Below are 144,179 nucleotides of genomic sequence, written 5' to 3'. Positions count from 1 at the left end.
ATTGCCCTCCTTCAATAATACTCTCAGCACCAGAGACTGGGTGGGGAAGCTTACCAATGAGCAGCCAGTCCTTCTGAATAATTGAAGACAAGGTGGTGGCCAAAGAAGTTTTAGTTGGTGTCACTTTGAAGAGAATACTGATGATCATGGAATGCTTGTGTGACCCTTTTGCTTATAACTCAAAAAAAGTATTTCCTCTCTGCCCCTAATGCTATTCAGAATGCAGACTCTGTAATAAGGGAAATGATATATGTACAAAAAACAGTTACTGTAATAAGCTAATTAGTATACTTTGGCAATTAATATTATATTTAATGGTGTAAATGTCTAAAAAATGTAATACTTTTTTTATAGTTTAACAGGCCCTTAATGAAGACCAGATAAGCTAGAGCTCTCACTGGAGCATGAGTAGAATTTAAATTAGGAAGAAGCAGAGTTAGCCTCTTTAATAGCTTTGGCCAGTTCATGGAAAATGTTGCTGAAGTCATCCTAGTTTATTGTAATGCAATGGAACTGGATGAGTCAGCACATCTGTCATCCCAAGAGCAGAAATAGTGCTCTCTTCCCTTTCATGATATGGAATGGGAGCTAGAGTCATGGAATACTTGCTGCAAAAAAATAAATTCTTTTTCAAAATTCTACTCTTCATTTTGAAACTTTGTTCCAAACTTGTGTTAAGAACAGTTTGGTGGATCTTACCGTTTAAGCACTGAAGAGAAAGAAGTTATTCAGTTCTTCTTTGGGTGCCTTTTCAATATGAAAATGTGTCTTTCTCTTGTTTCATCTTAACTTCAAAATCTTAGCAAATTAAATAAAATACTAGATTTAATCCTTTGGTCAATTTGGATAAATTAAGTATACCTTGCACACTAAATGTCACAAAGTCCCTCTGTACATACAGGATGCTATCCGTCGGTCCAGGCTGAGTTACATGTGATAACAAACCATCCCACACTCTCATGGCTCACAACAAAAATTTTGTTTAATTGTACTTTTTTGTCTCCTTCATACCACAGACCCATTATGGTTCTCCCCAATGGCACATTCTCAAGGCCATTCTGCTGACAGAGTAACTTTATCTAGGATGTTGTCCATCTCACAGTGAAACCTATTCTGACTAAATGTTTCCACTAGAAAATGACAAACATCACTTTTGTTCACATTTTCTTAGCCAAACAAAACAAGTCATATTGCCAAGTCTAGCATTAATGGGGTTCAAATATATAATCCTTCCACAGGGCAATACATGACAGGAAGGACAGAAAAGAGACCAACAAGGACAGAAAAGAGACCAACAATGTGTAGCAGTTTGTCCTCTTATTCACAAATAGTTAACATCCTCTTTTCCATATGTGGAGTATAATAATCCTCATCCTCTCTCCACAAGGAGGTAATCCAGAATTTCCCATCAAGGCATGAAGCTCATGTTCTCATGATAGTTTTGACACTAGGATTATATGTGCCTCCTTTTGATTCAAAGACCCAGAACTAAAGAAGCCAGTTATCAGCACCCTGTACCCTACCTCCATTAATAAGCCCATCCATTCAGATACAGGAAGAATGGTAGATATAAGCAGCCATTTTTCCACAGTGATTCTAAAATCCAGCTGGCAGGCATTGTAAGGAGCCTACCTTGTAAGGAGTGTTGTGGACTGAATGTTTGTGTTCCCTCAAAATGTATACATTGAAGCCTTTATTGGCAATTTAGCTATATTTGGAGATGGGATCTCTAAGGAAGTAATTAAGGTTAATTAGGATAGTAAGGCTAAGGCCTTAATCCAAGAGAATTAGCGTTATATAAGAAGAAACACCAGAGCACTGGCTCTCACACACACTCGCTCATTTTCTTGCTCTCTCTTTCTTTCTCTCTCTCTCTTTCCATCAAGAAAAAATCATGTGATTACACAGCGAAAAAGCAGCTACCTGCAGGCCAAGAACGCAGTTCTCAGCAGAATGTGACCACACTAGCACTCTGATCTCAGACTTTCAGCCTCCAGAACTATGAGAGAATAATTTCTGTTGTGTAAGCCATCAAGTCTGTGGTATTTCATTATGGCAGCCCTTAGGAGACCAACACAATAGGGAATGTTTCTGGATTAAGCCCTATTTCTGCCTGGAGATGTCTATTCCATTGTTATCAATAGTCCTTGGTTCAGCCCTCTGGGAGGTCTTTTTCTATTATGTCCCTTACTTCTTTCAGAGGACATTAGAGCAAATGACCATCTTAAAATCTGAGAAAATTTCATATCCTATTTTCTGTCCATAAAAGATTGGAAGCCTAAAGGTCATATTAAGTTTTGAAAATTTAATCTTTTAGTTAAGGCTAGTAGATATTTTGGGTCCCACTAATTTATAAAATATATATATAGTTTCTTGTCTATTTGACTTAAATCAGCACATGTGCCATGAACCACAATTACAGTTCTTTTTAGAACATGCCTCTACTCTAGACTAGACTTCCTGGGTCTATAGGTGAGCCGTGACCTTGAGTGTCTTCTCCCTGGGAAATTTTATCCAATTGAAAGAGTTCAGTAGGTATGACTTTGGTCAATTTGAAGATTTTGACAATGAAATTTATGGTCATACCTTTTCTTTTGTTCAAACAATTCTGTCTGTTTTAATTACCCCATGTTGCTGTGGGGACTGCGCAGTTTTACCTTTTAACAGTTAGAGCCTGTGTGGGCTACTCTTGACTCTGTTCAGCAACTTATAACAAAAAAGAGATGAGCACAGAAAAAAAAAATGGTTTGTTTGCAAGCAGAAATGGAGGGAACAGAGTCAGAAAAGAAATAAAAAACTTCTTCTTATAACAAAGCATATCCGTTCCGCCCATATTTCATTGACTAAAGCAAAACATGCCCTATTCTGTATCAGCAGAAAAGGGAACTATAAATTCTTCCACAGGAAGAAACAGTGAAAGTTTGGACAATAATACAGTCTATCACAAGGCTTTACAATATCTACATAAAATTTTTATTGTGCACATATATCAATCCTGTAAAATGGGTAGGAAAAAGTAGGTAGTATTACCAGCCTGATTCTCCAGAGTATAAAATAAAAGTTCAGGGAAATTTAAATCACTCCTAAAGATTAAAGAGCTAATAAGACAAACAAAAAAAAGTCAACCTAGAACCTCAGATTCTGGAGTTTTAATGTGACACTCTTTCTACTCCTCTGCTACTCACGAAATACAAAGGTTGCGTAGTGCTGGTACATAAGCACAAAACGCCCCAGGAGACAGAGAACACTGAAGTGAGGAACAATGTTTGGGCACCAAAAAGCTCTGGGTTTCTGTCCCAGCTCTCTTATATATTAGCTTTGTGAGCTTCAGCAAATCGCTTAACCTCTCTGTAATTCAGTTTATTCATCTGTAAAATGGGAATTATTTTTATTTTAAAGCACTTAATGCAGACTCTCAGATACTAGTTTAATAGGTATATTTGATATTGCATTAAATATCAGATCTAGAGGTTGCCGGTCTAATCCCCAGTCAGGGCAAATACAGGAACAGTTCGATGTTCCTGTGTCTCTGTCTCCCTACCTCTCAAAAAAAAAATTAGATTCAGGATGTGAAAAAGAAAAATGGAAAACAAGATAGAAGTACTAAATGGTCATATTGGCCTGGGCATTTTCACCTCATTTATGTCCTTATTTCTCTCTATAGAAAGTGCTCCTTTTTATAAAAATGTACTCATAAACTATGCACTTGCATAATTTATGCAATTACTATGAAACATAAAGAGTTGCCATTTAAAATTCCTAACCTTTTACATAAGCAGCAAAAACATAAAATCTAGGTTATAACAAAGATTAGACTGAGGCAACATGACACATACTTGATTTCATGTCAAATATAGATTGGTTTTATTATAAACAGATTGTTTTCTACATTTGATGGGTATTTTCATTTTCCAGATAAAATAACTTTGTTCCAATTAAATTGCTTACATGTTAAGATCTTGAACTTAGAAATCATTGCGTGACAAAATCTCAAAAAATCTTATTTTAGGTAATCATATTTCATGGTCTTAGATAAAACTGATATGAAAAAAATTACTCACAGTTCCATTTCTCATCAATTCTTTTCAAGTACATATATATCATAAAATCAATCACACATAAATCCAAAGGAAGTGACTCTTTTTACTACCCAAATATGTACTATTTTGCCATTATAATATTAATAAACAAAGCTTTAAATCTCAAGCACATTCCTTTTACTGGATTCATGAAGTTCTATGTGATTTCTTAAATATAATATGTAAAAGAATATTCTACTATTACTTTGAAATCCAAATTTGAAGTACAAAGTAATAACATGGAAATTTTAACAACTATCAATGCCTCATGACTATTGAGTTTAGACACTAATGTTCTGTTTCAGATGAAATTTATATAACCAGAAATCATATCCACTGCCATACAAAGGAAATTGTCCAGGAAAAATAAACCCCTGAGTAACAGACAAATCTTAAATAGAAGCTATTTTCAAAGCTGCAAAAATCAACCACCATTAAGTTAGAAATAGGATCTACTTAGAGAGTCGTGTCAGGATCAGCATCAATCTCATCAGATGACAGGAAACCTTCCCACTCAGTTAATCCTGCAAAAGGAAATGCACTCTTCCAGAAAGAGAGGAGTCCACACAAATTATAATAAGGATCACTAACTCTAGTCACAACATTACACGAAGAACTCTGGCAAGCACAGAGGGTTCCTAAGGTGTCATGCAAGAGAAAAAATGGTACATTTAACATATGCAACAAATAATGAGTAAAATGGGTGTATTTTGGGAAAGGAAGCATTTTTCCTTTTTTTCTTTATTTTTTGGTAACCGCTTGGATTTTCAACTTTTAAGGAAGTAAAATTTTACTCAACCTTTTAACCAGTTGAAATGCCAAATAAAATATATTTTACCTATAATTCTTGCAAAAATTAAAAAGAGCTATAGATTCCTGTGCTAGTAAATATGTTTAAAAAAAAAACAACAGAGTTCTTATATACTTGGAATACAACACAAATTGCACAAGCTTTCTAGATGGCCATGTTTCAGTGTATCCCAACCATCTACATGTACATGGTCACAACAATTTCACTTTTTGGATTTCTCCTATGAAAATACAAAACAAAAATGCAAAGACACATGCATTGAGAAGTTCATGTGGGGCACTGTTTCATTAGTAAAATTTGAAACAACCTAGAAGTTGTCCAATAAACAGGTTTTAAAATGAACTAAGAGTGTATCTACACAGCAGAATACTATGCAGCCATTGGAAAGGATAAAATAATTGCTAAGGATTGGTTTATCATTTATCATTTATTAAATGGAGATTAGAGTTCACTGTGCATTAATATAAAAAATATACACCTTTGAATGTGCAATGCAGAACATTGGAAAGATATACACTTTACTAATAACTGTTGATCTCTAGAAAGTGGGGATTACCAGGCCCCTAAGAATCTCCCATGTTTACGCAGACATGAATATTGGAGCAAAGCAACCAGAAGAACACATTGGGAAAGATAATATATACATGCATGCACTCACATGCTGCTGGTCATTTTATTATTATATTTTGCATCATATATCTTTAGGTACATTCATGATATGATTTCGTCAGCAGGGAAATAATACAAGTTCAAGACTGCCTAACATCTTAGACTAACACCAGTGGATTAGCGTTTGGGAGAAATGATAGAGAAATTACCCAAATTTATTACACTATTATTATACTATATATTAACTATATGATAATACAGTTAATTATATAAATTATGTAATTATACAAATAGTAATATATTTATTATTACACTATATATTAACAAATATCTCCCATAGGCAGCACTACCTCCCATTAGCATTTCTTTCCTGAATGTGGGAAGGCCACTCAGCCAGACTTGGAAATATTCTTTAAATACAAGCAGATAAAAGGATATAAAACAACAAACACACACTGTACCTGGCTGATTAGCAGTGCTTTTTAAGTTTCAAGTCGCAGTTTATACTAGCAACTCTTCTCTGTGCTGTCTCACTGTCTCTCTCTCTATGACATAAGCCATATTACTGCTGAAATTGGCTTTTCCGCTAAACCATAGAGTATCCTTATTCTTAAAAGTTAAAAATGACACAATATACATTTCAAATTTCCTTCACCCAGCTCTAAAAAAAAAATAGAAGTATGGTGAGTAAATTTCAAGCAGAGGTGATAAAAATCAGGCAAAAGAAGCGCAACAGACATAACGTTCAGTTGCAAGAGATCCCTTCATTTTGTCAAGATGTTTCTGCAGGGCATTGCCATCCTCCAACTCAGTTAACTTAATAAATGCCTTAACTGTGTCGCTCACATATGATACTGGGAGAAGGCTTCTGGCAGACCCACTCTGAGATGTTAATAGAGTGCCTCAGAAAATAAATATTATCTTGGTTTATGTCATTAATCTTGACCATTCCATCCTTCCCTTCAGCCAGCCTGATTCAGAAAGGCAAGTATTTTATCCACGTGACAGAGTTATAGGAAAATTGCCACTCAGGCTTTGAAAATGAGTCTTTTCCATTTTCTGACAACCATTTATCTCTCTGCCATCAGGCCATATCTAAAATTTTCATGTGGGTTTTATCTTAAAGATGAATCCCTGTTGAATCTCAGGGCCTGTCAGTATATTTTTAACCTTTGAAGGAAATGCTATCTTGTCAAAACAGGTACATTTTATTTTCTAAGGTCATACTAACACTCGAAACAATTATCCAAAAACTTTGGCAAACTACTATATTCCACTTTTTTACAGCATGACCTCATTCCTAACTAATTCACAAAAATGTGTTTCAAATGAATTCAAAGTCATTGAAAAATGAACATTCAAAGCAAACAGGAAAATTGGAAAATTATTAAATTTAGCTTTAGATAATCACAAATAACAAAATTTTATTCTTTTTTTTTCTTTCTTTATTTTTCTGAAGCCGGAAATGGGGAGAGACAGTCAGACAGACTCCCGCATGCGTCCGACCGGGATCTACCCGGCACGCCCACCAGGGGGCGACGCTCTGCCCACCAGGGGGCGATGCTCTGCCCCTCCGGGGCGAGGCTCTGTTGCGACCAGAGCCACTCTAGCACCTGGGGCAGAGGCCAAGGAGCCATCCCCAGCGCCCGAGCCATCTTTGCTCCAGTGAAGCCTCGGCTGCGGGAGGGGAAGAGAGAGAGAGAGAGAGAGAGAGAGAGAGAGAGGAAGGAGAGGGGGAGGGGTAGAGAAGCAGATGGGCGCTTCTCCTGTGTGCCCTGGCCAGGAATTGAACCCGGGACTTCTGCACGCTAGGCCGACGCTCTACCACTGAGCCAACCGGCCAGGGCCCAAAATTTTATTCTTAACTTCAAATTTCCCCTACCAAACTTTCAATTTTATACTTTTTGTGAAGATATATGCATCTAATGTATATAAGCCTCTCCTACATTCTAACTTTTAAAATTATCTTTCCTTCTTACTAATTCTTGCATTTTCTTTACTATAATTTGCCCTGACCTCCAACCATATTTATTTGTAAATGACATTTTTGCTACTTTAGGGGGCTTTTATCTATAAATTGGTGATTCTTTGTTGTTCAGCTTTTATTTTAATGAGACTTCATGAACTACATATTTGTTACCGTGGTCTACCTTATTTTCCCCACAATATTATATGTATCCAAAAATCTTCCTGCACTATGGGACATGTCCAAAACTTGATTTACCAGGTATTCCCTTGATTCAAAAGATTTTGTATCAATCAATTCCTCAATTCATATTGATTTAAACCAACAGATAGTTATGTAAAAACATTTCTTATGAGCTGTGGGAAAAACACTGCTTTTCCCACAGCGTGTATTTTCCATTTATCCTCCAGATCCACTCTCCTCCCTTCACCCTACTCTGTGCAATGAGAGCTGATCTTCATCAGTAGACTCCCTTGCTCTCTGATCTCTAGTTGGGGAAGGTGCATCCAAGGAGAAGCATCAGCAGGAAATTGGAAGACAGGAAGGAAGTCAAGTTGAGGTCATTACTCCCCTGGGTCCATCTCCTGATCTCCATGTACTGGTAGACCCCTCCAGAGAACCTACTCCATATGGCTACCCTTTCCCGGTTCTGGCTACAACTTCCCCCACTGCCACTTCAGATCCAGAGCTAACAACAGCTCCTCATTTTACTAACGGTGCGGTTTTGAATGATCTCTTGTTAGTTTCATTAAGCTCCTTGTACATTTTAGTAAGTGATCCCTTTATTAAACTTCTCTCAGTGTGCCAAAATTGAATGTGCTTCTAAATGCTATACTTTCTTTTATATATATAATATATAGTATAATTTTTTAATTAAATGTATTGGGGTAACTGATTAATAAAATTATATAGGTTTCAGGTGTAACAATTCTATACTACTTCATCTGTATATTGTATTGTGTGTTCACGGCCACAATTCAAGTGCCCTTCCAGAACCATTTATCACCGCTTTACTGTCTTCTACCTTTTTAGAACCACCCCTTTCCTTTGGTAATCCCGTGTGTCTATGTGTTTTTACTGTTTGCTCAATCCCTTCACTTTTCTCACCCAGTCCCTTGGCCCCATCCCCTCTGACAGCTGTTGGTCTATTCTCTGTATCTATAACTTTTGAAAGACATTTGAACATTCTGTTGTGTATATGTTGGTTCTTATACTTACACATCTTACTTTTCTAGTTTTTTATTCAAGTTATTCGTCTTTTCTAAATTTATGTATTTTGTATACAATTTTCTGTTTAAAATTTGTGCACCATTATTGTGGGAGTCTGAAAATTATGAAGAGAAAACATTTATAATGCCAACACCAAGGGAAAAGCACAGTAAAAACGACAAATTTTTCTATGAAATTTTACACAGGCATATATCCGATGCTTCTGTTCAATATTATATCATAAGTGATTCCTCACATCATTTATACTCTTTATAAAATTTTTAGTGTCTGCATATTTTTTCACTAAATATATTAAAATTTACTGAACTCTTCTCCTCATGCTAGATAGCTAAGTTATTTATAGTTTTTATCATTTTAATAACATTTCTATATACCATATAATTATACATAAAACTATGGCTTTTTATGTTTATCTCTATTAGGTACTTATTTGGGTAGAGAATAAAGCTCTAAAACAATCTTTTTTGCAAATAACAAGTCAACCTTCCCAACATCATTGATTTATAATATTTTCTTATTTATATTACCTTCTATTTACTAAGAACTACTTGACTAAAAATATTTCCCTTTATCTCACATTTTCATTCCTTGTAACAATATTCTATTCACAGAACTTTTAATGTTTCACTATCTGGAAATGCTAAAGGGAAATTGTCAATTGTATTCAATTTAATTGAATATGTATGTATGTATGTATGTATGTATGTATGTATGTATGTAAATATGTATTCAGTGCATCCTAAGACCAGAATTCTGATTTATACATGGAGGTATCCCAAAAAATAAATTCATCCTGATCTTAAGTCGTTTACAAAATAGTTGGGAAGAAAAGACATGAACACAAATAACTATAGTATAACTAGAAAGAAAATGGTATCAGAAAGTTATTAGGTTCTATGAAAGACCTAAAGGAGAAAATGATTGTCTAGAATCAGCAAGAAATCCTGTATGTAGAAGATGACATTTGATCTAGGCTTGGAAAACAGCTAGGATTTTAGCAGGCAAAAAGTGGCACCAAAGAACATGCCCATCAAAGGAACCAGGTCAAGCCATTAAACTAGGAGAATGGAAATTCATTTGGGAAACAGTAATAATTCAGTGTAACAAGTATACATGGTGCTTTAGTGAAGGCGCAGAGGGAACCTCTGCAGTTTTAAGCAGCGGTCTGGATAGGTCAGCACCCCAAATTTCAGGTTAATTGTCACAGCAGGCATCCACACAGGTATTTATGGTATCCTTTAAAATTACCTAGTATTTTCAGCCAAAATTTCTCCTCAGAACTTCCCTATCCACTCATTTTTAAACATTAGGGAGCAGAATTTGATAATACACCAAACAAAATTAATACCACCAGCAATCACTATCATCATCAATATTGAGGAAAATATTGATATCACCAAACAGTACATTTCATGTCTTACTTTACCCATTTTCTGGCATCTTAAAAGGCTTCCTTGAGTTTATCTGACAGGTATCATCCATTGAACAATTTTTTGTTGTTTTTTTAAAATTATGTACCCTTAAAATAATTCCAGCAACATCTACTTCTCTTAATCTGCTTTTCAATAGAAAGCACTACTGAATACCATTTTTAATGACATTGGTTAACCAAACTTAACATTCAGATGATTCCCTGAGTTTCTCATGTAGCAAGCCGTTGGCTATGACTCAGTACCTATGGAAACTTTATTCAGCAAAATAGGGTATATTCTGTTAAAATAATGAATATACCAACAAATATCATTGGATTAGATCAACTACAGTTTATTTCTCATTCAAGTACAGTATGTTAAAAGATGGGCTTCCCTCCCTCAAATTGTAGCTATCCCAACTGTGACATTTGTCCTCAAAGTCACTGTAGCAGAAGAGAGAGCTGGAGAGTCAAGTTAAATGTTTTAAGGTCCAGACCTAAATGTGGCTTACATCACCCCTGACCTCATCTCACTAGGCAAAAATCATGAGTATTGCCCCAACCTAGCTGCAAGATATGTCCAGAAAATGCAGATGGTGTAAAGACACATAACACATGCCTACTGCAGAAATTTAATTCCATTTAAACCCTCACTTTAATTTCAATTTAATATTTCTATTTTCTAATCTTAAACCACACCAGAATGTTCTCTTTGCCAGGATACTTAATACAGAGCAAAGATTTCTACATCCTAAATCATACATTTTCCTGCAGGGAATGAACAGAACCTGTACAATTGTTCTATTAAGTGTTCTAAATTCCGTTTGCTTCTAAAGTAGTCATTAAAATAACACCAATTCTCCATGAGCTAATATTCACATCAATCTCCAGAAATCTAAATTATTAACAATATGTTCCTTGAGTTCATCATAATTGAGTCTAATCAGGGTTCCATCACGCACTTCCCTCCTCCTGGGGAGTTACCTTTTTGAGATGTAAAACATAATTTCTGTACAACCACTTATTTCAATCAAACTTTAGGTCACCTATTCTGCTCCCATGGGTTGCATATTTTTCTTCCATTTTCTATTCCATCCTTCTCGACCATTTATTATGTAAAATAAAAAGAATTAAATAACAATTTTTGTTCTCTTTCCCTTTTCCTGCCCTTTTCTCATTATATTATTTTATTTTCTTTCTCCATCTATTCATCTTGTCTAGCTTTCTCCTTCCATGTCCTCAAAGTTCCCATGCACAGCTAGCTGACTTCCAGTAGTTATGGAAGGGAAGTCAGGTTCATCTCTCTCCTGCCTCTCTAATTTCACCACTTTCATATTGCAGGATTCAAACTTCTTTATCATTGGCAAGCAACTGAAATTTTTATGTTAAGTATATTAAAGCTACCATAGTACATAATTTAAAAAGAGCAATGTAAGCTGATGCTGACTTCTTCAACATTTGTCTAGATTTTGCATTTAAAAAATATTATTTCCCTATAAAAGGGAGAAAGCCTTTAAATATAAACAATGTATACTGTCATGAACTATTTTTGTTCTTTATACTTAAAGATGAAACTGCTTACAAGATCAGTCTCAGCCAGGAGCCCTCACATTACTGATGCATGAGCCACAATCACTCAGGGCTATATAACAATCTTCTCCGAGGCCTATCATTACTCAATGGCCTACAGGTCACTGCACTGGATTCCTCACTTCTGACTGACACATGTCATCACACTGCCACAAATATTCTTTAACCACCACATTTTCCCCCTCACACACACACACACACACACTATAGTGTATTTCTTCACTATGCCATCAACACACACACACTGTAGTGTATCTCTTCACTATGCCATCAACATATAATGCATAAATTACTGCCTGGCTAGGACCCTCCCCTTGCCTGCCCTGCCCATCTTCCAAGTTTCTGTTCAGGCTCTTGCTCAATGTACCTTCCCTGACAACTCTTATCCCTCAGGTAGCTGATCTCCTATAGCTATTTCACATGTCACTGTTCATCTGCACTTCACATGTACATGTCTGCCTCTCCAGGAAGAATGCAGCTCCTTATGATGAAAGATTGCTCTTTGAACTGCATCTGTACCTCTCACAGCAACTCGCTGGCTCTCATATATACTTACCAAGATAGAATATCTTTCCTTCCTACTTTCTTTCCTCTTTTCAACTCTCATTTCTAGCTCCACATTCTCTCAGTACCCTTTTTGAGCTCAAATTAAGATTGCTTGCATCTTACTCTGCACTGCTATAACACTTTGCTTGCACTTTTAATATATAATTCTGTCTGCTTTGAAACATACCAGCTGCTAATGTATTTTTCTTCTCTACTCTCATTGGGTTATAAGATCTTAGAAGACATATTCATCTTTGTAGCCTTTATGGTATTTGTTTCTCACCTGACTCTTGGTTTTGCATTAAATGAAAGAATGAATGAAAAAAATACTAAAAATTGAAATTTTGTATGAAAAAAAAGGCAACATGAAAAAAATGTGATCAGTGATGGGAAGGAGCCTCAACTAGGTCTCAACTCTACCACTGACTAGTTGTAGAATCTGGGAAAGACAAATAACTCCTGTAAACATAAATTTTATCATTTGTATGAATGTGTGGGTGCAATAAATGCTAATAAATAATGTTTACTAGCAAACTCTGCCGTATTTGAATCTCAATGTTGCCAATTATTATTTGGGCAAGTAATCAAATTATAACAAGTTATTTTCTCACTTGTAAAATTACCTAGTACAAAATGATAACCTACCTCATAGTGTTATTCTAAGCATTTAATGAAATAAGTGTTTATGACGATCTTAGAAAATAATCTAGAATTAAAAACCTTGGTGAGCCTGATAGTTTTTAGTATTATTGTTATTATTATTATCTAAGATCCCTTTCAGGTTTAAAAATCAATGATTCAATGGCACCATCAGTCTCTGAACACATGCTCTTCTTGAAGACTCCAGTCATCACTAAACTGATCCTTTGTCTTCCTGACTATTAACATACATAGATTTCTGATGGTAATTTCTAATTTTTAAACTGTTGGTTCACTACACTGAAAAGTCTGTACTTAAATATCAAGACCTAGTATTAACTATTCTAGCAAAGCAAAGAGATTGACCAAAATGACCACAACCATAATACTTTTAAGAATTCATGTTGATGATAGCGTAGAAGGATATATTGAATCAAACTGACTTGGGTTCAAATCTCAGCTCTACAGTTATTGCTATGAGAATTGGGACCTTGTACAAATTGTGAGGCACTTTGTGTTACAGTTTTTTCATCTGCAAAATGTGACAGTAATTATTGCTAATTCAAAATGTTATAAGCATTAATTAAATACATGTAGTGAGTGTCTGGCATCTAGCAAACATTTAATATACGTTGTCTGTTATCATTCTCCACGCACGTACTTTACCTGCAAAGCCTTATAAGTAAAAGATGTTATCATTATTGCTGCCACCATAATCCATACAAAACTGTTATATAAAAATATTAATTAGAGAAGGAAATATATATTAGAATAAGAAGGAGAAAGGATCAATGTTATATTATAGAAATACAAGTTAAATTAGTAATTTCAGGAAAAGTTTTGCAAATTATGTAGACCTTGAATTAGAGTGGAAAGAGAGAGAGAGAGAGAAGATCTCCACACAGGCCTTGAGGAAGGTTTGAGACCAAACAAGGAGAAAACAGTAAAATAACTTGCATTTTTCATGTCACAGATTGAGGTGAGGAAAGAGCATGATGGGAATAAGATCAGATACAGATAAAGACTCAGGGCAAGCTGCTTGGTGTATATGACATTGCTGGTGTTCCTGCTATATATAGTATCCTGTGGTACCCATAATAGAATAGTAAAATAGAGATGCAGATGAAGGGTGATCATGGGTGACATAATCATAGTTCTTTGAGAATCATCTAGGAAGAACACCTGGAAAAATTTGTGTCTCAAAGAATGACATCATGGAAAAGAAAATATGACATATTATAAAAAGTGAACATGAGCCTGTTGTTACAGAGCATCCTAAAACTATTGATCTATAGTTTTTCCAATTACTGTGGTTAGTTAGCATCAGCATCAAGAAATAAATCCCAAGCTATATTTCATACTTTGTTAACTGGCCCACTTGCCAATGTTCATGTGTGGAAGGAAGCCACGGATGTCAGGGGCACACAACTGGAGGAAGGTAGATGTACACTATCTGTTGCTTGCCTGCCCTTCCCAAACTCCTTACCATAATCCACCACAACCTGTCCAGGGTTGGGCGCAGCAAAGAATAATAGAGAAAGAAACAATGTAACTAATTATCTATGGTCCTCTGAAAGGGTAAGGAAAGCTTAACAAGAAAATCAAGGCCACTGATAATGAATTCATCTAGATTCCCAAACAAGGACACCAAAAAATTCACACAATAAATGTGGCAAATAAATTTCAATTGAGAATTGTAAAACTCTTCAAACAAATGTGGGTTCTATTTACATAAATTTTTAAAGGTAAAACAAGATTTCAAGAAACTTGCCCATTTGCCTCTTTCTCTGCCAAACATCCCCTCTCCCTGTATTTTGTCCCCTCGGATTCCTGGGTAAATGTGTGATTTCATCCACTACTAGAGCTCTTTGGTAGAAAAGTTTAAGAATCGTAAGATTTTGTTTCCGTCACATCACACAGACACATACCCTTGGGTGAATGTGTTGGTGCAGAATGAAAAGTTTCTCACTTCCCACACAGTTTTTTTAATAAGCATCAACTAAAAAGCCTTCCTCTACCCGCAGCTCTTTGGTCCTGCATCTGTCACTACCTTTGTGTTACTACCGTCGTAAACGTATTGTACCTCTTTTGAAATTCACAATCTGTCCCTCACCAATCACATCATCCCACAACTTCCCTGATGAGAATATATAATTTTTGCTGTTGTGGCTTTCTGATTAGACACAGAAGAATGTGATACCACTTGCTTATTTCTCCCCTCAATGAGATGGAAAATTGCCAGTTTTCTCCATGTGTCAGGAGCCACTAGTGTGGACCTGCCTGCCCTGCTGCTGTCCTGCTGCTTGTCTGTAATCTTTATCAAGAGTGTCTCCCTTTTTCTTAATAACTTCCTAGGATTTGGTCGAGAGAAATTATTTGATTAAGCTGCAGTCCATTTTGTAAGCATATAATCATTTTAGGTATGGCTTTCATACAATAAAGCACTGAAGACAGTCTTCCCTTTTAATTATTCAGATTAAATGAATTTGGTGCTATTTGGTGTTAAAAGACATGAAGTAAATCGGTATTATTAATAAACAAGTCATATTCAGTATTTTCATAAATATTCATATGGTTCTCATTCCACCAGTGATTGTTTGTGTGTTCCTCAACACACGTTCAGTGATGCAAGGAAGTATTTCTTTCTCATTAAAGACCGAATTGGTAAGGCACAACAAGGTGATTTGGACAGGAACAAGTCAGCACTCCAGTGAGAGAGCTCCTTAAATAAGGAATTTGGCATAAATGGGATTGAAGCAATAAGAAAAAACAGGTTCTGTCTGATTGGCTCTTGGGATATTTTACTGTGTCAGTGAATAAAGTTAAAGAAAAGCAAGAAATGGTTTTAGGTCATAGAGGCACAAGTCAGGAGACAGGTTTGATAATTAAAATACAAAATACATACAAAGCTCTTAGCATAGTGCTAAGTGTGATCTCTAAACATGAGACAGGCGACAGACAGAAATGAGGATTGGATAGATGAAAAATCAGATGCAGGTCTAGAGTTGGTTCTAGATACATATAGGAAACTAGCGAGTTTTTTTAAATTTAAAAACAATAAAATACACAAATTTACAATGTATGAAAAGTAGTTTTGATAAATGTAAATAGCTATATAACTACCAGGCATATCAAGAATATAAAGCATTTCCATCACCTTATAAAATTCAGTCAAACCCTACCTCCATAACCATCTACTCTTCTGATTTTTATTACTATATCTTGGCTTTGCTACTTCCTAAATTTCATATGAATAGAATTACATCACAAGTACCCTTTCATATTATATTGGGTTTTTCACTTAACAAATGTTTTTTGAGCTTTTATTGTATGTACAATAATTTATTATTTTTCCTTGGTGAGTGGTACTCCATTATAAGTGATGATTTATTTATTCACACTCAAATGGGTATTCAGATTGTTTCTAGTGGCAATTATGAATAAAGCTGCTCTAAATATTCTTGCAAAATTATTTTTGTAAACATATGATTTCATTTATCTTTGCTAAATACCTAGGATGAGCATTTCTGAGGAATATGGTTTAACAGCAGTTTTAGAAAGTGATGTTACTATTTTATACTCCCTCCAGCAACATGTGAGTGTTCAAGTTGATTTATATCCTTGCCAAATTTTTAATTATCAGTCTTTCTTATCTTAGAAAGTATAAAGTGGCATCTTATATTGGATTAATTTGCATCTCTCTGTCACCTAGTGCTGTTGAATATCTTCACATATATTCAATGGCTAGTGATTGGTATATCTTCTTTTGTAAATTGGCCAAGTCTGTTACCTATTTTTATTTTTTTCTCTTTTTATAATTGATTTGTAAGATTGTATATTTTGCATACAAGTCGTTTTAATGTTATGTGTTGAGAATATTTCTCCAAATTGATGGCTTGTCTTTTCACTTTTTTAAATTAAATTTATTGGGGGTAAAATTGATTATTAAAATTAAAGGTTTCAAGTGTACCATCTTATAATATGTTATCTGTACACTGCACAACATATTCACCATCTGAGTCAGGGCTCTTTCCATCGCCATTTACTCCCGCCCTTCACCCACTTCTACCTACCCCCAATATAAAAAAGGAAACCTCACTTTTTGCACCAGCATGTATGGACCTGGAAAGAATTATGCCAAGTGAAATAAGTCAATAGAGAAAGACAAGTAGCATATTATTTCACTTATATGTGGAATAATGAACAAAATAATTTAACAAACAAAATAGGAACAGACTGACTCACAGATACAGAGAACAAACAGGTAACAGTCAGAGGGGAAGGCAGCGGGGTCTGAGTGGAAAAGGAAGGGATTAAACAAAGAAAAAGAAAGTCTTCATTTTTTTAAATGTGTGTTGACAAGCAAACATAAAAATTTTATAAAATTTATCAAGTTTTAATTTCATGCTTAGTGCTTTTTGTGTCTATAAAACCTTTGCTTAGCCCAGGATCTTAAACATGTTTGCCAATATGTTTTCTAGCATCATGATGGCTTTAATTTTACATTTAAGTCCTAATCTAATTTGAGTCGATTCTTATGTGGGATGTGAGGTAAGAATCAAGATTTATTTGTTTCTATATTTGTGTCCAATTGTACTAGCTCCAATGGTAGAGTTTCCCTTCCCACTGAACTATATTTGTTGAAATATACTTTACCATATAATTATGGGACTCTTTCTACACTCTCTTGTGTTACATTGATCTATTTGTCTCTCTTTCTTCCATTCCCACATTGCCTTAATTGCAGTAGCTTATAGTAAGTCTTAATATCAGGTAATTTGAGTTTTCCAACTTTGGTCTTTTCACTATTGTTTTGGTTATTGTCAGTTCTTTTCATTTCCATATAAATTTTTTAATTAGCTTGTCCATTTCTATTTTAAAAATTGGATGAGATTTGCTAGGGATTATGTTGACTCTATTAGTCTCCCAATCCAAGAACATGCTAAATCTTTTCATCTATTTGGGCTGTCTTTAATTATACTCAAAGTTTTATAGTTTTAAGTATAGAGAGGGCTTGCATATGTTTTGTCACATTTACTCCCAAGATATTTTATGCTTGTAGAGTCTATATTAAAAGGGATTTTTATAATAACTTCATTTTTTATTAACTTTTTTTCTTTTTATTGAATTTACTAGTATAACACATTATATAGGTTTCAGGTATGCAGTTCTACAACACATCATCTGCATTGTGTGTTCACCACCCCAAGTCAAGTCTGTGTCCATCACTGTTTTTCCTCATACCTTTTTCTACTGCCCCTATCCCCATTACCCCTAACAATCACTGTTCTGTTGTTCATGCCCCTAAATTTTTCTTTCTTTGTTTTTATTTTATGCTCAATCCCTCCACCTCCAACAGTTAAAATTATTTGCTGAGACTATATAGAAATGTCATTTTTTATTGACCTTATGTCCTAAGAACTTTCTAATTTTATTTTTAAGTTAGAATAAACTGGTTTTGGTCTGGCTGGTTGGCTCAGTGGTAGAGCATTGGCCCAGTGTGTGGAGATCCTGTGGTTGATTCTCGGTCAAGGCACATAGGAGAAGTGACCATCTGCTTCTTCACCCCTTCTCCTCTCCCTTCTATCTCTCTCATTCCTCCCACAGCCATGGCTCAGTTGGAGCAAGTTGGCCCTGGACACTGAGGATGGCTCCATGGCCTTGCCTCAGGTGCTAAAATAGCTTGGTTGCCAAGCAATGAAGCAATGACCCTAGATGGGCAGAGCATGTCCCATAGGGGGCTTGCCAAGTGGATCCTGTTTAGGGCACATGCAGGAGTCTGTCTCTCTGCCTCAATTCTTACTTAAAAATTTTTTTTAATTTTAAAATTTTTTAAAAAGAATAAATTGGTTTAGTTGTCAGAATTTTATTTGCTTAGATGGTTTTGGTATATGCCTTGGCAGAATTGTCTATAGACAACTAGTTAATAGATTTGATTTTACATCTTCCTTTAAGATCTACACTGGCTCACAAAAATTAGGGGATATTTCAAAAGAAATATGAAGCAATAAAATATCCCCTAATTTTTGTGATCGGTATATATTCCATATATTTCTTTTTTCTTTACTTTTTGCACTGGCTATATCTATCTAGCACAATGTAAGAAAGAAGTGATAAAAGCAGACAAACTATTTATTCCCACTCTCAAGCCTAAATATTTCAGGCCATTGACATTAAGTATGTAGTTACTTATAAGTTTTGATAAGAGTCCTTTATCAGGCTCAAGAAGTTCCCTTTGTCTATTTTGTCTGATATACTTAAAGAGCCACTCTCATCATTACAGGTCACACTGTATAAAATGTCCATAGGAGGAGGAGCTTTATAAATATGGACTTCACTCAAAGTATTCAACTTTCATGTCCAATTTCTATCTGCTTATATTTGCTCTTCAAACCTTTAAATAATTGTGTGTATGTGTTTTAATTTTGTTCAGAATTTACAATTGTTATCTGCAAGAGAGTTATTCTGATCATTTATTATCCCATTTTTGACCACCAATGTCCTTTTAGTATTTTTCATTTCACGACAGCGACTTGGTGAAACAAAGAAGTATTACTGCATTCTCTAGTTTCTGGCATACAGTAACCTTTATGTTTTCATAAAAGCTTGAAGTGGGTGAGATCAAGGGACACTGGTTAAGAACATATTGTGACTTTCAAACTAAGGAGATTTACAAATATAGTTACACAGAGGGGTATAGTTTGTTCTGCCGGCTTATTTTTCAAACAAGAATATTTGAACATTAACGTGTTCAAATACCTTTTCCTGCCAAGTCAACATCATCAAACAAATAGATTAAGAAGGTGAAAGAGCACTCAGGGGTATTCTAAGGCGAACTAAATCATATTTTTATGCATGAAGACTGTTAAATAAATGAAAAATCATCTTTCAGGTGAATATAACAGGTCCCCAACATCACTTTGGTCTCTTCTGCCTGAAGAGGTTCTATTTCTTTCACATTAAGGTATTCAAATTCTTGTTCCCACTGCTGCCTTTCATGATATTTTTTTCTTTTCCAAGCTAGGTCTGAGAAAGCAATGAAACAGGAGAGAAAAAAGGAAGCAAGAGGCTTGAACTTAGAAAGAAGTTTCCAGGTTGATTACTCTTGGAAAGGGGTAGCAGAAGTTGGAGTCATAGCTATGCCCATCATCAGTGAGTCATCATTCCATGGTGCAGGTAGAAGGCAGAAACATGGCGACAAGGGAGTTGACACTTCCTGCTCTTCCCCCTTCTGTCTCTTTCTCTCTCTCTAGTCTCTCTAAAAACAAAGTGAATAAATAAAAGAAAAAGAAAAAATATTCACACTCTTCTAAAGATTAACAGATGGCTTTAAACAAAAATATGTAGTTAATGAGTATTTTGTTGTTGTTGTTGGAGGCAAGGGGCAGTAATAAGAATGTTCTCATGGGTGAATTTTGTATCTAAAATAGAGATGGTATAGTGCAAGGCACAATAGTGAAGATAATATTGCTACAGACCTCCTGCTTTTAAATCCTAGAGCCATCATTCTCTAGTCATATTATTTGGGGAAAGTTATCTAATCTACCTGTATTGTGACATCTGGGGACAGGGGTATAGAGACTAATGACCACAATTCAGTCTTCAGACATCTCAATTCACTAATAGGCACTTGAGTCTCCCCTCAATTTGGCCTTTTCTGTTTCACTCTGGCCATTTCAAACTCTCCTTTTTATATTCTTATTTCCTATTATTTTACTCTCTGCAACTTCACCTCTTACTCTCCCCTGAGTTAATTTCAATATTTCCAGTTCCTTTTAAAAGCTATCTTAGATGGACTTTCAAGCGAATCTATCTACCTTCACTCCAAACGCTGTTCCCAGGAAGCCAGTAGCCAAGCTGAAACTTTCTATATTCCAACAAATGTTTCATATTTATTTATGTAAGTAACCTGATACTACTGCTATAAACACATTAACAGCACTATATCTAAATATTCCATATTTCTACTTTGCTAAAGGGAATATGAAAAAAATGGTACTGAAAACACAAATAAAGGGAAATAAACACAAAGTGTCTTTTGATAGCTTACAAAACCTGTTCAGAAGAGCAGGCACTTTTAATTAGTAATGCCACAAGACTGCAGGAGCAGCAAAATGTGATTCCTTAGAACATAATAGGATGTGCTGATTCACAGGCAAGAGCAATAAAACCTGGAGTCCGCCTATCTGCGACAGCAATTCTGGCCCTTCCAATTTCATTTCTGAAAGATCAGTCTTAATGGGAATCTTTACACCAAGCTTGGACTCTTCGAGAGGAAAAATAAACATAACTTTTCTGTTTGCAAGATAGCATAATTGTGTGATTTTTGTTTAGTGATAAAGAACATAGTGTCCCCACTTGCTGAAAGCTCTTCTTGTCCATCTAGGATCATGGAGATTTGTGTATGTTATACATTTTTCTTAAAGTCCATTAGGCCTACAATAAATCATTTGAAAGGTTTAAAACACAGTCATGAAAAATATTTCTTTGGGTTTATTTTGCAAAGGAGAAATTGAAGGGGGCAGAGTGACTATTATCAAGGAAAATCAAGGAGAGTGCCTTTGCTCAGGTGTTTTATGCCTCACATGAGTTGCATCAGAAAAATACTTTCCAACAGAGATACACAGAGTCACTGCCTGTCAGATGTCAGGCTTAGACCCCAAAGTGCAACTTTCACAAGACACGTTATCCTCAGGTACTACTGGTATAAACAGGCATCTCAAATTTTAAATTTATATCACAGTCTTTATCTGAGCCACCATATATAAACCATGAAGGGCAACACTGCACCTATGACCTTAAACACTAAAGAGTCAAATGTAGTATTTGAATGTTTCCAATAAAAGCAAAAACAATTTCCTATGAGGCAAGCATTCACCCCTGCCTATGAGACCAGTCTCTGTGGATCCTAATCCAAGTACCAGACATTATAACATATTTCAATTTTAGTAGTTTCTAACAGTGACTTAAGGGTATTCCTGGATACAATCAAAACAACAAAGAAAATGTTGTATCCTAAATGACTCCTCTTTCTCTGCCATATAAACCCATTGTGATGGTTAATTTTATCTGTCACCTTGACTGGGTCAAGGGATGCCCAGATAGCTGGTTACATCTTATTTCTGGAGGTGTCTGTGAGGTCATTTCCAGAAGAGGCTAGCATTTGAATTTGTGGACTAAGTAAAAGAGATGGCCCTCTCCAATGTGGGTGAGCATCATTCATCCACTGAGAACCTGAACAGAACAAAAAGGCTCAGGGAGGTTGAATTTGTTCTCTGCCTGACTGCTGGGTTGGGACACTTTCTCTGCTTCTGTTGTTCATTATTTATTGACTGCCCATTAAGTAAAAGATTCTAGGACAGGCACTGTGGGATATAAAATAAGGAAGATAACAGTTTTTTCTCTTAAAAGTTTTATTGACATTTTACCAACTCCAAAATATAATCTTCAAAAGATGAGAATTTGTCATCAAGGCTGATACTTTTCAAAAAAAATGTGCTGATGACTTTAGATACAACTTATAATATTAATCCAATCAACAATGAGGCAGGTAATCCTAATTCAGCAGAACCAGTAATATCTATTTGAATGCCCCAACTATATAAATGTTTATTTCAAATCAAATAAATGTTTATTTTAAACCTGTCATATTCCATTGTGTCTGATTCATTCTGAACTCATGTTCCTGTTTCCTGCAATGCCTAGTCTTCAGATCAAATTCATGGTTAATAAGTATTTCTGGTTTTTCTTCAGTTATAAAAAAAATGATCAATATATATATTTTTAATTCAAATTTCAACAGAATCTTTGTGATATATTCATTAATGTGTGGAAAGTACAACTGCTCTGAAGTCAGAGAGTCCTGGTTCTTACCGCAGTCTGATGCTGTAACTCTGAAAAGGGACCAAGGTTAGCTACCTAACTTCTCTGAATCACTGTTTTCTCTGTATATAAGGCATGCAATTGCCCTAGTGCACAGTACATTATAACTGTCATGAACAAAAAACATTGCTCATCTTAGCTGAGATCTGGCAGTGCCTCAGAGTGATCATTCTAAAGACAGGTGATCACCAGATTCAAAATCCTTTTAGTGTGTTTATAAACAGGGTTAATCTCCTCATTCATCACATGAAAACACTGAAATATAAAGAGCTAATTGGTTTGACCAAGGCCACACAGTTACGGTAGCAGATCGTGGATCAGGTCTTCACAACTAATCTAGCCCTTTTTTAAATTTTTAAAAATTTTTTGCAATATGGTAGGTATGTCTGTAAAAAACAACAACTGATTATATAATAATCTTTGATATCTGAAAACTAGGTAGTTTCCTGTCCTTAACACATGTTTATTAATAGATAGTTGTACCCCCCAAAAAAAATCCAATTAAAAAATGAACAGAGACCTCAATAGAAACTTCTCCAAAGAAAACATATAGATAGCCAACAGATATATGAAGAGATGCTCAAAGTAACTAATCACCAGACAAATGCAAATTAAAGCTACAATGAGATATAGAAGGGTTATCATCAATAAATCAACAAACAAGTGTTGACAAGGATGTGGAGAAAAGGGAACCCTCATACACTGTAGGTGGGAATACAGATTGGTACAGCACTGTGGAAAGCAGTATGCAGGGTCATCAAAAAGTTAAAAATGGAACTGCCTTATGAATTGCCCAGCAACTTCACTTCTGAGTATATATCTTAAAAAACCTAAAACAGGCCCTGGCCGGTTGGCTCAGCGGTAGAGCGTCGGCCTAGCGTGCGGAGGACCCGGGTTCGATTCCCGGCCAGGGCACACGGGAGAAGCGCCCATTTGCTTCTCCACCCCTCCGCCGCGCTTTCCTCTCTGTCTCTCTCTTCCCCTCCCGCAGCCAAGGCTCCATTGGAGCAGAGATGGCCCGGGCGCTGGGCATGGCTCTGTGGCCTCTGCCTCAGGCGCTAGAGTGGCTCTGGTCGCAATATGGCCACGCCCAGGATGGGCAGAGCATCGCCCCCTGGGGGGCAGAGCACCGCCCCTGGTGGGCGGGCCGGGTGGATCCCGGTCGGGCGCATGCGGGAGTCTGTCTGACTGTCTCTCCCTGTTTCCAGCTTCAGAAAAATGAAAAAAAAAAAAAAAAAAAAAAACCTAAAACACTATCTCAAAAGAATATATGCCTCTATTCACTGCAGCGTTATTTATAATAGCCAAGATAGAAAGCAATCCAAGTGCTTATCAATATATGAGTGGATAAAAATGTTGTATTACATATCATATATACAATGGAATATTACTCAGCCATAAAAAGACTGAAATCTTATCATTTGTGACAGCATGGATGGACCTACCGGTATTGTGCTAAGTTAAATAAGTCAGTAAGAGCCTGACCTGTGGTGGCACAGTGGATAAAGCGTCGACCTGAAATGCTGAGGTCACCAGTTCAAAACCCTGGGCTTGCCTGGTCAAGGCACATATGGGAGTTGAAGCTTCCTGCTCCTCCCCCCTTCTCTCTCTCTCCCCCCTCTAAGATGAATAAATAAAATAAAAAAATAAGTCAGTAAGAGAAAGATAAATACTATATGATTCCACTTATATGTGAAATCTAATGAACAAACAAAACAGAAACAGACTCACAGATACAGAGAACAGACTGACAGTTGCCAGAGGGAAGGGGGCTGGATGACTAGCTGAGAAAGATGAAGGGATTAAGAAGTACTGATTGCTTGACTCTGGGCGAGGGGTATGCAACATAATTTAATGACGAGATAACCTAGACATGTTTTCTTTGAATATATGTACCCTGATTTATTAATGTCATCCCATTAACATTAATAAAAAATTTATTTTAAAAAAAACTGTAAAAAAAAAATCTCAAATCTGTTTATCCTTATGCTAGGATTACACTAAGTTTATGTAAATAGTAACTAGTTTTTATATTTAAGTAAGAAAATTTTGAAATAAAATGAGTCCTCAAAAAAAAAAAAAAAGAAGAAGAAGTACTGATTGCTAGTTACAAAATATATAAAAAGCACAGCAGAGAAAATATTGTAATAATTGTGCATGGTGTCAGTGAGGTCCCGGAAACATCAGGGGGACCACTTTGGAAAGTATATTTGTCTAAACACCATGCCGTACACCTGAAACAAATACAGAATAATAAAAATTAAAAGATGGTTAATATATCTCTGAATTTAGGTAGGAAAATGGGTACTAATCCTTAGGCCATGGCCTTACTTCCTTCCAAAATAAAAGAAAGAATTTTTACCTTCATAGTTTGTCTTATCATCACCTAGCTAATGATCTGAAAGAGAAAAACAGATTAAACATGGATAGGGGAAACTTTCAGTTAACTGGGTCGTACTTAATCCAGGTTTTATTAATTTTAAACCATTTCATTGCAAACTGTTATTGGTGTAATTGCTTTAGAGCCTATTCCATATGGTGCCTTCTGTTCTCTAAGCTGGGCTGACTCAAAAATGAAGAGCTCTTTGAATTTAATCTGAGCAATATACTCAGTTCTTAGAACTAAGATGTCATTTCAGTCTCTCCTGTTTCTGAGCTAGTGTCTTTTCCTATATATATATATATATATATATATATATATATATATATTTTTTTTTTTTTTAAATCCAATTTGAGCTTTTTGCTCATGGCCTCATCGCAGACAGCATTTTTTTAAAGAAGTGAGTGAAAGAAAATCTTTTCCCTAGAAAATCTCACTCATAATGATGCCAACAGGCCTTTCATTTTACTGGTTGCCTGGCTGACTGGTATATTGGAAATAAGTGAAGATGGGAAAATAACAAGGAAACTAGTTTCTGCTGAGGGGAACAAATTCTACAGTTAGGAAGTTGTAAGGAAAAGCACAATGAAAAATCTTAGTATCACAGAAGAAAGCAATTCTCAGCAGTAAAGCAGTAACAAAGAACTGAAAATCTTAGGAAACTCTCAAAATAGGCAGCAATAACATAAAAGCATTGAATGTTTTGAATTGCAAGGTGACTTGAATGATGGAGGGACTGTCTTAAGAACTCCTGAGCCTGACCAGGTGGTGGCGCAGTGTATAGAGTGTCAGACTAGGAAGCAGAAGACCCAGGTTAAAAATCCCAAGGTCCTCGGCTTGAGCACGGGTTTATATGGTTTGAGCAAGGCTCACCAGCTTGAGCCCAAGGTCACTGGCTTGAGCAAGGGGTCAGTCGGTCTGCTTTAGCCCCCCGGTCAAGGCACATATAAGAAAGCAATGTACAACTAAGATACCACAACAAAGAATTGATGCTTCTCATTTCTCTCCCTTCCTGTCTGTCCCTATCTGTCCCTCTCCCTGTCTCTGTCTCTGTCACAAAAAAAAAAGAAAAGAACTCTTGAAAGTAGTTCTTAGATATGTTTTATTTGCTTTTTCTCTTTTTGCCCTGAGTGATTATCCAGTCTGTTTAGACTGTCTACTTTTATGTCACAGCAACAGGAAAAGACAAGAGATCCATTACTTATGTCTTCTTTTGAATTTGTGCTCTGAAGAACAATGATTTGTTAACTCAAGGTGGGAACTTATGACTTAAAATATTTACATGGAAGAATCTCTGCTATAAAGTTAGACTTTAAAATTCAAATTGATTACAGTAATTGATTAATAATTAATCAATTAATAGATTCTTTCCTTTTTATTGAATTTATTGAGGTGACACTGGTTAACAAAAAGTTTCAGGTTCACACTTCTACAGCACATCATGTGTGCACTATATCGTGTGTTCCCAAAGCCAAGTCTCTGTCCGTCACCAAATTTCAGCAATAGAGCAACAATATGCATATTTAATTAATTTTAAAAATGGAACAAGGAGAAATTCTGTTTGATTTTCTATTCCACATCTTTAATTCTATACAAAACAAAGAGAATATTGCTGTTTATATGGTTTTCAAAGAACTAAACAGTGGGCAACATGAATGCTTCCTATATACACAAAAATGCAATAACAAGGAAATACCAGTAATAGAGACTTTTAGATAGTATCTGTGCTCAAGGTACTAAGAATGATCTTTGATGCCACTTTAACCAAAGCTACTTTAATAACACTTTACAAGCTCAGTAGGTGTCAAGGATCATCTTTCTTTGACTGAGGAGAAAATGGAGCAGACATGTCCTGTGAGTGAGCCAAGATCAAATGTCAGTAAGCAAACAATCTCAAAATCAGAGCCTTTCAAGTCTCAACTGACAGACCCAGCCCAGAGGGTCTGAGTATTAAGTCAGAAAATCTCCTGCTAGCATTAAGGCTTAAGATTTGTGGGCTCTGAGTTTAGTTCTATATCGATTTTTTTTTTTTTTTTTTGTCATAAGACCCTTTGTTCTCCAAAGCAAAATTAGAATATGCCTTATAACATCATCTAAAAGTTCTAATTAAGTGCTAGTTATCTGCCAGGGAAAAAGATAATCCCACATGTGTAGGACTCAGTTGTACCTCATATTAGTTTTATGATTCCTTATGCCATTATTAGCCCATACTCACATGTATTAGGCTGATGTAAGGAAAACATTTTAAGGTAAGCCTGGGAGAGAAATCGCATACCTCCTGGAAAGCAATCCACATGTATCAACACTTTTGCTCTTTTGCAGATTCTGTGCTCTAAAATCCCATTCAAAGAAGTCATTTGTGCTTTTGACATTAATGGTAAGACAGGCACAAGCTTTTATAAATGAAGAAATAGCTATAAGGATTTTGTTGTATAATATTGTAGCTATTGCAGATTTTCAATTAACCTTTGTGCCTACTTGGCAAGCACTGTAATGGTCAGGCTCCAGTGCCACAGATTACGTCACAACGCACAAGATACAGCTAAAGATTTCACTAAGACTTAAAGACAGCTTCTTCACAGAAAAAATATAAAAATTATCCTAATTGTTTATGTATATAGACATGTAAATCATAAAAGGAAAAGTTTTCTGCTTCTGACAAACACCTATTATACTCTATGCAATATTAAATATCATTAATTTATCCATGCATGATATCATCATTAAATTCTTTTTTAATCCAGGTATAAGTAGACTATTGGGTTTGAGTATTGTACAAATCACATGAAGAAGGAATAATCCTTTTCTTTCCAGGACTCAAAGGACTGCTAACACTGTGATACATAGTAAAAGCCACACATCTGTGTAATAAACAAATAAATGACATTAGAAAATACACGAAACACTATTTTCATTCCTTTCAAAGATACTTATCCATGTTCTGAATATATTTATTATAAATTTGTGCATAAAAAAAGAGAAATGGCTCTGTCCTTCTATAAAATGTTAGCTCTTAAATTTACTACTCTCCAATGTCAAAAAAGATCAAAATGAAGCAAAAAGAAAACCCAGAGGATTGCAAGGGAGGCAATGCCTTTGATATTTACTAGTTTTGCCTGACCAGTCAGCCAGTGATGGACATTCTATTCTCCAGAAATCATCTTCTCATGAGTCTCAGAATCCATCTGATTACCTTTAAAGCACCTGATGCATCTACTTGAGCCATTGGGCCCAAGAGCTCTTTAGTTCAGATAAAGTGCTCCTCCTTAATATACTAGAAAATGGCATGCTTTCTAATTCTCATTTATTTTTTAAATAACCCATTTTATATAAGGAATGTTCAATTCAGAAATTAAATCAATAGATGAGGTAAAAAAAAAAAAAAAAACTCAACGTAGCTATTTATATAAAGAATTCAAGCATTCCTAAGCAGGAAGTTTCTACAAGGGAAAAGAATGAGAAACATTACATGTCTTAACTCATTACATGTCAAGCTCATTTCAAAAGCAGAAAAATCCCTCAAGAGCCTCATGACAAGAAACAGTTCAAGAGCTGCAAAATTATCTGGAAATGGCGGAATGAGACAATTCCCAAATCTGAAAGATTGGTGAATTCATCTCTTGAACCTGAATTACAAAAAGCCCTCTGCTAACCCACAGAAAACGTACCATTGACTAATGGAGAAGGCAAGCAGCTCAAAAGATGAGTCTGCCCAGAGCAGATGATAAGCCAGCCCTGAGGGTATAAGACACTCAGCCCAAAAAACCCTGTATCTCTATGGAAAACCAGATGTGTATGACAGGGAGGGGAGGGGATGAAAGGTCCTATCAATATTTTCCCATCTTTTCCTCCTCCTTTTATTCTAAAGAACGTCTTCTTTTCGAGTAAACTAAATTTTACCGGAACATAAATGTACCTAGAGGGACTCCTGCTTTTCCTCTCACCTCACTATTCCTCCTGCTCAGTTTTCTCTACACTATCTTTTTCTTCTAAACACCTCAAAATTTTTAAATGCCACAGCACTAACTTCTTGGTCCTCCTTCCTTCTCCACCTTCATTCAATGTCTTAGTGATCTAATTTGGTCTCATAATGTATATGGCAATGACTCCCCAATTTCTATCTCTAATCTCCACCTGACTACCCACCTACCAAACCAACCCTTGTGGGTACCTAATTGCCATCTCATATTTAGCTTGCCTAAAACTAAATCATTGACTTACACACTCCCCACCTCCCACTGCCCCCAAAATATCCACTTCAGCTGCAGCATTTTTTTTTTAATCTCTGATAATAACAATTTCTTCCTATTGCTAAAGTCAAGAGCCTTGGGGTTGTCTTTTTCTTAAATTTTTTTAATTTTATATAAATTTGTTTCAGGTGTACAGCATAGTGGTTAGACAATCATATAATTTACAAAAGTGGTCCCCTGATAATTCTAGTACCCACCTGACACCATACATAGTTATTAAAATAATATTGACTATATTCCCTATGCCAGCAATTTCAACCTTTTTCATCTCATGGCACATTAACTACTAAATTCTGAGACACACCAACAAAATATATATTTGCCAATCTGACAAAAAAAATAGGCAAGATTTTGATTTGTTCATACTGAATGGCTATTACTGTGTTGGCTATTGTCATTTTTTTAATTGACAGTCTAAGGGAAAAGAGATCAGTGTTCCTGACTAAATAGTCAGGTATTGCATGTTTTAAAAATTCTTGTGGAACCTAACTAGGAGGTGGTGCAGTGGATAGAGCATCAGACTGGGATGCAGAGGACTCAGGTTCAAGACCCTAAGGTCACCGGCTTGAGTGTGGGCTCATCTGGTTTGAGCAAGGCTCACCAGATTGAGCCCAAAGCTGCTGGCTCAAGCAAGGGGTTACTCCGTCTGCTACTGTAGCCCCCCCATCAAGGCACATATGAGAAAGCAATCAATGAACAACTAAGGTGCCACAAAGAACAATTGATGCTTCTCATCTCTCTCCCTTCCTGTCTGTCTGTCCCTATCTGTCCCTCTCTCTGTCTCTGTCAAAAAAATAATTCTTGTGGCACACTGGTTGAAAGTTGCTGCCCTATGCTATACTTTACATCCCATGTGTATTTTGTAAATTCTTAAGCCTTCCACCGATCTTGGGGTTATCCTTGACTCCTTTCTCTCTTACTCTCACTCTTGTTCTCCTTTTAACAACATTCATCTAATCTTTCTATAAACTCTGTGTGTCCTCCTTCAAATATATTTAGCACCTGACCCTTTTTTACCATCTGCATTGCTTCCACACTGTTCAAGCCCCTGTCACCATCTTCCAGCTCATCTCTCAGATCTTTGTTCAATACAGTGAGGTACAATGTCATTTTACAAAGACCCAACAGAACCTAAATTGTTTGTAGTTCCATAGATTTTCCTCTTACCTTTGCCTAGTTTAGGAAAAATGTATCTAATCTCTGAGTTGGGAGAAATGAATTCTTATTAATAAAATGCATATTCTTCCAAATCTGTTGTTTAGTCACATCCTACATGATTTTTACTTCTGATATTCAACTGCCTAGACTTTCAAAACCCAAAAATCCTTTTCTCTGTGTTGGTGCTATGGCAACTCTCTCCTGCAGCAATGGATGCTGCACCAATTTTCCCTTAAATGGAGGGAAAAAAAACAAGTTGAAAACTAATTGCTGGGAATGAACAAACATACAATAGATGCCTCTCCACATATGTACAGGCATACTGGAGGGCGAACCGATTTAGTTGATGTTGCTGGAAGGACTTTTCCTTGGTCTAGAAGGGGTTTAGTTATTTTAAAAATGGAGAGTCCCCAACCGTCTCAAAAAAATAGCCTTTCATATTTTTTTCTTTCTTCCTTTGGCAGTTCTCCTGTATCTAGGATTTCCTTTAACAGCAAAATTAAAGACATCACATAGCTCTCTTTAACAACGAAGTTTTTATTGAAATCCTTAATGACCTCTGAATCCCTTTACTTCACACACCAAATCTCTTATAGAATAATATATATTGACTCTAGATGGCTTTGGGCCAGAGTTTAAATTAGTCTCTGGTGCAGAGATGAGTAATCTTGAGGATTCTTGGAAATTTTGGACAAGCCCAGCTTGTTACAAGTATATAGTCTTAGGTCAAGAAACTCAGGTGTTCAAGAAAAGTCATTTTCTATTTTACAAATGAATTTGATGTCTATTCTGAGTGCCCATTTTGCTAGGTGACAGAGACAAGATCTTAATCAATTCAGGTTTTTGCCCACTTTCTTTTCCACAGATCCCATTCTACGTTCTAGTCAAAGGATAAAAAGAAATTATTGGGAAACAATATCAACAAAATTGGACAATATATCTACGGAGAAACAGGCTTTCCATGCCACTGAGAGACCGGAGTCAGCGGTGTATCTAGGGTTGTTTGGGCCCTGACAAGCATGGCCCGTAGCTGATGCCTTGGTTGGAAATATCTAATTCTCATAATTAGATCAACTAATCCTAAAATTTATATAAAAACTCTGAATAGCCCAAGTAATTTTGAGAAAGAATGAAATGGGAGGTGTCACACTCACTAGTATCAAACAATATTATAAAGCTGTAATAATCAAAACAGTATAGTACTAGAATAAAAACAGAACTATATATCAGTGGAATAGAATAGAGCCTAGAAATAAATCTTTGCTTACAATGTTAATTCATCTATAAAAAATGAGGCAAGGACATGCAATGGGGTCTTCAATAAATGTTGGCAAAACTGTACAGATACATGCAAAAAATGAAATTGGACCACTTTCTTATACCATATACACAAATAAAATAAAAATAGATTCAAGATTTAAATGTTAGACCTGAAACTATAAAATTTCCAGAAGGAAATATAAGCATTAAACTCCTTAATATTGCATATAGAAATATCTTTTTAGATATATCTCCTTGAGCAAGGGAAATAAAAGAAAAAAATATGACTACTAAGTCAAACTAAAAAGTTTTGCACAGTGCTGAAAAGCATCAATAAAACAAATAGACAACCTACTGAATGGAAGAAGATTTCCCAAATGATACATTCAATAATGGATTAATATACAAAATATATAAAGAACTCGTATATCTTAACACCAAAAAAATTTTTTCAATTAAAAAATGGACAGAAGACCTGAATAAGACTATTCTCCTAAGAGGACATGCACATGACCACAAAACCTATAAAAAGATGCTCATATCACTAATCACCAGATAAATGCAAAATAAAACCACAGTGCAATATCACCACAAACCTGTCAAAATTACTAACATTAATAAATCAATAAATAACAAGTCCTGTCAAGGATGTAGAAAAAAGGAAACCCTTATACACTGCTGGTGGGGATATAAATTAGTGTAGGCACTATACAAAAACAGTAAGGAGAGTTCTCCAAATAATAAAAATAGAGTTGTCATATAATGCAGCAATTGCACTTTTCAGTATTTATCCAAGGATAACAAAAGCTAACTCAAAATGATATATGTATCCCTATGTAAAATGCAGAGTAATAGCCAAGGTACAGAAGCAACCTAGATGTTCATCAATAGATGAATGGATAAAGAAGATGTGGTGCGAATATAATAGAATATTACTCAGCCATCAATAAATGAATGGATAAAGAAGATGTGGTGTATATATAATGGAATATTACTCAGCCATAAAAAAGGAATGAAATTTTGCCATTTTTGGCAACGTGGGTGATCCTAGAGGATCTTATGCTAAGGAAAGTAAGTTAGAGAAAAACAAATACCATGTAATCTCACTTATATGGGGAATCTAAAAAGTAAAACAAATGAATACACAGACAAAATAGACCCATAGATATGGAGAACAAACTGATGGCTGCCAAAGGGAAGAAAGTAGAAGGAATGGGAATTTAAAAAAAAAAAAAAAACTTGAAAAATCTCATATTTGTAGAATTTCTTGAAATTGAAGTATCAACATTGTTCATATAGCTCTACAATAGTATGATAAGCCCCAGGAAAAAGGGCAGTGGCTGATAAAAACCCACCTTCACTTTCACTGTGGCAAGATCTTAGCTGAAAAGAAGTTGTCACCAGCAACTGCATGCCCCATATAAAATGAGAGGTGAGGGAAACGCTCTACAAAGATATGTGGCTTCTGCTCCTGCTCTGTGTAGTAACCTCACTCTTATCTTACTCTGTTCTGTAGCTCAGCTAAGCAAATTGGGAATTTTAGCAGGTGCATGTGTATTCTCTTCTTGCCCATTCAAAACCTCACATCCAAAGCTACAACACTGAAATGGCTCATCTGATGATCTTTGATCTGTCACCTATAAGATGAAACTAAAAAAACATATTACAATTCTCTGTAAGATGGATGGAAGGATGGATGGATGGATGGATGGATGGATGGATGGATGGATGGATGAATGGGCAGGTAGATAGATAAACACTGCTGATTATGGGGTCTCCGACCAGTTGCAGGTGCTTACCATGACCCGACAGTGCAGTACAGCAGGCTGATTGGACAGCAGGAGTTCTCAAGACTGAGTCTCTGAGCTTTCTAGGGTGAAAGCCAAACTCCTTTTCTCTGTTCAATTGCTGGCACTCCCTCTCCCCACTCTAGATCCCAAATTCTGAGGTCCAGACACATGCCCAGCACCCAACTTAAGTTTTATTTTGTTGATGCTGACTATGAGCTATGGCAACTGGTTAGCCTGAAAATAACAAATCTAGAACAAATAACTGCATCTATGTACCTGCCTAAATTAGGATAGAGCTGTAGGTCTCAAGGACAATATCACTACAAAAATTACTTTGTTTATGCAATTATAAATCAATTATATCAGTATTGATTTTATATATATTAAAATATACAATTATTTATAAAAGTTATGCTAGATTTTGAATACACAGTAAAGAATATAAAATATCTCAATGATTTTATCTAGTTTCTATTTTGACTATATTGAGTAAAATAAAATAGAGTATAAAAGGTAGTTTCACCTATTTCTTTTTTACTGTAACTATTAGACAATTTAAAACTACAAGTCAGGTGCCTGACCAGGTGGTGGCGCAGCGGATAGAGCGTCGGACTGGGATGCGGAAGGACCCAGGTTCGAGACCCCGAGATTGCCAGCTTGAGCGCTGGCTCATCTGGCTTGAGCAAAGAGTTCACCAGCTTGGACCCAAGGTCGCTGGCCCCAGCAGGGGGTTACTCGGTCTGCTGAAGGCCCATGGTCAAGGCACATGTGAGAAAGCAATCAATGAACAACTAAGGAAGTGACGTCACGGAAATGGCGCCATGAGAAGCGCGTCCGACAGCTCTCCCCTAAATCACAACAAATTTATCAACTAGAAACAGAAAAATTTATCCTCGGAGCATTCCGGAGTTCCACACAAACTGAAAGCAAAAGGACTGTTATCACTTGAATCTGAGAGACGAGGGTGTGGAGGAAGCTACCGCAGCAGCGACGCTCATTCAAGCCGTGAGGGAGTGCGCCTGCGGTGAGTCAGCCCATATACTTGGGAACCACGAGCCGCTGCGAGCGGCTGACGTGAGCCGCCACCGCGAGCCGCGAGCGGCCGCCGCGAACCGCCACCGCGAGCGGCCGTCACGAGCTGCCGCGCGCGCGCGCCCGGTCCAGTTGAGCACCGCTGACGTTCCCAGCGGCCCAAACACTGCGAGTGGGGGTCACCGGCCACCGGTGCCCGGAGCGCCCCATTCGCGCGCGTGCCTTGGGCATTCCACGCGCCCAGGGCGCCCTGCTGGCCCGCACACCCAGGGGGCTCCATTATCCTGCGCCTGGTGCGGTCCAGCCGCCAGCGGCGGGGCGAGCGAGCGGGAGAGGCTTGGGAGATACTCTCCGTGGGCGGGGCACCTCACCCAGCCATTCAAGTTAACAATCAAGCGTTGGGGGAGGGGGCGCGCAGGCAGCCTAAAATACCTTCGGAAGCACAGCTGCGACCCAATCACTGAAATCAGCTTAACCCATAAAATCTGCGCACCCTCGGTTCTAATTGATAAGATCTCTCTCAGTTCAGCGATCCAAGACAAGAGACGTGATATTTTTTAGTGCCTCTCCCTAAAGGGGCTGGGGCAACTTCTGATTGATAGAGCCTCCATATTCAGGGATAAATGCTAACAAGAAGGACTTGGCAGATAATAAGGTCTATACTACACTAGTCGTAAGCAGAGACTAGTGCCTCTTCTTCCCTGCAAAAACAGGCTACAAAGTGTGGAAAGCCTGGGTTGAGAGGTCCAACTAAATGATAGGCGCTGAACAGTCACCTTGACAACAATTGACTCCCACCCCCGCCTGATTACACTGGAGGCCCTGACTGTCAGAGCCTTTCCCAAAGCCTTGCACTGAGTGGGGATAGAGTGGGGATTTCCCAGCTCTTTGAGCCTCTTACTCCCCAGGCAGAAGCAGTTGCAGCCTTATAGCTGGATCACCAGGCTGCTAATTCAGAAAGGGGGGACTAGGAGAGAGAATCCAGGAAAGCAAACTCTCTCATCGTTGGACCCTGCAAACGCCAACAAGCCTTTACTTCCAGCAAGACTAAAGCCAATTATATGACATTGCCATAGAATCCCATCAACTGCAAATCCCTACCTAAGAGTGACACAGGGGCAGAACCTGGGGTACAGAGTCACCGACTAGGAAGAGGGAGAGAAAAGAAAAAGGAAGAAGTTAACCTCTCAAAATCAAGAAAAACCCACAGACTTTACAACTTGATCCACTAATTTTTTGTTGTTGTTGTTGTTGTTGTTTGTTTCTTCTATCTTTTTGCCTTTATTTCCTCCACCTCGGTCCTTCTATTCTCTGCTCATCTTATGCTTCCCCTTTCTTGAACTACACTACCCATGAGTGTTGCATTTTATTTTTCTTCTTCATCCTCACCCTCCTTTAAGGTTATACTCCAAAACACTTAACTCTCACTCTCTCCTCTTTTGTTTTTTTTTGTTTTTTTTTTTTGTCTTGCTTTATTTTGTTTTTTTCTCCTCCTATTTTATTTCTTCCTTCGTTTTTCTCTTTTTCTTATTTTTTCCTTTCTATTCGTTTTTTCTTTTCTCATTTTACTTTCCTCCCATATAATCCTCAATCACGAACAAATTAGTTAATTTGGGACTCAAGGCTTTTTTTTGGCTTTATTTCTCTTTTTTGCTTTTGTTTTTATTTTTTTTTCTCTTGTTTGTTCATTTTTGTGGCATTTTGGGTCCTCCCAACCCAAGGTCTCCATTGTATTTAGTCTTCGCTCCACTTAATACAACAGATTTTTACTTATTATTTTTATTTTTTCTTCTTTATTATTCTTTTTTGGTCCTTTTTTCTGATTCCCTCTTATCCCTCTCATTATATCTCTTAGTTGACCATCACTTACAAGCAAATCATCTTATGCTTGTCTAAGATTTTCTTCCTTTTTTTTTTTTTTTGCATTTAGTAGGTCCCTACTCCCTTTTTTTTGCCCCTTGAACTCTTCACCCCACATCAGGCCCTCCATTATAGGCACGATATTTCCCTGAGGAGGGGAGAGGAGGGAAAGAGAAGAGAGAAAAAAAGGGGGAAATAATAAATTATTACTGGGTTTTTTTGTGGGGTGTTTTACCCTTTTTTTTTTTCTTTTAACTCTTTATTAATTCTAATTAGTGCTATCAATAAGACCACCCTCAGATGCCGATAAGAAAGAGGAAATCGAATATTATGGATACAAAAGAAAGAGAGGTAACACAAATAGATGTGGAAAAATCTATGGAGAAAAGACTTAACATATTGGAAGCCTTGGAGCTAAATGACAGAGAATTTAAAATAGAAATCCTAAAAATACTCAGAGATATACAAGAAAACACAGAAAGGCAATATAGGAAGATCAGAAAACAACTCAATGAACACAAAGAATATATTACCAAGGAAATTGAAACTATAAAAACAAATCAAACAGAAATGAAAAACTCAATTCACGAGCTGAAAAACGAGGTAACAAGCTTAGCTAACAGAACAGCCCAGATTGAAGATAGGATTAGTGAAATAGAAGACAAACAACTTGAGGCACAACAGAGAGAAGAAGAAAGAGACTCAAAAATAATAAAAAACGAGAAAGCCCTACAGGAATTATCTGACTCCATCAGAAAGAATAACATAAGAATAATAGGTATATCAGAGGGAGAAGAGAAAGAAAATGGAATGGAGAATATACTCAAACAAATAATAGACGAGAACTTCCCAAGCCTGTGGAAGGAACTAAAGCCTCAAATTCAAGAAGCAAACAGAACACCGAGTTTTCTTAACCCCAACAAACCCACTCCAAGGCACATCATAATAAAGATGACACAAACCAATGACAAAGAAAAAATTCTCAAGGCAGCCAGGGAAAAGAAGAGTACAACATATAAAGGAAGGCCTATTAGATTATTATCAGATTTCTCAGCAGAAACTCTACAAGCTAGAAGAGAGTGGACCCCAATATTTAAAGCCCTGAAAGAGAGGAACTTTCAGCCAAGAATACTATACCCATCAAAGCTATCCTTCAAGTATGAAGGAGATATAAAAACATTCACAAATACAGAAAAGATGAGAGAATTTATCAACAGAAAGCCCCCACTCCAGGAAATACTAAGGGGGGTTTCCCAACCAGATTCAAAGAACAAAAGAAAACAACACCACAAGTAACAGCTCCACCAAGAACACAATAAAACCAAACTTAAACTGTGACAACAAAGGAAAAAAAGGGGGGAGAGGATGGAGATTAACAGTAGCAAAGGATGATGAAGTGCAGAAATACTTATAAGATAGGGTACTACAATGAATATGGTAGGTACCCTTTTCATTACTTAATGGTAACCAGCCTTAAAAAAACCACCACAAAAACACTTGACTTAAAAAAGGTAGCAACAGAGGAAAGAAGTATGGAACACAAACAAACAAAAACAAATGATAGAAAAACAAAAGAGAAGAATCAAACTAGATACAAAACTAACAGAAAGCAATTTATAAAATGGCAGTAGGGAACCCACAAGTGTCAATAATTACACTAAATGTAAATGGATTAAACTTACCAATAAAAAGACACAGAGTAGCAGAATGGATTAAAAAAGAAAATCCAACTATATGCTGCCTACAAGAAACACATCTAAGCAACAAGGATAAAAACATATTCAAAGTGAAAGGCTGGAAAACAATACTCCAAGCAAACAACACCCAAAAAAAAGCAGGTGTAGCAATACTCATATCTAATAATGCTGACTACAAGACAGAAAAAGTACTCAGAGACAAAAATGGTCATTTCATAATGATTAAGGGGAAGTTGAATCAAGAAGACATAACAATCCTTAATATATATGCACCAAACCAAGGAGCACCAAAATATATAAGACAGCTACTTATTGACCTTAAAACAAAAACTGACAAAAATACAATCATACTTGGAGACCTCAATACACCGCTGACGGCTCTAGATCGGTCATCCAAACAGAGAATCAATAAAGATATAGTGGCCTTAAACGAAATACTAGAACACCTGGATATGATAGACATCTACAGGACACTTCATCCCAAAGCAACAGAGTATACATTTTTCTCTAGTGTACATGGAACATTCTCAAGAATTGACCATATGTTGGGCCACAAAGACAATATCAGCAAATTTAGAAAAATTGAAATTGTACCAAGCATATTTTCTGATCATAAAGCCTTGAAACTAGAATTCAACTGCAAAAAAGAGGGGGAAAAACCCACAAAAATGTGGAAACTAAACAACATACTTCTAAAAAATGAATGGGTCAAAGAAGAAATAAGCGCAGAAATCAAAAGATATATACAGACAAATGAAAATGAAAATACGACATATCAGAATCTCTGGGATGCAGCAAAAGCAGTAATAAGAGGAAAGTTCATATCACTTCAGGCCTATATGAACAAACAAGAGAGAGCCGAAGTAAACCACTTAACTTCACACCTTAAGGAACTAGAAAAAGAAGAACAAAGACAACCCAAAACCAGCCGAGGAAAGGAGATAATAAAAATCAGAGCAGAAATAAATGAAATAGAGAACAGAAAAACTATAGAAAAAATCAATAAAACAAGGAGCTGGTTCTTTGAAAAGATCAACAAAATTGACAAACCCTTGGCAAGACTCACCAAGGAAAAAAGACACAGGACTCAAATAAATAAAATCCAAAATGAAAGAGGAGAGATCACTACAGACATCATAGAAATACAAAGAATTATTGTAGAATACTATGAAAAATTATATGCCACCAAATACAACAATCTAGAAGAAATGGATAAATTCCTAGAAAAATACAACCTTCCTAGACTGAGTCATGAAGAAGCAGAAAGCCTAAACAGACCAATCAGCAGGGAGGAAATAGAAAAAACTATTAAAAATCTCCCCAAAAATAAAAGTCCAGGCCCAGACGGTTATACTAGTGAATTCTATCAAACATTCAAAGAAGACTTGGTTCCTATTCTACTCAAAGTCTTCCAAAAAATTGAAGATGAAGCAATACTTCCAAACACATTTTATGAGGCCAACATAACCCTCATACCAAAACCTGGCAAGGATGGCACAAAGAAAGAAAACTACAGACCAATATCTCTAATGAATACAGATGCTAAAATACTAAACAAAATACTGGCAAACCGAATACAACAACATATTAAAAAAATAATACATCATGATCAAGTGGGATTCATCCCAGAATCTCAAGGATGGTTCAACATATGCAAAACGGTTAACGTAATACACCATATCAACAAAACAAAGAACAAAAACCACATGATCTTATCAATAGATGCAGAAAAGGCTTTTGATAAAATACAACACAATTTTATGTTTAAGACTCTCAACAAAATGGGTATAGAAGGAAAATATCTCAACATGATAAAGGCCATATATGATAAACCATCAGCCAACATCCTATTAAACGGCATAAAACTGAGGACTTTCTACCTTAAATCAGGAACAAGACAGGGTTGTCCACTCTCTCCACTCTTATTCAACGTGGTGCTAGAAGTTCTGGCCAGAGCAATCAGACAAGACAAAGAAATAAAAGGCATCCATATCGGAAAAGAAGAAGTAAAGCTATCACTTTTTGCTGATGATATGATCCTATACATCGAAAACCCGAAGGACTCCACAAAAAGATTATTAGAAACAATAAACCAATACTGTAAGGTCGCAGGATACAAAATTAACATACAAAAGTCCGTAGCCTTTCTATATGCCAACAATGAAATATTAGAAAACGAACTCAAAAAAATAATCCCCTTCACGATTGCAACAAAAAAAATAAAATACCTAGGAATAAACATAACAAAGAACGTAAAGGACCTATATAATGAAAATTACAAAGCATTGTTAAGGGAAATCGAAAAAGATACAATGAGATGGAAAAATATTCCTTGTTCTTGGATAGGAAGAATAAATATAATCAAAATGGCCATATTACCCAAAGCAATATACAAATTTAATGCAATTCCCATCAAAATCCCTATGAGATTTTTTAAAGAAATGGAACAAAAAATCATCAGATTTATATGGAACTATAAAAAACCCCGAATAGCCAAAACAATCCTAAGGAAAAAGAATGAAGCTGGGGGCATTACAATACCTGACTTTAAACTATATTATAGGGCCACGATAATCAAAACAGCATGGTATTGGCAAAAAAATAGACACTCAGACCAATGGAACAGAATAGAAAGCCCAGAAATAAAACCACATATATATGGTCAAATAATCTTTGATAAAGGGGCCAACAACACACAATGGAGAAAAGAAAGCCTCTTCAATAAATGGTGTTGGGAAAACTGGAAAGCCACATGCAAAAGAATGAAACTCGACTACAGCCTGTCCCCGTGTACTAAAATTAATTCAAAATGGATCAAAGACCTAAATATAAGACCTGAAACAATAAAGTACATAGAAGAAGACATAGGTACTAAAATCATGGACCTGGGTTTTAAAGAACATTTTATGAACTTGACTCCAATGGCAAGAGAAGTGAAGGCAAAGATAAATGAATGGGACTACATCAGAATTAAAAGTTTTTGCTCAGCAAGAGAAACTGATATCAAAATAAACAGACAGCCAACTATATGGGAACTGATATTTTCAAACGACAGCTCAGATAAGGGCCTAATATCCAAAATTTACAAAGAACTCATAAAACTCAACAACAAACAAACAAACAATCCAATAAAAAAATGGGAAGAGGACATGAACAGACACTTCTCCCAGGAAGAGATACAAATGGCCAACAGATATATGAAAAGATGCTCAGCTTCATTAGTTATTAGAGAAATGCAAATCAAAACTACAATGAGATACCACCTCACTCCTGTTAGATTAGCTATTATCAACAAGATGGGTAATAGCAAATGTTGGAGAGGCTGTGGAGAAAAGGGAACCCTCAGTCACTGTTGGTGGGACTGTAAAGTAGTACAACCATTATGGAGGAAAGTATGATGGTTCCTCAAAAAACTGCAAATAGAACTACCTTATGACCCAGCAATCCCTCTACTGGGTATATACCCCAAAACCTCAGAAACATTGATACGTGAAGACACATGTAGCCCCATGTTCATTGCAGCACTGTTCACAGTGGCCAAGACATGGAAACAACCAAAAAGCCCTTCAATAGAAGACTGGATAAAGAAGATGTGGCACATATACACTATGGAATACTACTCAGCCATAAGAAATGATGACATCAGATCATTTACAGCAAAATGGTGGGATCTTGATAACATTATAAGGAGTGAAATAAGCAAATCAGAAAAAACAAGAACTACATGATTCCATACATTGGTGGAACATAAAAATGAGACTAAGAGACATGGACAAGAATATGGTGGTTACCAAGGGTGGGGGGGAGGGAGGACATGGGAGGGAGGGAGGGAGAGAGTTAGGGGGAGGGGGAGGGGCACAGAGAACTAGATAGAGGGTGGCGGACGACAATCTGACTTTGGGTGAGGGGTTTGCAACATAATTTGATGACAAAATAACCTAGACATGTTTTCTTTGAATATATGTACCCTGATTTATTAATGTCATCCCATTACCATTAATAAAAATTTATTAAAAAAAAAAATGAACAACTAAGAAGTCGCAACGCGCAACGAGAAACTGATGATTGATGCTTCTCATCTCTCTCCGTTTCTGTCTGTCTGTCCCTGTCTATCCCTCTCTCTGACTCACTCTCTGTCTCTGTAAAATAAATAAATAAAACTTATTTAAAAAAAAAACAAAAAACTACAAGTCAGGCTTGAATTATAATTGTGTTGGGTAGTGCTCATTAAATTGTTTCAGTATACTTTAAGGCAGGGGTCCCCAAACTATGGCCCGCGGGCCACATGCGGCCCCCTGAGGCCATTTATCTGGCCCCTGCTGCACTTCTGGAAGGGGCACCTCTTTCATTGGTGGTCAGTGAGAGGAGCATAGTTCCCATTGAAATACTGGTCAGTTTGTTGATTTAAATTTACTTGTTCTTTATTTTAAATATTGTATTTGTTCCCGTTTTGTTTTTTTACTTTAAAATAAAATATGTGCAGTGTGCATAGGGATTTGTTCATAGTTTTTTTTATAGTACGGCCCTCCAACAGTCTGAGGGACAGTGAACTGGCCCCCTGTGTAAAAAGTTTGGGGACCCCTGCTTTAAGGGTTATATCATTTTTTTATGAGTATTTACACCCAAATACTCTTAAATTAGTCTTTGAAGCTAAGTCTCCTACTGTAAAAAATTAAATCCCACATTCTTTTTTCCTTACACTAAATGCTATTGGAAAACCTCTTTCTGTTAAAAACATAGGCTCAATTAAACAAAGCAAAACAGGAAGAAGTACTTAGCCTCCCCACTCTTCAACATTTGCAGCCAATAATGCATTCCCCACATTATTTTGCAGATTCTATCATCACTGAAACTCTTCCTGTTAAAAATCCTCCTGAATAACATAAAGAAAGCAGATGAATGAATAAAACAAATTAGGATGTTATTTTCCTTCCTTTGTTAGTTGCAGAATGTACCATATGGACACATCACAATGAGCCTTGCAGAAATTTGAATCTCTGATAAAGTTTTTTTTTTAAGTATGACATAAAGTATTCATGATAAATGAACTTTGAGCATTAAGTGATGAATGAATTTTTGAATAATCATCCTTTCAGAAGTTGTATTAAGTTTCTAGTAAAATAAGCATATAAGTTCTGTTTAAGTTGCTCACGCTCCAGGTTTTCAAACAAATGGAATGTCTCTGACTTGACAGCTGTCAGAGGGATGGGGTTTGGGGGAGTGGGTGAAAAAGGCGAAGGGACTAAGCAAAGAAAAAAAACTTATAGACAGACAGCAGTGTGGGGATTATAGGAGGGAAAGTAGGTGTTGGGAAGTGGATGAGGGTAAAGGAGGGTAGATGGTGATGGAAGGAGACTTTGTGGGTGGAGCCCAGAGCGCATTCTTAGCAGCTGTGGCTGATGCAATGCTGTGAGAATACTCCAGCTCCCAGAAGCCTCCTGGGCACACCCAGGAAGGAAGCTCACCCACTATAAGGAAGTGACTTAGCGCCAACCACAGAGCTCCCTGACCTTTTCAGCCATTGGCTTTGAGGAACACGCTGTAACACCCTATAGGCTGAACCTGTGCATATAAGCTAGCTTACTTCCTGGATAAAATAGATCTGCGTCACTGAACCTGGTCCCCGGAGTCGGGTCTTTGTGTCTTCGTCATCCTCATCCCCGGCAGGATTTCTCCACAGCTGCTGCCCAACATGGGGCAGGGACCTAACCAGCATCCAAGGGATGGGTGAGTGACCCTCTGCAATGGGAAACCTCCCCCACTCGAGCCCCTCAGGCTTGAGCCCTGCACACCCTATTGCAGAGTAGGCGAGTTGAAGTTTGTGAAGAGGATCTCTGTACTTACTGGGAGATCCTCTCTGGTCTCAATACCTGGATTGAGAACGCGCCGCTCTAGGACCCAGATACTGGGGCCTGAGCTCTCTGACACGTTCGTTCGGCTGAGGTGCATGGGGAGCAAACCTTCCCTCTCGGCCTCACTCCTGCCTTATTGGCAATACCCGCCTGCTTGACAGGTGCTCCTGCTGGGGACCTTTCGCAGATCCCTAAGGTCCTGCAGGCTACTCCTCTTTCAGAGGAGCCCTTACCTCCCTATTTGCCCCCCTCCACTGAGGAGGAAAGTAGTTTAGCCTCCGAGGGTTTGATAAAACCGCGGCTGAGCGCACAGAAATGAAACCAACAGAATTGCTAACTGCACCATCAGCTCTGCCACCGGGAAAAGTGGAAGCCGCTACTTCTGCATTCCCTGCAAGGGGGGGCTCAGTGCCCCACCCCAGTCTCTCAGTCGCCATTTTCTCCAACACGTGTTCCTGCTGCAGACCCATGGGCCAGCCTATACGCCCTCGTGTGTCTTTTTTCTTTCTGTCTGTCTGTCTTGTCTATTTTTCTGTATCTCTCGCTCTCTCTCTCCCTTGCCCCTATCTCTGAAATGATGCTGGAAGGATCCAGACACGGCACAGTGGTGGGGATCACACCCTCTTCTAATCCAAGGAAGAGGTTATGCTTGTGTTTTTCAGCCAATTTGGGACCCAGGAACCACCCAACCTGCTTGATAGGGTTTCTTGGGCACCCACTAAATGGTTCAGTCTTCACCGTCCAAAGCCACAGCCCTGGCCTTCTCCACACTGACTACGCCGAGGGGAGGAGGTCCTCAGCGCTCCAGAAGAAGACCTCTCAGCCGGCATGCATGCCCCATCACCTGGGGGGATGTGGAGGCTTTGGCGGGGCAGGCCCAGAGAATTGCCCCTGATGGGCCCCCAGGCCCTGGTGCTCTGTTCTTGCTTATGTGTGCTATAGTAACCGCTGACTCCTAGACGCAGGCGGTGGCAGCCCGGGGCTCGAGCCTGGCAGCACAAGCTGGTGTTTTCAGTTCATCTTTGGAAGATGAGGAGAATTGGGCCGGAGTTGAGATTTGCAGACTCCAGAAGGTAAATGGTGGCAGCTGTAGCGGGAGGATGAACAGAAGCCAGGTTTGCATGCTGAGTGGCCACTGGAATGACAGGGAGTGCCTGCTAAGCCGCTGGTGGGTTCGCTGACATTTTGGGACATAGGGCTGTGGCCATCATGCTCTCCAGAGCAGAGATGGAAATGCTGACTGCCATTGCCACATGCTCCTCTTTGGGACAGTGTAAGACCTGCCAGGATGGCAGGGATGAGGGGGGGTGGCTGATGCCCCATGTGCATGTACTGATTTCCTGGACTACAACCTGAGTGAGCACTGGCTCCTTTGTTGGGTGGACTTACAGATTTTGGACAATGTGAAATACCCTGATGGGGGTTGGGGGCAGCTTTGCTGGAGGTCCTTCCCCTGCCCCGGGAAGCTTTTCCCTTGGCTAGAAAGAACGCTGAAGACATTTTGTGCTTTTGGCAAAGTGTTCAGAGACTGGTGAAATGTACCTTTGTAATTGTTGAAATTGTATGATTTATCATGTTGTAATTTGTGTAATGTGCCTTGCAACCATATGCAATACGCAGCCCACGGCAAGCCATCAGTTTCGTGTTTGGATGCTAAGACCTTTGTGGGAAGGGGCATGCATGAACCTACATCCATTTTTTACAATCAAAATGGAACTGTGTTTAATGGCACCTAGAAGGTCTCTGTAACACAATGGGAGGGAAATGACATCCCGACCCCTAGGAGGAATCCCCTGTTTAAGATCCACGTTCTATTTGTTCTATTTCCTAACTAGTCAAACATTACAGAAGCTTGCCTCATTGTTTAATCCAGCTAATCTATTAGCATATAGTATAATAGGTATTATAGTTGTTTTAGTTCTACTAGGGTACCGTTGCATAATGCATAGCATTCAGAAGCTACAACAGCAAGTTGTCATTCATCAAGTCCAATTGGCCTTAATTAAAAGAGAAGGGGGAGATGTGGGTGGAGTGCAGAGCACATTCTTAGCAGCTGTGGCTGATGCAATGCAGTGAGAATACTCCAGCTCCCAGAAGCCTCCTGGGCATACCCAGGAAGGGAGCTCGCCCGCTATAAGGAAGTGACTTAGCGCCAACCACCCAGCTCCCTGATCTTTTCAGCCATTGGCTTTGAGGAACTCACTGTAACACCCTATAGGCTGAACCTGTGTATATAAGCTAGCTTACTTCCTGAACAAAGTGGATCTGCGTCATTGAACCTGGTCCTGGAGTCAGGTCTTTGCGTCTCCGTTGTCTTCACCCCCGACAGGACTTGTCCACAGACTTGACTTGGGGTGGTGAACACACAATGCAATATACTGATGATGTATATTGTAGAATTATCCATGTGAAACCTATATGATTTTGTTGACCAACGTTACACAAATAAATGCATTGTTTTTTTTTTAATTTATAGTGAAGTAAAACCTACATAATACAATGTTTACATATAAACAAATTTTAGAAAATTTTAAATTAAGATTTTAATCAACTTTCTCAGATTATCTTAAGAATATTGTTAAAATAATACTATTACAATCTCATGGAAGACCATACTTGGACAAATATTTATTGGGCACTGTTGAGCAAATGAGTTTGTAAAATTTGTATTTATTGAGTTTGTTCACTTCTTTTCTATTATAAATTTTTATTAATTTTAATGGGGTGACATCCATAAATCAGGGTACATATGTTCAAAGAAAAGTTTGCTCACTTTTATTGTTAAAAAATGGCACTGGGCAACCACGTGAATGCTTTCCCTCAGAGCAGGGCAGTTGATTGCAAATTTGGATTGCATTTCTGCTTGGGAGGGGCCATTGTTTTTGCTAATGTTTGCTGGAGGAGGTGTCTTTGTGGGCCCAGCCAGTTTTGCAGAGAGAATGCAGGGTGCTGAAGAAGCCAGTTTTGCAGAGAGAGAGAGAGAAGGAGTGCAGAGGGGAACCAGAGCTGAGGGGCTTTGCTAGCTCCTCTGAGACTGGTGGGGCCTTTGATTCTAGGAGGAAGCGAGAATATTCTCCTGGTTGTGGAACCGGAGATTGTATCAGGGCTTTGTGAGCTCTGAGTGAGGGGGAAGTGTCTCCCCTGTGTGTTTGCTCATCTACAAGTGCAAGATCTTAATAAAGAAATGGCCCACCATTGTGTGGCTCCACTGTTTCTTTACTATCTTACCAAATTCAATGAGAACCCGCATGGCCGTGATGGTGGCAGCCACTGGCCTTGTAGGCACTTTATTTTTACTAAGTATAAATGAATTAAAAAGACAAAAGTAACTGTCTTGATCCTTCAGGCATTAAAACATTGCCCTAGAAGTCAGAAAGGCACACATAGAAAATTTACATGTTGGAATTGGTAGGCTTTGAATAGACAAATAGAAATAAAAAGAAAAATAATAAAAGGCATCAGCATAAGCTAAAACACAAGATAATAAGAAAAATCTTGATCGTTAAAAATAACAATGCAAATATTTTTTAAATAGCTCCAGTATAATTACTATAGTGCAGATTTAAATATGGTTTTACCTCTGTTTCTGGTAACATAGCAGGCTAAGTACCTGGAACAGCTTCTTGCTGAAAGTAACTAATGATCTAGATATAATAAATATTTGTAAATGTTATTAAAAGAAACAATAAGGGGGTAAGAATAAAAGGAATTATCAAGTGAAAAAAATCTAACTGAAAACTAAAAACCAAAAATATAAGTAGAATTCTCAAGTCATCTTTTACTCTGAGATCATTTGCCTAATCAGGTATATTTAAGCTTCAATTTTCATAGACCCTTGATATATTAAAAGTTGTAACTCCAAAGAAATAAACGCTTAGTGTAACATTCAACCAAAAAATCACTCTCTGCCCCCCCAACTCCAGAGGCTTGCAAAAAAAATGTGTGTGTCTCAGAATTGGTGCTGAACAGAGGGGAAAGAGCACTGAAAATTTAGGAACATAAGCCATGCCCCACCATGTCCACAAGAGGAATGTACCCTGCCTCAATGGCAGAGAAAGCTTCATGTTACGGGTGATAATTAGATATTCCAGCATGGAATCTCCCCTGGTTGCTAGAGAGAGGAGATAAAAAAAATACCCTCAAAAGAAATATTTTCATTTCAAAGAATATAGTCAGCTTACAAACAAATTAAAAACAAAAGGAAAATAGGCACCATGATCAAGTAACAGCAGGGGAAAAAAAAAAAAACCCAGAATTTAAAAGGACATCAGATAAGGAGGACATTTGCAGATACAAACTATGAAGTAATTATTTATGTCTAAGATGTTTAAAGAAACATTGTAAAGCCAAAATATATGTGTCCGATGGACCAAGCACATTTAAAACAAACCAAATATAATTTCTAGAGATGAAATTTCAAAATACAATGAATAGATTTAACAATACATAAATGAGGAGAGAATTTGTGAATTCAAAAATAGATTTGAAGAAATTATAAAAATTACAGGTAGCATAAAGACAAAGAGATGGAAAATGTTTTTAAGGGTTAAGACAAAGTGAAAAGGCATTACATACATCAATTTGGAATTGAAAAATGAGACATAGATGGTATTTATATTACAGCTATAGATAGATAGACATAGATAATGTTTAAATGAATAGTGGTTGAAAATCAATGGCCCTGGCTGGCTCAGTGGACAGAGCATCAGCTTGGGTTGCAGATGCCTGGGGTTTGACCTAGGTTTGATTCCTGATCAGGGGACAGATGAGAAGCGAACATCTGCTTCTCTCTCCCTCGCTCTCCTCCTTCTCTACCTCTTTCACTCCCACAGCTAGTGACCTGATTGGTTCAAGCATCAGCCCTGGGTGCTGAGGATAGCTTGGTTGGTCTGAGCGTCTGCCTCAGGCACTGAGGTTAGCTCGGTTGTTTCAAGCATAATCCCCAGAAAGAGGTTGCTGTGTGGATCCCAGTTGGGGCCCATGAGGGAATTGTCACTCTATCTCCCCTCCTCTCACTTAAAAAGAAAGAAAAATAAAGTTATCAAGAACCATTGAAACAACCAAATTAACAGATTCACAAAGTCCAAGAAAACCATATCTAGACATACTATAGTAAACCTGCTAAAGGCCAAAGCAAAGAAACAATATTAAAAATAGCCAAAACAAAAGACCAGTTGCCATCAGAGGAGCAACAATCTAAATTGACAGCTGGCTTCTTATCAGCAACTATGGAAGATTTAAAATAAGACTGAAGTATATTGAGAGAAAATTATAGAATTATGTATCAAAAAATTATATATCTAGTTTAAATAGCTATACCTATCAGACTTAATAGACATTTTCTTGAAAATAGAATTCAAGAGTATTTATTCTGAGCGTGTTTCACTAAAAATATTCGAAGGATACATTTCAGAAGTAAAGCAAGTGACTCCAAAGGATGGCCTGAGCTCTAAGAAGAAATAAAGAACACATAGTAGGAATTGATCAGCACAGTTAAATAAATATTAGCTATTCAAAATTACATTAACAATATATTATAGAATAAATAAGCAATTAAAATATACAACCACAAAAAAGTTAACTACGAAAAGAATGACTATGGTTAAGTGTCTAAGGCCTTCTGTGTTGTCTAAGAAAGCAAAGGAGTTATTAAATTTTGACTTAGATAAATGAAGCATGCACATTGTCAATAAAAAAAGAATAGAATTGGACTATATGATTTCTAAATGGGTAGATTAAAAAACAAAGGATAAAATTTAGATTAAAAATCAAAGGACAAAAATTAGCCAATTAATCTAATAAACCAAGTAACAAACAGAAAGCTCAAAATGAGATAGCACAATATATATATATAATGTGTCAGGAATTATATTAAATGTAAAAGAACTAAATGTTCTAGTTAGAAGGCAGATATTTTCAAAATGGATTTTTAAAACACCTAAAGCTAAATGTTTTTGAAAGTCACAGCAGAGAGTCTATTTCCAGGAATAAGGAAGAAAGTAACATTTTTCTATTCCTTCCACTAGTACAACTAAAAAGTTTGGACATTGCATATAAAACAAATGTAAGATGACTCTGAAAGGTAGAGAGAAAAAGACAGATGGGCAGAGGAGCTTTGAGACCCAAGGAACAACACAGTGGTGAGATTCCAGGTTTTCTTTTTGTTTTATAGATCACAGGTTGTTGCCGAAGAAGCTATTGACCTAGAAATACTAACGGGCAAACCACACAAAGCCCCAACATAAACCTATTCCCTCTAGCCAAAGAACAACAACAAAAAAAAAAAGAAAGAAAGAAAAAGAAAAAGGAAGGAAGAAAGCTTTTATAGACAATGATGATTTGTGGAAAAACACCACAGAAAATAATCAGGGACCCATTATGGCAGCAAAGCTGAAAGAGGAGCACAGATTTGCACTTACCAGGTTATACTGTGTGCTTTGGTCTCCCCTGCAGGGATGATGTCAGAGAAGACCAAATAGGGGGCTGGGACTTTATCTCTGCTGAGTGGGCAGGGGGCCCCCTCTGCAATGTCGATGGAGAGATGAAGACTATGTGGAAAGCTTGGCTTCCCACCCCTGCTTTGTAGTAACAAGGTGCTGGGGTGGTGTCAGAGGAGAGTTGAGATTTTCATCCCTGCCCCTGGCCCTGAGGACCTGACAACCTGACAGGGTTGGGGGGAGCAGAAATGAGGTACTCTCACCCCATCCAGCTGGGGGGTATCAGTCCAGGCCAGGCCAAGCGGGGAGCTACAACTTCCCCCCACCCACTCTTAACAAAGCAGCCACCTCTGCCCCACCTCCCCTGCCAGAGATGTATCAGGAAAGACCTGTTAAAACAGAAGGTTTAAATAATGTCAAAAATCTCTATAATATAAAGCCTATACACATTTCAATTAAAAATCGTTCACCATACCAAAAATCAGGTAGATCTTAAACTGAATGAAAAATTCATCTGAAATAGTGATTTTCAACTTTTTTAATCTCGTGGCACACATAAACTAATAACGAAAATTTGGAGACACACCAAAAAAATATATGTTTTGCTGATCTGACAAAAAAAAAGTAGGTATAATTTTGATTCATTCACACTGGACAGCTATTGTTGTGTTGGCCGTTGTCATTTTTATTTGACAATCTAAGGGAAAAGAGGTCAGTGACCCTGACTAAATAATCAGGTATTACATATTTCAAAACTTCTCATGGCACACCAGTTGAAAAATTACTGATCTAAAACATAGGAAAAGAGGAAATTCAAATGTGAAAAGACACATCAAGTCAGAACTAACCAAAAGGAAACTGGCTATCCAAAAACAAACTTTAAGACAGGAAGCTTTACTGAGAAAGTTGGTCATTTCATCTGAAAGTTTCATGAACAAGAAGATAAAATTTTAACCTACATAATATAATACAGCCTCACCTTACAAACCTTGCCAGGACTGCCAGGAGAAATGGAAAAGGGGGGTCAATTTGTCACCACAGCCTAGGCCTACACTAACTGAAATCCTACACAGCAGATTTATTGACCAAGAAACCTTTCATGCTGGAGAACATGAGTAATCAAGCATTAAAAAAGCTTTTTCCAAAAAAAGAGTATGGCATCTTGTCACACCAGCCACATGTACAGCTCTGCTACCCTCCCCGCCCCCCCCCCCGGGGTCCAAGGAGGTGTTCTAAGGTGTCAGACTGACTGCAGCACTTCTGCAGAAGTAGGGGTGGGGACAGGACACGAAGGGCAACAGCAGGGGGAACCAGCTGTGCCAGACACTCACGACACATTGCACTGCTACAGAGTACGGGGCTTAGTGAAACTCAGAAAATGTGCTAGACATTTCCACAAATACGAATCACATCTGTTCAGATAATGGCATTTCCTACAGAAAACACAACAGTAATGATTACAGAATGCTCCCATTAGAATACCTCATGAGTCAGTCACTCAGAAACAAACAACCCTTGAACACCAGAAGTTAATTTAGAGTACAATCCCTTATTACTGGTTCTCAGCATTGTGTTTTCCTAGGGTTGCCTAGGCTCTCCTGTGAGCACTAATAAAAATATCCTGAGGGGGGGATCGTAACTTTTTCTTCCCCTGAGAGACGTCCAAAGGACAATGTTTAGAGAAACAAAGAAAAGGTTTTCCTTACCAACCACCAGTAACTAAGGAAAGTACAGGACAAAGCCAAAGGTCTCATCACTGGTTCTCAAATAGTCTCAGAAGCAAAGGCTAAATGAAACAGTCCTTTAACTAGCCAGTCGTGTACTAACAGAGAAATCATCTCTTGGCAGGACATCAGAAATACCCATAGATTTTTCTCTCTGCTCCCACCACCATCATTGTGAATGTAGCTTTCCTATGACAGCATTAGTGGACCAAAGGGCAAGCTACGGCTCTCAGATGTACCACCAACAGGGGGCATCCAAGGAAAAGCCTGGACGCTAAGTAAAATGATAGGGACTAAATTTCACAATCTACCTTTTCCTAATCATCACCCAGACAAGGAAATGTATGAAACACCAGGTAAGTGAAAAAAACAAACAAAAAAAAAGAGATCTACCCTTTTCAATATGATTCCAGTAGCGGGAAAGGTGAAACCAAGCCTGGTAGACGACATTTCTCTCTCCCTCCCAGCAGCATCATTACCAGAAAACCACAGGAGAAGCAGCTGCCCTGTTACTGGATTTCAGTTTCAGTCTACAAGTATTGATCTTACCAGAAGACGTATTATTCCAGGCTATAATCTAAAAAGACCTAAAACTTCACTGCCTGCACTTCTGGGAGTTATTCCGTTGAACCACATGCTTAAAAAAAAAACAACAACCCACCTCTACATCTTGGTTTTCATCTCCTTGGCAGAGCTAATTATCCCATCAGCCTGTGAGAAGTGGGAGAGTGGGAGGTTATTGTTCATGAAATGATGAAAGAGCATAACATAACAATGCAAATGAGAAGTGTGAAGCCTGTCTTACCAGTGAAAGCCTATCCTAGAAAATACTCTCAGCGAAAAAGGGGGTAAATGCACTGTAACCTTTATACGGAAAATTTTGAGAAGAATATTAGCACTGTATTTCATGGAAGCAAGAAATAGCTATTCAACTCGAAGCCTCCCTCTGTCACTCCTAGGTCACCCTTTAAGGATGTTTGGTTGTGATGGAACAGAGTAAATGTTTCCTGCCTTTCTGACCTGGAGAGGTATGTTAGTCTGCAGCTCTGTAGCTTCCGCCTAGAGTGTACTGACTGAAGGCTATGAAAATTGCTGAAAGACACTAGCAGTCTAGCATAGCATGTGGGCACACTCCAGTTGCCTGCTCCTGCACGCTCTCTCAGTCATCACACAGCATTTACTTTAGGCAGCAGAAGCCTTCTGTTAAGACGCGGAGGAGCCAGCTGGAAGCCAAGTGCCCAGAAGGGAGTGGAAGAAAATTCATTCCAGTCTCAGGGTAACCCAGGGGGTACTCCAGTGACTCTTCCTATTTTGCAAAAACAGTGAGCAATTATTTGATTTTTGACCATCTGTATACTGGGGTAGGTCTTACCTATCCTAGTTCATGCTTCCTAAAGCATATTAAATTCAAGTCCCAACATAGGATTACATAAAGGGAGAGTCTTCGCTTTTTAAGACCAAGTATACTCAGAAGAGTTTTGCGTGTTTGGGATTAAGGGATAGCCAGAAACCAGGAGCCTACTTGGAATGCCTCAGGAGAGAAGAGGAAGTCAGGTAAGACACATGAGTTATAGCAGGCCCAGAAATAATGGGTTCTTAAACTGCTGTCCAGGCCATCTTAAATATGTGCCTCTCGGAGGTCTTTCCCTACTGCCTAGACTGTTTTTTCCATTGCGCTGTTATCATGGTTTTTAAACCCTGATAATGTATATAATTGTATATTTAGATCTCTAGTCCCCTCCACAGGCAATATAATTACAACAGGCAGACCTTTGACTCACTTGTGCACATATTCTCAGCATTAACCACAGACTCTGGCATTCAGTAAATGTCTAAGGAATGAATTAGGGGTATTTCCTTGTGGATCCTCAACCTAAGGGAAATAAAGCATCTATTCTTGCTCACGTGTCACTTGATAAAACTGATGAACAGTCCTATACATATGCTGATTATATCTATGTAAACATAGTTTAAACCTCGGGGGTCCTTTAGTGATAACCAGCAATTCTGTCACTTTTTCTATGCTCTGGCCAGCTCTATCTCCCATGCAGCTGTTTAAAGCTTTTAATCTCCTAATGCCCCTAAAATAAATTCCCAAATCTGGCCACAACAGATGTCATAGTACCCTACTAAAAAATACAGGCCATCAGGTATGAATGTTTCTCTTCTTTAACTCCTAACCTTCTTATTTAACTCTATATGAATCCTTTTCCCTTTCTTCCCCTCTCAGAGGAAAATGTCATATTCCTTTCCAGTGTGAACCACTCTTTCAACGTCCTCCAGGAATTTTTCCATCAATTAGCCACCTCATTGTTCTACCCTCATTTTCTCTGTCTCTGTTGAGAGCTTTCCAGACAACAGATTTTCTAGCTTTGTCATCAGTTTCAAGCCTTGTAGGCAAACTCTCTCACCTCAGTTTCCTCAGCTGCAAAGTGGGAATACTAATCCATGCATCACAAGAGTTTGGTTAAATGAGATAGTGTGCATACAGCACTCAGTCCAATGCTTGGCACATACTCTCACCTAATAAATACATAGCCCTTTCCTTTTTCCCGCCCATCCAAACAAAATCACTTCTAGTGACTCAGCTTCCCAGTTTTTTTTTTTTAACATTTTGTTGTTGTTGTTGTTGTTTTACAGAGACAGAGGGATAGACAGGGACATACAGACAGGAACAGAGAGATGAGAAGCATCAATCATTAGTTTTTTTCGTTGCTCATTGAGACATCTTAGTTGTTCATTGATTGCTTTCTCATATGTGCCTTGACCACAGGCCTTCAGCAGACTGAGTGACCCCTTGCTCAAGCCAACGACCTTGGGTCCAAGCTGGTGAGCTTTTGCTCAAACCAGATGAGCCCACGATCAAGCTGGTGACCTCAGGGCCTCGAACCTGGGTCCTCGGCATCCCAGTCCGACGCTCTATCCACTGCACCACCGCCTGGTCAGGCAGCTTCCCAGTTTTGAATACAGTCTTTCCTTTTCCCTTTCCTCCCAGACCCTGAATTCTGTGCCAACAGTTCTCTCATTTGTTCCTCAACCCACTATAATCTGGGGTCTCCCCCATCACTCCACTAAAGCATTGCTCATAAATGAAACCAAGACTCACAAATGCTTTGCGTTTCCGATTTAAATATTTTCTGAAAAAGTCAAAGAATGAATCACAAAATAAAAAATAGAATAAATGCATGAAAAGATGCATTCTCCCTAGTTAATCTTATCTATTTTTATGGCTTTAACTTTTACCCATACTTCATGATTTCCAAAAGTATCTCCTGAACTCCCTCTTCTAAACTCAACCACTTATATTTCCAAGGGCTTTCTAATACTTAGCTATATCATGAGACAATAACAAGGATTTACGCAAAAATCTACTCAATTGCCCAAGTTGGAAACTCCAGGACAACCAAAGGAAGACCCTTTTTTTCTTACACCTCAGAACTAATCAGTTACTAAGTCTAATCAATTCTACATTCAAAATATCTCTCAACTTTAATCAAATTTCTGGAGAGTAGAAAGTCTTCTAAATGTTAATAAGATGTTCTAAGATCCAACAGACTCAGAATCCTAGTTTAGGTTACCTAGGAGACCCTACTACATTTACTTGGGACATTGAGGCATGAAAAAGAAAAATAATAGAAAACAAAAAGGTTTCTGAAAATCATTGTCTACTTTACATTAAAAAAAAAGAATTAGCTCTCTCTTTCTCTCTTTCTCTCTCTCTCTCTCCACTCCTCCTCCCCATCTCCCTCTCCTTTTCCTTTCCCCTTTCTCTCTAAAATCAATAAATAAAATCTGAAGGAAAGAAAATAAAAAGAATTAAAGAAAACTGTGCATATTTCCACATAAATGAAACAATATTGTAAAGGGTTAATATCTTTAAATTATAATAAATTCAAATTAACAAGAAAAACACTAAAAAGCAAAGCATAAACAGGCAAAGAATATGAATAAATTATCTTAAAAGATGAAATGCAAATGTCTAAATAAGATAGGAAAAATGTTCAGACACACTATTAATGAAAGAATTGTAATTTTAAACAGCAATAATAGAATTTTTTTCCTATCAATTACCAAGTGTTTTTGTTTTTTTTTAATGAATGCATCCAATGATCTTAGATGAAATAAGCTCCCTCATATATTGCTTCTAGGAGAAAAACCATCCAAGAAAGCAATAAATAGAGATATGTATTGAATCATAATTGCTCATTTCCTTTTTACCCAGTAATTGCTCTTCTGTGAAAATATCCCAAGGAGAAAATCAGAAATGTAGACACATTTCTGAAAGGAAATGTAGGCACATTTCTGTAAGCAAAGGATGTTTATTTCAGCATGTTTTTAAAATAATAACCAAGAAACAGAAACTAAATGAATTGATTAAATACATTATGGTACATCTACTGATGGAATATTAAATATTGTAAAATATCAAGTTTCTGAAGTTTCAAATGTCAAGAGAAAGTAAATATAATGTAGCATTACCTTTAAAAAATAAAATTCAAAATTTTATATACTATAAACTTAACTGCAAAAATTCATACAAAATGAAAAAATATGCTAAAATATTGAGAGTGATTGACACAAAAGTATGAAATTATGATTGGTACAGGAAGAGAGGTCTTTATCCTCTCTTTATAATATTATAAGCTCTTCTACACTCAGGGTCCCAATGGAAATAGGACAAAAATTATTTTTACCTACATAATTAGCAAAATAAATACAAATATGATGATCAATGTTAGACAGAATGTGATGAGTCAGACACTCTCATTTATTCCTGGTAAAAGCTTTAAAAAGATCTTTTTTTAAATGTACCAAAATGTTAAGAGCAATTATTTCAGGTAATTGCTATTAAGTTTTTTCTTTTCCAAATTCTTCATACTATTATTTGTATATTAGTTTTGTAAGGCAGCCATGAAAAAGTAACAAAAATTGGGTAGCATAAAACAAGTGAGATTTTCTCACAGTTCTGGGGTCTGGAAGTCCTAGATCAGGGGTCCCCAAACTGCGGCCCCCTGAGGCCATTTATCCGGCCCCCGCCGCACTTCCGGAAGGGGCACCTCTTTCAGAAGTGAGAGGAGCATAGTTCCCATTGAAATACTGGTCAGTTTCTTGATTTAAATTTACTTGTTCTTTATTTTAAATATTGTATTTGTTCCCGTTTTGTTTTTTTACTTTAAAATAAGATATGTGCAGTGTGCATAGGGATTTGTTCATAGTTTTTTTTATAGTCCAGCCCTCCAACGGTCTGAGGGACAGTGAACTGGCCACCTGCGTAAAAAGTTTGGGGACCCCTGTCTAGATCAAGGTGTCTGCAGGGCAGTGTGTCCTCTGACAGCTCTAAGGGAGAAAACCCTTCCTGCCTCTTCTAGCCTTGGGTGTTTGCAGCATTTCTTGGAGTTTCTTGGCTTATAAATCCTTCACTATGGTCACATGGCCATTCTTTCATTGTGTGTCTTCACATCATCTTCCCTTCATGCACATTTGTCTCTATATCCAAATTCCCCCTTTTATATAAGAATTTCAGTCATATTAGATTAGGGCCTACCCTAATGACCTCCTTTCTGTTTAGTTACCTAGGCAAAGACCCTATTTCCAAATAAGCTCACATTCAGAGGTACTGGGGGTTAGGACTTTAACATTAATCTATTGAAAAAACACAACTTAACTCATAATACTATACTTAATCAAATTTATACTTAACCAAATTTGTCCAAAGGCATGTATTATGTTGACAATCAGGAGGAAGCATAACAAAAATTAACCAGCACCATCCCCAAATGGCTTTCAAATCCATTCTCCCTTCTGCACTCTGACTCTGTTCTCTTTAGCGCTGGATCCCAGCATCCCACCATCTTTCCCAGGGCTACCGTACTCATCCCAGTATTCATCTCCTTTGCTTCTCGTTTTTCTTCTTTCCGTCCAGCTTCTTCATGGCAGAGTTTTCTGATTTTGTCATTCCCCTGCTTAATAACCCTTCTAGATTTGTAAACTTTACAGGGTTAAACCCCAACTCTTTAAAATTGAGCTTAAAACCTAACCCTATTCTTCTTTAAACTTATTTCCCACAACTTCCTCTTCATAACTCTCTGTCCTGATGCAAACAGCTTATAAACTAGACTTGCTGCAGTGCATACAGTTTCATAAATGGGCCAGCCTCACATCTTGGTTCTTAGGTCCTCACGCTTTTGACCTCATTTGTTAATTTATTTTTAAAATTCATATTAGGCTATTCCTGCCAGGCGTTATAGTAGGAATTTGCCATTCAAAAAGATATCACACCCACCAATTTTCAGTTCAATCTAGCAGAGCACATTATAAGCAAATACTAAGTTCTAAAATATGGTACAAGTGCTGCTATATAATTTTGCACAAGGTACAAAAGCAGAATGGATCCACTTTTCTACAGGCTTGGGAAAGATTTCTTAGTAGAGACACCTCAGATCCATACAACGTTAGTTGGTGTTCCACTGTCCTGTCACATCTCATCTTCATTAGTGAAACAAAGTCTATTCTTTATTCAAGAACCCATATTCCCGGAACTCAGCAAAGCATTCCTGTTACTCCATGATCATTGAGTGGTTCAAAACATGTGGCTGTTTGTACCTCTTCGCCTTTGGGATGAGACTGAGACAGATACCTGTTTTCATATGGCCCTGCCCCATGCCAGACTGGCACATTTAGCATAACCCTCATGCTACTGATTTTTACCCAAGGGTCCTTGTTATTTACTAAATGCTTTATAACTTTCCACACTTCTTCTTATGCTACCTTACTTGAACTGTATATACGAATTAGGCAAATGCAATCATTTCCATTCCACAGTGCGTTTCACTGTGACAGAGCACATGGGCAAGAAAGAACATAGATGGCCTACTCTTGGAGAGTGTGTCCTGCTGGGACATTGCTCTCCCCCATCTGGCATAAGTCACATATCTTCGCCATCTGTCTTCAAACATGTTTCAGTTTCTAGATTCTCTTTTATTAACCACACCTGCAGTACATATTCCTGTGTAGGATATAAATAAATGTCTTCATGCAGTACACATTTCTGTATAGGATATAAATAAATGTCTTCACACCACAGTGTGAAAGCATCATACATATATAACAAAAGCCACAAATAAGGAAGTTTCAACCATAAAGATCAAGATGATTGCAAACCTCCCATTGCCCCTTCTGGAGTTACTATCAGCTATAATCCCCTGGTGACTGCTCTTCACCGTGAGGCCTTCTCTCAGCTGCTGTTGATGTCTTGGTATACTCCCTAATTTATTGCCATAGTACCTGTAGCTATAATGACCTTTCTAATACAGGTTTTTTTCTCTCCGTCAATATTTATTGCATTTTACTGCAGCAATTTTCCATTAGAAAACACAAACAGAAATCAATATTAAGATCATTCTCTAGGAGCACTATGTCCTCTACACTGTCACTCCTTAATAAGTTATTTTTTTGGTAGATCGAATATAATCTGCTGTTTCCTAAGACCTCAATGATAAACTCAGCCTGTGAAAAATGCTTAAATTGTAATAGTAAGTCAATGTGCTACAATATAAAGCCTTGCTTCGTGCATCCCAACCATGCCTATCAAACCTACTTTAAAGAGAAAAGAAATTCTCCCCTCTCCCTTTCTCTTTTTATTTTTTAAAGATTCTATTTATTCATTTTAGGAAGGAGAGAGAGAGAAGAGAGAGAGGAGCAGGAAGCATCAACTCCTATATGTGCCTTGACCAGGCAAGTTCAGGGTTTCCAACCAGCAACTTCAGCGTTCCAGGTGACATTTTATCCACTGCGCCACCACAGGCCAGGCTACCCTCTTCTTTTCTGAATCAGGAAGACCCATTTAATTATTTTCCCATGAGTTATTAAGACCAAAAAGCTGTCTAGAACTAAAGCAAAGCACGTCTTTTTCCCAGCACCTGAGTTCCAGGACATTTTACACCTTGAAATCTAGCAAAATATGTCAAATCTAAATATGTCACCAGGATCACAATCTGGAAGTGACACGAGGGCACCTGTGCGGAAAGTGGAGGCCCCGACGCCTGCAGATGGCGAGGGAATGCCCCCTGCAAGGCGGGGCTGTCACGTGGCAGGACTGAGGGCAGAGCATCTGAGCACACGCCAGGTGAGCCCGTGCAGCTGTTGCAACATTAATATCAATAAGATGGGTCTGTAGGGTATTTCATCAAGCTGTGAGAAAAATGAGATGGAGCCGCCAGTTGTCAGAGCTTATTAACCGCCCAGAATCTCCCAGATGCGTGGCTAAACAGCCGTCAGTTCGGTTGTAAATTCTTCACAGGGTTGTTGCTTTGGGGGACTTCTCCCAATTTAGTGCGTAACTTCTCTTTTTCTCTGTCTTTCCACCCTCTTCCTACCACCATTTTATTTTTCTTTGGTTTCAAACTGGTACTGAGATCACTGCATTGTGAAAGGATTTTGCGTAAACAAACACAGAACATCTCCGCTCTGAGTGTTAGCCTGCCTGCAGAGGGAAGACCCCCAACCAGAGGACTGGGAAAGAGGGGGAGGAGCAAGGCAGAAGTGGGCAGCGTGGGGGCATGAGTGGGAGAGGAGTGAGCAGCAGGCAGAAATATTGCAACCACTGTCTCCTCTGTACAAATTTCATGTCACTCATACATTGACCCTGGGGATCCTGTCAGCCACACAGTGTTAGCTGGAAATAAGCCAGGCTGGAGCTGCCCACTCTGGCCCATCACGCTGCTCCTCTTCCTCCTGGGGTTGGCATCCACCCCCAGCCTAGGACATCTAGACTAGATGTTGGAACTGGACTTGCAGGCTGGGGGAAGCTTCAGCTGACCTCCCCCTGCTAACCATGAAGCCCAGCGGGACACACCATGCAAGGGTGCCAAGCAGTCCCCCCCAGTGGAGGCCGAATGGGTGCTGACTCCTGCCCTGGGCCCGAACAGCCCCTCCTGCAACAATCAGAAGAATGGCTTTGAATTCCCAGCTGCTGCCCTCGTCCAGCCTGTTACGGGATCAACATCTAGTCATACTGCTTGCAACCATTCTTCTGATGGGAAATTAGTACATTTTGATTTATTTTTCTGTTTTTAAATCTGTGCAATAGAATCAGAACAAGGCTGGGGAATAAGGATTCATTATCTCCCTAAGTGTATGTCCAGGATGCAAAAGCCCTAAAAAGCAATTCGGGGTAAGAGAAAGGAAACGACGGCTTAGAGAAATAACTACCTGTGTTATTGTGCTGCCTGAGTTCCTGGCTGAAATAGAAGCTGTTCCTAATGCAGTGCAGACGAGTGAGGGAGCCGCTTCATGTCCTTTGCGTCTGGGAACTGAATTTAAGCAGACTTTGGAGTCATAAGTAAAAGCTCTCTCCCACCAAACACGACTGATGCCCATCACAAGCTCCTGGCCCTCCCCAGATCACTGTGGCTCCATGTTCATTGAGGGTGTGCTCCATCTGAATCAGTATTCAAATCAGAGTGTTTGGCTGGTTTTAAATCCAATTTTACATATACTGTTGTTTTAGAAGTTACTTAAAAAATAAAATCTTACTAACATTACAAAAATAACAAGCATGAAGTAACAGAAGGTTGTGCAAAGACTAGGAAAAATATGGGGGGAAATGCCAGTGATTACTCAGGAAAAAAATCTTTGAAAAACATTCTGTTCAGAAACAATTTTTGCTGATAGGTCACATTTTGCAAGTTTTCTATGAGGCGTCAATGTCTCTTTAAAGAAACATTTGTCAGGAAGGGTGAGCTGGAAACGTGTCATCTTAATTATTACATGAGTAAACTTCAGATTTAAAATGATTTTTTTGATTCACCCACTGAGTGTAATACTTGAAAGCTAACCAAACTTTTTTTTAACATTACAAAATTTTCTACTCCTGTGACTTCCAATCCAAATAGCCTAGCAACACTAGGACAGAGATAAGTCTAATAGTTAAACTCTATTCTCCGAACCATGGAAAAAAATCAATAGAAAAGTGTTGCTGGTGTGATGAGAGTGAGGATAAGAGTGTCGCTTGTGCTGGTGTCACAGATGGGCAGGTTAAGCCTCTTGCAGGTATCTGTAATCATGGGAGAGGTCCAATGCCCTTCAGGTCCTCTCTAAGCTGAGCAATCTGCAGGGAGGAAAACATCTGGAGAAATGTTGCGGCTTCTTTTACTTGTTTCTCTGACTGCCGTGGCCCTCACTTCCCAAGTTGATCTTTAGTGCCCATGAAGCAAGGATTGAGAGGTGTGAACTGGGAGGCCTGCATTTCCATAGTTCATCTGAATTACATGAATTACTTTCATGGGGCTCAAGGACACCAGCTGTGAAGAAAATGTTTGCTTTTAGGACTTCATAGAGCCCCTAGGCAGGCATGAGGACAAGCTGCGGTGGGGAATCAGCGCTACCATGAACAGGTGTAAGAGGTGAGTTATAAGGATGTTCTATGGCTGCAGCAGGGAGTATGTCTATACAGATGCACGTGGGCATCATCATAGGAAGGCTAGCAAGTATAAGAAGGAATCCAAATGAAACTACATTGCACTGGGACATCCTAAAAAGCAGAAAGTGAGTCTTTCACATACTAACTTTCTAAAGATCCCATAAAACAGAACCCTAAATGACAGAGAAGAGTAAAAATGGAAACCCTCCCCCCCCATAGCCCAGATGGGGGAATAAGGATGGAGAAATGTGAAAGAGTACTAAATTCTATTAACAACAACTACAAAATATATTGGAACTTGCCTGCTTCGGCTTAAAAATCAATACAAGTACTATAACCTGAAATGAATCTTTCCTGGTTGTAATATAAAGTCATTTGAAAATTATTTTCCCTAGAATAAACTTTGGTTGTTTATTCTGTGTGCACTGAGGATACCCAACAGCCCATTTGAGGAGCAGGGTTCTAACGTATTTGGGCTTTTTCTTTAAGAAAAAAAATGTGAGATAGGTAACACATCAATGGTTTAATTTTCTCTTTAGTAGCATATTTTTGAAAAATGAAAAAGATTCGTCATAATGTAGAAAAAGTCTGCTCAAGTGAAACACAAATTACTGTTCTTTGAGTGTTAGGCTTAATGAATAACATAGATTGAGTGGCTTAAACAAAAGAATTTATTTTCTCACAGTTCTTGAGGCTGGAAAGTTCAATGGTAAGGTCCAGCAGTACAAATATTGATCGATTTATGACCTATGCAACTTACAACCATTTGACTTTACGACCACAATTGCTAGCCACAACTGCTCCGCATCTGGCAGCACAAGGTTGCCCAGCTGGGCACACAACAGTGTGGACCAGCTTCCGGCAGCACTACCATCTCCGCGTGCACCATTTCAACTGTTATCCCAGACTCGGTACAGCAGTTTGTGTTTTATGTCTTGAATATTTTTCATCAAACCCCTCCCAAGATGTCTACCAAGAGGAAACTGTCTCTGCAAATATTAAACCAGTTGTACTGGTAATGCAGTGTTTTACTTAAACCTGACGAATGTAAAAATAAGAAACAGAATGGTGTAGAGATTATACAAATGGCATAAAATGAACAAAGAAAATTATGATTTATAACAATAATGAAAGAAAATTATGATAAAATATGACTTAAAGATTTTTATAACATCATTTCACAGTACTGTACATATAGCCTACTCAACTTACGACTAAATCATGTTATGACCGGTCTGTCGGAACCAATCATGGTTGTAAGTCGAGCACTAGCTGTATTCAGTTTCTGGTGAGAACTCTCTTCCTGTTTTACAGACAGACAACCTCTGTTTTCAACATGGTAAAGAGAGAACAAGCTCTCTAAAGTCTCTTCTTATTATAGGACTTATTATACTGTTCTTATTATATTGGGGCCCCACCCTTATGACCTCATTAAACCTTTATTACTTCTCTACAGATCCTATCTCCAAATATAGCCACATTGGGGGTTAGGGCTTTAACATATGAATCTTAGGGGGCACAATTCAGTCCAAGCAGAAAATGTTACTAAAGCACATTAAACTTAAAAAGTGTGTCGTGTCTGTAGCCATTATGTTGTAAGAAAATATTGTTCTTGTATTTAGACCTATTATCTAGTTCAGCAAAGAACTCATTCATATCACTGAACAACAAGTGAATTTCAAGCATATATCCTCATTGTTTTTTTTACCTTAGGCATTAACATAAGCACTACGATTTTTTTAAATTTTTTTAATAAAGATTTTATTTATTCATTATAGAGAGGGGAGAGAGAGAGAGAGAAGGGGGGAGGAGCAGAAAGCATCAACTCCCATATGTGCCTTGACCAGGCAAGCCCAGGGTTTTGAACCAGCAACCTCAGGGTTTCCAGGTTGACACTTTATCCACCGTGCCACCACAGGTCAGGCAGCATTACTATTATAACTATACTCATCCATCAACTGCAATCATAGGTTGACTATGGATATAAAAGTTTGATAAAAATCAATAAAAGCATTTGATGAGAACCAATTGGCTATATGAAGTTCCAATAAAGAGCATTGTATGTAATATTAGTAGTAGTAAATTTAGTGCTACATATCCTTTATATTATAAAAGTAATTATATGTGTGTGTTTGTGTGTGTATGTATTTTCAGGTAGGGGTGGTAGAAGGGGAGCCAGTTGTTAAACATTTGCCAGCAAACTCCTTTCACAACCCTTATTTTATAAATAAGGAAAATGTATCAAAGATCAATACTGTCAGTTCCCTTGGTGGAGACTTCTTAGTTTTTCCTACAAGTATCATCCCCAAAGTCTACTAAAAGACAGTTTGATTTTTCTTACATTTCAAGTGGTATTGGTGAGTAAGAATGCACTGCATTATCTTTTTGATTCTGGGGCCATCACCATGACTAAGAAGCAAACATACCAATATCCTCTTTGAACAAAGAAGGAAACAGAGGTTCATAACACTCATGTGGCTTTCTAGAGTCCACACAGAAAAGATGGTAGACTGAAGTTTGAACTCAGGTCCTCTGAACTTTTTCTTTCCTGCTTTAGTTGTTGTGCCCTCTTGGCTCTAATGTGACACACTTGATTGTCCTGTCTGATTTGACATACTTCTCTGCACTTTCTGCATCTACACAAAACTCTCGCCTTGCTCCTGCCCGAGTCCTAATTATAGTCTTGGACCTCCTGTATTCTCATCCGTCTTTCTCCCCACTCTCCCCATTCCCTGTCTCACGTGGAGACAGTGGGACTGATGGTGCTGAACAACCAAGCTGTCTGGTCACTTTTCCCTCCCTAGCCCTGAGATGAAACTGGACTTCTCCCCACCCCATGGATAGTGGCAGCAGTGGCGGTGGCAGCAAGCCTCTGTCTTCCTGACTCCACAGAACAACAAAACACATGAAGGAACAAAAATGACCATTTTCTAATTGTGTCAACCTTGCCCTAATTTTCAGGACTCCCCTTAACCAAAACATGTATGAAACTCAGTTCTAAATTAGAAGCTTTCTTTGAGTAAATAGCTCAAAAAAGGACAAAGTAAATGGAATCCTTCCTAGACAGTGACTAGGCATGCACTAATCGGGAAGGCAGATGTCTTCCAGAGACCTCATGCACTACTTCCCCCAAGCTGACAAAGCCTCAGCCAGCCTAGTCTCTCCACTGCTCTCATGGTTGACTTACTCATTCACCATACAGTCACTCAGCCAATATTTGTTGTTTGAGTGTTATATGTATACATGTTTGTTTCACACACTTTTACTCAACAAACTGTTATTAAAATATCAGTAGTGTGTGACACTACTGATATTTCACATTCATCATATGATGTAATTTCCATGAGGAGGAAGTGGTGAGTTGGCAGATTTAAAGGAGAAAAGAAGGGAACAATGAATGAGGGCAGGAAGGCAGGCAACAAGTGAGAAACGAGAAAGAAAATCAATATTTACTTAGTTACCATGTCCCAAGAACTGCAAGAAGCAGTGACATGGGTTCAAGCCCTTGCTTTGCAGTTTAATAGCCGGATGACTCAAGACCGGCTCAGATCCTCTAAAATCTTAGTGAGTTTAGCTGTAAAGGAGAAATAGCAACAATACCTAATGTTCAGCTATATGGTGAAGATTAAATGAGATAATGCATATAAAAAGTGTTTTGTCAATCAGAACATAGTAAATTAATGTTAATTGTGGTTTTTATTTTCCATAGTTTCCTTTTATCTCATTCGCTGGAAATTAAAGACATGAATCATTGCCATAGCCTCCTTTGTATACACAAGATATTTGAATGTGGTTGACTGGTTTGACTAGAAAGGAGAAAACATCAAACCTAGCTCAATCTTAGAAAATATAACATTAGCTAAATAGACAGGGTCAGTTTTGCATATAGACAAACATTGCTGTGCTTCCCAGAGGGACCACAAAGCTCCCATGAGCTTATATAACCAGTTTCTGTTTCCTGTTTCATGCCAAAATTTTTGTTATATATTTCCCCCGTCAAGTAAAATCTATAATCCTTATAATATTAAACTGTCTTTAGAGGAGTATTTTATCTATCATTTCTTTTCACTGATTTGCAAGTCAGATATATGAAGAATCATTAAGACCATCTTGGTGGATATGAGACCCAAGGACTCTGGTCTATCCTAGCACGAGGAGGAGGAAATCCTCACGGGGAAGGCTGGTCGCCAAGAGAACAGCTGTTTACGTCACAATTTTGCTTACAGTTAGTTTTAATCCCTAATTTCACTGTATTTTAGTGATATTCTCCACTTTATAAGTTTGAATATTTCTGTAAATTTCTTGAATTAAGATATATTTTTCATTAGTGTAAGATATATATTGCAACTAAAGTTTTTGAATAAAAATGGGTATTTTCAAGTTCCCTAGTCAGGAGATACAACTTTTTAAAAAAAAAAATTTCATGCAATACCTAATGAAATGAGAAAAATGCCTGAGGTTTTTAATAGAGCTGTGATTACAAGTTGAAAACTTCAGAACTGTCACTGTCAGAGGGTTCTCACTAACTTGAATGCACATTTTAGACTCTTTTCTAGCTAAACTGTAAAAGTTAAAACTTGAATCTATGTTCTTAAGACAGACACTACCTGTTTGTCACATGTATATTTGTTATTATTTTTACCTGGTAGAGTTTTTTCTTAAGCAAATCAACAATTCTTTAAATTTATATATGTAGAGCCCTCACTGAATAACTCGGTTGGTTAGAGCACCATTGCAAAGCAGAGGTTGCTGGTTCGATCTCTGGACAGGGCATATTCAGGAACAGATTGATGTTCCTTTCTCTCTCTGTCTGTCTCTCTCTCTCTCTCTATCTCTCTCTCTCTCCCCCTCCTCTCTCTCTAAAATCAATAAAATAAACATTAAAAAATGAGTTTATACATTTGGCTAGAAACAAAGACCAATATAAACATATTAGATTGGTGACCTTGACAATGTTCTTTTTGAAGTTTATATATTTACGTTCAAAGAAGAATATAGCCCTGGCCGGCTGGCTCAGCGGTAGAGCGTCGGCCTAGCGTGCGGAGGACCTGGGTTCGATTCCCGGCCAGGGCACACAGGAGAAGCGTCCATTTGCTTCTCCACCCCTCCGCGGCGCTTTCCTCTCTGTCTCTCTCTTCCCCTCCCGCAGCCAAGGCTCCATTGGAGCAAAGATGGCCCGGGCGCTGGGGATGGCTCTGTGGCCTCTGCCTCAGGCGCTAGAGTGGCTCTGGTCGCAACATGGTGACGCCCAGGATGGGCAGAGCATCGCCCCCTGGTGGGCAGAGCGTCGCCCCTTGGTGGGCGTGCGGGGTAGATCCCGGTCGGGCGCATGCGGGAGTCTGTCTGACTGTCTCTCCCTGTTTCCAGCTTCAGAAAAATGGAAAAAAAAAAAAAAAAAGAAAGAAGAATATAAAGGGTCTGATATCACAAAATAATTAAGACCATAGTCAGACAGACTGATTTCAAATTCCACTTCTGTTTGAGCTACTTAACATTAAAGAAGTTCCTTAAATTTTCTATGCCTCAGTTTACTCATCTGTAAAATGGATATAATAATATTTATTCATAGACTTACTGTGAAGTTTTAATGAAATAACGCATATAAAATTTATACAGTGTCACATACATGTGTTTCAATAATTTTTAGCTATAAGTATTGTTGTTGTTGCTTTTCTAATGAAAGGAATGAAATAGAGTAAATTGTCTGGGTAGAATGCCTCACAAAACGAGAACAAAAATATCTTCCAGAATAGCTACTTAACTCCTGCAGTCATGTGAAGAGAAGAGGAAAAAAATATCTCTACCATATCTTAAAATCTGAAAATCATATTTCAAATTGACAGGCTCAATCATGCACTCCTCCAACTAACTATTCAGGACAGAACAAAAGGAGAATGTTAAACACAAGTTAAAAACAGAAGTCATGCCAACTACAATACTTTCTCAAAAAAAAAATTTTTAACTGCCAAAAAGTTTTATATGTTGATAATTATGGGAATTTCATAGATCTAATTTTCTCATATCAGAATATCTGAAAATTAACCAACACATTTCCAATCTTGTCAAAGGTAACAGACCTCTTTATGGTACGCTACAAAGACCATAAGAATTCTAAGGATTCCAGATTGTGATTGCTTTGAGGAATCACCTTTTTAAAGAGGTTTACACATTAATGAATAAGACACCTCAACCTGGCTTAAGAGCACTATATTAGCTGGACAGGGTACCCAACTGAGGGCCAAAACTTGTTTTAAAAAATTAAGTCATCTCATAGTAGTCTACTAAGAACACAGACCTACAAAGTATTATAGCAGAGGTCAGAAAACTTTTTGGCTGAGAGAGCCATGAATACCACATATTTTTAAAATGTAATTCCATGAGAGCCATACAACGACCCGTGTATATTTCGCATCATCCAATAAAAAATTTGGTGTTGTCCCGGAGGACAGCTGTGATTGGCTCCAGCCACCCGCAACCATGAACATAAGCGGTAGGAAATAAATGGATTGTAATACATGAGAATGTTTTATATTTTTAACGTTATTATTTTTTTTATTAAAGATTTGTCTGCGAGCCAGATGCAGTCATCAAAAGAGCCACATCTGGCTCCCGAGCCATAGGTTCCCAAGCCCTGTATTATAGAGATTCTCTGAAAGAAAATCTCTAATTCTCAATCTAAAGTCTCAGACAGACAGAAATTTAGCAGAAGTGCAATGCCAGTATTTGATAAGAGAACCCAAAATGGAACTTTCAAACTAATGCTGATAGGCTATTCTGGCCAATATACTGCTTGAGAGTGTATAAAATAGCAAAGTTTAATGTCTAATAAAACAAATGTTACAATTCAAATGAAAAATATACAAGGAATGCAGTAAGGGCTAAAAGACTATAAAGTCTCTCTGGCCACCGCCCTTATCCAAACACTACATTAGGTTCATGTATCTCCTATGTAATTCTTTAATATTCCTTTGCTTTCTATTGTCATTGCCATCACCCTTTTTCAGCCTCCAGACATCTCTCACCTGAAGTGAGACACAAGAGCATGTAAGGATATAAGAAGGAAGGCCACCTTTTCTTACCTCTCCCTTTCCTCCAGTCTTGCCCTGCCATCCATCTAAAATGCAAACTAGACCTTGTCATCCCCTGTCTGAAATCCTCCAATGGCTGTCAGAACCTTTGGGATAAAGGACAAGTTGACTGGCATGGCAGCCAAGGTCATTATCTCCCATCATCTTATCCTCAACCCCTCCTACACACTGCCTGGTTGGCAATACTGACTGTCTCTAACGTGCAGAGCATGTCCTGTTGACTCATGTCTCCTCTATGTCTTGACATATATAATTCCTTCTGCCTGAAATGTCTGTATAAAAACTCCTACTCACGCATCCTTCAAATTTCAAGTCAAATATTCTCTTTTTCTTACCTGATCTTTTCTATCTGCTCTAATTTTACTTTGAATCTATCCATGAGAGTTGCTTATCTTGGTTTGTGAAATGGCTTGTTTGCCTATCTGCATCACTACTGTACTACAAGTTCCTCCAATCCTTGATATCATGGATTGTATATATTTCCCCCATATACAGTGCCCAGGGTAAAGTGAGAACTCAAAGAAGTAACAATGGGATGAAAGAAGAAAGAACTGCAAGGAAGGAGATAAAAAAAGAGGAAGAAGGAGGAAGAATATGCTTAAAAATTGAGATTATCAATGGCAGCTTCTTGAATTAATAAAGAAGATAAATAGTTGGATGAATAGAAGATAGATATTAATTCATATGTAGGAAGGTAGGCAGGAAGATAAAAATATATTCAATAAATAATAAGCAAAGTGAAACTCTTGGACACAATCTTGATTATCAGGATCTCAAGGCTAAATGTCACTTCATTGACCTTTTAGAATTTATCACTAAAAATTTCTAAAACTTCATACATTGACCTTTATGGACAGATAGAAAAAGAATATATTTCAAAAGATAAATAGTAGAAAAAGTAGCTGCAAAGTGTTTTGGAATGGCAATAAAACTGATTATCTCTGGTGAATCAATGTAAATAAAGTTTAGAATTTTAAGAGATATAATCTGATAAAGCAATAATCTCACTTCAATTGAAATGTATTATTTATCCTAGATATCTTTATCCTCTTAGGGACAGAAATTATAACTGCATCTTTCTCAAGCCTACAATGGTTGTAGAAGTACTGTTCTATGTTGAAAAATAAGCCTGGCTCTGTGGAGGGAGACTGTCAATAGAAAGAATTATTTATATCTTTTCTTTCTATTTTATAGAATTTCTCCTAGTATTAGAATCTACTTGCTCAAATGTTAAGGACGCGTTATTCATCTTAATAATCTTCTTTTCTATCATTTTGCTTACTATAAAAAAATAATCTGAAACATTTTATATAGATAACCTTCAATTCTGAGTAAAAGTCATTATTTTGAACTTTAAAATTTAACCTTAGATGTCTCAAGGCTATATAGAAGAAGAATATCATAAAGATGCAAGCTATGTTTCTAAAGATTTAAATTTTCAGTTTAAGTCTATAAATATGGTATCTGGCCTTAAGAAGTTTACAATCTTGGAAGAGAGAAAAAGCATATATATACATCAATAATGTAAAACAAAACTAAGATCTATAGTATAATAATGAGATATATATGGTATATATATGTGATGTGTGTGTGCATATATATATACACACACACACATATATATATATGTATATATGGAATAGGACCACAGAAGATAGAACAATTAATTCCAAGAAAGGTCATAATTATGCATAAAAATGTATGTGGAAGATGATGGTGCTACATTCCCACAACATGATTTATACGTCAAGACAATAAGCTACTCTCATTCCCCTTGTGTCTTGCACTCAAATGAGATTGTTCCTCCATGAATTTGGTTTGGGTGTAAGATGGCAAATTGGCTGGCTACAATGGAAGCAGACCACTCCATATGTCACTTTGCCTTCCCCATCTGGGTCTACATACTCAGATGTGCAAGGGGATTGAGTTTTGCAACTAGAGAAAGGGGAAATATTGATATATTTGTCTAAGAGGAGAGGGGACAGAGGAGATGAAGATGAAGACCACAGGGTATTTACAGCCTGCCTGGATTGTGGATCGATTTTAAATTATGTTTAAAAGTAACAACAAAAGAAGAGGACCCTCATAATTGTTTTTCCTATGAGACTTAGAGATTCTTGTCAAGTAGCAATAGAGAAAGCACAACAGAATCTTTCAAAATTAGCTATGGGCACAAGCAGAGATGCTTTAGGCCTGAAGTCTAAAAACAAACGAGTAAACTCCAGGAGTTTATTTGAGTTTGTAAGAATGCCCATCTATACCTTTCTACATAAAACCCATCAGTTGGTTTCACCTTGTACAGAACAAGCTGTAGGCTCATCCTAAATATAGATAGTGGTGTTTTCAGGAAAGAAAGGAAACAGCATCAATTCCTTGCATAGCAATGTTACAGAGCTGGAGAAGATAGGCAAGATACCACACTGAGGCTCAGATGACTGAATTATTATAGCTTTTTGTGAAGTCCTGCTCTGGGGAGGCTAGAAATTGCTGCAATGTCTTTTAGAGATCACTGGTTCTGATACTCGGGCCAGAGGTCTCAAGCCTTCTTTCGAAGACAGGTTTATTTGCTGTGGGACACAAGCCTGATCTCAGAGACCTGGGTTCAAATCTCATTTGTAATATAAATTAGCTGAAAGTATGAAGTCCTAGCTAGTTTAAACTTCCTGAGTCTTTGTCAGCTATAAAATGGGGATAAAAATGTCCACTTTGAAGGACTGGTGTCAAAATTAAATGAGACATGTTAGATAATACATAGCTAATTCTTAACATAGGAAAAAAGATTTATCAAGAGGTAGTCTTATCATTAGTATTGTTTTATAAACATGCAAATAGTCACAAGTAATAAAATAATTGCATTTGCTCATGCTGACATTTTATTTCATAAAACACAGCTTTTTAGAGGTAAAAGCTATCCTTTCAATTACCATATCTAGCTCTTATTCTACAAGAGAAGGTTGTCTAGAACAGTTAAAACTTCCCCAAGTTAACCCATGGTTTTATTTTCTGTGCTTTCAGTTGCCTGTAGTCAATGGTGTGATCAAAAGTATTAAATGGAAAATTCCAAAAATAAACAATTCATGAGCTTTCAATCGTGCCTTTCTGAGTAGCTGATAAAATCTCACAGTCCCATGTAGGATGTAACTCTTTCCTTTGACCAACAGTTCCACCAATAGTTCCACACTGCCCACCCATTAGTCATATAGTAGCCACCATCTTGGTTCTCAGATTGACTCTCATGGTATTACAGTCCTTGTGTTCAAGTAACCCTTATTTTACTTAATAGTAGCCACAGAGTACAAGAGTAGTGATGCTGGCAACTCAGATATTCCAGATAGAAGCCATAAAGTGCTTATTCTAAGTGAAAAAGTAAGTACAGTACAATAAGATATGTTGAGGGACCACATTCACATAAACCTTATTACAGTATATTGTTATAACTGCTCTATTTTATTGTTGTTGTTCATCTCTTACTATACCTAATTTATAAACCTTATTATAGGTATATATGCATGTATAGGACAAAACATTGTATATATAAGATTCAAGACTATCCACAGTTTCAGGTATCCACTGGCGGTCCAGAAATGTATCCTCCTTGGGTAATGGATGGGGGCCACTGTAATTGGTAGAAGAGCAAAGTATTCCAAACATCTATTGTTCTTTCTATTCCCGGTTTTTGTCTCTTATTCCAAAAGATAAATCAGTTTTTAATGTATCTTTTTACACTTAGAAACCATAGATTTTTGTAAACAACATAAATCCAGGATATCATGTGACTCAGGCTTAACTCAAAGTCACATTCAAAGCAGCACAGCCCAGCAACTAAGAATAATTTAAAAGGAATTGCCATCTTCACTTGCATATCAAATATGATTTTATTGATTTAATTTATAACACACAGAAATATGATAAAAATAGTTTTTCCTCTTACATTTCTCTTTGATGTACAACTATTCTTTATTGTCTTACCCACCAATCCAGAAAACCTCTTAATGTCATTACCATAATTCACCAGGTGCTCTGCTCTTCTGTTTCACCACTCACTTCCACTTCCTCATTTCCTGAATTTCACTAAACATCATTTCCAGAATAAGAAGAGACCAAGACAACTTAAGCTTCCACTAATTTCAGCCCACCGGCAGCTGAGCAGTGGTGAGAAGCACCCTTTATGACCTCTCCTGGTACACCCTCACTACCCACTTCCCTTAAAGTGGCTGCCTTTCTCATGAGACATTTTTGTGAGGACTTTCTGGTAAATTGTTCACCTCATCACAATTTCAATTTTTAACTGTTACATAAAACTAGAAGTTCTACCTTATGTTTCTGAGAAAAAAAATGCTTCAAATTTAGTAACTGCTAGGACACAAAACGAGTCTCAGTGAATTTAAGAAGATTGAAATCATATCAAGCATCTTCTCTGATCACAATGGCATGAAACTAGAAATCAACTAAAATAGAAAAACTGAAAAACACTCAAACACTTTGAAACTAAATAGCATGCTATTAAATAACGAATGGGTTAACAATAAGATCAAGGAAGAAATCAAAAATTTCCTTGAAACAAATGAAAACAAACATACAACAACTCAAAATTTATGGGACACAGCAAAAGCAGTCCTGAGAGGGAAGTTCATAGCATTACAGGCATACCTTAAGAAGCTAGAAAAAGCTCAAATAAACAATTTAACCCTATATCTAAAAAAAAAAACTAGAAAAAGAACAGCTAGTAAAACCCAGAGTAAGTAGAAGGAAGGAAATAATAAAAATCAGAGTGGAAATAAATGACATAGAGGCTAAAAAAAAAAAAATACAGAGGATCAATGAAACCAAGAGCTGGTTCTTTGAAAGGGTAACAAAATGGATGAACCTTTAACCAGACTCACCAAGAAAAAAAGAGAGAGGATTCAAATAAATAAAATTAGAAATGAGAGGCGAGAAGTAACAACTGACACAGCAGAAATACAAAGGATTGTAAGAAAATACTATGAAGAACTATGTCATAAAATTAGATAACTGAGGCTAAATGGACAAATTCCTCAAAACATATAATCTTTCAAAAATCAATATAGAAGAATCAGAAAACCTAAACAAACTGATTTCATCAAATGAGATTGAAACAGTTGTCAAAAACTCCTAACAAACAAAAGTCCTGGGCCAGATGGCTTCACAGGTGAATTTTACCAAATATTCAAAGAAGAAATAACTCCTATCCTTCTCAAGCTATTTCAAAATTTTAAGAGGAGGGAAGACTTCCAAACTCCTTTTATGAGGCAAGTACAATACTGATTCCAAAACCAGGCAAACACACTACAAAGAAAGAAAACTATAGACCAATATCCCCGATGAACTTAGATGCTAAAATTCTCAACAAAATATTAGCAAACCAGATCCAGCAATACATGAAAAAAATCATACATCATAATCAGGCGGGATTTATCCTAGGGAGATAAGGCTGGTAGAATATCAACAAATCAATCAATGTGATTCAACATATAAACAAAAGAAAGGATAAAAATCACATGATAATATCAATAGATGCAGAAAAAAGCATTTGATAATATCCAGCACCCATTTATGATCAAAACTCTCATCAAGTGGGGATACAGGGAACATACCTCAACATGATAAAAGCCATCTATGACAAACCGACAGCCAACATCATAATCAATATGCAAAAATGAAAAAAAATTCCCTTAAGATCAGGGACAAGGCAGGGGTGCCCCTCTATACCACTCTTATTCAACATAGTTCTGGAAGTCTTAGCCACAGCAATCAGACAAAAAGAGGGGATAAAAGACATCCAAATTAGAAAAGAAGAAGTAAAACTATCATTATTTGCTGATGATATGATACTTCAGGCGTCCCCAAACTATGGCCCGTGGGCCACATGCGGCCCCCTGAGGCCATTTATCCGGCCCCCGCCACACTTCCTGAAGGGGCACCTCTTTCATTGGTGGTCAGTGAGAGGAGCACTGTATGTGGCGGCCCTCCAACTGTCTGAGGGACAGTGAACTGGCCCCCTGTATAAAAAGTTTGGGGACCCCTGCATAGAAAACCCTAAAATCTCAGTCAAAAAACTACTGGACCTGATAAATGAATTCATCAAGGTAGCAGGATATAATATCAATATTCAGAAATCAGTGTCTTTTTTGTTTGTTTGTTTTGTTTTGTTTTGGTTTTGGTTTTTTCAGGGACAGAGAGAGAGTCAGAGAGAGGGATAGATAGGGACAGACAGACAGGAACAGAGAGAGATGAGAAGCATCAGTCTATCATTGCGACACCTCAGTTGTTCATTGATTGCTTTCTCATATGTGCCCTGACCGGGGCCTTCAGCAGACGGAGTAACTCCCCGCTGGAGCCAGCGACCTTGGGTTCAAGCTGGTGAGCTTTTTGCTCAAGCCAGATGAGCCCGTGCTCAAGCTGGCAACCTGGGTCCTTCCGCATCCCAGTCCGATGCTCTATCCATTGTGCCACCGCCTGGTCAGGCTCAGTGGCATTTTTATACACCAACAAGAAACTGTCTGAAAGAGAAATTAAGGAAACAATCCCCTTCACTCTTGCAACAAAAAAAGAAAGTACCTAGGAGTAAATTTAACCAAAGAGGTTAAAGACTTGTACTTGGAAAATTATAAAACATTGTTAAAGGAAATCAAGAAAGATACAAACAAGTGGAAGCATATACCATGTTCATGGATAGGAAGAATAAACATCATTAAAATGTCTATATTACCCAAAGCAATCTCTAAATTCAATGCAGTTCCTATTAAAATACCAATGATATACTTCAAAGATATAGAACAAATATTCCAAAAATTTATATGGAACCATAAAAGAACACAATTAGCTTCAGCAATCCTGAAAAAGAAAAATGTAGTGGGGGGAATCACACTTCCTGATATAAAGTTATACTCAAAACAGCTTGGTACTGGCATAAGAATAGGCATACAGATCCATGGAACAGAACAGAGAACCGAGAAATAAACCCACACCTATATGGACAATTGATATTTGACAAAGGAAGTAAGAGCATACAATGGAGTAAAGACAGTCTTTTTAACAAATGATGTTGGGAAAATTGGACAGATACTTGCAAAAAAATAAAACTGGATCACCAACTTAAACCATTCACAAAAGTAAACTCAAAATGGATAAAAGACTTAAATATAAGTCGTGAAACCATAAACATCTTGGAACAAAACATAGGCAGTAAACTCTCCGATATCTCTCGTAGCAATATTTTTGCTGATTTATCTCCATGGGCAAGTGAAATAAAGGAAAAGATGAACAACTGGGACTATATCAAACTGAAAAGCTTTTGCACAGCAAAAGATACCATTAACAAAATAAAAAGACAACCCACACAATGGGAGAATATATTCGCCAATATGTCTGATAAGGGGTTAATAACCAAAATTTATTTAAAAACTTGCAAAACTCAACACCAGGAAGATAAACAATCCAATCAAAAAATGGGCAAAAGAAATGAATAGACACTTCTCCAAAGAGGACATACAGATGGCCAATAGGCATATGAAAAAATGTTCAACATCACTAATCATTAGAGAAATGCAAATTAAAACCACAATGAGATACCACCTCACACCTGTCAGAATGGTGCTTATTAACAAAATGACACAGAATAAGTGCTGGAGAGAATGAGGAGAAAAGGGAACCCTCCTGCACTGCTGGTGGGATGCAGACTGGTGCAGCCACAATGGAAAACAGTATGGAGATTCCTCAAAATATTAAAAATGGAACTGCCCTTTGACCCAGCTATCCCACTTTTAGGAATATATCCTAGGAATACCAAATCACTGATTTAAAAGAAGAAATGCACCCCCATGTTTATTGCAGCATTGTTTACAATAGCCAAGATCTGGAAACAGCCCAAGTCTCCATCAGTGGACTAGTGGATTAAAAAGCTGTGGTACATATACACAATGGAATACTACAGGGCCATGAAAAAGAAGGAAATCTTACCTTTTGCAACATGGATGGACCTGGAAACTATCATGCTAGGTGAAATAAGCCAGGCAGAGAAAGAAAAATACCATATGACCTCACTCATTTGAAGAACCCAATGAACAATGTGAACTGAGCAACAGAACAGAGGAAGAGGCAGGATCAAAGGGACCAGAGGGAAAGCGGTCAGAGGGAAAGTAGAAGAGAAGATGGGATCAGAGAAGGGAAAGAGATTAATGAAATTATATATACATAACACAGCATTATAGATAACAGGACAGCAAATCCTGAAGGGAAGGGGGGAAGGCATTGGGGGGAAGGGGTATGGGGGGCTGAGGGGGAATAAGAGGGTAGGGGGAGATATATTCAGTGGGACACTTGAATCTATGTAAACACAAATTAAAATCGTAAGTTAAAAAAATAAAATAAATTTAGTAACTAGAAAACCAAACACTTTGTGTCTTTGAGCCCCTAGCAATAGTGTGCAATTACCCATATATCATTGATGAAAGAAAATCTCTGGAAGGATAATCCTCTTCACTGGAATTTACTTCTTTGGAAGAAACCCATGAGAACTAGTGAGGAATGAAGGCAGTCACTTAGGTAAATTAGTTAAACTGTAAATTAATGTTGTTGCAGGTACACTGCTCTTAAATCTTGGTTATCCATAATGCTTATAAACCATGGGCTATGTATATCAATATAAAAGAGTAATACTAATTCACTATAGATAGAGCAATTATAGGAAATAAAATATATACTATATATTCAGATAAGAATAAAATTTTCAGAGGACGCTCTTTCTCTTTCAGTTCAAATCTAGCAAGCTTACTTCTTAGTGCCGCAGTTAGAGGATATGGGACAGAGAAGTAGCTGGAGCATCTAGCTCGATTCCTTGGCGGTGCTCCTTTTATTTGAATACATAAATACTAATACCACGTATTGGGTCTATCATTTTAGTTTCTAATAAGATTCTTATCTTTCACTTCCTCTTAAAACTCATGACTTCAAGCTCTCAGCCAAGTCCATGTAGCTAGTACACACAATAATATCTAGCTCTCTTTTCTACCAACAAATTTTTCAAAGTCCTATTTATATTTATTGAAGTGGGAAATGTTAGAACACTTACTACAAAGATCAACAAAGGATTTGCTTTATAACTTTTACAAACAATGGTGTACAGCATTTCTCCTTTGGAATATTTTGATACTCTTTTACAAGTGGATGAAAACACTGCCTTCAAGTACTGAACTTCATAAGTCACAATATAGAGTTTAACATCCATTAACTTTTCAAAGCCTAATAAAAATTATAGCAACCCTAATGAAGGGGTGGTAGCTTGAAAATTTGCATTTCTTCCACTTCAAATATCTACATTTACATTTATACTAGAAAATGTTCTGAATTACTCTGAAGGTCCATGTTAGTTATTAGCACTGTTCTTTTTACATGATAAACATCATTTCCATTAAATGATAATCATGTCATTACTAAGCACTATATGCACATAAGGACTAATACTCTGGATTCTAATAAAGGAAAAAATAACGTATCCTTTATATATTTTATAACTTCTAAAAGGATTAAGAAAAACAAAGCCTAGGTAGGGGGAGGTGATCGAGTCACAAGAAGAAAAAGAATAGTAGAGAATGAAACTGATGCTAAGCCCTCTGACCTACTAATGGATTCTTGAAGAAAGACTTTGAGGAGATTAATTCGAAAGGAAAATGAAGTGGAGCCCTGAGCTCTTGTTGAACATTCTCCTTGTAAAGTAATGGGAGCTATTTTCTCAGTAAATGGGTTGCCAAAAGTCAAGAACACTAATATGCAACCATTCCCCATGAACAATTTATAATTGTTCAAGTATAAACTCCTTCTTCCTCCATGGCCTCTTCATTTACCTTCTCATTCTCCCTCATTGTTCTGCTTCTGTGTGAACACAGCTAGCTCATTTAAGCTTGAAGGCAAAAATAGCCTAACTCCAGTAAGCACGGGATTACAAAGCCAAGCAAGAAGGGGAACAAAATGAAAACCCCATTTTAACCATCATACTGACAACTTCAAGTCCAGTGCTGCTTGACCACAGTGATCAAAGGATGCATAGTGATAACTGTGAAATATTCTATAAGTACTATTATTTGCTAAGCATCAAGTTATGCTGCGTATTAATATACATAGGAATTAAATGTTTGTGAGTTCTGAGATTTTTCCTATTAATGGTTTCTTTTCCATCTTACCCATGGATGAACTTTTAGTAATGAAAAATGGATGGATAAAGTAGCCATAATAAATCTACATCCATTTTTCTCCCCATTGGGTCCTGCTGACATGACATGGCACTGTGCACTGCCTCATTAAGTCCCATTGCTCACAAATGGAGGTGGAGGCTCAGCCTACCCCACTAAACCCTGCCAACACTATCCCGATAAGGGGGAATCAGAGTGTCATCCACTTTCACCAGGCAAGAAATAGAAGATCCACTTCCTGCAGCCTCACTGAAACTACCCTAGCAGGAAAATCAAGAAAATGGATTACTTCTGCCTGGAGGGGAACCGATGATCACCTGACCCGCACATCTTGTGGATCATATACCACCAGCAAGGGAATTGGACAACTGCTTCCTGCTGGGCAGAGATTAAAAAAAAAAAACAGCTCCCAGTTGAGTCCCACCAACACCACACAGAGAGGAACTCAAGAGAGTACTGCCTACTTCCTTGGGACAGATGGTAAAGAATGGTGGAAAATCAGCTCCCAGCTGGTCCCAGCTGAAACTGTGGAAGGCAGAGAGATGACTTTTCCATTGGTGTTGGACCAGCATAAACCAAAAAGATCTTCTGTTGTCTGACCACACTTTTTGGTCTTTTGTCTAAAAGAAGAATATTTCCTTGCAGCCTTTTTTGTCTCTGTGTGCTTCTGGTTCTTGCACGGAGGTTTCTGCAGTGCTCTGAGATACATGGTAGGCAGTGAAGAAATCCAGAGCACCGACAGTTGTCATTCCTGAATTGCTGAGGTCCCGAGGTTGCTCACCTTTTTATTTCCATCATTCACTCTTCCTATGTTTGTTGTATTATGTCTAGAGATTTTTAGTTGTAAGAAGGAGAATATGGGCCTGACCAGGCAATGGCTTCATGGATGGAGCAGTAGCCTGGGGTGCTGAGAACCCAGGTTTGGAACCCTGAGGTCCCTGGCTTGAACACAGGCTTCTCTGGCTTGAATATGGGCTCACCAGTTTGAACAGAGTCGCCACCTTGAGCATTGGATCCTAGACATGACCCCATGGTCGTTCGCTTGAGCCCAAAGGTTGCTGGTTTAAGCAAGGGGTCACTGGCTCAGCTGGAGCCCCCCAGTCAAGGCACATGTGAGAAAGCAATCAGTGAACAACGAAGGTGTCACAACTATGAGTTGATGCTTCTCATCTTCTCCTCTCCTGTCTGTCCCTCCCTCTCTCTCAATAGCTAAAAAAAGAAAAAAGAAAAAAAAAAAAGGAGAATCCGGGGAGAATAATGGGGCTCCTCAATTTTTGATGAAACCAAGTCTTCCTGTTTTGCAGAACCAGAAGTATACACTTAAAATTTCCAAATTCAATTATAATACATTTTCATCACCTCAAAAAGAAACCCCATATGCATTAGCACTTGCTCCCCATTTCCACTCAAAATTCCCAGCCCCAGGCAACCACTAATCTACTTTCTGTCATTAATTTGACTATTCTGAACATCTTATATGATTGGGATAATACAAAGCCAGTTTTCAGTGACTGACTTCTTTCACTTAATATAATGTTTTCAAGGTTTATCCACGGTGTCAACCTGTATCACTATTTCATTCTCCTGTATGACTAAATGTCACTTTATTGTATGGATATATTTTGTTTGTCCATTCATCAGTTGAAGGGACTTGTGTTTCATTTTTTTTTTATTTGGTTACTGTTAATTATGCTACTATGAACATTTGTGCACAGGTTTTCTTTGTGGACATAGGTTTTTATTTCTTTTGTGTATATACCTGGAAGTAGAATTGCTGGGTCTTACAGTTACTCTGCGTTTATTCTTTTGAGGAGCTGCCGAACTGTTTTTCAGAGTGGCTGCACCATTTTACATTCCCACCAGTGGTGCATGCAGTTCCAATTTCTCCACATTCTCCCTAACACTTATCTTTCTATTTTAGTACAGACATCTACTGTGTCAGTTTTGATTTTCATTTTCCTGGTGACTAATAACATTGAGAATACTTTTATGTACTTATTGGCAATTTATATATTTTCTTTGGAAAGATGTCTGTTCAGATCCTTTTCCCATTTTTTTTAAATTGGGCTTTTTTTATATTTGAGTTGTAAGACTCTCTACATATTCCACATGCAAGTCCCTTATCAGATGCACGATTTGATATACAAATATTGATCAACTTACGACCTATGCAACTTACGACCATTCAACTTTATGACCACAATTGCTAGCCACAACTGCTCCGTGTCTGGCAGCGCAAGCGTTGCCCAGCTGGGCGTAGGACAGTGCAGACCAGCTTCCGGCTGCACTACCATCTCTGTGTGCACCATTTCAACTGTTATCCCAGACTCGGTACAGCAATTTGTGTTTTATGTCTTGAATACTTTTCATCAAACCCCTCCTAAGATGTCTACCAAGAGGAAATTATCTCTGCAAATATTAAACCAGTTGTACTGGTAATGCAGTGTTTTACTGAAACCTGACAAATGTAAAAATAAGAAACAGAATAGTGTAGAGGTTATATAAATGGCATAAAATGAACAAAGAAAATTATGATATATAACAATAATGAAAGAAAATTATGATAAAATATGACTTAAAGATTTTTATAACATCATTTCACAGTACTGTAAATATAGCCTACTCAACTTACAACCAAATTGTGTTACGACTGGTCTGTCGGAACCAATCGTGGTCGTAAGTCAAGCACTAGCTGTATATGATATGCAATTCTGTGAGTTCTCTTTTCATGTCTTACTAGTATTTTTGAGCCACAAAAGTCCAAACTTTCTTAAATTTGAAAATCCAGTAAAATTATAAAATGCATTCTTGTTTTTCCTTTAGTAGCATATGTACTATATATTTGCTTGACTTTCCTTATTTGTATTATTTATTGAGTAGATACCTAGAAAAATCAAGACATTCTTTAAAATTTTTCCAATAAAATAACCAGTTCCCTTTGTTCTATGTAATCATTTAAGCTCTTTAAAGAGCACCTATTGTATTTGGAACAAAACTTGTATAATTATTATATCAATACAGAGTCTGTATGAGATCTTTGTTTTGCTATTTTGTTTTTGTCTTTTCCTTTTAGCAGTTTTCAAAATAGCTTCAAATATCTACAAAAATTTTGGTTCATCCATATAACTGTGTCATGAATGTAAAATTCAACTGTCATTTGTGGCTCAGAGGAAGAACAAAAAAGATTGAGAAATGTACCAATCAGGTTCCCCAGAGAAGCAGAACCAACAGGATATATATAGATCTATGTATATGAGGAGATTTATTATAGGAATTGACTCATGCAGTTATGGAGGCCAAGAAGTCCCACCATCTGCCGTCTGCAAGCTGGAGAACCAGGCAAGCCTATGGTGTAATTCAGTCTGAGTCCAAAACCTGAGAAATAGCGGCTGATCGTGCAAGTGCAGTCTGATTCTGAAAGCCCGCCAACCAGGAGGACAGATGATGTCTGAGGGCAAGGGGGGTGGGTGCCTCAGCTCCAGCAGAGAGAGGCAATGCGCCTTTCTCGCTTTTTGTTCTGTTCAGGCCCTTGAGGGATTCGATGATGCCCACTCTCATTGGCGAGGGCCATCGACTTCACCCAATCTACTGATTCAAATACTAACCTCTTTCACAACCACAAACAAATGCAAAGATAACTTTTACCAGTCTTCTGGGCATCCATTATTCCAGTCAAGTTGACACATAAAATTAACTATAAACAAGAAACTTTTTTATATTCATCACAGTTGTTTGTACTTAGAAAGGACAGTGCAGACCAGCTTCCGGCTGCATTACCATGTCCACGTGCACCATTTCAACTGTTATCCCAGACTCAGTACAGCAATTTGTGTTTTATATCTTGAATACTTTTCAACAAACCCCTCCTAAGATGTCTACCAAGAGGAAATTGTCTTTGCAAATATTAAACCCATTGTACTGGTAATGCAGTGTTTTACTTAAACCTGACGAATGTAAAAATAAGAAACAGAATGGTATAGAAATCTTTACACTTAAAGTCACTTTCTATCTGAGCTATATCTCAAGTTCAGGGAGGGAGGGCCCCAAGGAATTTTCTGTAGTGTCCTGGATACTGTCTTGTGCATTGCCTGAGCCTCTGCTAACATCTTCCCATGAACCATGGTGTGCTACCAAACCATGCAATGTTAGCAGTTCTCTGTTACAACAGAGATAATGGATTCTGAAAATAATAAAGGAGAGTGATCAATATTCTATCATGTTTCATGGTGTTTGATTTTTAAGAAAAATAAATGCCTACTAAACTGCTTTAAAAATGAGATGCACTCAGGGAAGAAACACCTAAAGCTTGGACCCAAAATCGTTTCCTAAAACAATTTTATAGGGGCATAAAATTCTAGCATTATAGCATAATGTATAATACTATTTTATAGTGTCGAGTATTAGTTTAGACATTATGCTTTGTTCAGTAATAGCTTATTGAATATATAACATGTGAGAATAATAAAATCTGGACCATTGTAAAACACAGATTTGAAGGCACACGCGGACCCTCTCTCTGAGGTTTTACAAGCAGTTAATCAGACAGTATTTTAGAATGGCTTCTCTACAGTCACATAATTTATTGATCGAGGGTTAAATAAACTATAAAACAAACTAATTAGCTGAGCTCTAAGACAGTAAATCCTATATGAGATATAATATACTCAATATTCTGGGATTGTGATTACTAAATATTAGAGACCAAATTATGTAAAAAAAATTTTATGCCCAGTATACTCCTGAGAAGTATGTTTTTTTCAATTTCTTAAAAATTCCCACACACAATATTTGGCTGACCAACTAACTTATAGTTAACTATCTACTTTAGAGATGTATAAAGAATAATAAAGAAATAAATAGTGTTTGTACATGAGTTCCTTTGAAAGGAATAGCTCAGGAGATGCTCCCGGTGTAAGGCTGGCAGAGGAGATGCATCCCTTTGCCATTGGTCTTGGGAAGAAGGGACGGAGGGCAGAAGAGTGGCCTGGAAAGTATACATAGGACCCTGGAAGTTTACTTTCTAAAAAAATATTTTATTGTTTTACAATGTATACAACAATATATTCATTACAGAAATTGTGAAATAAAAGCAGATCATAAAAAAAAAATTTTTAATTATTTATAATCCTGTCCAGGCATATATGTACTACTGTTAGTCCAGGCAATGGGACCAGCCCTTCAAGTCTGGCTAGGCCCCCTGGTAATATGTGGGTTCTTGACTTTGTGCAGGAAAATGTCACACCACCAGTTCAGGTGACTGTAAGAGTAGGTTTATTAAAGACTGGGGACAGTGAAACAAGGGAGGGCTTAGGGCAGAAGAAGCAACCTGAGGAAGCCTAGGTAGGGCTGTTTCTGTTCTCTAAAACTGTTATAAAAAAGAAACGAGTTTACGCGGGGCTGCTTGGGCTCACGAAGAAGTCAGAGAAAGGGGGTGTTGGAGATAGGTGCAGGGGGTCAGCCCAGGACAAGCTCTCCTGGCTGCAAGTCCTGTAGGAACCCGTGGGGGAAGAGGAGGAGGGGGAAGGATAAGGATAAGGTGTGAGTTTGCTTGGGAGGGAGAGGGTGCATGCTGGGTCTTTTTTTTTTTTTTTTGAGGGTTTTTAAAGACTAGGAGTTTAGGGGAAGATTTCAGCAGAATATTCATTGGCTTTTCCAGATGTGCCCTTCCAGCCCCAGGGCAGGGGGAATTAGTCATTGTAGCTGGTCCTGGGTTGCCGTCCTGGTTTTGCTGCTTTTCTGGGAATGTAGCTAAAATACAGCTGAGGCCTGGATGTTATCTCAAGGGAGGTGACCTCCTGTATCAGGCTGTAAATTGCTCAGCCAGTTTGTTCAGCTATCTGTCGGTCTCCCCATTTTACTTGCCAAGGAATTTTCCTAGCTTCTTACTATCCTGCTTTATTACTATCAAAATTGATTTTCAAATTGATTTTCAGTATGTTATCATATGTACAAAATGTACAATATTTTTACAGAATGGCCCATGTAATTGCCACGTGGGCCCCAAGTGACATTCAGCTTAACTCTGAGTAGCAGTCACCGTCCCTCCCATTGTAAATATCACAACTTCCCACTGTCACTCCCTAGGCTTGTGAGTTTACAAGGAAAGATGTCATTGTGAATAAAGGAAGAGTTAGGAATGGCAAGAAGGACTAAGCTACAGGTTTTGAATTACTAGCATTTCAATTATATTAAGTGATACTGACAAACCCCAGGTATGCAAAAATATAACTTCTATTATACTGCATTTCATTGAATTTAAGACACCGCCATTTATAAGATGCACTGTTGTTTTACATAACATTAAGAAAGAAAAATCAGTGCCAACTAAATTGATACGCCATAGGTTGTGTGCTGCATCTTAATTTCAGTTGTGTTAAACTTAGAACACAAAATGTGTATCCTGGGGTCAGTGAACTAAGGTATTTCTTCTTTATTTATTGATTGATTGATTTGAGAGAGAGAAACATTGATTTGGTGTTCCATTTATTTATGCATTCATTGGTTGACTCCTATATGTACCCTGACTGGGAATTGAACCCACAACCTTGCATATCAAGACTATACTTTAACCAACTAAGCTACCAGGCCTGAGCTACTAAGGTATTTCTATAATTGTACTAAATTATCAAACCCCATTTTTACTAATACCAAGAACATTGATTGATCTGCCACTTCAAAGTAAAGTCTGCCTTTTCTGGAGTTTACTCAGTCTCATTTACATAAACATTCAAGTCAAGTCAAAATTCTTCTGGAGCTATTTAAGGAGGACCTGCTGCGTCCTTAATTTCAAGGGGAAATGTAGCATCTTATGCACAGTCCTCCTGAGAGTAGCTCAACTGAGATGTACTTCAATCTCTTGTGGATATCTGCAGCCCCTGACGGCCTCTGTTCTCCTGGTCCATGCATTCTGTGCCCAGTGGAACCAAACTACAAGGTGCCTCCAGCTTGACCAACCCTTCTGCTTATCCCTCAAGAAGCTGAGGCACTCCCGCTGCTCTCCCCACCACGCCATGAGATGTAGACCCCATCTGCCTCTGCATCTCCCTTAGCGAGCGCCACGTTTACCCTGTGGCTCAATGCTGGACTCAGAATTTCTCAGGAAGACACGTAGCTTTTCCTGATTACAACCTGGAGAGAAAGATATAGAGGGTTTTTGTTATAAAGACCCCAAAAGTTTCTTATATTTCTATTATTCCATCTACCACAAAGGACTTTGATCCCAAGGATATGCAGGTACGTATACCCTTTACTCAGGGATCTACAAAAAACAATTTTGTTCTCCTCTTTTCTCAACTTCATTCCCTCCCTTACTCAACTGATTTTATCTTCGTTCCCTAAGGCAGGAAAATATAGCTAAGTGTTCTGACTAATCTATTGCTTATGCTGGAATCATGGCTTTGATGATGTACAGATGTCATCTTGGAAGTTCAAATGCCAAGAATTTGACTGTTCTCTTGTTCTGGTTAATTCCTCCCTCTGAAGGCAGCTCATGCTTAACCGGGGAGAATGGATTGTTGAGCAGTGGGAACAAGAAAAAGAATTCTCAACATGTCAAAAAAAAAGTACCTCGGCCTAGCGTGCGGAGGACCCGGGTTCGATTCCCGGCCAGGGCACACAGGAGAAGCGCCCATTTGCTTCTCCACCCCTCCGCCGCGCTTTCCCTCTCTGTCTCTCTCTTCCCCTCCCGCAGCTGAGGCTCCATTGGAGCAAAGATGGCCCCGGCGCTGGGGATGGCTCTGTGGCCTCTGCCCCAGGCGCTGGAGTGGCTCTGGTCGCAACATGGCGACGCCCAGGATGGGCAGAGCATCGCCCCCTGGTGGGCAGAGCCTCGCCCCTGGTGGGCGTGCCGGGTGGATCCCGGTCAGGCGCATGCGGGAGTCTGTCTGACTGTCTCTCCCCGTTTCCAGCTTCAGAAAAATGAAAAAAAAAAAAATTTAAAAAAAAAAAAGTACCACCAAAACTGTGACTCTGCACTACCTGGTCACAATCCTCCTAAACCTGAAGAGGTGAAGCCTCTGCTTTTGCACAACTAAAAATGTAACCATATCCGGGGTTAAACTTGCTGGGCAGGTACGTTTGGAGTCAGTTGTTGAGCTAGTAAAACACTGAACATTACTTCAGTGGTGGGATTCAAATAATTTAACAACCACTTCTCTGCCCTAATGACAGTTTTAAGTATAAAAAATGATATACCAGAAAGTAGTTTATTATTTTATGCATTTAATGCTTAAATAAGGACAATAAAAGAAGTCCATAAAACTACATTTGTTATAAAAAAAGTTTTAAAATATTAATGAAAAATTATTAAATAATACCTGACAAAAAATAATAAAACTGTTAAAGATATTTCCAGTGACAGCTTGTCACCCCCTGGTTGTTTGGCACTTTTTACATTATATGGTTCTTTACTGAGGTAAGAAACATGAAGGAATTAAAATGTGGTATTTCATCAAAGGTAGAATGAGTTTTATGAAATGAATAAATAAATATTACAAGCATAGTTCCGTCAAATTTTTTTCACCTATGGACAGAATGAACAGGTGCTTAGAATATGTTGTTGCACAGATGAATGATAAAAAAGAGTAAAGAATGTAAATCTGTAATTTCCACATTGGGCAGCTGCCCAGGCACCCACCTTCGAGAAAACCCTGATTGCAAGTGCCAGTTTAACAACTGGTTTCCCGGACTCAACAAAAAATTAGGAATCGGTTCTGCCGAACAGGTACTAACTGGCTGAATCCCAACACTGCTTTGGGGGTAGTTGATTATGCAGTAACATCTAAAGAATTTAGAATATCATATGTAGGAGGGAATGCTACTTTGAAAAAACAGAAAACATACACCATTGACTTTGGGAGTTGGTAAGAAGCAGAGGCTCGAAAACAGAGAGCAAACTGTCAGCAAAAGTTTGGAAAATGGTGAAGAAATTATATAGGAGGATGAAAGTATGGTGACCTGGGTTACAGAGTAGCAAAACATATGACAAAAGGGTAGTCTGACTTACATGGTAGATGGAAAATGTATGTAATGAACATTTGGATTTGAATGAGGATATCTCCAGGTAAAATGTTAACAGTGTTCTAGCTACATAAGATAGGCTATGATAGTGATGATAATAATAGTAATAAATAAGATAAATAACTGACCAGTTTTAAAGCAGAATTTGGAGAAAATATCATGAGCAATCATTGACTAAGATAAAACTGTTTCTCATCACCAGTGTCCCCAGCCTGAGGACAAAAATGAAATCAAGGGTTCAAGTCTCTGAAAGAATTAAATGGTACCTAATTTGCCCTCTAATTTAGACAAAAGAGCTTATATAAATCTACACAGTGAGATTCCACAAGCCATTACAAAGTAGCAGCAAGTCTAGAGAAAAAGGAATGTTTCCTTTTTTCCAATGGAGTGAAATTTTATTCAAATTGTAGAAAGATCACAAAGTTTTTAGGCAGTATACTTGTGAACATACCACTGGCTTAGACTAAAAGGGACAGGATGTTCAAATTGTAAAAAGATCTTGCCTTTCAAGTTGATATAGGAAGGAAGCATGTTATAAAAGTGAATCTGCTGGCAAAAGTGGGCTGTTTCTTCAGAAGTCACCAAGGAGGTGATAGGCAGAGATAGGTGACTGCGTAGAGCAAAAGTGATGAAAAGCTGAGAACAGCAGAGCCACTGGCAGGAAGCAGTGAAGACACGTGGGTTGAGAAGACACTCTCAGGGAAAAGGACCTAGATCTAATCAAAGAACAATCCTAATTCCCAGGATAGGCGAGCCTAGCAACATGTTCCCAGTTGACTTAAAACTGCTACAAACCAGGGACTGCTTATTATGTGCTTCCCATTCTTCTACTGTTTGAGGGCAGTGTTGTTTGTATTTATCTTATTGCTATCTCTATGGTGGGTCTGTGGGAGGAAGTTAACGTGTCAGTTTAAGTCATAGGTCTTTGGATCAAAAGGAGCTACTTCTAAGGAGCCATAGTTGAACCTAATTGAGAACTTTAAATACTGGAATTCAAACTTGATGTCATCACTAACTGAAGTTTTTAGAGACCTAAGATAGAGGGAAGTTTTAATAGAAGGACCCCAATCTCTCCTCACCTTTCTTTATCAATGAGATTTTTCAGCTCCTCTCATTAAGAGATAAACTCGATTTTCCTTACTGACTTAATCTATCTGGTCAATGAATTGTGGCAGAAGTGGCACTTTGTCAATTTTTTTTTCTTTTTAGCAAGAGGGAGAGAGAGCGAGGAAGGGACAGACAGGGACAGACAGACAGGAAGGGAGAGAGAGGAGAAGCATCAATTCTTCTCTGTGACATCTTAGTTATTCATTGATTGCTTTCTCATATGTGCTTTGACTGGGGGGCTCCAGCCAAGCCAGTGACCCTTGCTCAAGCCAGCGACCATGGAGTCATGTCTATGATCCCACACTCAAGCCTGTGACCCCACATTCAAGCTGGTGAGCCCATGCTCAAGCCAGATGAGCCTGAGCTCAAGCCAGTGACCTCAAGGTTTTGAACCTGGGTCCCCAGCGTCCCAGGCCAACACATCTATCCACTGCCCAATCACCTGGTAAAGGACACTGTCAATATTGAATATAGGTTTCAAGAGTTCTTCCAAATCATACGTCTTTGTCTCCCCAGCAATGATGCTGACAATGTCTTATATTTTTAAAGACCAATGAAATTTTTGATGAAATGTTGTTTTGGTTAGTGTTTACCTTTAGCTTCTAGTATTTTCTTACTCTTTCTTACTTTAGGATATCACATTGGAACTCAGCCTGGAAACTAGCTGACCAATTGGAGGCACCACACTCAGAATAATAGTTTGTCTTTTACTTTAATCAAGGCAACATGCTTCAAATCTCTCTGCTATGATGGCCTTTTCAGGAAAAACCACAGTTCCTCATAGAAATCCCCTCATAAGACCCTCATTGTCCAGACACACACAGGCAGGCTTTAATTCAAGAATAACATATAGCTTGGGTCTAAGAAGGGTTTCCTCTATTTCTGTAACATCACAAGTAAAAATCAATATAAGCAAACTTCCTATAAAATTCACCTTTCATAAGAAAGCCCATGTATCATGAGCATACCATGTGCCAAACATTTTAAAGGGTTCTCCATACAGCACCCAATTTTTTACCTTTTCAAATGAGAAGACTAAGGTTTAGAAAACTAGTTAGCCTGACCAGACAGTGGTTCAGTGGATGGAGCATCGGACTGGGACACAGAGGAACCAGGTTCAAAATCCCAAGGTCGCCAACTTGAGTGCAGGGTCACTGGCTTGAGTGTGGGATCACAGACATGACTCCATGGTAGCTGGCTTGAGCCCAAAGGTTGCTGGCTTGAAGCCCAAGGTTGTTGGCTTGAGTAAGGGGTCACTCACTCTACTGTAGCCACAACAAATAGTTGATGCTTCTCATCTCTCTCCCTTCCTGTCTGTCTGTCCCTATGTGCCCCTCTCTTTCTCTCTGTCACAAATAAAAAAGAAAGAAAACTATTTAGTAGCTTGACCAAAGTCAGTAGTTACTTAGGCTTGTATAACACTTTTACGCTTGGTCTTGATCACTGTAATCTAAAACAGCAAGGGCATCTACATAAGCATGAAAACCACTGATCTTTATTCACTTAATGAGTACTGATTAAGTTCCTATTTATGCCTTAAACTGTGCTATTCACTTGGAAAACAATGATGAACAAGATGGCCTGTGCCTTTGTAAAGCTTACACTCAAATTGTTTTTCCCAGCCTTCTTGCCTGAAAATCCAAGACCAACAGATGCAACTTCAATAGAAGGGGAGTACATGATCCTTCATTTAGAATACCCTAAAGGGCAATGGTGCACATCACCTATAAGAAGCATGTACTTCCTGAAATTTCTTGAAAGGCACAGCGCAAACCATGGGTTACCGTCACCATGCTCTTTTTCACATGAGCTTTATCTGTGTAAAGTGAACACAGAAATGAATCTGAGTTACAATCTAGCATACTTCTGAAGAAACTCAATACTGGTTTTAGTAAAAAAAAAAAAAAAAAGTTAAACTTAGATTGACTAATAAACAGAGCCATCTACAAAATGATGAGCTTACACTATATATTTCCAAAATCAGTCCAGTTTTGCAATATCTGCCCTGCCAGCTAACTCATTTAGAATGTACTATTTGCAAAAACAAAAATATTATCTTTAAGATAAAACAGACCTCAGGGAATCTCTAGTTTATACTTGATATATTTCCCAAACACTAAATTTTCTTTTTTCTTTTTTTTTTTATAAATTTTTATTAATGTTAATGGGATGACATTAATAATTCAGGGTACATATATTCAAAGAAAACATGTCTAGGTTATCTTGTCATTAAATTATGTTGCATACCCCTCACCCAGAGTCAGATTGTCCTCCGTCACCCTCTGTCTAGTTTTCTCTGTGCCCCTCCCCCTCCCCCTAACTCTCTCCCTCCCTCCCTCCTGCGTCCTCCCTCCCCCCACCCCTGGTAACCACCACACTCTTGTCCATGTCTCTTAGTCTCGTTTTTATGTTCCACCAATGTATGGAATCATGTAGTTCTTGTTTTTTTCTGATTTACTTATTTCACTTCGTATAATGTTATCAAGATCCCACCATTTTGCTGTAAATGACCTGATGTCATCATTTCTTATGGCTGAGTAGTATTCCATAGTGTATATGTGCCACATCTTCTTTATCCAGTCTTCTATTGAAGGGTTTTTTTGGTTGTTTCCATGTCTTGGCCACTGTGAACAGTGCTGCAATGAACATGGGGCTACATTGTCTTTATGTATCAATGATTCTGAGGTTTTGGGGTATATACCCAGTAGAGGGATTGCTGGGTCATAAGGTAGTTCTATTTGCAGTTTTTTGAGGAACCACCATACTTTCCTCCATAATGGTTGTACTACTTTACAGTCCCACCAACAGTGTATGAGGGTTCCTTTTTCTCCACAGCCTCTCCAACATTTGCTATTACCCATCTTGTTCATAATAGCTAATCTAACAGGGGTGAAGTGGTATCTCATTATAGTTTTGATTTGCATTTCTCTAATAACTAATGAAGCTGAGCATCTTTTCATATATCTGTTGGCCATTTGTATTTCTTCCTGGGAGAAGTGTCTGTTCATGTCCTCTTCCCATTTTATTGGATTGTTTGTTTGTTGTTGAGTTTTATGAGTTCTTTGTAAATTTTGGATATTAGGCCCTTATCTGAGCTGTTGTTTGAAAATATCAGTTCCCATTTAGTTGGCTGTCTGTTTATTTTGATATCAGTTTCTCTTGCTGAGCAAAAACTTTTTATTCTGATGTAGTCCCATTCATTTATCTTTGCCTTCACTTCTCTTGCCATTGGAGTCAAGTTCATAAAATGTTCTTTAAAACCCAGGTCCATGAGTTTAGTACCTATGTCTTCTTCTATGTACTTTATTGTTTCAGATCTTATATTTAGGTCTTTGATCCATTTTGAATTAATTTTAACACTAAATTTTCTTAAACTTTCACCTAAAAAGACAAACAGAAAAAGCCAATGCTGTTTCTCTCCTGTGGAAATACTGAATATTGCCTTCAATTAATGACAATCTACACAATATCTTAAAGAATAACTGTTTGTGCCAGATAGGACTTGGATGAAGGAGAGAGATACATTTATGTGACCTGTGAAATAAAGTGGAAAACTTTTAGCACATTGAGTCAACAAGGTTTTCAATAACCAGATGGAGACTTTCCTGACTTCTCTTCTACTTCAAGAGAATGGTTTGTCATGGTAGCAATAGGAGGAAATTCCTTGTTGCACTGAAAGGCATAGACCTGGATTCCATGTTCTTTCAGTTAAACAAAGATATCCTTTTAGAATATTATGACTAAAATTAGAATTTAAAAAGAGTAAATAATTGAATTAATTTATCTGGAGAACTAAAGTCTATCATGCAACCAAGTAAGAGCAGCTGAGTGACTTACTATGAGTAAGAGTAAGGGCAAGCAGTAATGCAGAAAAGATCCCATAGATCGCTCTATACAGTGTGTCTGTAAAGTCATGGTGCACTTTTGACCGGTCACAGGAAAGCAACAAAAGATGATAGAAATATGAAATCTGCACCAAATAAAAGGAAAACTTCCCAGTTTCTGTAGGATGATGTGGCAGCATATGCACATGCACAGATGATGACGTAACACCGTGTATACAGCGGAGCAGCCCACGGCCATGCCAGTCGAGATGTGGACAGTACAGAGGAAAGTTCAGTGTGTTCTGTGTCTCGCTAAATTTGAATCCATGACCAAAGTGCAACGTGAATATTGGCGCATTTATAATGAAGCGCCACCACATAGGAATAACATTACTCAGTGAGATAAGCAGTTGAAGGAAACCGGCAGTTTGGTGGAGAAACCCTGTTCTGGTAGGCCATCAGTCAGTGACAAGTCTGTAGAGGCTATACGGGATAGCTACCTAAGGAGCCCTAAAAAATCTGTGCGTGAGCCCACATAGAACTGCACTGAATAAGTATGAAACTGGGAGAGTTTTCCTTTTATTTGGTGCAGATTTTACATTTCTATCGTCTTTTGTTGCTTTCCTGTGACCGGTCAAAAGTGCACCATGACTTTACGGACACACTGTATTTTCATAATTTAAGCATGATCTCTTCTTCTGAAAAAGGACTTTCATTTCACATAAGAGAAGGATGGTAAGATTGGCTTTCTTTGTACTAGTCCAATGTATAGTAGATATTTAGCTTCCATGACATGATTTAAAGGGCTGATCAAATCTCCCCATCAAACCCTTCCCTTTATCTCATATGCCTAAAATTTCACTACAATTAATTCAGTCTTTGGATTTGGCAGGATTTTTTTTTGTTTGGTGGTGGTTGTCCTTTTATTTTTTTTTAAGAACTTTAAACTTTATTTGTCAATTAAAACTTACATTTAATTTCATTCCGTATTAGTATTAGGTGTACAGCATAGTAGTTAGACAATTATATAAATTACAAAGTGTTTTCCCTCAATACATCCACTAGGATTTTGATTTTGAATGCACCCTGGACTTTTGTAGCCTACCTTGTTCTGATGTAATGGACTTTGTTACTTCTGTATTGCTCTGTAATTTCTCTTCTTCACAGAACTTTGCGTGTGTTTGTATTAGAATACTTAAAATGATTGATTAAGGAAGAATACAAGCGTAATTTTAAAAATTAGATATGAAAATACAGAAAAACTTACTAAATCTTGAGTGAAAATAACCTGATTTCCAAGGTCATGAGATCCATTTCTTCCTTTTCAAAGATATGAATCTATTCTATTTTCAGTGCAGGAAATAAATTAGGCATTGTATTCTGATATCTAAACCAATGCTTAACAATCATCACAGACAGGCAATTTTTCACCTGAGATAAGAGGTTTCCATTCGGAAGCCCAAGTCGATATTTCCTCAGTAAATTTAAACATTGTTTTTGAGCATTCACTAAGGATCAACCGCTGTGCTAGGCACAGAAGAGAATACAAGATGAGGCATGGGCCCTGCCCTCCAGGGGCCCCCTGTCTTCTGAAGGAGGCAGACATAGAAATTCAAGTAGGTCTAAGGCTGGACAGACTGTGACAAATGCTTCAAGAGAAGTAAAAACAAAATGTTAGTAGAGAAGGCTAGAAATACAAATTACTTTCAAATTGAGGCAATAGAAAGAGCTTGCAGGGGAGGTAAAATATGCAGAAAAAATCTACTCTGTGACAAAGCAAGGTGGGCATAAATAAGGCAATACTTGAATTTGTGAAAAATCTCAGACTATCAAGCGAACAAGTCTTGAAAATACTGTAGCAGGCCAACGTGGCCCAGCGATGGCGGGAACAAGTGACAGTATCATGAAAGAACACAGAAGGCTTGTCCTAGACAGATCTGCCTTGAACTAGAAATAATTCACCAGATCATGAAGAAGGGGGAAGGACAGTCCAGGCAGCAGAGTTAGGGTATCACATGATTGAGGAACTGCTTTAACAGAAGGGTCTGAATTTCACAGGGGCAGACAGTGGTGGGCATTACAAAGATAATGGGGTAAAAAACACTAGTTCTTTTTTTTTAATTTATTCATTTTTAGAGAGGAGAGAGAGAGACAGAGAGGAGAGAGAGACAGAGAGAGAGAAGGGGAGAGGAGCTGAAGCATCAACTCCCATATGTGTAGTAAGTGCTGCAATGAAATAAGGGACTTCTGGTCAAGATGGCAGTGTAGGTAAAAATGGTGCTCGAATCCTCCCACAACCACAATCAAAACTACAACTAAACTACAGAGCAACCATCAATCAGAACTGCTTGAAATCTAGCTGAATGGAAATCCTACAACTAGGGATTTAAAGAAACCACATCAAGCCTGCAAGGAGGGGCAGAGACACAGAACAGGCTGGTCCCACACACACATGTGATGGATAAAAATTGGGAGGAATATCTTAGCTACAGAGGGTTCCCCTGAAGGACGAGGGGTTCCAGCCCAACACCAGGCCTCCCATCTCAGGGTTCCAGTGCCAAGAAAAGAAGTACCTATAACTTCTGGCTGGAAAAATCAATGAGGACTGTGGCTGAGTAAGACGAGAGCTGCGGGAGTCCCAGGCAGCTCCTCTTAAAGGGCCTGTGCACGGACTTACTCAGGCTCCTTCCCTCTGAGCTCCAGCGCTGGCGCAGCAGCTTGAAAGGAACCAGGGACATATGGGGAGGAAGTGGATTGTATGGCATCAAGGCAAGGGCTGGGGTGGGGGTGGGGTGACGGCAGCTTTCTACCAGACAAAAGTTCCATATAAATTTTTGGAATATTTTTTCTAGTTCTGTAAAAGATGTCATTGATATCTTAATAGGAATTGCATTGAATCTATAGATTTCTTTGGGTATTATGGACATTTTCATGATGTTAATTCTTCCTATTCATGAATACAGTATATGAGAAGTGCTATTTTAGATAGAATGGCCTTGAGAGGCCTCTCTAATGCAGTGACATGTGAGCAGAAAACTGAATGAAGTGAATCAGAGAGATAGCCAGGAAAAGAGTACCAGAGGCAGAGAAAACTGCATGAGCAAAAGTCCTGAGGTGGAACATGTATGTGTGTGCCAGTAGCAACAGGGAGTCAACAGAATTGGATGGTGATAAACAAGAGGCAAAGTGGAAGGAGAAAAAGTCAGAAATTAGTCAGGGAGCATATTTGCACCTTATGCTAAGTATGATGAGAAGGCAGTGCCCATTCCGCAACCCATGCCATAGTGTGGGGGCGGGGGGGGGTAGAGAAATTGGAGATGACTGTAAACTGTTGGGCCTGAGTCTCAGGATAAACAGAAGTACCATCTCCTATTATGAGAAAAACCACAGGAAAAGCCCATGGGGGCTGCAATGAGGAATCAAGAATCAGTGAGTACCTATATCACATTGTAGGGTGATTACTGGCTCTTTACACACACTAGTGTTTTAGAGTTTTCCTCTTAGATGTGCATGTACAACCAACTTTCAATTATTTTGGTCAAGGGAGACAAGAAATTAGAAGGGCAATTCAAAACCTATTTACATTGTATGCAGCGCTGATTTCAGATATTTTGAAGTAGGCAAAGTTTATGAAGTTTTCTAGCCTCTAAATTTGCCTCTTCCAGAACCCATCTAAAATTTTCTTCTCCAAAGGTTACCTCTAAAGACATACAGTACTCTTTCATTCTTTCTTTCCATGCATGTGACTAGGGAAATTCAGGTATCACTCTAGAATCAATTAAATCCAATAAATAATATCCCCCTGCTATACTTCCCTTTACTGCTTGTCTCTAATTGATGTGATGAACATTCCTGTTTCCTATTTAATTCTACTCTTAAGGAAATGTCAAGCACCTAATAAAGCACCGATATGTTTAGACACATACATATTTCACCTACACATGAGACAAAGTAAAGACAACAATGACCCAACATTTCTACTTGCCCAAGAAAAAGGGATAGGTATAACATCCCCATCTGGAAAAAGATTTTAAAATAAAGGCATCTACTAGGGAAGAAATATTATCTCTTAGTTATTTCCATGATGAATGCAATATATACAAAATATGGTCTGACTTGGTAGGATAGATGTCAGTTGTTGAAACTGATAATCAGAACAAGTCACAGAAGGCACGTACCTAGAGCAGACAAGTAAACAAGGAACAGAACTCCAGGAAGGAGTAGATCTGGAAAGAGTACAGAGATACGAGAAAGTTTCTAAGAAGAACAGCTACTAACAACACCATGGCTGCATGTTCCCACCTATGAGCACAGAGGCTTAAGTGCTCCAGGACCAAGGCAAGGTAAATACTTATTGCTAAGTCATCTTTACCCCGAGGTAAATATGTCTAAAAGTCTGCATTCTTTGAATTCTTACCTCATGGTAATGAGAGCAAGGTGACAGATTGTTTACAGACCATTCCCTCTGGAGGAAAGAAGACTCTCAGTGTTTTGCCAGTCTGGCTTCTGTTACATTAGGAATCAGGCAAGGCTGGCAGGCCTGTGGCTGGCAGGCCTGACTGTTCTTTCCTGCCTCCTACATGGTGTCTCATCCCCAACACAGAGTCATCTGCACAAGGGCTAGTGGCCGTCAGAGAGCCTAGCTGGAGCCACAGGGAGCACCACAGTGGGAAGAAGAATGCCTACAGGAAGGTGGATCAGTTCAGGAGCTCAGTCTTAAAAAAAGAATGACCTTCCTAACATAATCATATATTGAATTTCAGGCTATATTGATGCTGCAAAGAATAATTTTTATCATAATTTTTATAAATAACTTTTAGAAACCTTTATTCTCCCTTCAGTAACTTTTTTGTCTAAATATTTTATAAGAGCCCTTTATCCTTAAAAAAAAATCCAGCGTTTTTATAACACATCAGCCTCATGTATTTTATAATACATGCTGTTTGAGTTCATAAAAATCCTGAGATAACGCTTATTACTTAAATTACTTTAAGGCACATTATATAGCTTGTAGAAAACTGCCATTTTCCCCTCCGGATAATCCACTTACCTCTGGTTTTGCATAATAAATACTTGCAATTCGCAAATTCTGGCATTATAAATCACTGCATCCCTTTGAAACACAACCAATCAATTGTCTTCCTCAACTACAATGTATTGAGTTGATATTTCATAGTCTATTATAAGCCAGGATACAAATTAAACCAAAATTGACTGTATACAAAATCTATTACAAAGGAGTTTATAAATTTACAACCGGATAGTTTTAAACAACAAGAAAACACACACACAAGGCCCTGGCCGGTTGGCTCAGTGGTAGAGCGTTGGCCTGGTGTGCAGAAGTCCCGGGTTCGATTCCCAGCCAGGGCACACAGGAGAAGCGCCCATCTGCTTCTCCACCCCTCCCCCTCTCCTTCCTCTCTGTCTCTCGCTTCCCCTCCCGCAGCCAAGGCTCCATTGGAGCAAAGATGGCCCGGGCGCTGGGGATCGCTCCTTGGCCTCTGCCCCAGGCGCTAAAGTGGCTCTGGTCGCAACAGAGCGACGCCCCGGAGGGGCAGAGCATCGCCACCTGGTGGGCAGAGCTTCACCCCTGGTGGGCGTGCCGGGTGGATGCCGGTTGGTTGGGTGCATGCGGGAGTCTGTCTCTCCCCGTTTCCAGCTTCAGAAAAATACAAAAAGAAAAAAAAAAAAAAGAAAACACACACACAAAAAAAGGATATTTAACATGAAAACCATTTGTGAGTACCTTTTATAATTAACTAATGACTTCGACTACCTAATATTGTAACTAAATTATGACATAACATATTTAGAAGTAATGGGTTTATTTTTTTAAGAAATTGCACACTATAAACATTTTCTTGTGGCACAATAACAATCTGAAGAACCACAACCATCTGGTCTACCTCAATGTAGCTATTCTAGGGGAAGAATAAAGTTCTCCATAAAACAGAGTTAAAAGTGAACTTCTCATGCTCATCCAGCTGGAGCTGGTTTCATAACCACGCAGTCTATGCAGTCACACAGGGCACGACAGTTACAAGGGCCCTACACTTGAAATCCTTAGTATCTTCTGAACAGGAAGCCCTGCAATTTCATTTTGCCCTGGACCACACAAATTATGTACCCAATTCTGCATACAGAGGGGTCTACTATAAATCATGAAACAACATCTCAAAAGCCATAGGATTTAACATGTCTCTGGCACATAATATACAAACAGGAAATGTTCACTGAATGATTTAAGTCAGATATATTCCCCAGTCTCCAAAATACATTTTAATCTCAACAGTTGACATTTTAAAAATCAACTCATGGGTAGAGAGGAAAATCAGAGGAGGAAATCTTCTCCGTTGATAATCCTTTCCCATATCAACTTGTCATATTATTATTATTCCCTTCTCTTTCTTTAACAATCAATATATAATACTTACTCATCTCTTCTGTGTGTGAACAGGATTGTACTGGTGTCCAAACTGACAAGAGCACCTCCAGAACCCTGAGGTCCCCAGAAGGCCACCAGGGCTTCCTCTCTATAAAGACTTCTTTAAGGAAACATAAAAGGTAACTTTATAATTAGGCAGTTACTTCTTTGAGGCCCTTGAGTTCTCAGACTCTTGTCTCCAGAGAAGCAGTGAGTCATCCTGTTTCATAAAAAGCTAGAAAGTGATCTGATTTCAGCAAGGTGACATGGAAAATGTCATTCATACACACTTCTGTAGGCAGGTTTGAGGACTCCTGCCCAATCCATATTATTTTATCTGTTACAGCACATCATCTACTTCAGGGGTGGGCCAAGGTGGCCATGTTTCCACCATATGACCAGTGATGGGATTCAGCCGGTTCACACCAGATCAGCAGAACTGATACCTAATTTGTTGAGTTTGGCAAACCAGTTGTTAAAATGGCACTTATAATCAGGGTTCTCTCTAAGGTGGGTACCTGGGCAGCTTCCAGTATGGAAGTCACAAATTTACATCCGTTACTCTTTTTTGACGTTCATCTGTGCAACAGCGTATTCTAAGCTCCTGAAGTAATGTTCATTCCGTCCATAGGTGAAAAAAATTTAATAGAACTATGCTTGTATTATTTATTTATTCATTTCATAACACTCATTATACCTTTGATGAAATACTACATTTTAACTCCCTCATGTTTGTTACTTCAGTAAACAAACATATAATGTAAAGAGAAAAAGTGCCAAACAACCAGGGGGTGATGAGCTGTCATGTTTCAGCTTGGGTTGCACCCAAAATTCCTCTGAGATACTATATTATTTAATATTTTTTCATTAGTATTTTTAAACTTTTTCTTATAATATAATCTAGTTTTGTGTACCTCTTTCACTGCTCTTATTTAATTATTAAACGCATGAAATATTAAACTACCTTTCAGTATATTGGTTTTTATACTTAAAACTGTCATTAAGGCAGAGAACTGGTTGTTAAATTACTTGTGTCCCACCACTGCATACGACTCTGCCTTTATGGCCATGGGTGCCCATGTTTAAGTCATAGAAAGCCAAATTGCACAGTTTAGTAAGAAAATAGAGCAAATGTGCCAAATAAACAAGAGCCAGTAATCCAGAGAATGTAGCTCTCTATTCCTAAGAGCTTTTCAGGTTCCAATCCCATTCTCATATGGCCCAGCTCATTTCCATGTTTCTTATATGAAATAAGAATTCTTCCACTAAACTGGCTTAAGTGGGTTTTGTTTCTTTCAGTCAAATGTCTAGTACAGCCTGACTGAAGAATGTATTCTAAGTTATTTGATAACATTTACTGTGATAATGAAATACCAAACAGCTGGAATCACCTAAGACAAGACCATCTAAGGCTACCAATAATAGCCGTCATTAGATTGGGGGTGGGGGGGAAATGATTTTCTCAACCTCAAAACAAAGAGTTAATTCTAACAGTCCTATATAAGCTGAAAATCTTTGGTTCTTTCTTATCCCATTCCAGCTGGGCTTATAGACTGCTCTGTTCCTCTCCTATGACCCAATTGAGGGTGGGAAGCCCAGCCCTCCCTAGACTCCTAGAGTCCCCATACTTGGGTAGCTGCAGCCAGAGCATCAGCATAAAATCCATGACAATGATACCAATTACCTAGAAGTGCCCAGAACCCAGGAGAAAGAAAAGAATCCCAAGAATAGGAACAAAACCAAGCAGAGACATTTTCCATGTTCATCCATGGCCTTGTTTATTCTCATGACTGGTACAGTCTGAGAAAGCAAGGAGTACTTATCTAGGCTGGTGCTCTTGATGGCTTTGTGTTACATTTGTTAGATCTTTGCTGTAAGATGTATTTTTATTTTTTTTATACTGCTTCATTTATCTTCCCAATAAGCTTTCAAAGGCCAGATAATGCCACGAATTATCTTTTATCTTGCACAACATTTGGCACAATACTGAACATTTACAAAGTATTTAAAAATACTTACTCAACTGAATTAATTGAATGGTTTCTCGAATGGGGTTAATAAATTTCTATTTATCATATGGTGGAATCTAGCCCAGTATCTTGTTGAGTAAAAGAAAAAAAGAATAAACCACAAAGGAAAAATGTTTCACCTACTTTAACCTCTAAACTTTAATTGATTTTCAAGTCTTTGTTGAAATTTTCCCCAACATTATTTAAAACTTTGTCTCAACATGGAATTCTTTGAGGCCAAGCTAGAAGCACGTTACTGCGTACACATGAACGTACATGTGCACATACACACACCATACTGTCTCGGTCTAAAGCAGAATCTTTGTTGAGCTTTCTCTTAGCACAGCATACAGCACCTCACATATGTATACACTAAGCATTTAATGAGTGTTCTGCTATTTTAAGTAGTTGGTTGTCCCTAAAGAGTCTTCAAAATAGTCCAAGGATATGGATAATAAAAAAAAAAAATGAAATCTGAATTACTGTTTTTAAAGAAAGTGCCAGAAAAAGAATGCCAATGCCATTGATCCTTTTCCTCAAATACTGTCAGGATATGCCCCTGAAATCAGAGTCCCTTCATGTTTACAGTTGCCTGTGGTTTGTACCTGGCTAACCCCCGAGCTCTGACCACATGGACCTCAGCCTACTTGGTCATGCCATGCAATAGTGAGTTCGCTCCTTGCCTGCCTTGTCTTTCGTTTGGTTTGCTGGTTTTTTTACCTCTGAACTCACAGTAAACACAAATGCTCTAAATTCTTCTTATCCATGTGACAAGAACCTGGTGCTCTGAATTTCCAACTTACACTTTGTTATCACTCGAATGTCTGACACTTGACCATCCCATACCCAACCCCTTCCACAATATTACAACACTAGTCCTACCTTTTCTTTCTTTTCTCCTTTACTTTTCATGCTCCTTTTTAACAGACATTAAATGACAATTTTCTGTGACTCTGAAGAAGGAAGGATAGAATAGGACAGAGTTTCTGATTGGGAAGAGCCAATAATCTAGTAAAGGAGACTGTCAAATAAGCAATTAGAGTATACAGTATAAAAAATGTTTTTCCAGATCTATACAGAGTGAAGTGTTTGAGTCTTCTGAGAGTCAGGGAAAACTCTATACAGAGAATGATGCCTGAGCTAAATTTTAAGAACTGATTATACTGCCCGAATGCTATGCCATGGACCCATGTTTTCATACAATTCTCTAGGCAAAATGAAAACCTATAAAGTTAGATTTGCATCCCAGAAATTTCACTCAGGTGTGTGTGTGAGTGACCTGGGGGTGGGGGGAGTAGAATATAAAAATATATGTGCAGATTTTAGAATTTTTTTTTACTTATATTTAAGCCTTTATCTATTTTTCACAGATCATTATATTTACCATTTTTCTTACTTTTAATAAAATTATTTAATGACATCTTAAAGTTTACAATGAAAATAATAACAAAAAGATAATTCTGGATTAGAAAGATTCTTCTATTTTTTTATTGCCAAATATAAAATTTAAAAATTAAACTATTACTTAAGTATGCATTTTATTTTACTACTAATATAATTTTTAAAATATCACACAGCTTCTTCTTCTTAAATATAAATAATAAAGGTAATTTTACTCATAAAATTACCAACCATGATTGCCCTTATATTTGGGTAAAATGTTTCTGCTGATTTGAGAATTCCTGTTTATCTTCCTTATGAAAATATCTCTACAAGTATCTGATACTGAAGCTTAAAATTCTATTAGAGATGAGGCTTTAGATTAAATACAAAGTCTCCTTCCAAAAAGATACGTAAAAGGTGGCTACAGCATACTGACTGAAGAGAGAATCTTTATCAGACAATAGCACCTTAAAGAGAATTAGTTTATCAAGTGTGTTTCACCTAATAACTAAGTTGAAGTATGTTGCTGAGACAATAGAATCTTTAACAAGGTTGCAAAAAAAGTAACTAAGAAAGGGGTGAGAACTGGTGTGGGTAAGGTTTTAAAGAGCAGGCACCAGAAAGCCAGCAGTAAACATGAAAGAACTGTGTGTCTTAGTGAAGGAGGGGCCAGAGTAAGTTAAAAGAAGAAATCGGGAAACTGAAAAACACACATTCACAGTTTTTTCTATAACTGACCCAGTGGTGAGATTCAGCCGGTTTGTTCCAGTGCAGCAGAACCGATACCTAATTTTTTGTTGAGGTTGGCGAACTGGTTGCTAAAATGGCACTTGTCATCAGGGTTCTAAGGTGGTCTCCTGGGCAGCCGCCCAATGTGGAAATCACAGATTTACATTCCTTACCCTTTTTTAACGTGTATCTGCACAACAGCGTTCATTCCATCCATAGGTGAAAAATATTGCAAGTGAGGACAACAATCAAAAAGCAATATGGAAATATCCTTAAATAACAGTTTTATTGTTTTCTGTTAGGTATTAATATTTTTCATTAATATTTTAAAACTCTTACAACATAATCTAATTTTGTGTACCTCTTTTATTGTTCTTATTTAAGTATTAAATGCATAAAATAATAAACTGCCTTTTGGTATATAGTTTTTTGTACTTAAAATGGCCATTAGGGCAGAGAACCAGTTGTTAAATTATTTGAATCCCACCACTGAACTGACCCCAAACTTCCCTTCTCAGGACACACCTTAAATTATTATCCCCATAAAAACAATTAAAGGGAGCAGTGTTCTGGAATCACACTGGATATAAACACTACACAGTCCCTAGATAATTACAGCATTGAGAGTTAGAAAAGATGACTCCATAAATCTGTGAATTTATACAAGTCTCAAGCTTATCCCTCATCTATGAACATGTGGGACAAACCCAAGCAAAATTAGTAAAGGCTTTGAGAAGTAAACAAAGATTTGAACCACTGCCCATTTCTCAAACTAACCCCTGTACTACTCATGTGTAGAACAGACACAAACTAGCATAGAAAATGCTTTGAGAACTGAACTGAAATATTAACCAGAGCCAAAGGAGACAATACAGAACATTTGGTCTTAATCTACTCAAGTTCTCCAACATTCTCCAGAGGATTATCTCCAGACCCAGTGTCTATACAATATAGTATTCTCACTGTCCAAGATAAAATCCCAAATTACTCAACATGCCAGGAAACAGGAAAATGTAACCAGTTCTCAAGGGAAGATACAATAAACAGATGCCATTCTCAAGATGACCCAAGTGTTGGCATTATAAGGCAAAGACTTAAAAGCAGTTATTATAGCTATGCTCTGTGAATTAAAGCATAACACAGTGGAAATGGATTAAAATATGAGTTCTTAGAGAAATACATTCTATAAAAATAACCAAATGGAAAAAATTAAACAAATGGAAAATTTTAACTGAAAATAAATGAATATCTGAAATAAAATGTTCACTGGATAGGCCCATTGAAAAACTAATGAAAAAAAAGCACAGAGTAGCAGAATGGATTAAAAAAGAAAATCCAACTATATGCTGCCTACAAGAAACACATCTAAGCAACAAGGATAAAAACAAATTCAAAGTGAAAGGCTGGAAAACAATACTCCAAGCAAACAACACCCAAAAAAAAGCAGGTGTAGCAATACTCATATCTAATAATGCTGACTACAAGACAGAAAAAGTACTCAGAGACAAAAATGGTCATTTCATAATGATTAAGGGGAAGTTGAATCAAGAAGACATAACAATCCTTAATATATATGCACCAAACCAAGGAGCACCAAAATATATAAGACAGCTACTTATTGACCTTAAAACAAAAACTAACAAAAAGACAATCATACTTGGAGACCTCAATACACCGCTGACGGCTCTAGATCGGTCATCCAAACAGAGAATCAATAAAGATATAGTGGCCTTAAACGAAATACTAGAACACCTGGATATGATAGACATCTACAGGACACTTCATCCCAAAGCGACAGAGTATACATTTTTCTCTAGTGTACATGGAACATTCTCAAGAATTGACCATATGTTGGGCCACAAAGACAATATCAGCAAATTTAGAAAAATTGAAATTGTACCAAGCATATTTTCTGATCATAAAGCCTTGAAACTAGAATTCAACTGCAAAAAAGAGGGGGAAAAACCCACAAAAATGTGGAAACTAAACAACATACTTCTAAAAAATGAATGGGTCAAAGAAGAAATAAGCGCAGAGATCAAAAGATATGTACAGACAAATGAAAATGAAAATACGACATATCAGAATCTCTGGGATGCAGCAAAAGCAGTAATAAGAGGAAAGTTCATATCACTTCAGGCCTATATGAACAAACAAGAGAGAGCCGCAGTAAACCACTTAACTTCACACCTTAAGGAACTAGAAAAAGAAGAACAAAGACAACCCAAAACCAGCCGAAGAAAGGAGATAATAAAAATCAGAGCAGAAATAAATGAAATAGAGAACAGAAAAACTATAGAAAAAATCAATAAAACAAGGAGCTGGTTCTTTGAAAAGATCAACAAAATTGACAAACCCTTGGCAAGACTCACCAAGGAAAAAAGACACAGGACTCAAATAAATAAAATCCAAAATGAAAGAGGAGAGATCACCACAGACATCATAGAAATACAAAGAATTATTGTAGAATACTATGAAAAATTATATGCCACCAAATACAACAATCTAGAAGAAATGGATAAATTCCTAGAACAATACAACCTTCCTAGACTGAGTCATGAAGAAGCAGAAAGCCTAAACAGACCAATCAGCAGGGAGGAAATAGAAAAAACTATTAAAAATCTCCCCAAAAATAAAAGTCCAGGCCCAGACGGTTATACTAGTGAATTCTATCAAACATTCAAAGAAGACTTGGTTCCTATTCTACTCAAAGTCTTCCAAAAAATTGAAGAAGAAGCAATACTTCCAAACACATTTTATGAGGCCAACATAACCCTCATACCAAAACCTGGCAAGGATGGCACAAAGAAAGAAAACTACAGACCAATATCTCTAATGAATACAGATGCTAAAATACTAAACAAAATACTGGCAAACCGAATACAACAACATATTAAAAAAATAATACATCATGATCAAGTGGGATTCATCCCAGAATCTCAAGGATGGTTCAACATACGCACACGGTTAACTTAATACACCATATCAACAAAACAAAGAACAAAAACCACATGATCTTATCAATAGATGCAGAAAAGGCTTTTGATAAAATACAACACAATTTTATGTTTAAGACTCTCAACAAAATGGGTATAGAAGGAAAATATCTCAACATGATAAAGGCCATATATGATAAACCAGCAGCCAACATCCTATTAAACGGCATAAAACTGAGGACTTTCTACCTTAAATCAGGAACAAGACAGGGTTGTCCACTCTCTCCACTCTTATTCAACGTGGTGCTAGAAGTTCTGGCCAGAGCAATCAGACAAGACAAAGAAATAAAAGGCATCCATATCGGAAAAGAAGAAGTAAAACTATCACTTTTTGCTGATGATATGATCCTATACATCGAAAACCCGAAGGACTCCACAAAAAGATTATTAGAAACAATAAACCAATACAGTAAGGTCGCAGGATACAAAATTAACATACAAAAGTCCATAGCCTTTCTATATGCCAACAATGAAATATTAGAAAACGAACTCAAAAAAATAATCCCCTTCACGATTGCAACAAAAAAAATAAAATACCTAGGAATAAACATAACAAAGAACGTAAAGGACCTATATAATGAAAATTACAAAACATTGTTAAGGGAAATCGAAAAAGATACAATGAGATGGAAAAATATTCCTTGTTCTTGGATAGGAAGAATAAATATAATCAAAATGGCCATATTACCCAAAGCAATATACAAATTTAATGCAATTCCCATCAAAATCCCTATGAGATTTTTTAAAGAAATGGAACAAAAAATCATCAGATTTATATGGAACTATAAAAAACCCCGAATAGCCAAAACAATCCTAAGGAAAAAGAATGAAGCTGGGGGCATTACAATACCTGACTTTAAACTATATTATAGGGCCACGATAATCAAAACAGCATGGTATTGGCAAAAAAATAGACACTCAGACCAATGGAACAGAATAGAAAGCCCAGAAATAAAACCACATATATATGGTCAAATAATCTTTGATAAAGGGGCCAACAACACACAATGGGGAAAAGAAAGCCTCTTCAACAAATGGTGTTGGGAAAACTGGAAAGCCACATGCAAAAGAATGAAACTCGACTACAGCCTGTCCCCGTGTACTAAAATTAATTCAAAATGGATCAAAGACCTAAATATAAGACCTGAAACAATAAAGTACATAGAAGAAGACATAGGTACTAAAATCATGGACCTGGGTTTTAAAGAACATTTTATGAACTTGACTCCAATGGCAAGAGAAGTGAAGGCAAAGATAAATGAATGGGACTACATCAGAATAAAAAGTTTTTGCTCAGCAAGAGAAACTGATATCAAAATAAACAGACATCCAACTATATGGGAACTGATATTTTCAAACGACAGCTCAGATAAGGGCCTAATATCCAAAATTTATAAAGAACTCATAAAACTCAACAACAAACAAACAAACAATCCAATAAAAAAATGGGAAGAGGACATGAACAGACACTTCTCCCAGGAAGAGATACAAATGGCCAACAGATATATGAAAAGATGCTCAGCTTCATTAGTTATTAGAGAAATGCAAATCAAAACTACAATGAGATACCACCTCACTCCTGTTAGATTAGCTATTATGAACAAGACGGGTAATAGCAAATGTTGGAGAGGCTGTGGAGAAAAAGGAACCCTCATTCACTGTTGGTGGGACTGTAAAGTAGTACAACCATTATGGAGGAAAGTATGGTGGTTCCTCAAAAAACTGCAAATAGAACTACCTTATGACCCAGCAATCCCTCTACTGGGTATATACCCCAAAACCTCAGAAACATTGATACGTGAAGACACATGTAGCCCCATGTTCATTGCAGCACTGTTCACAGTGGCCAAGACATGGAAACAACCAAAAAGCCCTTCAATAGAAGACTGGATAAAGAAGATGTGGCACATATACACTATGGAATACTACTCAGCCATAAAAAATGATGACATCAGATCATTTACAGCAAAATGGTGGGATCTTGATAACATTATAAGGAGTGAAATAAGCAAATCAGAAAAAAACAAGAACTACATGATTCCATACATTGGTGGAACATAAAAATGAGACTAAGAGACATGGACAAGAGTGTGGTGGTTACCAAGGGTTGGGGGGGAGGGAGGACAAGGGAGGGAGGGAGGGAGAGAGTTAGGGGGAGGGGGAGGGGCACAGAGAACTAGATAGAGGGTGACGGAGGACAATCTGACTTTGGGCGAGGGGTTTGCAACATAATTTGATGACAAAATAACCTAGACATGTTTTCTTTGAATATATGTACCCTGATTTATTAATGTCATCCCATTACCATTAATAAAAATTTATAAAAAAAAAAAAAAAAAAAAAAGAAAAACTGATGAAAGACAAAAACTTCAGGCCCTGGCCAGCTAGCTCAGTAGGTTAGATTGTGATCCCAAAATACCAAAGTTGCTGGTTTGATTCCCAGTCAGGGCACAGGCGGGGAGTGACCAATGAACACACAACTAAATGAAACAACAAATGAATGCTTCTCTCTCTTGTTCTCTTTCTCTCCCCATCCATTCCTCCCTTTCTCTTTCTGTCTCTCTAAAATCAATAAAAAAAGAAAGATGGAAACTTCAGTAAATTTAAAGATAAATCAATAGAAAGTATTCAATATAAAGAAAAGAGAGAAAAATATTTTTAAAAATAAACAGATCTATAATTATTAAACCCTGTGCTAAGATTTTCAATGTATATAGATGTTATACCTTAGTAGCCTGTGGAGGGTAAAGTGTGTATATTGAATTCCCTAAAACAACGACTGAAAGATAATTCAAAAAGATATGGTCAAAAATTAAACAGACAAATGTAAATTGAATACTAAACCGGCATTCAAATAATTCAAAAGAAAGCAGAAAAGCAAATGAGTGGATTATAATAGCTGAGAAACAAGAAACAGAGAGGGCAGAGGACAAATAATAAAATGGTGGACTTAAATCTAATCATTTCAATAATTATATTAAAAGTCAATAGTCTATTTCCAAAACACGGAAAAAGAGGGAAAAGTTCTCAACTCATTCTTTGAGGCCCATAGTACATGGATACCTGAGCCTGACAAAGATATTGGCCTGAGACAAAATAAAGAGAAATTACCCACCAATATTCTTAATGAATGTGGATGAGAAATCCTCAACAAAATACTAACAAACTAAATCCAGAAATGTAAAAAAACAATAATAACAACATTATACATCCTGACCAATGGTTGCTTCAATATACAAAAATCTATCTGTGCAATACACCATTGTATAAAGGGGTACATAGATTTCTCCCCGTGACTAGAACTTAGGAAGACAAAATAAATAACCTACACTCTTTTTGCACATCCAAGCAAAATATGTGTAAAGGCTGCAACCCTAGTATTTAAGACCCCTGCAGGAAAAAAAGGATGTGAAAATTATATAAAATGAGAAACTGAATACTTGCGTCAGAAGCACCCTTCCTTCCCTTTGTGGCTCTGGTTTCCACAACCTGGGTCAGAACACATTCTCTCTGGGTAGTCAGCTTCTGTATGAGCAGGAGGAATATAACATTTGGGGCAGAGGGCAAATCATTATGAAGGAAAAATAAAAGGTTTGCCCTCCACTTTTTATAACTCTCCCCCAAAATAACCAATATCGAAATCATTTCTTCCCAATGGGGAAAAACATGATCATTTGACCACATAAATTATAAAACAAAATTTAGTTTTTCCTGTTGTTTGCCATGTACACATGGAAAGTCTTCCATTAAAAAAGAAAACACAAAGACTGGTAGACAAGGGTCATCATCTCTGGTAGCCCTCTGGCTCACAACAGACGCTGCCTCTGCAAACACATGAAGCTTCTTATGCTGAGTGTGGTGAGCAAGTTGCACGATGCAGCCAACCTCTGGTCCACTCTCCTGAAGTCAGGGCTCCAGACATGATTAAGTGCCACCAAAACTTGTACAACAATCAAAGGAGGAATTGAGAATGAGGCTGTACCTCGGTGACTTCTCTTTTTTCTGCTTTTTCTGCGTTATTTTTCAAATTGCACTCTCCTCCAGATCAGTGCTGTCTTCTGATTATGTCGACTTAACAGATGGTGAGACAATCACTCTCTCAGTAACTTAACTGTGTCACGAGCTCAAAGTCATCCCTAAAATCTTAACTTTTGTTTTTCTCTATTTTCCACCTATTCAATAATCAACTTAGTAACATCATTACTGTAATCAATCCTTTCTCTTAAAGGAGCTGGAGTAGTTTTTGACTGATACACCTCTGTTGCCCAGGCCCATCTGGAACAAGCTGCCAGTAACAAATTATCTTCTAGGTTCCATTCCATAAGGCAGTCTCCTGGTGGTTGATTAACATTAGACTGCATCTGTAATCTGCATATTCAGCCTCAACCGTTCTCACCAACAGCCCTAGGAGCTCAGCATTCCTATCTTTGGGGGTTAACAAGAGAACTGTCCTTCCCATAGCATTCTTTTCTCTGCCTAGTTTTGAGCCTCCAGAGTCATCTTTGGTCTTTGTTATCTTATATTTCTATACCATTTGTCTGAATCACCTTACAATGCATATCCTAGTGAAATGTTTCTTTTCTTCCTGGAAATTAAACTATCTGGAAATTACCACGTTATTCAGTAAATTCATCACAATTCTGTTTCTATTCATTTAGGCTGCTGCATCAACATCTTATATCTCTCCAGAAAATAATTTACATAACTTATTCCCTTTCTGAACTTCAAACAAGAATTCTGTGCAGGTCACACCTTACCTATTTTCTATCTCCAATTCCCTCATCTTCTGAAAAATTGACATCTTCCGCTTGCTTTAAATAGTTATTTTATCAATACACAGAGCCATGAAATTCCTTTAATTTAGGGTATTGGATGCAATGCACAAGGCTCCCCAGAGGAAAGAAAATTTATTTTACTCCCCAGAACCTCACTTCCAATACAGGTAATCAAGGCTAAAATATTTTAAACCTGCCTGCACTTGAAGCTACATCTATCAGAGGATATCAGGCCAACAGGTCTCTAATTTTCCTAGATCTGTCTATTGACCTGGTAGCATCTGGACTCCTTTTGAAACTACGAGGCTCTTCTATTTTCTTCTTTCCAGACAGTTTTACCCCCATATACACCCAACAAATGTTCTCATTCTTTATCATGTTACATCACTATAAATAGAACCTACTACTTAACTCTGCTTTGTGACTTCTATTTCCTGGCCACACGATAACTACCCTCTAGGACTTTTTTACCACACTCTTTCCCTATTTGTTCACCTTTATTTTATTTTGTTTTTAAATTTATTGTGGTGACAGCAGTTAATAAAACCAGGTTTCTAGCATACAACTCTATAACACATCATCAGCATACTGCATCGTGCCCTCATCACCCACAGTCAGGTTCTTTTCTGCCACCATCTATCCCTGCTTTTACCCTCTACTACCTCTTCCCACCTCCTTTTCCCTCTGGCAATCACCATACAGTTATCTATGCCTGGTTTCTTTTTGCTTAATCCCTTCGTCTTTTTCACTCAGCCCCCAAACACCCTCCCTTCTGGCAGCTATCAGTCTGCTCTATGTATCCGTAAATCTGTTTCTTTTTTATACATATATTTTGTGACAGAGACAGAGAGGGACAGGTAGGGACAGATAGACAGGAAGGGAGAGAGATAAGAAGCATCAATTCTTTGTTATAGCACCTTGGTTGTTAATTGATTGCTTTCTAATATGTGCCTTGACCTGGGGGGCTACAGCAGACCGAGCGACCCCTTGCTCAAGCCAGCAACCTTGGGCTCAAGCTGGTGAGCCTTTATCAAACCAGATGAGCCCATGCTCAAACCAAATAAGCCTGCGCTCAAACTGGTGATCTCGGGGTTTCGAATCTGGGTCTTCCATGTCCCAGCTCAATGCTCTATCCACTGCACCACCACCTGGTTAGGCTCCATGCATGAATCTGTTTCTATTTTGTTAGTGTATTTTGTTCATTAGTTTCAACATGTAAGTGAAGTCATATAGTATTTTTCTTTCTCTGACAGGCCTATTTCACTTAAAATAATATTCTCCAGGTCCATCCATGCTGTTGCAAAAGGTAAGATTCCCTTCTCTTTTATTATGGCCATGTAATATTCCATTGTGTGAATGTACCACAGCTTTTTTATCCACTCTTCTATAGATGGGCACTTTAGCTGTTTCCAGATCTTGGCTTTTGTAAATAATGCTGCAGTGAACATAGGGGTGCATATATTCTTTCAAATTAGTGTTTTGGGCTTCTTCGGATATATTCCCAAAGTGGAATCACTGGGTCATCAGGCAGTTCCGTTTTTAATTTTTTGAGGACCCTGCATATTGCTTTCTACAGTGGCTGCATCAATCTCCATTCCCACTAACAGCGCATGAGGGTTCCCTTTTCTTTACATCCTTGCCAACACTTGTTTGTTGATTTATTGATGATAGCCATTCTGACAGGTATGAGGTGATATCTCATTGTGGCTTTAATTTGCATTTCTCTGATAATTAGTTACATTGAGCATCTTTTCATGTCTGTTGACCATTTATATGTCCTCTTTAGAGAAGCATCAATTCAGGTCCTTTGTCTATTTTTTAATTGAATTGTTTGTTTTCTTGGTGCATAGAAACCCTAAAGACTCCACCAAAAAACTACTAGAACTGATAAATTCAATAAAGTAGCAAGCTACAAAATTACTATTCAAAAATCAGTGGCATTTTTATACAGCAATAATGCACTGTCAGAAAGAGAAACTAAGAAAAAACAATCTCATTTGCAATATTTGTTCATCTTTCAATACCATGCCCTGCTTCCTTACGAATGCCAGAGGGGCGAGGACAAGGACAGGTCTTGACGATGAGCACTCAGGTCTTGTGCCAAGTCCCCATAAGAATTGAGTAGTACTGAGCAACTTATTGAACTGTGTGAGCCTTCGTTCACTCATCTAGAAAATGGGATTCATAACACTTACCTGAGTATGTTGTCAGAGATAACAAATGAAATGATTTATGTAAAACACCTGGCTCAGCGCCTGGTGAAATTAAAAAGAAAAGGATGAGTCTTTTGAAATGCAATTCTCCAGATGTGGTCTTATAACTCAGTCGATTGCTCATGACTAATAGAGGATTTGTTTAAAACTCCTAGAGGCATCTCCCCAGATGCTATATGATTCATTTCGGGAAACAGTCTACAACTAATCAAAGTTGTTTTTTTCTTTTTTAATTTTAGGTAATGTGTTTTAGATTTGCTGAAATTTAATGTCATAATTACACAGGCAGTGGAGGTTCCATGGAAACTCGCTTGGCTCTGCCCTTCCCAGTTCGGTCTCCTCTCGGTCATTTCATCTGCTCTCTCATGAGACAAGACAGTCCTTAGCTTCTTCCTCCCCAGGTTAATTAATTCAACAGCGACTATGCTTTCAATGTCTTTGCTTTTGTTACAAAAGTACATATAAAAGCATTAACCTCAAAGTGCCCAATGTTCTTAGTATATTGTTTTCTACAGTGTTAGTCTTTAAACTAATCTTGTTTTTATGCTAAAATCTCAAATAGAAGTGACTTGTGCAAAATCATAAAATAAAAATAAACATGTAATAATCCATTGTCAATTCAGTCGGTTTTTGAATTGAAGATATTTTTCTACAGTTTGGCTGTGATTTAAGAGAGGGGTCTAGGACAAGGAGATGGAAATACTTTTAATTTTCACAGGAATCTGATAGTTGCTTGTCTGATTTTATCAATCACTGGAGTTTGAAGCATGACTCATTATCTTTAATACTTGGTCAGGCAAATTTATATGCAGAATTGACACAAGATAGAATTCAACGCATTTCATCTCTAAACAGAAGAAGCTACACTCTCCATTCGGTAGCTGTAGACCAAATGTTATTAAAGCATAGGGGTCACATACCAAATCTAATTTACTTCCACAAGAGGAAGCACTCACGAAGAACTATACTTAACTACTAACAAATACAGTAACAAGCACATTTCAATGATTTGCCATAAATAAACACACTTAAGTGTTTTGATAGTAAATTTTTCTTAAATGTGTTCTAAAGAACTGCATTTTTATAAAAAATTTATATAGGAACAAAGATAAAAAGGCAAAATCAACATTGACCTTCATATTTTTTTCAGTCAAATTTTTTAATGATGTAAAAACTTCAGAAGAAAATTAAAATTCTCCAGAATCAAACAATGCAAAGTTTTTTCATAAACATTTTGATGTAGTTCCTTTCATTCTTTTTTTCCTCTGTTCACTTTTATAAATATTTACAATGATGTAATCATTCAATTTTATATCTTGTTTACTTATAGATTTGTTTTTCTACCAATGTGTCATTATAACCTGAATTCTCAGCATATCATTAAAAAATCTTTGTAAATATACTTTCAATAATTCCATAATATTTTATATACATAATTTGTTTAACCATGATCAGTTAGGATACTTCTAATAGTTTCCTCTTTTATAAATATTTTATGCATTTAAATTTATCATTAATTTTGAGTTATTTCCTCATTGTAGTTAGAAGAGGATACAGGGTAAGGCAAAAGTAAGTTTACAGTGTGAGTACACAGAATACAGCTTATTCTTGCATTATTGTTTATTAATTATTGTATTATTTTCCATATGAACAACTATAAACCTACTCTTGTCCCACCCTGCCACATTTCCCATTCTTGATATTATAGCAAAAAGGTTAAAAGCATGGATTTTTTTTTTTAATTTTTCTTTATTTTTATTTTTTCTGAAGCTGGAAATGGGGAGAGAGTCAGACTCCCGCCTGCGCCCGACCGGGATCCACCAGGCACGCCCACCAGGGGCGAAGCTCTGCCCACCAGGGGGCGATGCTCTGCCCCTCCGGGGCGTCGCTCTGCCGCGACCAGAGCCACTCTAGCTCCTGGAGTAGAGGCCAAGGAGCCATCCCCAGTGCCCGGGCCATCTTTGCTCCAATGGAGCTTCGCTGCGGGAGGGGAAAAGAGAGACAGAGAGGAAGGAGGGGGGTTGGAGAAGCAAATGGGTGCTTCTCCTATGTGCCCTGGCCGGGAATTGAACCCGGGTCCCCTGCACGCCAGGCCAACGCTCTACCGCTGAGCCAACCGGCCAGGGCCAAAGCATGGATTTTAAACTTAGCCACACAGTATGTAGAAAAATCTTGAATCCACCAAAATCAAGATTTATGTTCTAATGTACATTACTTAACCTTGTCGATGTTCTATTTCTTCATCTCTAACACAAGAATAATAAATACTTCATGAGGATTAGTCCAAGGAGGATTACATGATATAATGTGAGTATATAAGAACTAGTTGTGTGATCTTGGCTTAATCTCTATATGGCTTAGTTTCCTCACCTCTACAATGAAGAAAAGAACAGTGCCTACCTCATAGAGTTATGGCAAGACAAAAATGGGTTAATAAACAATACAGGGCCTGACAGATGAACAGCACTCGATCAATATTGCCATTGCTGTTGCTAGTTTTCCAGTTCTGGCAAAGAGTAAGCACTCCACTATTATAATAATTACTTGTAATTATAAATTGGTTTTTAGAAAGACTATACGTATTTTCATATAGCCACATTAAAATGCTTTATTCATTCCCTATAACAACAAAATATATTTTTAGCAATTTGCGGGATTATATAACTTGACTTGCCAGTTATGCTTAGAATAATAGGATCCTTCAAGAGAAGAAATATCTAAGAGTTCAACCTATCCAATTCAATCATTTTCCTGCATTTGATCATCTTTCTTTTAAAAAGATGAAACAGACTAATTTTTTAAAATTCAAACCCAATAAGTCATACATTAAAAAAAATCTCCATTGACCTCTTTCCTCAAGTTTATTCTTATAGTTCAGCACAGCTTCACCTACACAAGCTCATATGGACGTACAGGTCACTTGGGATCTATCACTGAGCAGACAGTTATTGCTTTCCTACTGTGTACAGTCTCAAAAGTAGGCAAAAATAAATTATCTTACACAGATATATGTCAGAAGAATATTTTTGAAAAATTAGCTGACATTCCCTCGCCCCAATATTTTACTTCTCCCATGCCCTTCCCTTCTTTACCCACCCACCAGTCAGCCATGCCAGCAGCTGCAGCATTATAGTACCATTGTCTCAGAGAAATTATCTAAGAACAGAAAGAAAAAGCAATGGTTCTTTCTTTCCTGGCTTCCGTGCTTCTACGGCTAAGACCCTCTCAGCATATGTTACAGATTTGATAGAAAACATGATGAATAAGGGCACGGCTCCTTCCTCTCATGCCCCCCTCAGCAAGAGGAAAGGGGATAGGGTCAGAGGGAAAACAAGGAGAGTATAGGAATGGTACTTCCCTTAGAGAGGGCTGCAGACCTCCTCTCCAGCCCCAGACCTACCCTCCAGGCCCACCGGAATATAAGGTTGTGAAGTTCAAGAAAGAGAGAAGGGAAAAAAGACATATTGAGAAAGTACAAAGAACACAAGGGAACTTCTGATGACCATATTTGTTGTTTTGATCTGGTAATAGTTTCATGAATATATATGTATAGCAGAAAATATCAAATTGTACACTTTAAATACATATAGTTAATTATTTTCCAATTGCATTTCAATAACATTATGAGAGAGAGAATATCTCTGAGTCAAGTTCAAATAGATCCCCACGGAAAATGCAGGACCCAGGAATAAATAGCCTCCTGGTGGTATATCTAGACAGTTAGGACTTTAAGCATCCTGTCAGTTTCCAGTCAGTCTGGGCGGTAAAGAAGACACAAAAGAAGCATTCTGTACACTCAGAAGTGACACAGAAGTATCAGAGATAGCTGCCTGATACTCTGGAGTCCTGTGGGTAAGAACAAAGACATTTCCAGGCCAGCATGTGGAACGCTGACCAAACAACCGATAGAGCACAGGCTATTTCAGCAGACACCTGTGTGGCCAGCTGACAGCAAGGACCTGCAGCAACCACCTCCTCAACCCAGTCCCTAGTCTTGGCTCTAGACAAACTCTCTGCAATTCTGGCGACAATCTCAGCAGAGCACAAAAAGTTAGGCCAGAGAGAGTATATACTTTACTGAATTGTGAGAGGACTATGGAGAGTTCATTGAGATTTTCTGGACACTTTGGAACTAGGAATAAGAGACTATATTTTGGAAGCTGCCAAAAGAAAAGTTCTCTATACTCCAGATTTTCAAATGAAAAACAAAGAACCATTATTAAGCAGATAAAACAATTTACCAACTGAAATTGAGTATAGCCATCCAAACAATACTATTTGTAGAATACTCAAGATTCATATGAATTCTCAAAGATTAATTAAATAGTAATACTTTGGTTAGCAAGATAAGTTGCCCTTTCGTAGATAAGTTTGGCAGGCACAGAACTCCCCTTTTCTGTAATTTGCCTATGTAGCACGTTTAAATTATACTCACAAAACTCAGGTGTGCCTAAAATGCTGATCGCTTTACAACTTCATAATTAAACTTTGTGTCACTCACAAGTTCCTATTTTTGCCAAATTTTGCCAAGCCCTAGAACCTCAGCCCCTTCTACCCTTCAGTTATCCAGTCACCACCTCTGGCATTCTCTCCTTGTCCCAGTCATGTGTCCACCTGTGGTCCACCAGCCCTCGCAGTCACATCTGCATTCACCTCTGCACACCCTCCAGGGTTAAAGCGGTATTACAAAGATGCTGAAATGGGTGGGAGAGAAAATAAAGAACGTGGGTTGGCCCTGGCCGGTTGGCTCAGCGGTAGAGCGTCAGCCTAGCGTGCGGAGGACCCGAGTTCGATTCCCGGCCAGGGCACACAGGAGAAGCACCCATTTGCTTCTCCACCCCTCCACCGCGCTTTCCTCTCTGTCTCTCTCTTCCCCTCCCGCAGCCAAGGCTCCACTGGAGCAAAGATGGCCCGGGCGCTGGGGATGGCTCTGTGGCCTCTGCCTCAGGTGCTAGAGTGACTCTGGTCGCAACATGGCGACGCCCAGGATGGGCAGGGCATCGCCCCCTGGTGGGCAGAGCGTCGCCCCTGGTGGGCGTGCTGGGTGGATCCCGGTCGGGCACATGCGGGAGTCTGTCTGTCTCTCCCTGTTTCCAGCTTCAGGCAAAAAAAAAAAAAAGAACGTGGGTTAGAAAATCAAATGGTATGGAGAAAAGCAGACATTTGGAGAGTGGCTGAGTCTGGTTGAAACACACAGACTCGGCCCTGGCCGTTTGGCTCAGTGGTAGAGCATCGGCCTGGCGCGCAGAAGTCCCGGGTTCGATTCCCGGCCAGGGCACACAGGAGGAGCGCCCATCTGCTTCTCCACCCCTCCCCCTCTCCTTCCTCTCTGTCTCTCTCTTCCCCTCCCGCAGCCAAGGCTCCATTGGAGCAAAGATGGCCCGGGAGCTGGGGATGGCTCCTTGGCCTCTGCCCCAGGCGCTAGAGTGGCTCTGGTCGCGGCAGAGCGACGCCCCGGAGGGGCAGAGCATCGCCCACTGGTGGGCAGAGTGTCGCCCCCTGGTGGGCGTGCCAGATGGATCCCGGTCGGGCGCATGCGGGAGTCTGTCTGACTGTCTCTCCCCGTTTCCAGCTTCAGAAAAATACAAAAAAAAAAAAAAAAAAAGAAAGAAACACACAGACTAAAACAAATGTAACCGACCACGTAGCTGAAGCCTCCAGGCTCCTCCCGGGCCTGTCCTGTGGGTACGTCCTGAGGCTAGCTGGTTGGACTTTCCCCACCATCTGTGCTCACACTGCCTAGCTCTGAACTACCATTAGTGGGGACAGTTGAAATCCCCACTCTTTGCAACTATAAAAATGAAAAGAAACAAAATTGTTGGGGTATCTACCTTGAAAGAAAAGCAGTCTAAAAAAACATCAAGCCACTTTTCCACATAACCACCCAAAATTGTCCTCACAGAATAGTCTGCAGAACTATCAAGAGAAATGTGAGTATTGTGTGTATGCGTGCAGGCATGTGTGCGTGTGTGTATGTGTGTAACCTACATTGTATGAAGAAACTTCAAATAGTGTCTACACATAAAATACCTTTTATCCAATTTAGACAAAATTATTCTAATAATGTATCCTTTGGGTATTATTAAAATCAATTTGACAGTCTTCAGCCTCACTAAAGCCATTATGTTGATAATAAAAAGATAAAAACATGAAGTTAGGCAACTATTTATATCATATCTGTTATTATCAACCCACCTCAATTGTGGTTTTCAGAAAGACACACACACAAAGCTTAATTCCTAAGGTTATTCTACAATATGAAAACAAGATAAAAATTTAAAATCTTATAAAACTTGTGCAAAATTGCAAAGCATGTCTAAAAATTCTAGAAAAACTATCAGAAATCTAAACTGAAACTTAATTCCTGTTACTAATTAAAAACAAATACAATAAAGATCTCAATAAAATATGACATGTACCATTAGTAATTTGAATTTTATTTTAATAAAAAAATCTTAAAATTTTGTAACATAGAATAAATGCAGTGTTTCTATGTCTAAAATTTTTTGAAGGTGGTATGTTTCATATTATTAATTTATATACTTTTTCTCCATTAGTGATTTTTCAGTTAAAAGATCATATAGATAACCTATACTTTATATACTGTAGACTTATCATGTAATGTTGTTAATATTTTAGTAACATTTCCACATTTCATTTACAAATTTTAAAAATATTCTACATTTCCATACTTTTAACAGTTTACATTCATACCAGGTTGAGAATACCCGATGAGTATTAAAAAAATACCCAATGAGTATTAACTATAATGCTCTATAGAAATGCCATTATTATTGTTACTAAAATCTGATTTTTATCACACAATTTCATTTACAATAATATAAATAACATATCCCTTTAGATATTTATAAAGAGATGACTTTTAAATTGAGACATTTCTAAAAATGCTGATAAAATAAGATAAATGCATAATCAGTGAAAAAATAATTAGAATTCTTGTATCATCCTTGCTACTTGAACATCTGGCTTAAGCATTTCTATACCTGACACACTAATTTAGCTACATTGCAGCAAAACCAGCATTGTGGTAATAGAATATTGATTGTACAGTGTTCAAAGACAAAGAACTTATGTTGTTGCACTTTTTATACATGCATGATATTGCAGCACGTTATCTATGTCGATAATTTTCACAAATTGAACCTCACCACCACTGTGCTCGGTGGCAATTTAATTATGAAATAGTCAATCTTTTGATTAAACACTTTATCTTACATTAATCTAAAATATAAGTAACCACAGTGGACTTGGAAGACTTTAGTTGTAAAAGCACTGTGAAAATACACTTACTATGTTTATTTAAGTATACTATTTTCCTAATTTTTACTCTCAAGATTATTTTTCTTTTCTTTTTTTTTTTTTTTTTTTTTTGCATTTTTCTGAAGCTGGAAACAGGGAGAGACAGTCAGACAGACTCCCGCATGCGCCCGACCGGGATCCACCCAGCACGCCCACCAGGGGGCGACGCTCTGCCCACCAGGGGGCGATGCTCTGCCCATCCTGGGCGTCGCCATGTTGCAACCAGAGCCATCCCCAGCGCCTGGGCCATCTTTGCTCCAATGGAGCCTTGGCTGCGGGAGGGGAAGAGACAAAGAGGAAGGCGCGGCAAAGGGGTGGACAAGCAAATGGGCGCTTCTCCTGTGTGCCCTGGCCGGGAATCGAACCCGGGCCCTCCGCACGCTAGGCCGACGCTCTACCCCTGAAAGATTATTTTTCTTATTACGACTGTTTGAGAAAACTTTCTCACAAAGATTCTAATCTCACAGGGATCAAATATTAACTCCATATACGTATTCCATTCCTCAGCACATACAACAAATTAAGAGTAGTTTTGTCAAGGTGGTAAAATATAATTTTTAAAAGAATAGCCTACATAGGATCATTCTTATGGATACAGTGTTGATGCTCTTTTTAGAAATAACTTAGTCATCAGAAAAATAATGAAGAGATGTTATTTATTAGGAAATGCAAACATTAGACTTAATGAGAATTGTAAATAGAAACCAGAAAGTAATCTTCACATGAAGATCAATGAGTCTGAGTTAATATGTTGTTTTGAGAGAATTAAGTAGTGAGAAGTGAGGAACAAGAAATAATATATTTGTAAATTTGAGAGTTGAAGGAAGGAGTCATTAAAATTTATCTAAACAACTTGCCACCCAATAGGAGTCCCCTCTCTAGCATCTCTGACACCTGTTTATTCAACTCCTGCTTAAATATCTCTAGAACAGCTATTTGATGAAAATGTCATTTCCTATATTGAGACAAAACTTATTCCTTTTTAAGCTGACCTCCTACACTACTTGTGAGAGTCTAAAATTGTACAAGTTTTCTGCAGTTTACTGGCAAAACAAATCACAGAACTTTAAAATAAACTTATTCTTTTGTCCTAAAGTTCTAGTTATAGGGCTTTATCCTAAGGAAAAAATCAGTTATGTATAAATATATGTTATACATATACTATATATAAGATATTTCTTATAAGAATATATATGGTTGGCTCAGTGGTAAAGCATCAGCCTGGCATGTGGATGTCCCAAGTTCAATTCCTGGTCAGAGAACAAAAGAGAAGCTCCTATCTGCTTCTCCACCCCTCCCTCTCTCACCTCTCTCTCTCTCTCTCTCTCTGTCTTCCCTTCCTGCAGCCATGGCTCAGTTGGAGCAAGTTGGCCTGGGGCACTGAGGATGGATGGCTCCATGGCCTCTGCTTCAGATGTTAAGAAGAGCTTGGTTGCTGAGCAATGGAGCAACATCCCAAATGGGTAGAGCATCGCCCCCTAGTGGGCTGGCCTGGTGGATCCTAGCTGGGGCACATGCAGTAGTTTGTCTCTCTGCCTCCCCTCCTTTCACGGAATAAATATATACATATATGTATATTTACATATATATACACACACACACATATATATATACATATGTGTATATATATGTATATATATAATTTAGTTTATTTGTTACTTAGAAAAGTGAAAACTGGGAGACAAACTAATGTTCAAGAATGGAGGATTATTAAAGTAATTTTTTTAAAGATTTATTCATTTTAGAGAGAAGAGAGAACAAAGGAGGGAGGAGCAGGAAGCATCAACTCCCTTATGTGCCTTGACCAGGCAAGCCCAGGGTTTTGAACTGGCAACCTCAGCATTCTAGGTCAATGCTTTGTCCACTGCATCAGCACAGGTCAGGCTATTACTGTAAATTATGATAAATACATACAAAGGAATACCATGCAATCACCACAAATCATGTTGTACATATATGAACAACTATTAAGTGAAATATTATAAAATATTAATAAAAGTTGTATTCAAATGGTGAGATTAGAAGTTTTTATTTTCCTTCTTCTTTTTTTAGGTTTACCAAGGTTTTTATATTGAGCATGCATTTTTTTTCAATCTAAAAACTAAATGTTATTTTAAATATATTATACAATATTTAATGAATACCTACTATAGGCCCAATATGAATGAACAAGGCTTACATTTCATTATATAACTATACTGTATACTGATTATGAATGTATGTATATATTCTGTAAGTATAAAAAAATCAGGAAAGATATATACCAATTACTTGATGGTAGAAGTTTCTGGAAAGGAAGAGAAGTCAATAAGTCTGTGGACAATTAGAAAGAAATTTAAATTGTATCCATAAAATTTCATTTCTTTAAAAGAGAAAGAAAATATCTAAAGCAAATAATAGGGTGCCATCATTTTTTAGTTATGCGTAAGTATGTTTATCCTGGGTTGCTTTATTTTTTAAAGAATAATAATATGATAAAATGTAAAACTTTTAGCAATCAATACTACATTACAATAAGTATTATAAAAAGTTATGAACATGATGCCTGATTGGTGGTGACACAGTATGTAGTGTTGACGTCCAGCTTGAGCAGTGGGTTGCTGGCTGGAGCATGGGATCATCAAAATGATTCCAAGGTCACTAGATTGAGCCCAAAGTTGTTGGCTTGAGCAAGGGATCACTGGCTTAGCTTCAGCATCCCCCAACCCCCAGGAAGGCATGTATGAGAAGTGATCAATGAACAACCATGAATTGATACTTCTTCTCTCTTTCCTCTGTCTCTCTCTCACTAAAAAAATAAAAGTAATGAACGTGAAAATTATGTACTCTATGTCTGAACAATTCTCTTCCAACTTAAATAAGTCCATATGTTCACCAAAAGACACTTAAGAATGTTTATTGCAATTTTACTCATAATCATGTAAAACTGGAACCAATCCATATGTCCATTAACTGTAGAATGGATAAGTAAATTATGGCATTTTTTAAACAATGTTAGTGAGATATAATTAACATTCCAAAATATTCACTCAACTTAACATGTGCAATTTGATCATTTTTGGTAAATGTACAAGGCACTATAAATATCAGGATAGTCTACTTTTAGAACATTTTCATTACCCAATAAAGTCATCATGCTCTTTTACAATTACCATATTTTTTGCTCCATAAGACACCCTTGACCATAAGACACATCTAGCATTTTAAGGAGGAAAATAAGAAAAAAAAATCTGAACCAAATGGTGTTAAAATATTTAATAAAATATACCACAATAATATTTCAACAATGTAAACTTAACAGCAGTATTAACGACCATTAGCACTGTTATTAACAAATGAGAAGAGACTTTAATGTTCAAATACTCTTCTAGCTGTCCGGGAACCCCAGGAACTCATCATCACTAGTGTCAGAATTTAAGAAGCTCAGTTGCTCACAATCACTGGTATCACTTTCTTCACTATTTTCCTATATGATACCATCTTCAGTGCCATCTAAGGCATTGCTAATGAGCTGGTGCTCATTCTACACATGTGCCCCACAGCAGCTAAAAAAAATGAACATTCACTCCATAAGACACATGGGCATTTTCACCCCCACTTTTGAGGGAAAAAAGTGTGTCGTATGGAGTGAAAAATAAAGTAATCCCTGTTCTCACCCTCAGTTCTAAGCAGTCATTAATCTTTCTCTTCTGTAGATTTATCTAATTGTGGTATTTTTTTACAATTGAAGAAAATTGTGATATATTCTTATAAAGAGAAAATATAGCTATATTCTACAATGATGAATCTCACATATAAAATAATGGGTACAAACAGACAAATAAATAAAAATAGATTATGCTATATGATTCCATCTATAAATGTTGAGAAGAACACACACAGTTCCATAATGACAAAGGTCAGAATAATGGTTTCATTAGAGGGGTACTGACTTGGAAGGAAAAAGAGGGAGACTTGTAAAGTGCTGGAAATATCCTATAAATTGATCTTAGAGACGACTACATGGGTATATACCTATGTTAAAATTAATAAATTCATTTATTTTTGTTTTATACCACAATAAATTTTAAGAAAAAATAATATCTATATTATTTTTTATGTCTTAAACCCTTGCTTACTTTGTCATTTTCCCCCTCCTATTTTATTTGTTTCTAACATATTGCCAAGTTAAATGCGGTTTCTGAGAAATGTTACTCAAACCATTGAGCTATTTAGTTAAAAGACCTGGGAAAAGACAAAGCAAATATCATAAACTAATCTTTGCTTTCTTTTCTCTCCTGTTCTACATTTTTGAAGTGGTGTTCTATGAAAACAGATATCATTTGAGAAGAGATGAGTTTATGAGAAAATAAAGCAACAGTGAAAACCAGAACAAAACACTCACTTTGGCTAAATATTATATAAAAGCAGTACCACAGCCACACTGGTATGACTTTCTCAAAAATTAAGAAAGAAGGAAGGAAAGAAGGAGGGAGGGAGGGAGGGAGGGAGGGAGGGAGGGAGGGAGGGAGGGGAGGGAGTGAGAGAGGGGAGGAGGGAAGAAAGAAAGGGTGGATTTACCATCCAAGCTGTTCAATTACTTAAATTTTACATGCCTTAAAGTGTAAAATGTACCATGTGAAAAGAAACAATATAGAATTTTTCTTTTGAAACTCATATGTAACACCTTAAAGAGGTAACTCACATATTAGATTTTAAAAGTTAGTGTTTGAACATTACAAAGTATCTGGTATTCAAAAATAAAGAGTAACACCTCTGTGGTTTCTGTACCCTATAGTGTGCTTCAACAGTGAGTCAATCATAGTAACACGACACTACAAACCCACCTCTAACTACACTGTTAAACTAGAGCAATAACACCATCTATAACATGCCCACATTCTCTGGGGAATTCCAGCCCATAGACATCAGTTAATCAATCCCTATCACAACACCTGTGATTGATATGTGCATCTTAAATAGCTACTGTTCATTTAGGAGACTGTAGGAGAGAGAGCACTGATTAGTGACTTACTAAAGTTTTCTTAGTATCACATCAATATCATTCTTTAATAATGTATTCATTTTCAGAAGAGAGTTATACAACCAGTCAGTAGCAAAACTAAAAATAATTCTTAGGCCCTTTTATTAGGAAACCAGAGTACTGTCTGATGGTTTCTAATCCATGTTCCTTCTCATTCTATACCTGTCTGCAGATTAAAATTAAAGTATAAAATCTAGCCACCAATGTCTACTTAACAATAATAATCTTGAGTATCAGAAAGGCTGTGGTACTAAGCAATATTTTAGTTGCAAGTGACAAAAAAGTTAATGATTCAACCTAGCTTTTAAAAAGGCGGAGGAGCTGATTCATTAGATAAGTATGTAAGAGCTGAAGGTTTAGTACTGATTTCAAACTTAGCTAGTTTCAGGTCTTCAATCCTTCACCTCACTGCTTTCTCTGCTTCCCTGCATGTTGGCCTCAAATTTCTTTTAAAGAAGCAGCAAAGAACATGACTTCAATAAGCTCCAACTTGTATTTTTAACACAGTTTTATCATCCAAAAGAAAATGTGCCCTTTCCTTCCACTCCCTAGCCCCAATTCAGGAGCTGACATATATATCAGATCTTAGGGATAACTTAACCAAGTTTAGGGCACATAACTATTATTGGAAAAAATCACAAAGACCAAGGAAAGAAACAAGTAATTGGCCATTCTGGTCACACCCCTCCCCCGAGGCAGAGAAGCCAGTACCTTGTCACATAGCGTTCCCATAGGACTACATGGAGTTGAGGAAAGGAAATTTCAAAAGAAAACTGGTGTGCCGGTACTAAGGGAGAAGTAGTGGTGAGCAAGCCAAAACAACAGATGTCTACTATTGCCATCACACTTATGAGCTAATTCTTTCCATGTACTCAGCAGAGGTTTTCTGGCAAACAAGAATATGAATTTCTGGTCTTCTCCAGGATAGCAATGAAAATTTTACTGTTGTCGGACTTCAAGAAACCTGAAAGTCATTTGAGAGGTTCAAATGTAGGAAAGGAAAAAATAGTACGTTTATTGCTTCATAAACTTGGTAATAAAAACTATAAAAATTCCCTTAGGAAAAAATTATTTCCCCCAGCCATCCTGCATACATTTTTGGCAGCTGACTGAACCTGTTTTTTTAAACATGGATATTTTGATTTGGTTGCACCAAAATGATAACCAAGAGATGTAACAATACTGTTTGTTTGTTTGTTTGTTTGTTTGTTTTAATGATGTGCTAAATCAGACTAATGCCTCCAAACTTTATCCCAATGGGCAACCCTGCTACACACGAAGCTGGGAGAGTTGAGTGAAGCTGAAGGATAGTCTGAAAGTATCAAAAACTAGGAGGAACTTCAGGTAAATATTTGTCTAACTTTAAACTTAACATGTCAAAATATTTTTAATTATTTAAAATATCTAAGCCCAAAATCATAAAGGAAAGATGACTAGATTTGACTGCCACAGTGAACATAATCATTAGCAAAGTCACAAGAAAATGAAAAACTACTAAAAACATTTGGAACATTTATAATGAACAGAGGATTAATATTTTTAATATAACAGCTTTAAAAATCAGTAAGAAAATGGCAAATGCGGTAATAAAAAATAGTCAAGGATTATGTAAAAGTAATTCCAAGAGCAGTAAATGAAAAAATATAGTCCAATGGCATGTGAAGAGATGTTCAATTCATTATTAATAAAAAAAGTAAAAATTAAATAAATTTGACTTTATTTTGGCAAATATTAAAACAATAACTCTCACTGCTATTAGATATTTAGATTGGTACAGCCTTTCAGGAAGTCCATTTGGCCTTATCATTTTAAATTTTATTTCCCTTGACCCAGCATTCCTGCTTCTAAAACATACCGTAAGAAAAAAAAAAAAGAATTATGTGAAAAGATTGTTAGTGTGTGTATATGTGTACATTTGGGTGTATATGTTTGAGGGTATGTTGTATAAAAGGATTTGAAGGTTGAATTATTTATAATAATGATTACAACCCCTAAATGTGCAATAATGAGAAATTGATTAAATAAGTTAAAAATTGTTCTTTAAAATGGATCCCCTAGAAATTTTAATAATGGTGTTGATCTCAATGTGGAAACTTCAAAAGATGCTCTTATATTTTAGGTAATTTTGACCTTTTCTTTGCCAGGTTTTGCTGTTAAATATACATAGGCCTGTGAGATCAAGATTCAGACCACACATTCCCATACTTGTTTCTCACACCTCTTTGGTGGAGATTCTTTATTTTTTATCAAAAAATTGTAGCAGGTGGAGTACCCTCCTCATCACCAGCAGTTTCACCCACTGCCAAACTCCTTGGACAACCAGGTCACTGCTATTCTTGAAATAAAATGTTACAAAATGCATAATTTTCCTGGACAGAACACAAAGGACATTTGAATTTTGCAGAATATTTTATGCTCTGAATTCATTCTATACTGCTCACAAAAATTAGGGGATATTTCAAAATGAATATAAAGCAATAAAATATCCCCTAATTTTTGTGAGCAGTCAGTTGCAATGTGTATAAATGACCTCATAAGATAAAATAGTAAAGCCCAAGCTCTAAAATAAAAGTGAATCAGTTTATCTATCAAAGCTTTCCAGAATAAAGGGAAGTGGTCACATGGCCAATGACCAGGAAATCCCCATAATGCAATTCTGGGGTCTCTCAGGGGCTTCTGGCACACACAGTTAGAGTTGTTGGGCATGGGAGAAGGCTAGATAAGCAAGCAACATAAGTGATAGTCCCATTTTTATTTTTTAAGCATACATATGTGATATGTGTTAAAGATTATGTTTGAGTGGTAAGATTACAGTTGATTTTTATTTTCTTTTTATATAATTCATAATATTGTTCTAATCATTTGTGGTTAAAAATAACAACCTTCTTATATATTTTTTTTTTGCATTTTTTTTTTTTTTTTGCATTTTTTTTCTGAAGCTGGAAACAGGGAGAGACAGTCAGACAGACTCCCACATGCGCCCGACCGGGATCCACCCGGCACGCCCACCATGGGGCGATGCTCTGCCCACCAGGGGGCGATGCTTTGCCCATCCTGGGCGTCGCCATGTTGCGACCAGAGCCACTCTAGCGCCTGAGGCAGAGGCCACAGAGCCATCCCCAGCGCCCGGGCCATCTTTGCTCCAATGGAGCCTTGGCTGCGGGAGGGGAAGAGAGAGAGAGGAAGGCGGCGCGGCGGAGGGGTGGAGAAGCAAATGGGCGCTTCTCCTGTGTGCCCTGGCCGGGAATTGAACCCGGGTTTTCCGCACGCTAGGCCGACGCTCTACCGCTGAGCCAACCGGCCAGGGCTTATATTTCTTTAAAAGTTTTTATTGGAAGCAGATAGAACACTTAATCAGTTAATTTGTATAATTTGTCAAATTGTACCTTTGTCAAAACATCTATAGCTAAAAGGCTGTGTCAATATGTCATGTATATATTTCTTAAGACAATCCTGCTCACTTTTTTTGCATCCATTGCCTCAAGAATTTCCAAACTGTTCCATGACATTATTATTACATGAAAAAAATATATATATACAGGAAACACTAGGTTAAGCAAAATTAGGTAGATTTATTTGCTAAAGACCTTCTCAGAATATTAAATATGCTAATATAATATGTAATAGTTCCAGATTTTTTTTAAGTAAGCATCTCACTATATTAACCCTCCAAGGAACAGTTAGTCAAGTATTGTGGCCTATTCTGATCATCCCAAGCTCCTCACAACTCTATTTACAAGTGGGCCTCACCTGTGGTACAGTTCCCCTCATTTCCTGAGCCAGCACTCATTAAGTCAAGATCATCAACAACCTTTGCTGTAGGACTTAAGATGGAACGCTTTTTTGTCAGTTCTCATCTCACTGTATCTGCCCTCAATTACTGACAAGTTAAACCTCTGTATCTTTGAAAGAGTCTTCTTCCTTGGCTTTTCCTCTATTGTCTCAGATGTTCTCGTGTGGTTTTCCTTTGCAGTTGCTGTTGTATTGTTGGGTGCCTCTGCCCATTTTCCTTCTTAAATTTTGATTCTCCCTGAAGAGTCCATCTGGCAACCACTCTTTTGACACCAAACGCTCCCTGAGTGATCTCATTCTCACTTACAATTTCAACAAGCAACTCTCAGAACCTCCCAATTCACAAATCATGAAAAACCTTCAGACCAAGGCTACCTTCTTGGGTTGATAGTTCTGTAAACTATCCCCTTAATATCTCCCCTAGGAAGCCCTACAGGCATATCAAACTGAATACATCCAAAATAGAAAAGTATATTTTTTTCCTTGTGTAACACTGTTTCCTACATCAACAAATGGTCACTCATCCATCCAGCTTTTATCCATCCAGCTTCCATTGGCTTCACTTATTTCTCTCTCACACACACTAAGCTGTTAATAATCAATTTCTGTTCATTCACCCTCTTAATATCTCTCCAAAGATCTATGTCCCCCCATCCAGATGACCATTATTTTAGTTCTCAACACCTTTATTTGTCACCTAAGTTTCTGCAGTTAGCACTCAGTAAAAATTTGCTGAATAAGTGAATGATTTTCCTTAAGTCTTGACCCTTCTAATTCATTCTCCCATCTACAACATGGTAATCATATTAAAGCTTGAATTGGATCATTTCATCACATCTTAAAGGATAACTGCTGCCCCAAAGAATACAAACAAATTGCATTGTGCTCATCAGTTCATGAGTTGACTCTTGTTCACCTCTCCAGCCTTATCTATCATCACTCCCCAACTCAAAATATATCCTCCAGCCAGTCATATTGAACAATTCACAGTTTCTTAAATGATACCAGAATAACCTTTCACCTCATCTGGACCTAATTCTTTTTTTTTTTTAATTCATTTAGAGAGGAGTGAGAGAGAGAGAGAGAGAGAAGGAGGAGGAAGCATCAACTCTCATATGTGCCTTGACTAGACAAGTGCAGGGTTTCGAAACAGCATTCCAGGTCGACACTTTATCCCCTGCACCACCACAGTCAGGCTGGACCTAATTCTTAATCCATGTTCAGGATTCAACTAGCATGTCAACACTCTAAGAAACCTCCCCATTTACCAGTACTATTGGGTTAGGTGCCTTCTTTATAGGGCTCTATATTACCCTATTGGTTTTGTTTATTACAACATACATCACACTGATGAGTTTTCCTGATGACTTGACTGTGGTATCCTTAAAAGCAAGATGTTTAAGTTATGCATCATGTCATGATGAAGAATATCCCAAGACCTGACACATAATAGGCCACTCAGATTTAAGATTCCCATCTATATAATAAAGACAGTGTCCTACCAACTTAACCTAATTATCAGATGATCAAATATAGAGTTGCCAAATAAAATACAGGACATCTAGTTACATTTAAATTTCTGAAAAATAAAAATAAATTTTAGTGTGTGTCATGCAATGTTCGGAACATATTTACACTAAAAAATATATTTGTTGACTACCTAGTATTCAAAATTAACAAGGTATTCTATTTTTTCCCCTATCTGGCAACCCTAATTAAATAAGATTGTATATCTATGAAAGTGCTTTATAATCTATAAAAGTTTCTACAAAATGTAAGCAAATATAAGCTCTGTTTTTTTTTCAAAAATCCATTACAGCTTTGAAATAAATGAGGAAGTTTCCATGTCAAGCTTCTGCAATTTTCATTCGTTATTGACAAATCTTGCTATGTGAATTTATTTGCTCTTCTTCAATTAAACAAAAGTCTTTTTGAAAACAAAAATAATTTCTTGGAGAAACATGTTTAATTTCAGGCAACCAGACACCAAGATGCATGCCAACCATCTAAAATGATTATTATACTAGAGAAGACTGGGCGTGATTGAGGGTGGGGGGAGGACTAAACGCTGTATTTGTAATAAAGTAATTTCAAGAGGAAAATTGGGGGCTAGCTCTTATTTTAACTCTGTATCTACATTTACTACCATAAGTTTGGAACTCACTGATCCACACTTAGTTATCTAAGTAAAGTAGTGAAATATAAGTTTTCTAATTACCCATTGATTTAAGATGCAAGAAGCATCAATCTAAACTAGAAAAGTGCCTGGCTTGGAGAGAGCTAAGATGCTTACTTCCTCAACTAACTTGTATGTGTCACAAGCCTGGGCATGAATTCCCTCTACTTTAAGAAACATGGTATTGATTCAGATGATTTCTAAGTTTCAACACAACCCTAACACACTGAAATTTTATGAGCTATTCACTGATAAATCATTTTATAAGGCATTAGTAGAAATAAAAGTTTTTGCCTGACCAGGTGGTAGCTCAGTGGATAGAGCGTCGCTCACCAGCTTGAGCCTAAGGTCGCTGGCTTGGGCAAGGGGTCATGCACTCTGCTGTAGCCCCACAGTCAAGGCACATATGAGAAAGCAATCAATGAGCAACTAAGGTGCCACAATAAAGCTTCTCATCTCTCCCTTCCTGTCTGTCTGTCCTTATCTGTCCCTCTCTCTGTCTCTCTCTGTCACTGTCACACACAAAAAAACTTTAAATTATTAGTGTATAAATTTATCAAATGAAATGTGTAACTCCAGTTGTTAATCTGTTATAATTACATAAATCTAGTCCACCCACAGACAGCAAAGAAGGCAAACTAAGTTTTAGTGGTAGCAGAATCATAATGTTTGGAATTTCAGTAAAATTACAGGAGATCCACTATTGGCCATGTTCAGATAGAAAGAAAAACATAAAGCTTCATCTCTTCTACCTTTCTCTTTATTTCTCCAGAAGATAAGAGAGAGAAGAGACTAATTTGGAACTCAGCTTAAATGTCACAAGTACAGGGACATCAGGAAGAGAGACAATTATCAGAATCACTGGACTGCAAGAGATTTAAGAAATTTCTCCAGACAGACACAAATGACCCCAGGTAAACAGATTTCCTTGCAAGTAGCAAAGTTAAAGGACAGATGCCCCTGTTCTACACACACCAATACCATAGAGGAGGCTCCCCAAACACAACGGACCTTAAGTAAACACAGTTTGCCCTGCTCACCCTCCCTATGTGCTTTCCATTGCCTTCACTCACTGAACCCTCCCAGGCCTGCAGACTGCTTGGGCTGGAGGGCGAGAGACTGTGAGGGCATCTAGGGCCCCAGAGGAAAGAAAAAGGAAGGAGCCAGTCAATAAAGGAGGGGAGGCCCTGGCCGGTTGGCTCAGCGGTAGAGCGTCGGCCTGGCGTGTGGGGAACCCGGGTTCGATTCCCGACCAGGGCACATAGGAGAGGCGCCCATTTGCTTCTCCACACCCCCCCCCCCTTCCTCTCTGTGTCTCTCATCCCCTCCTGCAGCCGACGCTCCATTGGAGCAGAGATGGCCCGGGCGCTGGGGATGGCTCCTTGGCCTCTGCCCCAGGCGCTAGAGTGGCTCTAGTCGCGGCAGAGCGACGCCCCTGGTGGGCGTGCCGGGTGGATCCCGGTTGGGCGCATGCGGGAGTCTGTCTGACTGTCTCTCCCCGTTTCCAGCTTCAGAAAAATAAAAAAAATAAATTAAAAAAATAAATAAATAAATAAAACAATTTATAAAAAAAAATTAAAATTAAAAAAAATAAAGGAGGGGAGGCATTGTAGAGAGACCGGCCTTTCTTATTCAAGGAATTATTCATCTCCCTTGCTTTGGATGAGAACTGCACCCTCCCCCCAATTTGGCATGGGATGCTCCAACCAGGAACTGCTATCTTCTCCGATGGCTCTGCTCTCGGGGCCATAGCGATTGGTTCAGGTAGCAAATGTTCTAAGATGGGCTAGTCATCCTCCTCCCTTCATGCTTTTCTAAATTAGAAGGAAATGAATAGAGTCTGCAGCTCTCTGGTGGTGACATGAGGAAAATGTCAGGCAATAAGCTCTTGGCAGCCACGTTCAAGGTCACGTGGAAGAAACAGAGTGCAGAAAAATGAATGCAGCCAACAGCAGACAAAAGAGATGAGAGGCAGCTGGCAGAGCCTGTGCTCTATTCAGGGCCTGGGTCCACCATGTTCCTGCCCTTCCCTGCTTCGCTCAATTTCTGTGAGCCAATTACTCCTGTCCCCTTCTTTCCCAGGTTTTTTTCACATTGAGTCTTTGCCAATGTGAAAACACTATTTATAACATTAAAAACTGAGGGAACAACATTTGCAAAGGCAAGGAGCAATGACATAACTGATAAAATGTCTAATTAGGGCCCCCAATCTCTGCCTCCCTGCAGAAGACTGGGAAAATCTGCCACATTATAACAATCAGGGCAGAGTGTGCTTTCTCTCTGATGATTTATGGCATCATTAATTTGGGAAAAGTCTTTATATGAGCAGAAGAAAAAAGTCTGAGTGATAGCAAGGGAAACTTTGATAAGTAACGTATCTGGTATTGATTATACTCTCATGGATATTTGATCTAGCATTTATAATTTAGCTATGCAACATTTCAGGAGGATGGGGCTTAAATTTTACCACCCAGTAGACAGAATTATGAACTCGTCCACGGGCCGCTCAGTACATCAGCTTTTCACAGCCTGTGTTCTAAGAAGAGACGCATACTCACGCTGGCTTGGGAAACACAGTCTAATAAAGTCTTCCTCCTGGAGATTCATGATGCTTATTAACACTGAAAAACCATACCACTAAATAAATCTGCTTAATTTGTATAACAGTTAAACAAATAAACTTATTTGCACAAGGAACGATTTGCTTTGTTCTGCCCACATTTAACAAACCCCAAAGCAGTATTCTCTTAACACCAGAAAGCATTTAAAAGTACTAAGGGAAACACACTATATAGGTATATCCTGAAGATTTTGGGGAGTTGCACCCACTCTCTTGCCATGGAGACCCTATGGCAAATTAAATCATGTGTTCCAGTTACCATAATGTCGTCAGCAGATTTTAAAGAGGTTCAGGTGTTTCTTTTTCCTTATTCAAGTACATTTTTAGTATGCTAATAGTATTGGTAACTTAAGGTTAGTGATCAACGGAAAATTTTGTCTCCAATTTTTTTTTACCACACCTTGTTAAGCTCAGATAGGCAGATGGAACACATGAGCCTCAGTGGTGTTAGCTTAAGTCCTGGAAGAGGAGGAAAGGATACGTCAACTCCAGGGAAGAGGCAACCAGCTCTACCGATGGGAGAGCAAGGTGCAAAGCCACACAAGGCAGGTCAAGGAGGAGGGGGGTCCCAAATTGTCCCAAAAATAAGAGTGAAGACAGGAGCATTAACGCCAAGACCAGATTATTGCTGACTGCTTTAGCCTAGGAGGGGGTGAGGGAGAATCGCGTATGATGAGGGGATTTCTAGTGGGGCCACCAGCCGTGTGGCAGACTGAAGACCAACAGCAACTTCTCCTGCCTGCCAGGCCATAAATTCAGAGAAAGGAGCCCGCCTCTGCGTCTTGCGAGGCCAGCTCCTTCTCCTGGTGTCCTCCCACTGTAATATGATTCCAGAGCACCAAGGGCATTTAAATCAGCACAAGGTGACAGAAACAAGTCCGCAGAAGAAACCTGCTCATTCACAGATAAGCACATTTACCCAAGTATGGAGAATCGTTTAGAATCATTTGAAACTAAATGAACTGTCAGTACAGACTGGACGATAGCTACTTGAGATAAAAATTGTGAAGTTCGTTCTGCCTCACCTAGGCAGAATAAACACAAAATTAAACCCGCTCGACAGCACTTAAAAATGCCTTAGTTGGCTTTGATGATGTGAGGGATGAAAGATTAATTTTCCTCCGAAAAAGGGTTTGTCATATAATAGCCAGTAGTACTAATCATTAGAAATAATTACAAATGGAACATAAATAGATTCAAAGAATCATAAAAATAAGAACTTAAAAAATTTATGAGCTGTCATCCTTTACTAAACTGTACATAATTTGGCAATTTTTTAATAACTTGACAGCACTATAATACAACCAGGGGTTGTAGAATAAATCATTTCTGTTTCTCACTACTGAAAACATAACCCAAAGCTTTTTACTAATCCCACTCAGCTTTGTTCCAATACAGGGAAGGTTGTGTTCAACCATATCCAGAATGTAATGAAATAATTCTAAGATAAACCCTAGAGTAAAAGATGTTATCTATTTTCTGTTCTAAATAAATCTTATGAATTGAATATGCCTGGTTTAGAATCCTCTTATTTCCAGAAAAAATAATTATACTGTAGTCCTTAGTTATTTTATGCTAGCCCCCAAATTGCTTGTGTACCATCATGTTCCCTTCTCCCAGCACTGCCTTGAATTCCTGGGGAATGAATGACTGCAGTAACCATGCGCTGTTTTGTGAACGCTTTCCTATGAATTAGGTATCCATGTATATTTTGCTGGGATTTCGGTTGCTTTTGATCTGAACCTATCAGAATAATTTTACAAAGACTTTGTTAACAACTTACCAGAATAATAAGTTCTTCATAAAATAATTTCACTTATTTTTCTAGTAACACAGATTTACGGATAATCTATCCTTTACCAGCTCCCAATAAGATAAAACATATGACATTAAAGAGTAATTTGGATATTCTACTGACTTTATATTTTGGCAATGTTTTATGCCCCATTTGCCTGAAAGCTCATTAGATTAGTGCAACACCATGTTTTAATGCAAATAGGTTCAGACTTATTTTTCCAAGTTGAGCCCTGCTTATTTTCTGTATTTTCATGCTTGAGTTAATAAATTGCAAAGTTTCCCTCTTCTGTTTGCTCTGTTTTTCTTTATATACCATTTGTTGGAGGTTCTCTATTTTAAGAGAGAGGGAGGAGATGCAAAGTAAATTATCCCCTTGGGCTTGTGAAATAATGTGTGCCTGTCTACAATGTGCGATCTCAATCATTTCTTATATTTTACTGAGCCTTCAATTTGTGATAAATGTATGCCCTAAAACTAACACATCAATAGGAAAGAAGCCAGAAAACAGTGGGTGAAGTGTGCCTGGCAAGGACACCAATGGGAAGTACATCCTCTCAGTCAATATAATCACTATGGCAACACAGGTATGAAGACTAGTACAGCTCCGAGCCTAGTAAGAGTCATCATGCCCCAGCATGACCCCGGAAGTCCTCCAAATTTCCCTTCAGGACCTGGTATGTTTTCAAAAACTGAGCTGTACTTTGAACTTCTTCCTGGTCATCTAGCTCCACCCTCCTTGTAATTATCAATAGGTTTCACTTGAAGATGACTAAAATTTATACTTTCTTATTGAATAACTTTTAGATCAGAATAAATCAAAGTTTCATGTCAATGAGTCTTGTTATCTGGTCAGTGGTCTCAGTTCTCTGCATTTTTGAGGCATTTGAGTCACCTTAGTTATGAGGGTTGAAATAAACACACAAATTAGTTATCTCTCCTCCCACCTCCCCACTATGCTTTAGTCATTACCGTATTTCCCTAAGTATAAGACGCTCCCATGTATAAGATGCACCTTAATTTGGGGGCCCAAAATTTGGGGGGAAAATGTATTACATAAAGTTATTGAACTCAAATTTTATTCATCATAAAATCCATACAATTCCTCATCACTGTCAGAACTCCCATCCATTAGCTTGTCCTCATCTGTGTCTGATAACGAATCACTATCTTCAACAATGAGCACAAAAACAAGCATGAAAAAGTGGGAAATGCAAATTTAAAAATCTACAACCACTGTATAAGATGCACCCAGTTTTAAGACCCCAAATTTTTCGGGAAAAGGTGCATCTTATACCTGGGAAAATACGGTAATATAAACGTCAACTGCACACTTTCTGAAGTATCTGAACTACCTTTCTCTTTCCTCACTGAGTTTACAAACCCTTCACTATCTCCCTGGCCTACATCTGCCTCAGCACCTGCTGGAGGGCTTGCCCTTGGCCTCCTAGCTCTCACCTCATCCTGACCACAGTAGACAGTACTGCCTGACCCCCGTGTAGCCAGCAATCATATGCCACCTCTCTTTGCATTCCTCTTTGCATTATCTGATTTTTCATGAAGTGTGCTTTTGTTCCCCAATGGGAAAGCATGTACCTATAACAAGTCAAATCTGTATACTTCACAGTACCCTAAAAAGAGTACATGCTCAACCAGGCGGTGGTGCAGTGCGTAGAGCATCAGCCTGGGATGCTGAGGATCCAGGTTCAACACCCTAAGGTCACTGGCTTGAGTGTAGGCTCATCCAGCTTGAGTGTGGCCTCGAGAACATGGTCTCAGGCTTGAGTGTGAGATCATAGACATGACCCCAAGGCCGCTGACTTGAGCCCAAGGTTGCTGGCTTGAGAAAGGGGTCACTGGCTTGGCTGAAGCCCCTCAGTCAAGGCACAAATGAGAAAGAAACCAATGAACAACTAAGGTGCTGCAACTATGAGTTAATGCTTCTCATCTCTCTCCCTCCCTGTCTGTCTGTCTCTCTCTCTAAAAAAATAAAGAGTATGTACTCAACAAATTCATGTTAGTTTATTAACTTCCCTTATTTTACAGACACAATTTAGATAAAACAAGAACAAGAAGCTTTGTACCTTTTCTGCCTATTATGTTAAATTCTTATCTAGGTCCTGGCTGGGTGGCTCAGTGATTGAGCATCTGCTTAAACTATAAATGTCCTGAGTTCAATTCCTGGTCAGGGCACACAGGAGAAGCATCTATTCTTCACCTCTCCCCCTCCTCTCTCTCTCTTTCTCTCTCTTCCTTCCGCTCCAGTCATGGCTCAATTGGTTTAAGTACATTGGCCCCAGGCACTGAGGATGGCTCTGTGGAGCCTCTACCTCAGGCACTAAAAATAGCTCAGTTGTGAGCAAGGCCTCAAATGGGCAGAGCATCGGCTCTAGATGGAGGTTGCTGGGTGAATCCCAGTTGGGGTGTATGTGGTAGTCTATCTCCCCTCCTTTCAATTGGAAAGAAGAAAAAAAATTATATCTATCATCCACACCCATATTGTTTTTTCCAAATTAGTTTTTTTTTTCCCTAGGACATTTAAAAAAATCAACTCAATTTTACCACAGTTCTAAAAACTGAATTTTGACTACCGTAACTTTACCAGTCCCTAAGGAAAACTTTAAAAAGCCCTTCCCACACCTTCTTCCCCATTAGGGCTGTCTTCATTAAACCTTGGAAATTTCCAGTCATTTTTATATTTTGGTCATTCTTGGTTATCCTACAAGTTGGAAAACTACAAAATTTCATTCAACCACTTATTATCAGTTTAATACTCTCATGCCTAGCGTGCCATGGTTAATTTTTCTGTGTTCCTTAAGACAATGGTCAGTCAAGTATAGCCACAAGAGGAGACAGAGAGAGGCTGGGACACAGAAAGGCACACAAACACAAAGTTTATTATACTCACCGGTCCTAAAGGGGAGTCACTGTGTGCCACAGAGAGTCTCAGGGGAAGAACCAGGTTTTGGTCAGGTGGCAAAAGACAAGAGCGAGAGGAATTCTTAGGCCATGACTTTTGTGTTTTTCCATACAAGACACAGCTAGACAGGGTAAACAGCTTAGGCCTGCTTGATCTGGATAATTTCAGGACACTCTGAGCTACAGGAGTGGTCTCTAGTCACCTAGTACCTGGCAACTAGAGTTGCCTCCTGGGGCGTATGGGCCAGGCAGAGGAAGAAAGACTCCAGCTTGGTTAGCTTACATCACCAGAGGCATGCTACTGCTGAGTCCTTGCTAGCTAAATATTGGCCAGCCCCAGGAGAGGCAGTCCCTCCTCAGCCAGAAAGAGTATTTCTTTTAAGATGTCAAAAGATCATAATACACAGAACATAAAAATATATACATGCACCTGACCAGGTGGTGGCGCAGTGGATAGAGCATCGGACTAGGATGCAGAGGACCCAGGTTCGAAACCCCAAGGTCGCCAGCTTGAGTGCAGGCTCACCTGGTTTGAGCAAGGTTCACCAGCTTGAGCCCAAGGTCACTGGCCCAAGCAAGGGGTTACTTGGTCTACTGTAGCTCCCTGGTCAAGCTACATATGAGAAAGCAATCAATGAACAACTAAGGAGCCACAACAAAGAATTGATGCTTCTCATCTCTCTCCATTCTTGTCTGTCTGTCCCTATCTCTGTCCCTCTCTCTGTCCTCTGCCTCTGTCTCTGTCTCTGTCACACACACACACACACACACACACACACACACACACACACACATACACACACACGCACTCAATACATTCAGGAGCACACAACGTCAGTAAATGAGATGGACATCAGCATCATCCGGTACACGAGTAACTGGACTCTGGATTCAGATGGCCTGACTCAAACATCAGCTCACTGTCTGTGGGATGTTGGGCAAGCTACTTAATCTCTCTGTAAGTCATCTTCCTCCAGAAAACAAAGCACAACCTATAGTGTTGTCTGTAGGATTAAATAAGATGAGGTATATAAAGCACTCAGACCCACACCTGTACAAGGGGACAGTAATTTTTTTAAAAAAAAAATAATTAAGTATGTTAAAGGCGGAATGGGAATTGATCCAGAAGACGGAACAAAGAACTGAGTCAGGCACCAGGGGCAGTAAGTAGCCCCACACCAAAACACTGTATGGGATCCAGCACGGAGCCCGAAAGCAAGGTTCCCCAAGATTCACTTTTGTCTTGAACAATTTTAGCCATCAAAGTAGTACCTTTTATTACTTAGGTCTTTACAGTCATTTTTTTAAATATATGTTTTTCTGAAATGAGAGCAGGGAGGCAGAGAGATAGATTCCTGCATATGCCCAACCAGGATCCACCTGCCATGCCCACTAGGGGGTGATGTTCTGCCCATCTGGGCCACTACACTGTTGCAACCTGAGCCATTCTCTGAGCCTGAGGCAGAGGCCATAGAGCCATCCTCAGCGCCTGGGCCAACTTTGCTCCAATGGAGCCTTGGCTGTGGGAGGGGGAGAGAGAGACAGAGAGGAAGGAGAGGGGGAGGGGTAGAGAAGCAGATGGGTGTTTCTCCTGTGTGCCCTGGCCAGGAATTGAACCTGGGACTTCCACACGCCAGGCTGATGCTCTACTGCTTACAGTCATTTTCTAAAAATAACTTCAAATCCCTATTTACAGTATAGTAAATAGAGTTTACTATTTCTTTCTTTTTTTATTAAAGATTTTATTTATTGGTGCTGGCTGGTTGGCTCAGTGGTAGAGCATCAGCCTGGCATGCTGGAGTCCTGGGTTCGATTCCTGGCCAGGGCACACAGGAGAAGCGCCCATCTGCTTCTCCACCCTTCCTCCACTCCTTCCTCTCTCTCTCTCTCTTCCCCTCCCACAGCCAAGGCTCCATTGGAGCAAAGTTGGCCTGGGTGCTGAGGATGGCTCTGTGGCCTCTGCCTCAGGTGCAAGAATGGCTCTGGTTGCAACAGAGCGATGCCCCAGATGGGCAGAGCATGGCACCCAGGTGAGCATGCCGGGTGAATCCCGGTCGGGTGCATGCGGGAGTCTGTCTAACTGCCTCACCGTTTTCAACTTCAGAAAAATAATAAAAAAAAAAGACTTTATTTATTGATTTTCAGGGAGAGGAGTGGGAGAGAAAGAAAGGGGGAGGGAGGAGTGGGAAGCATCAACTCATCATAGCAGTTGCTTCTTGTATGTGCCCTCACTGGGTAAGCCTGGGGTTTTGAACCAGTGACCTTCAGCATTTCAGGTTGATGCTTTCTCCACTGCACCAGACAGATCAGGCCAGAGTTTACTATTTCTATTTTGTGAAGAACGAAATTAAATCTCAGTGGGGTTAGCATGAACTGTCCCCATCACTAGTAAATGACTTGTCTGAACACGTATCTCAGGACTCTTCCCACCACACCAGTCTGAGTCAAATAAACCGCTCTCTTCCCCCAGTTGCATCATTGATTCCCATTTAGATTCAGAATCCCTAGAGCTGTGCTGGCCGGTATTATAACCACTAGCTACATGTGTGCTGGCCATGGGGCTAGCACTTGCATGTTGAAATGATAATACTTCAGAAATAAATGAATATATTATAAAAATTAGCTCCCCCTGTGTCTGTTTTTTTCCATTACCACTAGACATTTGTTAAATGCAGCAGCATTATATTTCTACTGTGATGAGCTATAAGAGTCACCAGAACCTGAAAGCTATGCTCCCTCCCCACACCTTGTGCCCAGCGCTCTTCATTGCTGCAGTAATACTCAAGTTAATGTGACTGAGACATAACTCTGAGGCTGATTAATCAGTAGTGCCTTTGTAAGAAGCAATTGTCTCTCACCATATATCACTTCAGTAGAGCAGATTGGTGTTTCCCTTACCCCACTACAGCCCCAGGGAGTAGCATTTGCTCAATACCTGAGACACTAATGCAGAGCTGTTAACTAAAATAATTTCTTTCCAGTTAACATAAGCAATAGAAGACTATGAACACTAATTCTTTTCAGACTATCATCATGAAGAAAAGTATCTGAAAAAAATGGGCATATTACCGAAAGGTCAACTACTGTTAACAAAGTTCATTTTACTTGGCATCTCCATGTCACAGTTTTCTTTCTGACTCAAGAACCGATTGCTAGGAGTACTTTAAAGTTCTGTAGGTAGATGGAATAGAAATGGGTTATAACATTTTTACCTGCTAACTAAGCATTGAAATGTTCACAGTGTCAAATGGGAAATTAATAATTACATTACTTTTTACCACTGAATGTCTGTCAAAGAGAACTAAACCGTGTCAAGCAGAAGCAAAGGACAAAAAATGGAAGTATCTGTGACACTATGTCTGGTCTCTGCGTAAAACAGAAAAGCAAAGACAAGTTCAATATGTTCCTCCCAAAGTTAATACACATAAATTACTAATGTAATAAGACCAATGAAATTAATTTACTATTCAGCCTGCCTTTATATAGCAAGAAATAAATTTTGTCACATTAAAATGCAGAGAGATTTAAGTCAAACAAGGGTAAAAGTCTCAGGTCAGAAATTAAACTTCGCCTGACCTGTGGTGGCGCAGTGGATAAAGCGTCGACCTGGAAATGCTGAGGTCGCCGGTTCGAAACCCTGGGCTTGCCTGGTCAAGGCACATATGGGAGTTGATGCTTCCAGCTCCTCCCCCCCTTCTCTCTCTCTGTCTCTCCTCTCTCTCTCTCTCTCTCTCTCTCTCTCTCTCTCTCTCTCTGTCTCTCCCTCTCCTCTCTAAAATGAATAAATAAAAAATAAATTTAAAAAAAAAAAAAGAACAGAAATTAAACTTCTATAAGACAGATTCATCCTTACCTGTGTAATATCCATTTTCACACTAGTGAGAGTAAGTCAAGTCAAATTTCCAACTAGTTACTAAGGGAATTCAAAACATTGATGCTTTAGATTATCTGTTCACACCAGAGTGCCATGGCCCCTTGTGAATTCACTAAATGGTGATCCAGCCAGTTGCCAACAGTATGCCCAGTAGCCGTGGCCCTCGCTGATATTCACATGCAGGGGCTGGTTCACATTAGATTCAGACGATGGTAAAAAATTACAGAGCCAAAAACTGGTGGGCCATTCCTTTATTCTAGCCTT

Source organism: Saccopteryx bilineata, chromosome 12 (genome assembly GCF_036850765.1).
Source record: "Saccopteryx bilineata isolate mSacBil1 chromosome 12, mSacBil1_pri_phased_curated, whole genome shotgun sequence".
NCBI classification, from domain to species: Eukaryota; Metazoa; Chordata; class Mammalia; order Chiroptera; family Emballonuridae; genus Saccopteryx; species Saccopteryx bilineata.
This window is presented reverse-complemented; position numbering follows the sequence as displayed.